The 122306-nt window shown below is 37.7% G+C and overlaps 2 protein-coding genes across 3 annotated transcripts; both read left to right on the top strand.

Annotated features, from left to right (window-relative positions):
- The first annotated feature begins 43351 nt into the window (after nucleotides 1-43351).
- On the top strand, nucleotides 43352-80900 carry LOC125238661. The gene is given in 8 exon segments (XM_048146053.1): nucleotides 43352-43510; nucleotides 58329-58502; nucleotides 66050-66181; nucleotides 72053-72125; nucleotides 73223-73290; nucleotides 75004-75085; nucleotides 75088-75295; nucleotides 76960-80900. Coding segments are annotated over 7 exon segments (903 nt in total). The 5' UTR covers nucleotides 43352-43510; nucleotides 58329-58334; the 3' UTR covers nucleotides 77132-80900.
- A 14482-nt stretch (nucleotides 80901-95382) lies between these two features.
- LOC125238743 lies at nucleotides 95383-121629 on the top strand. 2 transcript variants are annotated; one of them, XM_048146166.1, is made up of 4 exons: nucleotides 95383-95716; nucleotides 112309-112478; nucleotides 119883-119946; nucleotides 121189-121629. In XM_048146166.1, the coding sequence occupies exons 1-4, from the start codon at nucleotides 95467-95469 to the stop codon at nucleotides 121293-121295; spliced, it is 591 nt and encodes a 196-aa protein (XP_048002123.1). In that variant the 5' UTR covers nucleotides 95383-95466; the 3' UTR covers nucleotides 121296-121629. The 2 variants fall into 2 exon arrangements, with proteins under 2 accessions (XP_048002123.1, XP_048002122.1); XM_048146165.1 differs by having other exon boundaries at nucleotides 119883-120024.
- Nucleotides 121630-122306: the final 677 nt, after the last annotated feature.

The following is a 122306-nucleotide window of genomic DNA, read 5'->3' as shown; positions in this document are numbered from 1 at the left end:
CATCTTTAAACAGGGGGCCGATTTTTGAGTCTCACGTGTTCGAATTCAGAAAATTGTCACTGAAAATAATAAGCAAGTCACCGTTTTCAACCGGTATTTTAGTGACAAAATCCCGTATGAGAGATTAAAAAATCGGGCTCCAGGTACTGTAAGGTTGAATTTTGTTTGGGTGGCGATAAGAAAATGTATCAAAACTGTCAAAAGCACAAACTATTAAACGTAAAAGCTACCAACATACAAAATACGTCACTAATATTTTGCTACATCGAAATAGAGTTTAATTTAGTTGATTCCAAGTTTGAAATAAGTTTGTCTGTCAAATCGCCCTCTGACATTCGCACAATAAACATGAAAGATTAGGGGTATTATTGTGTTTGTATGGATTTGTTATTTTGTTAGTAGGGTTTTAGCTTTTAGCAAGTAATTGACTAAATGTTGTGGGGTCGGAGTTTGTACAAATTGTAAGTTAATCCTGTGGTATTAGGCACTTTAAGCGAGGAACATATTACGCGGACGTCCGTCGTCGATCGACCGCGATCTAGACCGATCAGTGTACACGGTAACCGTGCGTGGCTATCGGCCGTCGCCGCCGTCATCAGGACGAGCCAGATTTCGATCGGACGTCCACGACCGACGACCGATAGTTTGCACGGTTAAATATGGTTAAATGTATATTCATTGTCCAGATCCGCGTCGACGGTCGCGCGACGACGGACGTCCGCGTGGTATGTTCCTACTTCCTAGCTTTAGGCACTTTACGATACAAGAAGTATATTAGACGGTCAACTAAATTTTGGCACTAAACAATGGCGCGATATAGGAATATAACCTCGCCCCTACATTTTTCAATAGGCTAGTTTCCTATACTTAAAATAAAATATTTTATATTAAAAATAAGACTATCGTAATCATAGTGTTGTAGTATTTTTTATCGATATCGACGTCAGCTGATGCGGATTGATGACTTTGCATACATCTTTAAACTCCTTCGCATATGTATGCAGGTTTCCTCACGATGTATTCTTCACCGAAAAACTGGTGGTAAATATTAATGACAAGTACCGAAAAACTCATTAGTATGTGCCGGAAAAATCAACTTAAAGCCTGGCGTCCACAGGCGGAATCGAGCAGCATCGAATCGAGTCCTCATACATTTGAAATCGATTCGAGCGTCGCTAACGCTGTGGCTTGCGTGGGCGACGGTCGCGCGATGGTCGCGCGACGGCGATGCGACTCATACGAAATCAAACCTTATCGATATGGAAGTATGAGACGCGACGGCGACGGTCGCGCGACCGTCGCCCACGCAAGACACGGCGTAATGGACGCAATTTCATAGATGCAGAAGGTGAATTAATGAGCCTCGACTCGGCGAGCCTAGTGGACGAATGTCAATCGTCGACGCCAGACGCCGACAGAAATGCAGTCTGACTCTGTCGCGCCAATACGCAAGAGTGATAGAGAAAGATAACTACGAAACACATATTAGCGTTTCTGCATTTGGCTACGTACCCAGGCTTAACATTTATTTTATTGCAACCGGTTTTTTTCCAAAGCCCACCTCGAAACGCCAGATGCGCTTATAATTCGTTATAATCACTAATCTCTGGGCGGGGCAGCCCGACAAACCATTTAGAGGGGGTAGAGCAGGGAGAATTTTCAGAATCTGTCAAATTACCCCATTACACACACAAACACCCTTCACTCACACTACCTCAATTTACTGTGAAAGGTCAGTGACCCTTAATTTTTTTCAAGAGTGTTATTTTGAGTTTGTAGTCAACTACTGACCTCCTTTGAAAAATTAAAACTGTAAAAAAGGTAGCATACAAGAAGACAGAGAAAAAATACGCTTCATCTAGCTTTCCTTCTCTGTTCATGTCTCATGTGACTTAAATTTACCTAAATATGTAGATAACGTTCCTTATTCAATTGATTGTTTATCTAGGTGTATTTCAAATTACTTTGCACTTCATTTTGCGTTACTTTTCTATACTTAGATTAAAAATCGTCAGCCTGCCTATCCCCGCAAACATTATTCAAAGACGTGTGTGAAGGGCTAAAGGCCGATACCTCCAGGCAGACAATTATGGTCGCGTGATAAATGATAAAACATCAGCCCTATCACACTATTTGTAAGTGCGATAGGGACGGCCCGATGTTATACCATTTATCGCGCGACCATGATTGCCCTGCCGGTCTTCGGAGGCCTGTGCTGTGCATTACGTATGCAGGGTGTATTAAAGACTAACAGATAGGTACTTTATTCTTTTTGGTCGTTAGGTTTTTTATCAATTTATCATTTATTTTGATACAAAAATAAAGTATGTGTATAAAATAAAAACCTAATGAATAGAGTACACCTAACAGCAGTCATGTCAGAGACACAAAGAAAGACAGGGAATATCGACGCATATCTTATCTTATCCAATACTGCCATCGCCATCTGCATCAGACTCTTGATCTTACCCAATTTCCGAGTCCCTTCTCTTAATTTCAGTTCCTTGAGTTGAAAATGTTAAAACTCATACTTAGTATTAAATAAACCACAAATACATATTAAAATCACAATATAATTTTAAATTATGGTTTAGGCCCTGTACCAGTTGCAGTCGCCACGTCTGTAAAGCCCCTTGTAGTTTCTTTTAAATGGCTAAATACCTAGATGTCATGTCATACACATCTGTGATGTACCTAACTGAAAATTAAAAAACATCGCTCAGAGATAAGGTTCAAATTAGCATGGAAAAAATACAGTGCAGTCAAAATACCATCAAAATACGAAAAAGCATATGTCAATGTCAATATCACTGCCGTATGCCGTATTTCAGGCCATAAGGGCTGTTTTCTCAAATATGAAAAAATCTCAAAAGCAGAACTTTAAATAGTATTTTATGCAACAGGCGTTTAAAGGAGATCAAAAAAGACGAGTGGCGTGGGTAACAATTTGAGGCGAAGCCGAAAATTGTTATTAAGACGGCACGAGTATTTTTTGACTCAGTTAAACACCGTTGCATACAATACTTTTTCTACGACCATGCACTTAGTTTTTAATAGGTTTCTTGAATAACTTTCGTGAAATTCACACTGTTTCCTGTATTTTGACGCAAAGGTTTGCACTGTCAGCTCAGCTGCCCAAAGCCTTCCGCGCACGCGCGCCGTATCGTTATAAGGCGTTGCCATGGTTACAGAGCCAAACAATGCGTTTTCAGTTTTTTCGATAGTGCGCACGCGCGGAAAGCCGGCGGACACTGGCTTTGGGGAATAGACTTTTATGTAGGGTTTTAAAGATCTATGCACGACCCTGTAAATGACGAATAATAGTTCGGGATTAGAAAAAAGACTTTCTAGGAAAATTATTTTGAACTTGATAGGTAGAACAATTTTTAAAAGTTGTACAAAAAAATCTGAACTAAGTTTGTAACTATATAGTTCATATGAAAAGCCTTTTTTATCTTAGATTGCATATTTTATATGCATATTATCGTAACGAATTTTCTTTCAAATAAAAAGAGAATTATTAGAATAGGTTGACGGTGTCTACCGTAAACTGGGGTTACATTGACCAATTTGGGAATTTAAACTTCTCTAGCTTCTACATTTAATGGTTATTTTTACCCATTAAATGTAGGAGTTAGAGAAGTATAAATTCCAAAATTGGTCAACGTAACGTAACTAAGGAAGAAAAAAAATGGGACTTTTTCAGTCTTTTCCTGCTAAAAATCTAAAAAGGTAACAAAATAAGTGATATCAGGATTATTGTTTTCTGTCACGATGCCTGCACGTATGAAATGTTTCTTTTTAACCCAGTGGTTGACTGGTAGAGAATGCCTTAAGGCATTATGTCCACCATTTGTACTTATTTTTTTATGTGCAATAAGGAATAAATAAATAAATAAAATAATGTACGCAGAAAAAAAACGATGTGATCAAACATAAACTGACATTGGGGTTACTTTGATACACTATATATATTTTTTAATGATAATCGAATGCAATCCCTTACAAAAGTATTTTATGTCAAGAAAAGATAAAAAAAATGGTTCGCAGTCAAATATTACAACTCTTTAACGCTATTTTGGGGTTACTTTGATCAAGAATAAAAATTAACATCTTCGAAAAACCAACTTTATTTGCAATTATTTCAATATTTATCACAAGAAGCGATCAAATTATCAGCCTTAACAAGTACCGTGACAAAATCAGACAATAATTAACTATGTGTCATTATGGTCAATGTTACCCCATGCAAGTGATCAAAGACACCCCACAGAGTAAATCATTAGTAGTAAATACCTGGTTTGACTTTATGATACAAAATTCAATACAATGGTATAGCTAAACACATTTCTGGCAACCTAATATTCACTGTGAACCTTTTACTTTAATACCCATTTATTTAAACATGAAAAATAGCAACAAACTATGCTTATATTTTGACACGTTATCCGCACTGCCCACGACCATACTTACTTATTCACCTCGTCAGAGCACCATCTAACTATAAAGGTTGGTTAAGGGTTATCATAATATGTGTAGATTTAATTACCGACCACTCATAACATATTAAATCCTTATTTTTTGGTAAAATAAATATAATACGCTCGTGACAGGTCATATTTTGTTCGCAATCCGAAAGAGTCAACCCTTTTCCCTATTCACCCCCTTCCCGACCCTATTCATTCCAACGTTAGGGTGAGCGAAAATTACTAAATAAAACGACATATTTTCAAAGACAAACCGAAGTTCACACTGCCGGAAGATTTTTTGTGTAAAAAATTAGCATGGCACATATAAAAAAACTGCTATCGACGTTCAAAAGTCGGTTTTGGCCCTATTCACCATAAATTACGTTAGTTATACCCGTTCCGACCCCATGAACCCAAAATCTTCAGAAAACGATGTACTATGTAGCCCAATTTTATTTGGTATTTTGGAGGTAACTAGTAAAAATAATTTAGTTTTACAATTGTGCGAAAATAGATTCTCATTTGGCCGGTTTTTTTAACCTGGCCTGGTGGCCTAGTGGTAATAACGTTAGCTGCGTAAGCTGAAGACCCGGGTTCGATTCCCGGCTCAGCCACCGTGGGCCTTGTCGTTTTTTCTTTCGTGTATGATATCTATTTCAATATTATGTATGTATACTATGTATGTGAACACTTTATTGTACATAAGACAAGTTAGGACATAAAAATACAGTATAGTTATGATGTACAAAGGCGAACTTATCCCTATAAGGGATCTCTTCCAACCTTTGAGCGAATTGAAAATTTATTATTTATATAAACTTGAAAAAGAACAAATCAAAAATGATTCAATAAAATAATTTTATTTCTTCCCTAGTTGTATAGTTTCATACTTATGATTTTTATTTTAAAGTAATCCGTCTATATTATAGCAACCATGGGTGATTTTTGCGGACTTAAGTAGAAACGTGGAGGTAGACAGAAGTGTGATTAACATTTCTAAGTGTTAATTTCTTGTATCTAGTCTAACTACGAAGCAATACATTGACGTATAAATTGCGTCCATATACAGAGAGGTCATTCATAAAAATACCACTTTAGGTAAGTTATATATATTTTATACAATATGACAAGCATTGACCACACATCCCAATTCACCCCTCTTCCGACCCTAATCAGCCCCTTCGTAAACCTATTCACCCCCTTTGCGACCCGATTCCCCCCATTCCTGATCCCATTCACCCCTCAGGCCGCGGATATTTATTCATCCCGTAAAAATTCCCCAACACAGTTGCATCGCTTTCTTCATGAAAATCATTATAAAAATGAAAATATGTCTTATGATTTTCTGTTATACATAAACTTTAGAAGTGTATACACATTCAAAAGGATAATGAACGATTAAAATGAGTCAAAATCCAATAAATTTGAACGTCAACTTTGACAGACATGAAACTGTAAATAAAAATGTGTGGCTTGCACATTTTCACTGTAATTTTAAATATCGTCGCTGCGCGTGCAAAATTCGCTATGTGATTTTTAACGATTTTTCGTTTTCAATGCCATTTTAAACCTTATTTCTAAATACATATAGCACTATAGCACACAAATATGTACTTAATATGCCAAATTATGAACAACTACTGGAAAAGCGCATTTTTACTTTCCCGTTACCTGAACTTAAGACTCACTTTGCAAAAAGATTCGGCTTATACAAACACTTATCGATATATAAAATAGTTAATAAAAATTGTGATATTAAAACTTCTTCAATAAGGGAAGCCCAAATTAAAGTTAAAATATGGTTAAGCACTTTGAACTATGGTGAAACAGAAAAAATATTAACGTTATAACACACACACATATGGGCGCGCGCACACACACACACACACACACATACACACACACAAACACACATATACACACATTACACACACACATTCTTACTTTTAAAGTAACTTATACCCATCCTTCTAAAGGTTCCTTTCCCTGTCCTATCTAGTTTTGTTAAACATCCTTATTATTAGTATAGTAATAGACACAAAATTTGTAGCATAGTATATACTTACTGTCTCTGTAGTAGACTTAGTATTGCTTACATTAAGTTAATTTACATAACTAGGTTAATTTAGTTTTCTTTAGCGCATAATCATTTTAATTGGCAATTCAGGAAAAGTGACATCCTGCGATTCAGGCATAGCCTTGTGCAGGTGTTACAGGCAACATCTACATTTTAAATAAGTATTTAGCAGTGTTTAACTATAAGTAATACCTACTGTAACATATGTCTAATCATAAGTTTCACTGTATCAATAAACTATTTTCATTTTCATTTTTTCATTTTCATATGCTCCAAAAACAGCGTCGAGCTCATTTCAGTATTACAGGTTTTATCAAAAGTAGGTATGTGATGCCCATACATTGAATGTTCCTCCTATAATCGCTAACTGCAATAAATCACATAACTACATTATCTTCTTATAACAGCAGTTTTGGAATTGCGCCTGCTATGTGAATTATGACACATAGCTATATTTTCGGAAATATTGTACAAAAAGATGTGTTAGATGTTTGTGCCCGATTTGTAGAATCTCATACACAGCGATAATTTTGTACTATTTGTAGAAATCGTGAATGTTTCCAGATCGTGTGTTTTGCGTCACATAGCAGGCTTTTCTTATAAAAATCTAGCCTACTCTCTTAAAACTTGTTTAAATGGTGTATGGTAGGTGGGTTTGTAGTCAAGTATAACCTATAACCAGAGAGTGTAGTTTCCCTTTTTATTGAGACTATGTCTGAAAGTACTCACTCTGACCGAATAGTTATTTTTTAATATTTGTTAAAAATAAATCATTTTAAATTGATTTTTAAGATTAACTGTCAGAAATTTATTAGTGTTTAGTATAATGACAAATTTAGTGTAGGGTTCAGTGCGTGTAAACGTATTACAAACTATCGAAATACGATAAAGTTATGCTAAGTAACTTAAAAAAATAGCAAGTGATTTAAAATTGCATTGGTAAGACATCGTTTTGTATGAAATTTTGTGTGATAAGATCTATCTATCCTTTCTGGAAACATTTTAAAATAAATAAATGAAAATAAAATGTTTAATAAATGAAAAAAAGCTGACTTGAGAAATCACACAACGTTTTGAGTGACACAGATTTTTTATCGTTTTCGGATAAAAAAAGAAAAATGGAACCCTTACACAATTATGTACTTTCTTGTCAATCCGTTTATCAATTTGTCAATATTATTTATTTCGAAAAAACCCTATACTCAAGTGTACTATACCGTTCCTTGAAGCTGTAAAAAAACCTTATTTCTAAGTAAATACAACATAGGTTAATTGAGTTGAAAAAAAATCTACACTCTCAAGGAAGTCAAAATTAATAGGGTACTTCCGTTTGACCTAAACTATGAAATTTGGAAAATAAATCGTCTTACACCATACATGATTATTAATATAGTTGTGAGAAAAAAAAATAGTAAAATATACACGTAACCTTCGGTGTTCGAGCCAGACTAGCATTATCCGGTTTTTTCAAGTTAAAAAACCGGCCAAGAGCGTGTCGGGCCACGCTCAGTGTAGGGTTCCGTAGTTTTCCGTATTTTTCTCAAAAACTACTGAACCTATCAAGTTCAAAACAATTTTTCTAGAAAGTCTTTATAAAGTTCTACTTTTGTGATTTTTTTCATATTTTTTAAACATATAGTTCAAAAGTTAGAGGGGGGGGACGCACTTTTTTTTCCTTTAGGAGCGATTATTTCCGAAAATATTAATATTATCAAAAAACAATCTTAGTAAACCCTTATTTATTTTTAAATACCTATCCAACAATATATCACACGTTGGGGTTGGAATGAAAAAAAAAAAATCATCCCCCACTTTACATGTAGGGGGAATACCCTAATAAAACATTTTTTTCCATTTTTTATTTTTGCACTTTGTTGGCATGATTGATATACATATTGGTACCAAATTTCAGCTTTCTAGTGCTAACGGTTACTGAGATTATCCGCGGACGGACGGACGGACGGACGGACGGACAGACAGACATGGCGAAACTATAAGGGTTCCTAGTTGACTACGGAACCCTAAAAATGCATAATGAAATCTTATTCAATACATAAATGTTTACATAATACCACATTGAGCAACTTTGTAACTGAAATAACCTTCATTCATAAAAATTAATGGAAAAAATATATTATTATAGTTGTAATATATTGGTAGTAATATATTAATTTAATCGAGTTTTTTATTATAGTATTGTGTATTAAGCTTATAGTATTAAATCGTGTTTTTTCTGAAATAATTAATTCGAAAATGAATTGCTAAATTACAAATAAACAACATAGTTAATTCAAATCATATGATTAAATAACCATGTGACGATAAAGTGCACAAATTGTATTTTGTTCCTTAAGAATAAAATCTAGTTAAGTGATTGTAAGACACATACCGGTTTTTTACGACTCAAATTATAATCGCTATGTAACAGATTTATGAAAAAATATTTTTTTAACCTTATAATAACTGAAATATAATTTCAAGTTATTTCTTAATGTATGCAAAAGTGAAAATACTTATGCCATAAAAATATTGATTTATTTATGTTCAATAATTGCCGAAATAAACAGTTTTTTGTGTCTCCTGTAAAGTAGGTTAAAAACACATAGCGAAATTTGCACGCGCAGCGACGATATGTAACACATTTTTTTTAGTAACATATTGTGTATAATACTTTTCACTCAACAGATAACTGTTATTGGCCTAATACTATGTAAAAATACCTATGTAAGTTGAATATTTACGGCTGTTGTCCTAAATACCAATAATAATAATAATAAAAAAAAACATAATATATTATTTTCCTACTTTGATTGCGGAAAATAGAAGGAATATGTCAAGAAATATAATAACATTATATACCCCCGGAACCCTTTTCACCCCAAATTACGGTATTTATTAAATTGTCATTATGTAAAATGTCGGAAACTACGGAACCCTACACTGACGCGCTCTTGGTCGATTTTTCTTCTTAATGCTATGTAAGAGATAATAAAAAATTACACCTCCCAATTTATAATAAGTTTTTTTTGCAAAAAAAATATTTATTGCTCTCCGAGATATTTCTAAAAACCCCTGACTCAATGGGGATACGACGTTTCATAACAGAGTTCCTATGATCACCTTTCTGCTCCATCATCAGATTAGCTCCATGATACCATAATATTGCATTGTCACTTGATTTACATATGTGTGCAAAATTTCAGCTCAATTGGAAACCGGAAAGTGGGTCAAATTTAGCTTCTACGTTTTGACTCAAACTAACATACCTACTAACAAGGCAAGTTGAATAAAAGCTTGTACCTATAAAGGCTTCTGATACTAGATTTGCAATAAGTTTACTTGTCATAATTTAAGAACAGATGAGACAGACATATCCAATGACACAAGTCTATACCGTTTTCGTGAAACTGTCAAATCACCTCATACAATTTACGGCTGTAAGGCAACCAGGTAGGGTTTATTATTGCACTTTAATTACATATTAATGATTTCTAGCCCGTAAGATATATATTTGCTTTAACAATGGATAGATATTTATGCGGGTGAAAGTGTAATTTAGGTTTTTATAAAGAATCAAATATTTTTAAGCGACCCGATCAGATATGTATGCGGATAAGGACCCTCCCACATCTACCGTCTTGCGATCGTAGCGTCGGGCCAACTGTATGGCTAAGCCGCGCTGACGCGGCGTCTTTTTCCATACAGTTGGCCCGACGCTATACGCTCGCGAGACGCTAGAAAGAGAGACGATGTTTTTGCCGGTCACGGAGCATCACAAATTTTTGCCAGGAACATGTCGTCATATACTTATGGCCCACTATAGAAAATCAGATATTTTTGCACGGCTGTTCATAGTCACCAGCTGGTGTTCCATGAATATTTGGTCTAGTTGAGTGAAGAAGTGCCATTCAAAACAAGCGCTTTGTAAACAACGATGTATTTAGGTGATTTATAATTATTATTGTTTTCAACTTACGGTTACGTGTTCGCGGTATGCACAGAGTAAATCTTTAATGAAATTGAGTCATTTTTTTATAATATACACAATTAAATTTGAACCAGAAGCACTATACCTATACCCGCTCGCATTCCCCTTTTTTCTATTCTAAGTAAGAATCGATTAATACGTATCTGAATATGTATGAATAAATTAAATTGTAATTGTTTACATACAACCTGTGAAGTTTGGTTGACAAAATTTGACATAGGTACTGTCATATATATTTTTAAAATGACGTACTGTTAATACCAGCTTAATGAAAATGTATTCCAATGAGTAAAACAAAACATGAAACTTTTTTCAATTTAACCGAACTAGAATGAAATCGTTTATACTCATTCGGATGTGTTCGTTATTTTCTTTAATAATGTGATATATTTTTATTTATTTTTTATGCACAAGCCATGCACCTTAAAATTTTAAATGAGATTGGATCTCCACCTGACATTTTGATTTACCCTATTTATTTTGAGCACAGTTTTACACTGGTATGGTTTTTCGTGTACGTACACTATTTTCTGTCAAAATATTTGTCAAATTTAATTGTCAACGCGGAGCGACCGGCGACACGTCTGCCTCCGATGAGCCGCTCACGGCATCTAATCGAAAGGAGAATTCTGACAGCAATGGCGAATGTATGGAAATTTTACGATAGTTTAAATTTAAGGTAAAATTTCTTTGTTGCCTTTGAGAGGAAAAATATAAAAAACCTCAAAACTTCTAGTCCATTTATCTGGCTTTTAGAATCACTTAATGTTATAACTAAAGTATTGAATTTTTTTAACAAAGTTTACTAAACGGCGACATACGTTTTTCTCATTTTAGGTCAACTTTGCGTGGGTTTATTTATTATATCTTTAATAATTAGAGATTCTGAATAGTCAAAAGTTGTAGACACACTCTTTAAGATAATAACTCCATTTATTTTATTTCATTTAATTTAGAAATGTGAGCAGCATTTGTTAAACGCCGAATGCACTTTTCGAGGATTTCGTACGACCCCCTCTTAATTGTTGAATGGGAGTGACGCGTATTGGTGACAAAGTCGAAAGTGATCGTTGCAAAAAAAATCCTATAATGCATGGGGTTTTATATCAACTATTGATATCGATTAGAAATGCGATTTGTGCAACGATGACTTTGTTGTGCGTGCTTCGTTCCGATGTCTGATGGCCTATCTAGTACGCCGCAGACTAAAGCTCGATTTTTTTTATCCATGGAATCAGGCGTTACTTGCGGAAATACCTGGATACTCAAATTCTAGAAAATTACTTTACTAATCCGCGAATAGATAACGCGATAGATCAGTACAATACAAATAGAGAAACATGGCTGGAATCCATTAGAAAAGGCAACACAAAGACCCCAATGACAATGATTTGATTAGTAGGTAAAAAAAGTCAATCAGTGTGCCGTGCAATTTTTTTTTGCTGTGGGTCCCTCAGACAATACGCAAGTAAGTATAACAGGTTCTTAGCACTGATTGGCTAGCACGTTATCTATTCGCGGATTAGCAAAGTCATTTTCTAGATTTCTATACGATTTCTGTTTGCCATTGCCACTCAAAACGGCAAGAACCAAACTAGGTATATTTTTTTACACTTTGACAAGCGATTTTTTTTCTTAAACTATAGAGAAAATAAACGCCGGGTGTGCATTCCCTGGGGGCGTGGTCGTGTCTATGACACATACTTTTAATCTGTGTAGGCCTGTGGGGTGATAATTTGGGGCACGCTATTATGGGGATCAATACAATTTATTGGACCATTTATCTTGTTTAAACTGAGCGGTGTAGTTCTAATCAGGGGGTATAGGTAAGGTGACAAATTGGCAATCGTTTGTGAAAAGTTAAATGCTATGGCCACTCTTCAGTGCGACGAATACAGAGAGAATCTCGTGTCTCTGCAAATGATTTTCATTTTGACTAGATACCCATTGGGATAAGGATATTCAATAGGCTGAATGAGTGACTTCTTGAACCCCTACCTTTTACTAACCTAATCACAAAATTAAAATTTTGAAAACCGACCGATTTTCATGAAACATAGCTAAGAACACTCCCGACTAACTGAGCTTTCAAACAAAAAAAACCGGCCAAGTGCGAGTCGGACTCGCGCACCGAGGGTTCCGTACAAACCTGCAAGGTTTACAATTATTAAAAAAAAATATATTATGTGATGTAACTAAAAATTTATAGTTTTCGTAATTTTTCCTTTATCTATGCTATAAGACGTTGCTTCGTACCAAATTTCAAGATTCTGAGTTCACGGGAAGCACCCTGTAGGTTTTGATTCCCTTGCAAGTGTCGAAAATTTGCGGCATAAACGGCTGTATCTTTTGATTGCGTTGGCTTAGAAGTTTGATTTTTTCACAGCTTCAAGGGACAGTAGACCTGAGTAATTGATATAAATTTCAGCTTCATACCTCCACGCGTTCCTGAGAAAAAGGGTCTTGACAGACGGACGGACGGACGGACAGACGGACAACAAAGTGATCCTATAAGTGTTCCGTTTTTTCCTTTTGAGGTACGGAACCCTAAAAACTAAATCGAAATCGGTTCATCCGTTCGGGAGCTATGATGCCACAGACAGACACACACAAGCAGACAGACAGACATGTCAAACTTATAACACCCCGTCGTTTTTGCGTCGGGGTTTAAAAATACAAGAAAATGCTCAATGTGACTAAGTGGAGGCAGATGACGATTAATTTTATAGTTTAGTTTTATTTATTTCATAATGATAATAGTTATTTGTTATACAAGGGGGCAAAGTTGTATTTTAACGCCGAGTGTGGAATTGAAAAACGAGCAAGTCAAAGGATTCTATAGTTGAACCACGAGCAAAGCGAGTCACGAGAAGTAAAATACATTTGCTCCCGAGTGTAACACAAAACTTTTCCCCTCACTATAGCGAGGAAACTACAACGCAAAAAATGCGTTTATCACTGCTTCCAGTAGTTCTACAGGTGGTAAATCATCTTCATTACTAAATTCACCTACTTTTGTCAATTTTAAAGCAGTTAATTTGACTATATTCAAGGTCAAATTACTTTACCCACTAGTGGATAAAATGCGTTTTTACCCGCTGGCATTAAAGGATAAAACACGTGTTTCCGAGCTAGTGAGGGGAAAATTACATTATAAATTATGCTATGTTATATGCGAATTCTTTTCCTCTTAGCTTAGCTAGGCCCGCAGCGCTACTTAGGACATTAACCCTATTATCCGATTGGATTGGTTGTCCGTCCGTCTGTCTGTAAGGTTTGTCAAGTAAGTACCTTTATGATTACTCTATCTCTTGAGGTTGTAAAAAACTTCTAAATTAACTTTATACGGATAACCCTAAAAACTAAAATAAAAACAATATTATGTTCAAAACTAATTAGTAAACAAGCTAAGTTGACAGAAATATTGAATTATAGATAGATAGATAAAAATCTTTTCATCACACGGATCACACCCGCACTTTATATGTGCTATTGCACGCAGGCGGAGCGTGAGTTATAGAAAAATCGTTTTTCCAAGGGAATAATGAAATTTCTTGTACCGTACTGAACTTTTTTACATTACATATTTTTTACATTGCGAGTGTGATGGAAAACATTGTGTGTAACTCGGAGAGTATGAATATTACTAACTCGAGTCTTTAAATCCCTCCGGCAAGCCGTCGCGATTTAACTTACTCTCGTTAGTAATATTCAACTTCCACCCTTTGTTGCACAATATACTATTACAATTTTACAAAACATAATGCCTCTGTATAACCATACTGGTTGGGTAATCACCTCATTACGCAACTATGTTAAAAATTGAAATGGCCTTATGTTCCTGCTGTAAATGTAATTTAAACTTCGTGCGATACACGTGGAATATTCATATTCCTAGGGGGCCGATTTTAGAGTCTCACTGTCACTAAAATACCGGTTGAAAACGGTGAATTGCCTATTTATTTTCAGTGACAATTTTCTGAATTCGAACGCGTGAGACTCAAAAATCGGCCCGCTTATCAGCAATTACTTTTTTAACTTATTTATTCTTACAACTAGGGAACAAATCAAATTATTTTATTGAATATTTTTTTATTGTATAGGAGGTGCAAGCACTAATTGCTCGCCCTTAGAGTTGGTCAAAAGGCGCCTAGCCTTATCAGAGATAACATACACTAGAGAAATTTCGTCGGGTACCACGGCGGGCGGGTGGTCTAGTGGTGAAGACGTTAGCCGCGTAAGCTGAAGACCCGGGTTCGATTCCCGGCTCGGCCACCAGTGGGCCTTGTCGTTTTTTCTTTCGTGTATGATATCTATATAAATTTATTATTTATTCTTATTATGATCTAAGTCGGTCGATCTAAGTTGTCAAAGCGGACCCCAGGCTCCCATCCGCAAGGAGGATGATGATGATGGATACAGTTTTGCAGGGCCTCTGATAAATTTTAATATTTGTCGACTGTATAATAATTCAATAAATTTATTTATTTATTTATCGTATGGCATATCATCACTACTTTTAAAAAATCTCGTATCTCACGCTGTTCCTCAAAGTTAAAACGCAGTAAGTCTATATGCATTCCATACATACTTACTACAATTTTCTTTTCATTGACAGACGAAGATACAAGTTTTTTTAAAAGTAGTGACGATATACTGTTTCTCTACTTTTAAATGTTTAAAAAGTCAGACTGCAGATACTCGATTGCAGTCGTCGACAAGGTCTTAAGATCTGCCAATTCTCCGCTAAATTTGGTGATGGGGCACTCAAAGACAATGTGGTGTACTGTCTGATCCGGGTCGCCACATTGGCATCCCGATGACTCGCGCGAATAAATAATAATAATAAACTTCAAATGAAATAATAATAATAATAATAAAAAAAAAAAAAAAAAAATCCGCTGACACTGACGGACGTGTCTTTGGATAAATTTTCACAATTTTATTTATTTTTATAGTATTTTTATCGCCGTTCTTGGTTTTTGTGGTTCAGTTTTTGTGTATTTCTTACGCTACATTAAAATCATGTACAATGAAGAACATCCAACGAATTACTATACTATCTAAATACACGGATATCAGCATGAACTGTCAAACGGCGATAAGTGCATTGTGAAATTTGTGAAAATGTTAACGAGGTCACGCACCAAAGCGGCACAAAGAAACGCACGCCCACCATCCCCGCCCGCCTCGTCCAGCTCCCCGTCCGCATCGTCGTCGGGCGACGAGTTCGCCACGGCGCCCGACACCGACGGGTCCAGCGACGAGAGCGGGCCGCCGCCGCCGCCGCCGCCACCACCTGCGCGACGAGGGCGGCCACCGCTGCCGGCACGCTTGGGGCCTGCGGGACATCCTGCCCCGCCCACGGCTCCCGCTGCCGGTGGTGTAGTGCGTCGCATGACATGGACTCGAGAAATAAACGAGAATGTCATGCGCGCCTATTACGGGGCCACAGAGGGGGGAACCCGGCTATCCGCGTACCGTTCGAGAATGCTGCCTCTGTTTCAGGCACTCGAGCCATCCACCACCGTATCGGAGCAGCGGCTATCGGATCAGGTGCGCGTCATTCAGCGGTCAAAGCGGTTGGATGACGCCACACTTGATCGGCTCCGCCAGGAGGCTCTCGCTACTCGCGCGGACCCTGCCTCGGGGCGGGATTTGCCCGCCATGTCGCCGGACCCGGTGCCCGAACCCGACCTGGCATCGGAGGCGCCGCGGGTTGATTCCGGTAACGACGGCGGGGACTTCGCGAGTCAGAGCGAGAGTGAGCCTGCCAATGAGCAACTGAGGAGGTCTTTGGAAGAGGCGATTACGCAGTATCGCTCCACAAGCAATCCTAGGCCACGATTACCACGTCTGCCCATGAATAGACGCAATCTAGCGCTAATAGGAGCCTTAAATGCTTTACTAGATCCATATATGCGGACTAGTAAAGATCTAGATGATACACACTCGATCATGTACTGCGGGGCCATCGCGGCGTGCCGTGTTGCTCGAGTCAAGTTTCCGGACGCTGACCGTGCAACTAGGACCGCCGAAGGTGTCCCTGCATGGCAAGTACGGATCGAGCGTCGTATCAACTCGTTTAGGACTCTCATTGCAAAGCTGATCTGCTTCAGAGGGGTAATAATCGCCCCCGAGTAATGCGCTTTGTGAACCAGGCGTTCGCGGGGACGGACATCAGGCCCCGCGACTATTTGGCCAATGTCACAGAGCGCATCGACTTCCTGAAGCAGAAAGTCTATGCATGGGCAAGCCGTATTCGCCGCTACAGAAAGCGTGTGGACCGATTCCAGCAGAATCGTCTTTTTCAAAGCGACCAAAGGAAAGTATACCGAAGGTGGGAGGAAACCGACCCTCGTGTGTCTGACGTGCGGCTGCCGGATGCTACTGCCATGTCTGATTTCTGGCGTAGCATCTGGTCGGTGCCCGTCGAACACACGGAGGGTGAGTGGATGACCGTTGTCGAACGCGAGTGCGAGAGCATCGAGCCTATGGGGGCTATCACCATCAGCCCCGACGACGTAAGTTGTGCTACCCGTACGGCCCAGAACTGGAAAAGTCCTGGACCGGACGGATTGCACAACTTCTGGCTAAAATGGTTTCGATGCTCGCACTCGCATTTGGCAACGCAATTTCAACAAGCCCTCGATCTTGGTTCTCTCCCACCTTCCCTAACAACTGGTGTTACTTTCCTGCTCTATAAGTCCGGTAGTACCACGGAAGCAAAAAACTACAGACCCATCACGTGCTTGCCTACACTTTACAAGCTCCTTACATCCATTTTGAGAGCAAAAATTAACGCGCATATTGTCGCTAACAACATTCTGGCTCCCGCTCAAAATGGATGTAGGGTTGGGTCCCGTGGTACTAAAGAGCTCCTCCTCATAGACATGACCATCTGCCAACAAGTTCGGCGGAACAAGGGGGCCATTTCGGCCGCTTGGATTGACTATAAGAAGGCCTATGATTCGGTGCCTCATTCATGGCTGAGAAGGGTATTGGAGCTGTATAAACTTGATGCAGCTTTAATATCCTTCCTGGCTGCATGTATGAGGCAGTGGACCACAGTCCTTCGTCAACCAGGAGGCAGGGATGGCGCCCCTGGCCCGCAGGACTTCATAAGGATTGAGCGAGGAATATTCCAGGGTGACAGTTTGAGTCCATTATGGTTCTGCCTAGCTCTGAATCCCCTCAGCACGCTGCTGAAGGATTCTGGGCTAGGTTGCCGGCTTCGGAGAGAGGGTGAAGTCATCTCTCACCTTCTGTACATGGACGATCTCAAACTATTTGCACCGAACACCCAAGACCTGATGGTGCTATTGAAAACCACAGAAGTTTTCAGTACCGCCATCAGAATGGAGTTTGGTGTCGATAAGTGTGCGGTCATGCATGTGCAGCGGGGGAGGTTGTAAATTCAGAAAATTTACAACTTTCTGAGACGATGTCGTTCAGATCTATCTCTGAATCAGAAACCTATAAGTACCTTGGTATGTCACAGTCGTTGGGTATTGAGGATGTTGGCATTAGACGGTCGGTGAAGGAGCGCTTTTTCAGTCGGCTGACAAAAGTCCTTAACAGTCTTTTGTCAGGAGGCAACAAAGTGCGCGCCTTTAACGCCTGGGTAATGCCTCTACTCATATACTCCTTTGGCATACTACGGTGGACCCAGACTGAGCTGGACGCCCTGGATCGGAGGGTCCGCTCACTGCTTACCACACACCGTATGTTACACCCGCGCTCGTCTGTTATGAGATTGTACATCCCACGGAAGTGCGGAGGTCGAGGCTTCCTAAACGCCAAAGATCTCCACAACCGTGAGGTGTACAATCTCAGGAATTACTTCCTTAACAACGAGTGCGGGATGCATCGTGATGTGGTGGCAGTGGACGGAAACCTCACGCCGCTCTCCTTGGCGAAACAGAACTGGCGCAAACCTGTGGTACTAAGTACTGCGGACCGCAAGGCGGTATGGGAGAGCAAGCAGCTACACGGGCGGTTCTACAAGGCCCTCACGGGACCCGATGTAGATCTGCTCGCATCGGTGAACTGGTTACGATTCGGGGACCTCTTCGGAGAAACCGAGGGTTTTGCCTGTGCAATTGCGGACGAAGTTATGATGACGAACAACTACCGGAAATATATCCTGAGGGACGGTACGGTCGACATTTGTCGGGCATGCCGCCGTCCCGGAGAGTCACTCAGGCATATTATTTCCGGTTGTTCTCATCTTGCTAACGGCGAGTACTTGCACAGACATAATCTCGTAGCCAGGATTATTCACCAGCAACTTGCTCTTCAATACGGCCTTGTGGACCGCGAAGTACCGTACTACAAGTACTTACCTGCGCCAGTTCTCGAAAATGGTCGTGCCACGCTCTATTGGGATCGATCTATTATCACTGACAGGACTATTGTAGCCAATAAACCTGACATTGTGATAATAGATCGACTGCAACGCCGGGCAGTGCTCGTTGACATCACCATCCCCCATGATGAGAATCTCGTGAAAGCCGAGAAGGACAAGTCCAGTAAGTACCTAGACTTGGCTCACGAGATAACCGCCATGTGGGATGTTGAATCAACGATCATTGTTCCGATAGTCGTTTCAGCGAACGGTCTCATAGCGAAGAGTCTCGACCAACATCTTAAGAGACTCTCGCTAGGTGGCTGGATCAAGGGCCAGATGCAGAAGGCGGTGATCTTGGACACAGCACGGATAGTTCGACGGTTCCTCTCTCTGCAGCCCTAACCACCGGCAGCTTGGGCCCTGCCCCGCTGCTGGCGGCACCCTAGGTTAGGTTTTTTATAATGTGTTTATATGTGTTTTATATTGTTTTGTATGTGTTTTTGTATTTTACTTTTATATTCATATTATAAACAGCCTAGCCTAAGAAAGAAAATAAATAAATAATAATAATAAAATAAAATTGGATACCTTTTTATTAGGCAGGCGTCCGGTTTTTTATCCATAACCCAGTATTTAGTCCATCACTTTCATCAAAATAGACCAGTTCATTTTAGATTCCATTAACTCTCAAATAGTCCTTACACCCTGGTGGGTGTTGCCTCTGCGTGTGTCCCATGATACGGGCAAGGGCAACATCCGCTCGGTGTACCCCTTACATTTCATTAAAGTGTCGAAAGGGCCTCTACGTGTTGGCTTCGGCCCCGCGCACGCCTCCCAAAGGTCCGGAATACCATTGTTCCGTGATGGGAAAGACATACAAATAATAATAATAATAAAATACTTTATTGCACACTACAGAAGAAAAGAAACATAATTCAGAACAGATACAACGTGGTAGGTAACAACAGGCGGTCTTATCGCTAAAACAGCGGTCTCTTACAGACAACCTTCAGATAGTCGAGTGGCGATCGGAATAAAATTTACGGGTGGTGCAAAAAAGAATAACAGAAGGCTAGTACCTAAATGTACAATATAATAAAATACATATACTACAAATATAAAAACTATGATAGACTACATATACTAATAAATACAACAATATATGAGATATAACTATGGAGACCATTTCAACGACATGAAATTTCTTGGAAAACAGAAAGTTTATGAAGTAGACAAATAATGATCCTTCAACATTTTTTTAAAAATGGGTAATGAAGTTGCACGTCTAATATTAATGGGCAGATTATTCCACAGTCGAACCGCACGAAAACTGAAAGAGTTGTTGTAGAATTTTGAAGTGGAAGGAGGTGGGACAAGCAGCAGATTTAACAACAATCATAACAACTTAATATTAATTTATCCGTTCACTGACAGACAGGCGAAGTTATTCATGATTTTAGCACTGCATTAGAATTAGCATACACTAAGCACACCACTAAATCCGACCGCGATATGGGGGTGTTCGCGCATAATAGTGATGGGACATGTCGATAAGTTTATCGACATTTTTATGGCAGCATTATTTAGAAACTTGGTATTACCTCCAGTCTCCCAAGATAAAGGGACTTGACAGACATACATGCAGCTGAACGAATTACAAACCGATTTTATGTATACCTTAAGGCTCCAGTACACAATGGCCTGTGATGGGCCACGCTTTGCAATGCACAATTGTAGGCCACGATCACTTGGTGTTCACACAGTGGCGCATGTCTCATTGCTGGCTGGCAAACCACTTGCGATGGACATAGAAGTAATTACGGCTGCGGCTATTTATTTATATACTGTTTACAAGTATTACAGGCTCAGATTGATATAAATCAATAAACTTAAAAGTTTCTTCATTGCTCCACGATACTGATATTTTGGGCGATCAAAAATTCTAGTTCTAGCAACAAAAAAGTGCACTATCCCGGTCAGGCGGTCGGTGACAAACTAAACAATGGCCGATTGTGTGAACACCACAGGCCACGCTACGCCACGATTCCTTTGAAGTGTGCCCAAAAAACCGACAACTCCCCGATTGCGCACCACGATTGACAATTGTCCGCCATCATACACCATTACCCCCTGTACACAATGGCGATGGCCTGTCCTGTAGTGGGCCAGCATGGGCCATTGTGTACTGGAGCCTTTATACGTACGGTCACGCCTGTATCCCATAAATTAAGGGGTAGACAGAGCACATGAAACTACTCAAGTTTCAGTGCCACTCTCGGCAAATAAGGGGTTGAATGAAAACGAAATTGTGACATTGCAGTGACAGGTTGCCAGCCTCTCGCCTACGCTACAATTTAACACATATTCCACAGTCGACTTTTATGACACCCACGGGAAGCAAGGGGTGGTGAAATTCTTAACCCGTCACCACACGAGCGTAATATATAAGGTTATGTAGGTACCTTTGAGGTACTTATAAGTTTTCCGTTTTTCCCTTTAGATACGGAACGTCTCGCATAGTAGCAGAATTCTGATTGGAATTTATCCGTTCATGTAGATATTTTGTAGGTAAATATTAAAAAAAAATCAAGCAGTTCTTAGTTCGCCAGTTTTGGAAGAAAGAAATTCGCAAAATGTAACTTACATAATTTTATTGCTGGGCCATGTAGAAAATATACTCAAATATCGATATAGCTTTATTGGTAGAGAATGCCATGCGTCAGTAAATACATCATTTTGATTACTTAACTTACGCAATAGAGCGTAATAAAAATATCGATAGGTACCTACTTGCAAAAAAATCATCGACAACCCCAACTCTAGTTGTCAAAATCCAACATGAAGCGCATTAGCAACGCAAATGTGACACGGAAATGGATTTAAAACGACAAGAGGGGGGGGGGTGCTATTGAATTAGACGGAATGAATTGGGTATAACCATGTCCATGTTGGCTGTAACCATGGTTTGCAATAAAGAATTATGAATTATGAATTATAATTTGGTCGGGAGATTTTTTACCCTGAATTGGGGTGTGCGCCTGTGCGGTGTGCGCGGGGTAATTTTGGACAGTGTTTGAAATTTGAAAATGTACTTACTTTTGGTTTACGTTATAATAATATTAGGAACCCTCAAAAAAATATATCAAATTTTATAGGTATTTTTTTTTCTGAAATGTATCTGTCCGACAGACCGTTTTAAATTACCTATTTGGACACTCCACAATTTAGAAATAGTAGTCGAAAATAATTTATTTACGGGAAATAATGTGTTTACAAGTTCTTACTTTTACTCTTCTTAGCTCTTAATTCTTTGGTGGATGTGGAATATAATAAATAAATAAATATTATAGGACATTCTTACACAGATTCACTGAGCCCCACGGTAAGCTCAAGAAGGCTTGTATTGTGGGTACTCAGACAACGATATATATAATAGACAAATACTTATATACATAGAAAACATCCATGACTCAGGAACAAATATCTATGCTCATCACACAAATAAATGCCCTTACCGGGATTCGAACCAGGACCGCGGCTTAGCGGCTTAGGTCACTACCGACTGAGCCAGACCGGTCGTTCAATAATATATTTTTGTACACCCATATTTTATAGGTGATTAGATGTAATTAAATACCACAGCGTCCACAACCTGCATCATAGAAAGGAACATACTATACTGCATGAGGAACATACTATACATGGTATGGTGGTATAGGCAACATACTGTTCAATTGACCTTGAAAACAGCCTAGCAACCAGGCTACATAGTACAAGCCATTTGAATTAAAGGGACATACACTACACATACATACACTTAAAGGGATAAGTTCGCCTTTGTACTTATAATAAGCTCTTTTTCCTGTGTTGTATTATTTTCTGGTACAATAAAGTGTTTTATAATACTACTACTACTACATACTTGATTGATCAATCACAATCCTTATTGTCTCGTTACAATAAGGTTATAAACCAGTCAATTATCAATGGGGTCGGTATAAACCCCATCATGTTTAATTGAACACGAACTAATCCTGTGACAATGGTTTAGCGGCTCTAAGAAACGCTCCTATTTACGCTTCCAGAATAATCTATCGAAAGATCGAGACTTCGATTCCGGCTGACAGACAAAAGCTGAAGAAGGAATTGTATGCAAAGAAAAAAGAGGCGAGTTATTCTCTATAAGTTTTGTATGTTAACGTTCGTTTAAAAGATATTAAGTATTTATTTGCCCAAATTTCAAATTAAATACAATAAAAAAAAAATTGCCATTAGACAGGTAACATACAATCAGTATACCATGACTCTAATACCTCTTTTACGAGCCTTTATTACACCGTGATGGCATTGAACTGACATTTTTGCGTATTTCAATACGCTAAAAATGTCAGTTCCATGCCAATGCTAACTTTGAGTTGAAAATTAAGTCTAAATTCAGATTTTCAGTATGTTTAGGACACTCTGGGGTGTTACACACCCGTGGTTGACATAATGACCCATCAACACATTGTTTTTGTGTAACTTTATATGTAAAGTACATTCTAACTTTTTCAGAACCAGAAACGTCTACAGTTGATGCCACTAGGCTTAGAATAAAATGATGAGATGTCGCTAGACGTCCCATTGACCAATACGGTGAAAAATTTCGCTGGTTTGGTTGAAATCTTGGTGGCTCAGTTGGCAGATCGCTGGAATATAAATCGAGAGGCCGTGAGTTCAAGTCTCATCCAAGGCAGTACTTTTCCACATTTAAATTCACTTTGAACTTTATATTGTTGGTAGGTATGTTGACTTTGTATGGCTGCCGTTCACACGAAACACGAATCATTTTAAAACAATAATATCACTTCTATTGTTTATCGAGGCGCCATGTTTTTGTCTATGGCGTGAAAAAGGTTATTGTCTCGTTTTTGTGGTAATTCCGGCGGATTCAGTTTTTTCCAGGATTATGAATGATGGCGCCACGGAGCGCGTGGGGAGAATAGAATAATTATCAATTTGTAATCGAGATATTCATTCATATTATTAACATAATTTTGTAAGGTATTTCCCGCTTTGTAACAAAAAGTTTTTTTTTTTATAACTTGTAAAAATATGATTACCAAGATATAAACTATAATATCGATAAGAGGTTTATCGATATGTTATTTTGCCAAGCACTAGTTTTTCTAGGCCTTTTCATGATTACATTATCAACTACTCATTTTCAACTTTTTATTGGTTTTTTGCTGTCTCACAATTGGAAAATACATATCGAAAGTATCAGTAAAGTAATTATTATTAGTGATGTCATGATGTGCAAGTTGCGGAAACTTTCCGAAAAAATCTTACTTGAAAAATTCATGAAACTTTCACGAAAAATAAAGGGAATTTAAATTTATGAAATGGAAAGTTTCCATCCATACAAAGTATGGAAAGTTTCCGAAGTTTTCCTATGAGAAACTTTCCGTCGGCACATCAGTAATTATTATATAATACAAATTCAATACAGTAGCCACCATAAAATACCAATGCACACTACCAATAATAAAACAATTTTTCTTTAAAAAATATACAAAAATAATCTATGGTACATTTTCATCCTTTCCAAAATGTACCTTTACTGTTCCTCCACAGAGATGATTATTCCTTCAACTAGCATTTGACAGTTCGTTTGTTTTTTAATTTCCAATTTAGAACTTTGTATTTAAAATGACGTAGGTACCTTCAAAGTATCTTTTACACGATTTTATTACCTATGTCTTGTTAATAAGGAGTATATTGGTGTAATTAGAATAATGTAAGTGACAAAGTATTGTATGCATTTGTCTATGCTCTTTGAAGCGCCGCATAGACAATTTCTTTTAATTTCTTTACGATGCCGCCTCACGCTGTCAACGTGATCAGAATGTACGTCTGCAAATATTCTCGGAAATATAATCACGAACCAATCAAGCTTAAGGTTATGTTCTGATTGCAACGGCATTGTTGCTGCCAGGCTAAGCTAACTCTGCAACGATTTACCACAGACTGTTAAATAAAATAAGCTTGCAGCCTGTGGTAAAACTTCATGTTACAATGATTACACAAGAAGTTCTATACCTAGCAAAATTGTCTGCATCTGAAACACATTTTTTTTATCTGTCACGTTATCGTCCTCCAATCAGAGACAGTTATCGACGCTACTAACATTAACTTTAACTTGAATGGTGATATTGTTCGTCCATTGATGATGAAGACTCATAGAAAAAGTATTTAGTTTTTCAGTCTCGTACCGTACTATTAGGCCACTCAGCAAGTTTCGTGGCCTAAACATGGTACTTGACTGAAAAGCTCTCTATTATATTATATCATGATTGTATAAAATACTATCAAAAACTTCGTTATCTGAGCCTACGGCAACTTAATCTTATATTATCTACGAGGCTAATACTCACGACAGAAATCCATATTCTTTTCCACTCTGATTAACTAATAATATAAACTCAATGAATAATGTAAATGAGTATTTTATGCATTTGTCTATGCTCTTTGACGCGCCGCATAGACAATTTCTTTTAATTTCTTTACTATAATAATTACCAACATATGTATTCCCATGCGTTCTTCGGAAGCCGCCATGCAATGTGGTCCTTTATAGTACCGACTTCCAATTACCATCTGCATACGGCACTGTGTCGTGGGTATTGATGAGGTAATAACTCGATATTCAATGCACAAAGATGTCATATTGAAGCTAGGTTTGATAATCATTTTTATTTCGTTTGTGAAAGGTGAGTTGACGTCATATTCATGAATGTTTTTCTTATCAAAAATAAAAACACGCAAAAATATTTGGGGAAAATATTATTTTGGCCACTTCTGGGTTGCGAAACAGCGCCATCTAGTTTTAAACCTAAAAGGCCCATACATTTCAGGGGTACGCTTTTTTGTAGGTATGGGATTTGTCAGTCCCACCAGTAGAGATATTTTTGAACGAAATTCGAATGGTGGACATTCAAGAATCAGGTCCCTGGGGGCCGATTTTTGAGTCTCACTGTCACTAAAATACCGGTTGAAAACGGTGAATTGCCTATTATTTTCAGTGACAATTTTCTGAATTCGAACGACGTGAGACTCAAAATCGCCCCCTTGGTAAGGACCGGGAAAAAGAAAAGTGAACGAACGATCCATAAATAAACGTGGCAACATCTCCGAAGTCTTGACATCGAATTATGGGGGTCTAAGGAGTCAATTTAACGAGCAATCAACTTGCAATTATAAAATCATATAAAACATTAAAACTATTTAAAGCATTTCAAATACTATAAAATTAAAGAGTCAATTCCTTGCGCACCTGTTGACAATAAAAGTTTATGTCTCCGGTTACTTCGGTATCAATAAAACAAAAATAATCATACTAGAAACGTTTTTATTTATTTTACATATGTATAGTAAGGTTACCCAAACAGTAGGTGGGCACGTATTTTTTTAATCAAGCTCTCGCGTACAAACCTAGAACCTATGCAGCTAACTGATCTGATCATACCTATCTTATGATCCATCTTAAAAAATTAACGTAAATTGCCTCCTGCCCCAATTTTAATTTAATAAAAAAATAAATTAAACTGTTTATTTCAGTCATTTTTTATAGAATTTTACAAACAAAACTCTTAATCTATAACACATTTCATCTCTTAATACATTTTTGGTTTACGATACAATAATAGTAATTGTTATTATATATTTATTGAGTTAAAGAAATAAATAAATAATAAACAATAGTCAAAATTTGATATTTAGGAACGTATTTTTTTAACTTATAGTTTTTTTTTTATTTTGTCCTTAGCTATTTTTATAATTCAGTAACACGGTAACACCACCATTAAAAAAGGCGCGAAAATCAAATTGTCTATGGGTCCTTTCTCCGCATAAACATTTTTTAAATTTTGATTCAGGTCATTAAAGGTCAAGGTGCGCGCGTAATGGGAAACTTATTTAGTATTTACCACTTTTTTTTTAAATTTACCTACCGCCTTTGTCTAATACGGAAAAGGTCGCTGTGTCAGAGTATAACGAGTACAATCAGATTAATTGGTAAAGAACTGGTTCATCTGTACATCCCCACAACCCTGCCAATCCAAACGTCACCAAACTTTTTAATTAAACTTTTTTAATTACACCGCCGTATGCGCGCTGCGTCCGTCGGCGCATCAAGGCGCCTGCGCCGCGCATGCGCAATGCGCGGCTCGTTTAATTCATTCCGTCTTGATTTTATCGATGGCTTGAGGAAAATTCAATGTAATTATTACAATAACGGCCTAGAAGCCAATTCGATGGACACTGACGATAATTATATTGTTATTACAGGATAACTTTAGTATAGAAATAACGACCCGGCAACACCTGACAGACAGACGGACAGACTGACATGGGAAACCTTAAAAGGTTTCAAACCTCATCAAAACCTATATACAACGACATACCTACCTCCTTTTAATGAGTAGATATAGAGCGAGGAATCTCACGATCAAAATTTTAAATACATAGTATTACCTTATTTTTGCGGCGCGAAAAATATTAGGTAGGTCCCTATTTCACAGCCTGTTTCTAAGTTGTCAATTCCAGACTTTGTCTCTTAACTATTACTATGTACATACAGGTAGTGGAACTTGTAGGAATCGGCCACTAATAGATTATTTCGGTGTAGCTGTCGCGTGCCTTCACGATTGTAGGGACAGCAAAAGAGAGTTCTATGGATCAAAGACGAGATATTTGATTTTCAAAGTCTGGGGATCGATTTTTGACGGCCAGTAATTTTAAATCTAATCGTAATGACTACCTACTCCTTTTCGATTCTATGAATGAAATTCAAGAAATTTAATGGTCGACATTCAAATATCGCCCCCCTGCTTTAGAAGTTACATAGCTTTCATACGGTCCCATTAGAACATTAAGAAAATGTGAATAAAATAGCTTTTGAAATTAAGTACAAAGTATAGGGATCGTACGTAGTTATAATTTTTAAGTTCGAATAGGACTCCGACTTATTAAGGCACAGGTGCAAGTAACATCCATGTTCTCAAAAAGTTTGTACAAAAATTAAGGAAAAAGTTAAATTTGTTTTTATTATTCTGATTTTCTTACCAAGATTTTTTAATGAATTGAGATTTTTAGTAAGTTTTATTTCGTCATTTATGGTTCTCTAGCATCTATATTTTCTTAATTATAAATAAATATTGGGGACACCTTACACAGATCAACTTAGCCCCAAACTAAGCAAAGCTTGTACTATGGGTGCTCAGCGACGATATACATACTTAAATAGATAAATACATACTTATATACATAGAAAACATCCGTGACTCAGGAACATATATAATAATTATCCTGTATACATCTTGAGAAAGTCGACTTATATTACTAAACGTTGGTAACAAAAAAGGATTAATTAAAATTTGCTGACGTGGCGGCTATACACAAACTTTTCGAGAATGCTCATTAACGCTAAAATTAAAAAAAAATTACCCACTTTCTACTTTGTTGACAATTCTGCTCATGCTACTTTAATCCGGCAGCGTCCGGCCGTCTCGGCGAACAAATCTCTTTATTATGTTAATTGTCTATGGTTAGCTCTATTGTTTTTGGATAGGCGCCTGTTTTGGGAAATTAAAAAAGTAATTTGATATTTCGTTTAAAAAGGTACACGGGTGAAGGTATTGAAACTTCGACCAAAAAGTATTTTTGTATGATATAGGCAGCAAATGAGCAGACGAGCTGCCTGATAGGAAGCATTTATCTCAGTCCATGGACATAAGCAATATGTGTTACAATACCAACTTCTGAAATAAGTATGTAATTTCTTTGAAACTTATGGCGGTGGGCGGTGGCGCTAAAAAATTGAGGTACGATTTTTAGTAAGGAGATTGTAAACCCTAAACAATAAATAATCCTTGACATTACATTAACTTATTTGTTATCTCAATGACAGATACATGTCTATATCGCCACTACTTTTAAAAAAACTTGTAGCTTCGTCTGTCAATGAAATAGTTATTTGTTATACAAGGGGGCAAAGTTATATTTTAACGCCGAGTGTGGAATTGAAAAACGAGCAAGTGAAAAGATTCTATAGTTGAACCACGAGCGAAGTGAGTGGTTCGAGAATAGAATCCTGAACTTGCGAGTTTTTTAACACACGAGAAGTAATAGTTATTTGTTATACAAGGGGGCAAAGTTGTATTTTAACGCCGAGTGTGGAATTGAAAAACGAGCAAGTGAAAGGATTCTATAGTTGAACCACGAGCGAAGCGAGTGGTTCGAGAATAGAATCCTGAACTTGCGAGTTTTTTAACACACGAGAAGTAAAATACATTTGCACCCGAGTGTAACACAAAACTTTTCCCTTCACTATAGCGAGGAAACCACAACGCAAAAAATGCGTTTATTACTGCTTCCAGTAGTTCCACAGGTGGTAAATCATCTTTATTACTAGATTCACATACTTTTATCACTTTTAAAGCAGTTAATTTGACTTTATTCAAGGTCAAATTACTTTACTCACTAGTGGATAAAATGCGTTTTTACCCGCTGGTATTAAAGGACAAAACACGTGTTTCTGAGCTAGTGAGGGGAAAAATACATTTGCACCCGAGTGTAACACAAAACTTTTCCCCTCACTATAGCGAGGAAACTACAACGCAAAAGATGCGTTTATCACTGCTTCCAGTAGTTCCACAGGTGGTAAATCATCTTTATTACTAGATTCACCTACTTTTATCAATTTTAAAGCAGTTAATTTGACTTTATTCAAGGTCAAGTTACTTTACCCACTAGTGGATAAAATGCGTTTTTACCCGCTGGTATTAAAGGACAAAACACGTGTTTCCAAGCTAGTGAGGGGAAAATAAAATTGTAGTATGTATGGAATACATATAGGCTTACTAAGTTTTAACTTTAAGGAGCAGTGTGAGATTTTTCAAAGTAGTGACGAATATGGCCTTTTCACAAAAGTGACAAGTGTCGCCCGACAGTGACTCTTTGTCGTTCATTGCCTGTTGCCTGCTCAGCAAGGAAATATTGACGCTGATTAACAACGTTACTTATCAACCCAGAAATAAATAAATAAATATTGGGGACACATATCAACTTAGCCCCAAACTAAGCAAAGCTTGTACTATGGGTGCTAAGCGACGATATACATACTTAAATAGATAAATACATACTTATAATATACATAGAAAACATCCATGACTCAGCAACAAATATCTGTGCTCATCACACTAATAAATGCCCTTACTGGGATTTGAACCCAGGACCGCGGCTTAGCAGGCAGGGTCACTACCGACTAAGCCAGACCGGTCGTCAAAAAATCGGCACATAATTGCCATTGTCAAGTGTCACTGTGGTGAAGTAGCCCACTGATACGTGTCAAAACAACATTGGAATTGGACAGATTCTAAAATCAGAATCGGTTACGCGCCGCCATTGCTGCCTAAGAATTCAAAATTAGAATCAAATTATCCAACCGATATCCGTTACCCGTTAAATAATTCCTGGAAATTGATAACTAATGGTGTCCACTTATAATTCCGCAGTTTGTATTCAGAAACATGGCGGCACCAATCAGCTAATGTGAGATATGCAAAGATTAATAAGAATAGACACGACATTTAAACTTATCTAAACTTTGCTATTATTCATCCTGGGATTAAACCTGAAAAAGTGTAGATAGACGGTCAAGCCAATTTTGTCACTTACTTATTACAAAAATTAAAATTTTGAAAAAACTCCCGACAGCCGACATAGTAGACCGATTTTCATGAAACATGGCTAAGAACATACCCGACTAACTCAGCTTTCAGTGGGCCTAGCACATGATTGTCGCGAGAGTATGTCGCCGCGAGATAGATGACACGTCTTCTTCTAACTGTATTAATGACATAAAGACGGGTAGTTTATCTCACGGCGACATACTCTCGCGGCAATCATGTGCTAACCCTGCAGACAAAAAGAAACTAAATCTAAATCGGTTCATCCGTTCGGGAGCTATGATGCCACAGACAGACACACACACAGAGACAGACAAACAGACAGACAGACAGACAGACAGACACGTCAAACTTATAACACCTCGTCATTTTTGCGCGGTTAAAAAGCACTAAATTTAAATTTCCTATGCGTAAACCTTCGTTATGGCCCTTAGTATGGCCTTAATGCTCCATCGATATTGTCGATATTCCACCAACGTCGTCACTAAAAAAAAAGCAGTAAATATTTACCCCCTTATTCATAAACGTACCTACTCTAAAGTTATCAAGCCGATAATAAAGTTCGTTTGTCCCTTTCCCACTTATTGGTGTGATAGAAAAGGACAAACGAACTTTATCAGCTTGATAATTTTATAGTACGTTTATGAATAAGGGGGTTAAAATATAATAGACGCAAATCTTTATCACTACATAGAAAATTCGAATTTTGCGCCTTTTTCTAGTGAAACTTGTTTGGCCCTCTACTTATAATTACGCTTTTATTCGTTGCAACTTTGGTATTAAAGATAATCTTAAAATTAAGAAGGTACAAATATGTATACCAGTGTCTGTACATCGAGCCTGTTAGCAGCAATATATAAAATTATAAGCTTGCAAGCGACCCAAAGCACATCTTTTCTCGTAAATGCTTTACTGTTGTAGGCATTAACCTTAAAATCCAACAGTCACTTCTACCACCCACCTACTCTCTACACGTGTCTCATTTTTGCATACAATCGCGTCGTGCCAACATAATCGTCTGTTAATTTGTCCACCATTTTGAATTTTTTGGCGCGAACACCATCTTTGGCAGTGCTTGCACTAATTAAGACTACAATGGCCACTGTATGGTTGGTAATTGTCGATTAATATATTATAATTGGCAGGGATTGATGTTCATTTAAGTATTTAAGTTTGTTTGTTTAATTACTTTAAAGATAAATTAGTTTAAGCTGATCTGTGGAACTTCACTCAGCGCGCTAGAAATCGCTTGCTTTCTTTGATTTGTATTCAAAATCCTATAACTGATGTAAGGTCTGTGCACTGTGTAGCCTATTGTTTAAGACCTCAGGTAATTTTATTTACCTATTGATTTAAAAGAAAAAAGTATTTTAACGTCCATCACGCCGTGTCTTGCGTGGGCGACAGTCGCGCGACCGTCGCCGTCGCGTCTCATCGCATCGTCTACTTCCATATCGATAAGGTTTGATTTCGTATGCGTCGCATCGCCGTCGCGCGACCATCGCGCGACCGTCGCCCACGCAAGCCACGACGTCAGAAGATGCCGCGCCGTAGGTACAGTACAGTTGATTTGTCTAGATACCTACGCTTTAGGTTTCCTTTCTATTACAGATGGCCTGCGTAGATGTGATTGGTATCTATTAATCAACTTAGTTGATTGAACCCCTTCCCAACTGTACAATGCTATCTAGATCTATCAAACATTGGTAATTGTTTTAAATCTAACACATCCTCCTAGCACGTCTCTAGTAATTAAATTTTTGAAAAAATCCCCGACTGCGTCATAGTAGACCGATTTTTCTAAAACATGGCTAAGAACACTCCCGAATAACTCAGCTTTCAGACAAAAAAAACTAAATCTAAATCGGTTCATCCGGTCGAGAGCAACGATGCCACAGACAGACACACACACAGACAGACAGACAGACACGTCAAACTTATAACACCCCGTCGTTTTTAAGTCAGGGGTTAATAAGGCACCCCTAAGATTTTTTAAACGACTACGAGACTCAAGAGATGTTTACACTGTAACTTTGCTTTTAACTGACATGCTATTGATACCAGTATAGTCTGGCAAACGAATTGTCAGTGTGCCCCTTAATATAATCCTTTTTACAATTTGTTTATGTCCTTCTGACTCACAGCAACAACAGGTGTTGGAAGCGAGCGCTATAAAATTGATTATGGCTTCCGATTGCACTCTGATTTGAATATCAATCGCGGTTTAATGGTTCCGTTTAATATACTTAATATTGTAATGTGATAAAATATCCTTTGTTGTTCTGAGAAAAAAATGCGGTAACTGTAGGCCACAAGAGTAAAGCTTGATCAGAAATATATGACTACGCGCCATTTTGCAGAATTTCATTACAACTATTTACTTCATACTATACTGGCCCCGTAGCCGAATGGCATTTCTCCGACGCCAAACGAAAGCGAAACACCGCTGGCTCTGTCGCGCCAATACGCAAGCGCGATAGTGATAGATATCTACTCGCGTTTCGTTTCGTGAGCGTTTGTGCCATTCGGCTAGCCACCCTGAACTGTCACCGCATACGACGGAACAACAGCGCTATCTTGACAATAGTCTATTTCTGATTGAGTTGACAGATTTATACACTGAGTTTTGTTTCGTATGTTGGCAATGGTTTACCATGCAAAGTTCAGTAAGTTCCTAATTTCATTAGACTTTACTTTACTTTTGTGTGGTACAGTCAACCATTTGTAACGTCACTATGACATAGTTCTACAGTGGCCTAGGGTTCCAATTGGTTGACTGTACATTGGTCCGAGACTATATAATCGTTTGCCCAATAATCTTAAATCTACTGAACCTGCATATAATATTTTTATCAATAATCTCAAGGACTATTTATTAAATGAAGCTTTCTATTCAATAGAAGAATTTTTGAATAAGAATAATTGTATATGATTACAATATTATAAAATTGTTATACCTATAGCTACTAAGATGGACGTAATTGTAATTTTTTTAAAATAATATTGAAAAGATAAAGATAGAAAACAATTTAATAGACAGATATTGCCAAAGACATTACGTAAATATGTATTGACATGTAACTTTCGTTATGAAGAAATAAATTAAAATTGAAATTAAAAATTTACTTTATGGCACTTTATCAACTGGCCCGTGTAAATCGTGTTTAAAGCCACGTTTGCTTTGTCCGACTGTCCGTCCGATAGATGACGTCACTATCGATGATTTACTACCGATTCATTAGAAATAAGGTAGCGCGCGTGAGCTGCATCCTAAATAGTGCCAAGAAGTATATTGAATGCTGCACAACACCAAAGCACAGTATAATAAATAGTGCCAAAGTGCCGCACACCCCTCTCGGTTATATTGAATGTCAGTCATTGTCTATGAGCGAGAAACTAAAATTTTATGAACTCCTTTTTAAATTGTAAAGGTAATCGCGTATAGAGTCAGGCCAGCCCTGTCTGGGAAAGGGTTAAGTAATCGTCATAATACTCACAATTTCATCCAAGTTAGTGCGTTTTCACATTATCCGATCCGATATCGGTTGTAGGATACATCCCACACATTACTGGCGCCATCTGGATTTTTCCATTCAAATCCTTCCGACATCCGATATCGGATCGGTTAGTGTGAAAACGGACAGGCCGGCAACAGACAGTCTTTATCTGAAAAATCATAAGTAATGCACTGAGTTCCATACAATTTTGCAACTGTCCACACCCACTCTTATTATTAATTTTCAGATTGATCTGACAGATTATACACAAAATTTCTTTTTCAGATTGTGAAGTTTAAGACTGTCTGTTGCCGCGGCCTTAGACTTTTAAACATTCTCAACTTTTCGTACTAAGTAGTACTCTCTACAATCAGTCAACATGTGCTGCGGAGGTTGTTGCGGTGGATGCTGCTGTGGGGGCCGATTTTTGAGTCTCACTGTCACTAAAATACCGGTTGAAAACGGTGAATTGCCTATTATTTTCAGTGACAATTTTCTGAATTCGAACGCGTGAGACTCAAAAATCGGCCCCCTGCCCATCCATCACCATCTACACATGCTGCACCAAGATCTGCTGAGTAGTCGCCGCAGAAGTGCCGGCGGCTCTGCCAGTGTTTCTGATGCTTCTACCAAAACCCGTGTTGTGTGGATGTCATATTCTTACAAGTGTTGTTGTTACGTGAAATAATTATTTAGGTAAATTTTAAAACAAGCCGCGAAAATTAGCATTACAAATTGATTTTTCTCGCCTATCTTAGAAAATCATATTCCACCTTTTTCTAATAAAAGGTGTGTCATAGTATAATCTCGCAAATTATCAGATTAAAAACAAATCGCTAACTTTTTAATTTCCATACAGGCCGGATGCACGCCACCTGCCAGCTCGGTCCTGAATGAAGCGTGACTGGCCGAAAAAAAACAATGGTGCCAGAGACAATCGCGCCAATTTCCAAACAAACGCCACAGATACGACCACGATATTATCTGTGGTAAAAAACAATGACGGTGTTCATTTTTAATAGGGTTAAGTGGTTTGAATTTTTTTTTAAATTTTTAACTGTGTAAGTATTAAGTTTGAATGTTTTACTTTTTAACCCCCGACGCAAAAACAACGGGGGGTCGGGGGTCATAAGTTTGACGTGTCTGTCTGTCTGTTTGTCTGTGTGTGTGTCTGTCTATGGCATCGTAGCTCCCGAACGGATAAACCGATATAGATTTAGTACTTTTTGTTTGAAATCTGAATTAGTCGGGAGTGATCTTAGCCATGTTCAAGAAAATCGGTCCGCTATGCCGGGGTTTTCTTTTTAATTTTTGCTAACGTTATATTAGGCAGCTAGGTACATACAAAATTAGTCTGGAGTAAACTTCATACTAACTACAGGTATAAGAAGATTAAGAAGCACTTGGCATGCATTAATAGCTCGTTAGGTAATTTTTTCATGATTCCAGGACCAAGATAAGAAGAAGGGCCTATGCTCAGCAATGGAAAGGGTTGGGTTATATGATGATTGAAAAAGCGAGATAGTGTCATATCAATTATATTGTACGATTAAAAATGTAATCGTGTAAAGACTTTAATCGAATTAATTGTTTTGTTATTTCTTTACATGTATAATATTGAACACTCGGCATAATAATTATAGTCTCATTATGCGAGCAACGCCGAATGATCCTCAAGTATAAAGTGGAAAGTGACAAAACAATATGTAAATAACATTATTTAGTTCCTGCGAGTCATCGAAGCAATTTGTTGTTGGCCCGAGCCGTCTCACACCCTATTGATTGTTTCGGACAGAGGATCTATTGAGTCGCCTTTGATTTTATTTATTTTACTGGTGAAACGGGATAGTTAATTATTTCATACTTATTATAGAACTGATCATCGCTTTTCAGTGAAGGAAATCATCGTGAGGAAACCGGACTAATTCCAATAAGGTCTAGTTTACCCTTCGGGTTGGAAGGTCAGATGGCAGTCGCTTTCGTAAAAAGTAGTGCCTACGCCAAATCTTGGGATTAGTTGTCCTAAGCGGACCCCAGGCTCCCATGAGCCGTGGAAAATGCCGGTATAACGCAAGGAGGATGATGATGACTTAGAACTGATCATGCGCGGATCAAGGGGGGAGGGGTCATGGGGGTCATGCCATGGGGAGAAGACAATCTATCAGATAAAATACCATCTACATAATTAGCTATAAAAAGCTTTTATGATGATTGTAACTCTCACCTGAAACGACTAGAAGGTAGTAAATAGTGCATTACAATATTTACGATACAAGTGTGAAAAATAGAAAGTCCGAAAAGAGCGGCGATAAACTAAGTGCTGGCCAGGCCCCGCAGCCGAATGGCATTTCTCCGACGCCACGCCGCTGGCTCTGTCGCGCCAATTAGAGATAGATATCTACTAGCGCTTCGTTTCGTGAGCGTTTCGTGAGCGATTGTGCCATTCGGCTAGCCACCCAGTTCTTTTACTTGAACTTGGCTTGATACGGTACCGCGTGTCTAGAACACGACCGAAGGGAGTGTTTTAAATGACACGAGTTACGAATTTTATTTTTGCACGTGTACCTATCGTACGAGGTTTTTCAGTACAGATAGCCCTCTAAAATGTTGATCTGACAAGAATCGAAGCACTTTGCGAACTAGTGCGGGCAAGAAGCACCATCTACTGAAAAAATATTAAAAAGCCGACTCCACAGCCGTCGCTAGTCGATCAGCATTTTGAAATTGGAACGGCGCTTGCCATAGACAATAATGATGGTATCGTTAGCCGTTTCGCGAATTTAGGGAACGAGTTTCAACTTCAACCTGAAGTTTCTAGTTTGTCGTACTTTGCGCTGCTGCGCGGACGCATGATGAATAAAAGTGATCGATGGAGACGAATTTTAGCAGCTGCTTTTAGATAGTCATTCTCATTATGTTCGTTGTTTTAGCTCGTGATATTATACTTATTTAATATTGTGTGTGGCGATCGCAAAAGTGTTTGTGGTGCTGAATTGTGGTTTTTTATTTGTGATGTTTTAATGGGGCTTGGATCGAGGTATTAACATTCGGAATGCTTTTTAACATTATTTTTGCGATCTATTTTACGTAGGTACCTACTTAACCTACTTATATATATTTGACGATGGGAGCAACTTAAAATAGTTCTAACAATTATGCCTTTCCAATCTACCTAAAGGAATAACTGCCAGTAGTACCTAGTGCTTGTAACAGGTTGTTGATGTGCAGTATATGGCGTGTGTTACATATGAAACTATCGTGTTAAAAAAAGGACACTCTAGTTGCAAAATTAGTGCCTTTAATGCCAGAAACAAGGCGTGATTTTTGGAGTCGATTGCCAATTAATGACCTTTCGGATGATCTTTAAACTGGAGGCGAATAGGCTACTAGACTCATATCTAATTTTGCGCAATAAATAATTGTCTTCTGTAATATTTTGGGTACCTATTAAATGTGTACGATGTCTACGTATTTTTAATTAAAAAATGTGAATAAATTTTTTTTGGCCACCGAAAACTCTGTAGGCAATGTAGTGACCTCATAGAATTCATGTAAAATCAATCGCTGACATTACATAATACCTTTATGCCTCGTACTTAAATTGTCAGAAAGTGTTCTTTTCGCACTGAATTACTTCATTCACAGAAAATTTATAGATGACATGGCTGATGTTGTTTTTGCCTGAAATATTACGTAAACGTATTCTTTAAAAATATTTTTTTGCGGTTTATAAGCCATAATAAAATATAGTGATATTTTTTCCGTTAATTGGATAGTAAGTAATGCTATAAGACAAACTATAAAAAGGGTCAAGTAGCCTTAGACCCAGAGCCCAGGCCCGCCAGACCTTCCTCAAATTCTCAAGGATGAAACTTTGGGACAATGTAGAGTTCATATCGGCGGTTAATGTGTGCATATTTTCTAGTTCGGCCCATCGGCCAATTTTTTGCTATCAAGTGATGAAGGTGAAAAAAAAAGTGCTTACTTTCCTTAAATTCTCAAGGCTGATTTTTATATATGTGTTAGAGCACGTTGTTAGAAATTGGTTATCATCAATGCCAGACCGTTTCCGCCGGCCATAACTTTTGCCAGACGCGACAAAGTAGGCAAAAAACGACTCTAACTTACCTCATTTTCTCAAGCCTGATTTTGATATATGATACGCAGGGACCTATAACTAGACCGTTTGTAAGCAGCCAGACCAATCGGATGGACCCAACCATCCGCCAGACCGACTTAAAGTTTCGATATGAGCATTAGTAGAATTGAAATATTCCGGGTCTATAAAAGCTAAAAACTTGAATTTTCTACATTAAGCTACGTGTGTATATTGTATACTTGACGTAATAAGCGACTTTCAAAAATTTTACTTCTAAGAAAATAAAAAAATGAAAGTTTATATGTGGTGCAAGATTAATTTTAAGCTATGAATTTTATTTACACTGCGTAAGTACATGTGTATTTTATTATAAATATAACTTTTACCAGACGCGACAAAGTTGGCAAAAAACGACTCTAACTTACCTCATTTTCTCAAGCCTGATTTTGGTATATGATACGCAGGGACCTGTAACCAGACCGTTTGTAAGCAGCCAGACCAATCGGATGGACCCAACCATCCGCCAGACCGACTTAAAGTTTCGATATGAGCATTAGTAGAATTGAAATATTCTGGGTCTATAAAAGCTAAAAACTTGAATTTTCTACATTAAGCTACGTGTATATTGTATACTTGACGTAATAAGCGACTTTAAAAAATTTTACTTCTAAGGAAATAAAAAAATTAAAGTTTATATGTGGTGCAAGATTAATTTTAAGCTATGAATTTTATTTACACTGCGTAAGTACATGTGTATTTTATTATAAATATAACTTTTACCAGACGCGACAAAGTTGGCAAAAAACGACTCTAACTTACCTCATTTTCTCAAGCCTGATTTTGGTATATGATACGCAGGGACCTGTAACCAGACCGTTTGTAAGCAGCCAGACCAATCGGATGGACCCAACCATCCGCCAGACCGACTTAAAGTTTCGATATGAGCATTAGTAGAATTGAAATATTCTGGGTCTATAAAAGCTAAAAACTTGAATTTTCTACATTAAGCTACGTGTATATTGTATACTTGACGTAATAAGCGACTTTAAAAAATTTTACTTCTAAGGAAATAAAAAAATGAAAGTTTATATGTGGTGCAAGATTAATTTTAAGCTATGAATTTTATTTACACTGCGTAAGTACATGTGTATTTTATTATAAATATAACTTTTACCAGACGCGACAAAGTTGGCAAAAAACGACTCTAACTTACCTCATTTTCTCAAGCCTGATTTTGATATATGATACGCAGGGACCTGTAACTAGACCATTTGTAAGCAGCCAGACCAATCGGATGGACCCAACCATCTGCCAGACCGACTTAAAGTTTCGATATGAGCATTAGTAGAATTGAAATATTCCGGGTCTATAAAAGCTAAAAACTTGAATTTTCTACATTAAGCTACGTGTATATTGTATACTTGACGTAATAAGCGACTTTAAAAAAATTTACTTCTAAGAAAATAAAAAAATGAAAGTTTATATGTGGTGCAAGATTAATTTTAAGCTATGAATTTTATTTACACTGCGTAAGTACATGTGTATTTTATTATAAATATAACTTTTACCAGACGCGACAAAGTTGGCAAAAAACGACTCTAACTTACCTCATTTTCTCAAGCCTGATTTTGGTATATGATACGCAGGGACCTGTAACCAGACCGTTTGTAAACAGCCAGACCAATCGGATGGACCCAACCATCCGCCAGACCGACTTAAAGTTTCGATATGAGCATTAGTAGAATTGAAATATTCTGGGTCTATCAAAAGCTAAAAACTTGAATTTTCTACATTAAGCTACGTGTACTTGACGTAATAAGCGAGTACATGTGTATTTTATTATAAATTTAAAGAAGAAAAGTAAATTTAACTTTTTTTTCGGTCGTCGAACAAGGTGGTTTAAAATTAGTTTTAAGATCGATCCTTTTTAATTTGTGGGCGAGGGACCTCACACTATGTATAAAGGCACTATGTGTATGTTGCATATAATGTCAAATCCCTCGCATACTACAAAAGTTATTTAAGCATTTATATAAGTTCAGTTAAAATGAGGTGGAAAGTATAAGTGTATATGTTGTGTACACACGTAAAGTATTCTAAACTTTTTATAACGGCATACATGTATTTGAAGAATGCCAAAAATTTATTCGTGTCTGAAAATTCAGCATCTCCGACATGGGTTATAACGGGGTTGATGATGTTCGTATTGAGTACAAATGTTTAAACTTCCTAAACTTGTAATTCTAAAGTTCGTCACTTAGGTATGTTACCATGTTTTGTAGGAGAAAGGAAATTCGTTTAATTATATACCGTTGTAACATTGATTGTTTACTTCTTTGAATTGAATATTTAATTTATAATGCACTGCACCAATTTGTTTTTTAGCCTTTTTTACGTTATTTATAATATAAAATTCAATTCGTTATTCAAGTTTTTAGCTTTTATAGATCGGGAATATTTCAATTCTACTAATGCTCATATCGAAACTTTAAGTCGGTCTGGCGGATGGTTGGGTCCATCCGATTGGTCTGGCTGCTTACAAATTGGTCTAGTTACAGGTCCCTGCGTATCATATATCAAAATCAGGCTTGAGAAAATGAGGTAAGTTAGAGTCGTTTTTTGCCAACTTTGTCGCGTCTGGTAAAAGTTATATTTATAATAAAATACACATGTACTTACGCAGTGTAAATAAAATTCATAGCTTAAAATTAATCTTGCACCACATATAAACTTTCATTTTTTTATTTTCTTAGAAGTAAAATTTTTGAAAGTCGCTTATTACGTCAAGTATACAATATACACGTAGCTTAATGTAGAAAATTCAAGTTTTTAGCTTTTATAGACCCGGAATATTTCAATTCTACTAATGCTCATATCGAAACTTTAAGTCGGTCTGGCGGATGGTTGGGTCCATCCGATTGGTCTGGCTGCTTACAAACGGTCTAGTTACAGGTCCCTGCGTATCATATATCAAAATCAGGCTTGAGAAAATGAGGTAAGTTAGAATCGTTTTTTGCCAACTTTGTCGCGTCTGGTAAAAGTTATATTTATAATAAAATACACATGTACTTACGCAGTGTAAATAAAATTCATAGCTTAAAATTAATCTTGTACCACATATAAACTTTCATATTTTTATTTCCTTAGAAGTAAAATTTTTGAAAGTCGCTTATTACGTCAAGTATACAATATACACGTAGCTTAATGTAGAAAATTCAAGTTTTTAGCTTTTATAGACCCGGAATATTTCAATTCTACTAATGCTCATATCGAAACTTTAAGTCGGTCTGGCGGATGGTTGGGTCCATCCGATTGGTCTGGCTGCTTACAAACGGTCTAGTTATAGGTCCCTGCGTATCATATATCAAAATCAGGCTTGAGAAAATGAGGTAAGTTAGAGTCGTTTTTTGCCAACTTTGTCGCGTCTGGCAAAAGTTATGGCCGGCGGAAACGGTCTGGCATTGATGATAACCAATTTCTAACAACGTGCTCTAACACATATATAAAAATCAGCCTTGAGAATTTAAGGAAAGTAAGCACTTTTTTTTTTCACCTTCATCACTTGATAGCAAAAAATTGGCCGATGGGCCGAACTAGAAAATATGCACACATTAAACGCCGATGTGAACTCTACATAGTCCCAAAGTTTCATCCTTGAGAATTTGAGGAAGGTCTGGCGGGCCTGGGCTCTTGATCATTGTTTACCCGATGACTGATTTTTGTTTTATGCATAAAATTTAATTAATTGTCTAATAATGTTGCCTTTTGTTATTATGATCCCATCAAACAAATATTATAATGTGATCAGACACGAAAAGACATTTTGATATTTGCTAGTCCCTTTTCGGTGAAGGAAAAAACGTGAGGAAACCGGACTAAGTCCAATAAGGCCTACTTACCCTTCGGGTTGGAAGGTAAGATGGCAGCCGCATTTGTAAAAACTAGTTCCTACGCCAAATCTTGCGATTAGTTGTCAAAGTGGACCTCAGGCTCTTATGAGCCGTAGCAAATGCCGTGGCAAATGCCGGGATAATGCGAAAATTAACCATTTAAAATACTTAGTAAGACCACTTGCTAGGTTTTTGTTTTGTAATTGACGAAACAATACTAATATTTTTTGTAATTAATTGTTAGTAAGGCACATAAAAGTTCTAAATAGACACATACATTTAGTTTCAACAGTTTGTCTTGTAAAGCAAGTTATACTTCTTTATATAAAACCAAGTCTTGTGAGAAAAAGGTCTTTGGTACTAATTTTTTTTAACAAAATCTTTGTTTGCCTCTCCTGTAAAATTTCGGTAAATGCACTTGCTAGGCTTTGATTTTGGACAGCCGGTTTAGCATAGAACAAGACCAGTTTGGCAATGGAACCAGCCGACAACCAACGGGTACAATTATGATTTGTATCGCTTTGTTTTTTCACAGGTTGAATGAGTATGTACTAGTATTTGTATTTACATAAAGCCCTGACACTCATATACCTACCTCTCGCTCTCCCTGTCATATTAGGTATTGTAGAAGCAATCATCTAATTCTAGGTGATAAACGTAAGATGAAATTTAATATAAGTTACTTAGGTAGTATAGGTACCTTACAAGCCGTTCAAATTCGTTTTGACAGTTTTTAAAAAGAAGCTGATTTGACCAGGAGGCAAGTAGCCTATTCTGTCTACTCCGCCTTATCCCAGAAATCCATAGGTACTAATATTATAAATGGGATAGTGTGTGTGTCTGTTTGTTTGTCCGTTTTTCACGGCAAAACGGAGCGACGAATTGACGTGATTTTTTAGGGGGAGATAGTTGAAGGGATGGAGAGTGACATAGGCTACTTTTTGTCTCTTTCTAACGCTGGCGAAGCCGCGGGCAAAAGCTAGTATGATATAATGTACTTAGGTCTAAGTATGTTAGCCTAATTAGGGTGGTCTTCTTTTAAAGGGTACCGAGCCTAGAGAACATAGCACACAGACTGCTTTATTAACTTAATTAGCGAAATAATATATCTCTCATATTTTGTCCAAGTTTAATTTTGTGTGTTAGTAGCGCCATCTGTTGTTGAGTAGCGGCACGTGATTCTATTAATAAAGGTAACCTTATAATTTTTTCAACCTTGTCTATGGCACTTGGCACAAGTGCCCGAGTGAAGTTCAGTTTTGACAGTTGTAATAGTGGTCATCTTATATTTTTTACCTCCTTGCATTTTGATACAAAATATTTATTTATTCGCAAAGTGGTATTACGTGAACAAGATGAAAATAAGGGCCCACGCATATCGAGAACGGTGGAATGCGACCCGCTAGCTCAAGTAAGTGTTTTAATAAGTACAAAACGAACGTAATGTCCTTATTTTTAACTGATTAAAAAAAAACGAACGTAATGTCCTTATTTTTAACTGATTAAAAAAAACTGTAGTCAATTGGCTGTTAACCTTTTAACTAAAAGCGAGAGATGCGTAATTTGACGCTATGCCCGTGTATAATTTTATTACGATCCGCTCTGTCTCCGCATACATTATATGTCGGGCAGTGCTATGTTATTTCGGCGTTTATTATTTAAACTATCGTTATCATTCATAATTGTATCGCTATCTAGATTCTAGATGTTAAACCGTTGATTGGTTCTTAGCATTTAAACTTTTCGATAAAACATTAACTGACATTGTTTTATCTGTTAAAAAAAATAATCAGGTACTTTATTCAGTGATCTTCTGCATATTAAGTGACTGGCTGGATAGTGTTATTACCGCGCTTTTTCTGTTTAAAAAAATTCGCAGGTTGGTGTTTTTGTTTACTTATTGTAATAAATTTTAAAATTTTGTTATTATTATTTTAAATTTGTTCGTAGCATTGTAATCCAATAAGTTCTGTATGATTGCTTTGATTTTGTGTTTGTTTCTAATATGTATGCTTTTTTAAAAGCAATTCAAATTATAATATGTTTGATGGTGTTGTAGAAGTTGATTGTGGGATATGGGTTCAGGCACTGCAATACTTCTTTTAACTTTCATTTTCTTATGACTTCTTAAAGATGATGAAAGATGCTAAGGCATATTTCTATGATAAACATATGATTATGATAGTGTACTTTCGGCCTAAGAGTGGCACTACAACTCTTTTTGTGAATACAGGCATGAGTTTAGATAAGATGATAGTGCTGACCATCTTGTTGTCCGTGCCTGATGTCAGTAGAAAATATGATCCAACTTAAATAGCTTGATGTTTGGAAGGAATTGACCATTTAGTGACCTGTACCTTAGCTTATACCTTATGTTTTCTAGAGGAATACATAGTTTTTTAACTCCTAGAACTTTTGATTTTATTCAAACAAATCAAATCTCGAGGTTGATTGATAATTATAGTATTAATGGTTTGGCTCAGTCAGTAGTGACCCTGCCTGCTGAGCCGCAGTCCTGGGTTTGAATCCCGGTAAGGGCATTTATTTGTGTGATGAGCACAGATATTTGTTCCTGAGTCATGGACGTTTTCTATGTATATAAGTATTTGTATATTATGTATATCATATTTGTATATTATATATACCCACAACACAAGCCTTCTCGAGCTTACCATGGGGCTCAGACAATCTGTGTAAGAATGTCTTATAATATTTATTTAAATATAATCAATGAAGCTCAACTCCAAGACTTTGAGTTATTGTCACTGTTCGTTCAAAATTACTTTTAAGTATGTATTATATCAGGATATGTCCTTATCAATTCAATTGATGATTAAGATAAAATTTTATCAAATTATCACTTATTAAAACTTATACTAACACATCTTGAAACAATTGAACTTGGTCCCTGATTCAGAAGTTCATAGTTCAAACAAATAACAAGATCTGATTAAAACAGCAGCTTGTAAAAAAAGAATAAACAGTGAAGTAAGGACTATACTTTTTTTTTTCACCTAGTTGAACATATTGAGGACTGGGCTGGCGTAGTGGATAGTGACCAGGTTTGCTAAGCCATTAGTCCTAGATTCGCATCCTGGTAAAGGAATTAATTTGTGTCATAAACTCAGACATTATTATGTCATAAATATTTTCTATGTATATAAGGTCCTAATTTATTAGATGCAGATATTTTTACAGCTGATAGTACTCGGTCTCTGGAGTATATTAAACCGTGAAACATTATAGCTTTTACGATGTTTTTTTGGAGAAAACGGAAAAACTAATTTGCTACGTAAAAACACCCTGTTTATGTGATTATTAAATGAAAACTCATTGAACAGATTCTAGTACCTCTTTTACGTAGTCACTTAACTGTAACTGGCCACTTCAATGACATGTGCAGTTTTCCCGCCGAACCTTTACGACATTTACAACAAACAATTGTTGACATGACAGACAGCGTTATTGTGACATGTGATAATGCACATGATGATTTTTTTTAGACGAAATTATAATTAATTTTTTTGTTAGGAAAATGAAATCAAAAAAGTTACATGAAAAGATTTCTTAATTTATATTTAAAGTTAATTATTTTAATGTAAAGTATCATGTGTTAAAATATCTGCAACTAATAAATTAGGACCTTATATAGGTGTGTATGTAATTATTTATATACTACTAGCTATTGCCCTTCGCTCGCGTTAGAAAGAGACAAAAAGTAGCCTATGTCACTCTACATCCCTTCAACTATCTCCACTTAAAAAATCTCGTCAATTCGTTCGCTCCGTTTTGCCGTGAAAGACGGACAACCAGACACACACTTTCCAATTTATAATATTAGTATTATAACTTAGTTTGGGGCTAGGGTGATATGTTTAATGTGTCCCTAATATTTATTTATCTGTCTAATAATTCTGCATCAGATTTCATTTAAATTAATACAGCGGTTTAAGCGTGAGGAAGTAAAATATCGACCAACTGAGTTTAGAATTTTACTATGAAGGCATTTGACAAAAAATATACCTACAGTTTAAGTTTATCATATCATATCATGCAAAAAAGCAAAAAAGTTTTTTTTTTCTTGAACATGATTTAAAAATAAGTAATATGATGCCTACATGTTTTATAAAAACTGCCTACAGATACTTAAGTATTTTATGCAAGGAGAGCAAAATAAACTAGAATTTAGAAAGTATAATAGTTATTTGTTATACAAGGGGGCAAAGTTGTATTTTAACGCCGAGTGTGGAATTGAAAAACGAGCAAGTGAAAGGATTCTATAGTTGAACCACGAGCGAAGCGAGTGGTTCGAGAATAGAATCCTGAACTTGCGAGTTTTTTAACACACGAGAAGTAAAATACATTTGCACCCGAGTGTAACACAAAACTTTTCCCCTCACTATAGCGAGGAAACTACAACGCAAATAATGCGTTTATCACTGATTCCAGTAGTTCCACAGGTGGTAAAAATCATCTTTATTACTAGATTCACCTACTTTTATCCATTTTAAAGCAGTTAATTTGACTTTATTCAAGGTCAAATTACTTTACCCACTAGTGGATAAAATGCGTTTTTACCCGCTGGTATTAAAGGACAAAACACGTGTTTCCAAGCTAGTGAGGGGAAAAATATCATTTAACATTTCAGTATGAATATTTTTTTTTTTTAATTGTTATACCTTTGATGTATACATACGTTGTTAAAAGGTATTTTTGACAGTTAAGTTCATATAAATTCTACGTTTGCCCGGGGCATCGTCCCTAGGACCCTTGCCACGTTTCCTCGCTGTATTGCTAGGCTCAGCCGTTGTGAAAGGAAATTGGCCGTGCGTAGGTCACCAGACACCCAGACAACATACATACATACATACAATCACGCCTGTATCCCGTAAAGGGGTAGGCAGAGCACATGAAACTACTAAAGTCTCAGTGCCACTCTTGGCAATTAAGGGGTTGAAAGAAAACGAAAATTGTGACATTGCAGTGATAGGTTGCCAGCCTCTCGCCTACGCCACAATTTCACTCAATATGTTATGTTAAAATAATGAAAGTTGATTTTCCTTAAATATTAAATAATAGCAAGTTTGGTTGAATCCTCCTTCACGAACTTGGTGTCTGATGACTATGCGAATTACTCAAACTATACCTATACAAAAAATAATGTAGCCTATGTCAGCTCTTTTGCCATCCCGTCAACTAGCTCCACCTAAAACCGAAAAAATCACGTCAATCGTCTCCATTTTGCCGTGAAAGACGGACAAACAAACAGACACACACACTTTCCCATTTATAATATTAGTATGTATGGATGATTGAGTGAGTCCCACATCAATCTGAGTTCCACGGTAATCTCAATTAGCTTATTTCTTGTAAATACTCAGATAAATACATAATACACAAATAAATACATTACATGTTAAAAACATCCATGACCTAGGAATATTTATAATTTTAGAACAAAACGGGACTTAATCGCGTAGAAACTTACATTTATACTTGACGACGTTTCGAACATCACATTATGTTCGTGGTCACGGGTAGACTGGCGAGGAATTGCATCAACATCTTCTAGCCGCGCGAGTTTCTCGAACTACCCGCACTTGTTCTTGATTATTCACTTTTGCGCTAGGGTTGTCACTTTGCCTACACACAACACTCACGACATCAGCCGGTGTGTCCCTCGGTGTTTTTTCACGCTTACATTTGCTAATCACTGGATTCCACGAAGAAGAAATTCCCTGTCCCTCATTTTGGTTGAAATATCGATGCTTCCTAATATGATTTCTAGGAATATTTGTGCTCATCACACAAATAGATGCCCTTACAGGTATTCGAATTCGAACCCATCACGTCGTGTTTAAATTTTGTCATTCTCATTTGTTTCGGATTTCCTATTTTCCGCACTTCTATCGTAATGTACCTACAATTTTTTGCTGACTACAAAGTTACAGGCCGCTAGCACAGTATAATAAAGAGTACTATCGTACAGTATGGCCACTCCCGCTCCCCGCTGAAAGTGCCGCCCACCCCTCTCGGTTACCGCCTGTCAAAAACGTGAACAGTCGACCTGTCATATCTCACTTATACAATACAAGCATAGTACGCGTTCACCTACACGAGGCTAGACTGTGTGCTAGTGGGCGACGGTCGCACGACCGTCGCCGTCGCGTCTCATCGCATCGTCTACTTCCATATCGATAAGGTTTGATGTCGTATTCGTCGCATCGCCGTCGCGCGACCTGGTCGCGCGACCGTCGCCAACGCAAGCCACAGCGTTAGGAGTGCTTCGCGATAGAATGGTCTGCGATCCCGTGTTCATCGTCACCATTGCTGCGAGACGGGCACACGAGCCCGAAGACGGAAAAATCTTTATTTACATGAACACATTTACATAATTATATTAGAAGAAACTAAGACTAAACTTAAAAGCTAGCTAATGTCTAAAATAGGCCCTTGAGACATTGTACCAAGGATACTGGCGACATTTCCTCGCTGTATCGCAATGAGTGCGCATCTTTTAGATATTTGATCGCCAGTGTCCGAGGTGTGCCGCTAAGTCTCACTAATAAAATCAGAAACTGTCCCAGTCTGTACGTATGACAATGACAGCAATTATAACTTCACACGTTAAATTGTCTTCCTTGTTGCCATAGTTTTACAGTCTATAATCATTTAATAACGGTTGTGTTATAAGACACTTCGCACACATGCTAAAATTGCACGGAAACCTTGATATTAACTACCAGTTTGCGAATGTTTTAAATGATGACATAATGGTCTGATAACTTATAGAATCTGACTGGGTTGCAGCCGAAATGATTATTGTCAAACGGATACATTTTCCTGTACGGCTACCATGAGCGTTTTACACGTTAGTCGATTGCGAGAAAGTCAGATAAATCACGGAAAATGTATGTTATTTTTCACCACACCAACTGGTAAAGGCTCTCTTGATACTTCAACAAAATTAAAATTCTGAAAAACCTCCGAACGCGACATAGTGGTCCGATTTTCATGAAACGGGGCTAAGAACACTCCCGACTAACTCAGCTTTCAAACAAAAAAAAACTAAACCTAAATCGGTTCATCCGTTCGGGAGCTACGATGCCACAGACATACACACACACACACGCAGACAGACAGACAAACAGACAGACAGACACACAGACAGACACGTCAAACTTATAACACCCCGTCGTTTTTGCGTCGGGGGTTAAAAACGGATGACAAAGTTGCATTTTGAATCGTGAATGTTTATTAATTAAATGAATGGATTTGATTTAGTTTAAGCAAAGAGGATAGAGTATTATAGAGAGTTACTGTCGAAGTAAAATGTGTAATCACAGTGCATAGACTGCCATCTCTTGACTTGACAGGCTTAAAACTTTTGAACTTCAATTTTGACAATATGGCCCAGCCTTTGCTTGATATGTGCTGTGATATGGCTTTGCTTGATATGTCTTAAAATGTCAAATATTAATATCGTAGATGTGTAAAAATCCACATTTTTTTTTACATTGAGTGCCCTACCCACATATTCCAAAATGGCGAAGGGGGTCGGGAATAAATTCAGTTATTGTGATTCAGATTAACTAGAAAGTTGCACCACAATGTCACCGTGTACAACATTCATAAGTCAGGTGCTTCTGTTAGGGCGATGTGAAAACGACAAAGATAAAGTTACGTCGCTGTCCAAGTATCTATCCGACAATTCAAAGCGGAGTTCCTCATAAAGCTAATGGCGCAAAACGTCACATAGAGGCGCAATTTGTATGAGTCAAAGGAGCATAGGAGGATAATAAGCGTGACGATGAGAGAACTTCAAACACTTGGAAACCTAAAGGCATCATGTAGTGGCAAAACACCTAAATGGGCATCCCGACGCTGACAACAAAGAAAAAATTTCGCGCTCGCTTCGCTCGCGTTTACTATTATTCATTTCATAAATTTAAATTCCCTTTATTTTTCGTAAAAGTTTCGTGAATTTTTCATGAAATTTAAGATTTTTTTGGAATCATTCCGCAACTTGCACATAACTACTCTGCTCTGATAGACTAGGTACCTACTCCATTTTGTTTCCTATGTTATTTACATAATAATTACTACCAGTCCCAGGGACGTAAAAAAGGGGAAAAAAATTCGCGCTCGCTGCGCTCGCGAGATGTTTTTTTCTAGTGTAGGATATCTAAGGGCGCCGAAACCCAAACTCGTTCTACCATGATGCACGGGCCGGCACTGGTATAGCCAAAAGTAAATGGCGATAACTACCAACTACAGATTTCGTTTACGTTAGTTTTATAAAACCAGAAATTAAAGTTTAATAGTTAACCTTAGGTACAAAAGTATGAACTGCCTTGCAAATTTTAATATTTCGTACTTTAGAAAACAAACATATTCCGGAAAAAAAATTGGATTGACAGACGGACAGACAGACGCACGAGTGATTCTTAAAAACTTTTAGGTTTTTTTTTCAAGACAGAGAAAAATTAGCGCCATCTAGCTGAGCGTACCCCAAAGGCGTAATGCCATCTAGACCACCGTACCTTTTTCTGTATGGTACTGAGGTACGTTTTTTTCTTAGACTTCATCTGTCTATACGGAGTTACATATGTCTTTGCTAATACTTAGTACCGGATGTCCCTAAACCCAATGCCAAAATGAAAAGGAATGAAAGGAATATGTCTTTGGTTTAAGGTTTTGCAGTTAGTAGGTATTTTCGTGGCGTTGGTGTGGTGAAAAATGTTGTGTTTCATTCGGCGGCAAAAATCTTTCGTGCCTGGAACAGGAAACCCTCGAAACGCTGAAGATTTCACTTCTCGAACCACTCGCTACGCTCGTGGTTCAATATTGGAATCCTTCGCTTGCTCGAGTATCAATATTACTCTTAGCAATTAAACAACAACTTTGCACACTTGTATAAAACAAGTAAATATTTAAAAATATTTTAAGCGGGTTACTCACGTATAGGTAGTTTCAACTCAGTTGAGGCCACGCACACTATAACACTGTCATGTAATGACAACGAAATTTTGAAATTAGTGTTCTTACCGTGTACCGACTGCAGATTCAACAGTGAATTGCAAGAAAGACCAAAAAGTTTCTATTTACTATTTTGTTAAGAATTACGTCTATATAACAATTTTCAAACAAAACAGAAAATAAAATATCTCGTATGTGATTAATTAATTGTCAGATTATGATTGTAATATAAATCGTAGAAATCAAAGATAATATGTAATAAATTGCCTTATTTTATCATCGTAGCTGTTAAAATAGTGTTTACCTATTTTTTCATTACTTATTAGCAGACATAGAAGTCGCAGTAGCAATAACGTCACTTAACATAGGGACATCCTTCCGATATAAAATATATCGATAAGTAGCTTAATACTTATTTGGAAGTGAAATTTCATATGAGCTATAAAGTTCACCGGATAATTTAATTTAATAAAATAATATCGTTTGTCCTTAGCAAAATTTTATTCGTGCCACCGCGACTTCCAGCTAGTAATACTGAGTTCACATTATTACAAATTTAAACGAAGAAATAGCAGCACTTGATAAAGAAACGAACGTTTCACAGTATTTTCAGAAAAACCCAAGAAAACGAAGAAAGAAAGATATAGGGAAAGGGAACCTATGATAGATGATTTAACCGAAAACCAAAACCTTATAATCAATCCTAACGAATCAGATGAAGATATGCCAAGTGACGGTGGTTTATAAAAGGATTTGTGCATTATTTTTTACTGCTTTTAATACCATTAATGATAAGTATATCAATAAATAATAATGTTTTTCAAAAATATATTAATCGTTTTTTTTTACATTCACTCACTCATTTCATTCATTCATTTTTTTGCAATCAGTACTAATCTTCATTTAGCTGTGTGTGTTATCATTCACTTCAACCTCCGTGGAATTACCTATATTAAGTATGAGTCTCACTGGAGTTTTATAGTTAAAGTAACTATTTATTAAAATTGTCTTGAAGACGATCGGGTAGGGACGTTAATGGGTAAATAAAAACTTTCTTATAAAGTGTAACTACTGCGATCGCGATCAATGGTTATCTTCTATTCTATTTTCACCATCATAATGCCAATAAAAGAGTGATAGAAAGAGATTTTAGTTCGCTACGGCGCAAAATATTGATAACTAGCTTTTGCCCACGGCTTCGCTCGCGTTAGAAACAGAGAAAAAGTAGCATATGTCCGTCTCCATCCCTTCAACTATCTCCACATAAAAAATCACGTCTTTTCATCCCTCCGTTTTGCCGTGAAAGACTGACAAACAAACATACAGACACACTTTCCCATTTATTAGGGTTCCGTAGTCAACTAGGAACCCTTATAGTTTCGCCATGTCTGTCTGTCCGTCCGTCCGTCCGTCCGTCCGTCCGTCCGTCCGCGGATAATCTCAGTAACCGTTAGCACTAGAAAGCTGAAATTTGGTACCAATATGTATTTCAATCACGCCGACATAGTGCAAAAATAAAAAATGGAAAAAAATGTTTTATTAGGGTACCCCCCCTACATGTAAAGTGGGGGCTGATTTTTTTTTTCATTCTAACCCCAACGTGTGATATATTGTTGGATAGGTATTTAAAAATGAATAAGGGTTTACTAAGATGGTTTTTTGATAATATTAGTATTTTCGGAAATAATCGCTCCTAAAGGAAAAAAAAGTGCGTCCCCCCTCTAACTTTTGTACCGTATGTTTAAAAAATATGAAAAAAATCACAAAAGTAGAACTTTATAAAGACTTTCTAGGAAAATTGTTTTCAACTTGATAGGTTCAGTAGTTTTTGAGAAAAATACGGAAAACTACGGAACCCTACACTGAGCGTGGCCCGACACGCTCTTGGCCGGTTTTTAATATTAGTATGGATTTGGCTAACTTCTCAGTTCTCATAACAAAAGCTATGTCACAATTTGTCATTCTTACAAGTCAAACACCGCACTAACTACTCAGAAATAAAAATAAAGCCGTCCAGTAAAAATAACTCGTATCTAGACAGCATTGAATTAGAATTAAATTTAACTAGATCTGGGGCCTTGACCAAACCAGTCTAGGCGTCTGGTGTGACAGCTTTAAATGACAGAGTTAGCAGTATTACGTATTATTCATATTATACTATACCACAGATTATTTCAACAAATAAAACATTTTGTCAAGAATTTCGGTTAGGTTAGGTTAGAACTGCAACATTAATATAGTAGTATTACCTATGATAAAAATTCTGCGTAGTAAATTTCCACTAAACCATGTTATGCAGAAATAATTTATGCATAAAAACCATTCGGCGAATAACCTTTATGCATGAAATATATTCGGACAAACAAAAATATGCCTAGACAAATTATGCGTAACTATACTATGCCATAACAGATTATGCGAAAGGTGAATTATGCCAATATAGATTATGCCAAAAAGAATTCTCGATTGTAAAATTATGCCAAAACAAGGGGAACCTTCGGCCGAATATTCGGTTACGCCATGTTTTAAAAGGGGATGTTCATTAAAACTATTAAATGATTGATAATGGTTACATATGTTACTACAACTATGTTTTTATGATTTAGTGGATAACTAAAACTTCGTTAAAAGTGTTAAAACCGCTCTGAACTCTTCTCAACTCTTAAACTAAGGTTTTTTAACTTTTTTACAAAACAATTGTATTTATATTTTGACGCATAGGTTTCTCTCTTTTTAGCAGTTCCTTAAAAAGCTACTAAAATAGGAGGGTATTATCCAATGGAATAGTCAAGCGTAAGATTAACATTAGTTATTTACTTTGTTTATTCGGTAAATATTCGGCAATGCAACCGAATTATTCGGCCGAATACGAACATTGAAAAACTTGCCGAATATGCCGAATACCGAATATTTACCGAATATTCGGCCCATCTCTACCACAGATTATTAATAAGTTGCTAACGTAACAAATCCTTCATATACCCGCAAAACGACAAATACCTACGCTTTATTTAACTAATACTAATAAGAGTAAGTTACTACGTAAAACCAGGGGCGGCTCACTCCGCGATTCTATCGCCGTGCTACAAGTACATGCCGGCGGCCGCGAGTTCGTGGCCTAATCAGGGGTGGCGCGTTCTCACGGAACGACAGCACTTTCTATTGTCATTTTTCAAATAGCACTAGACCCTACTCATAGTGTTTTGTTCCTGCCGGTGAGTAAGGCTGCCAGAGCTCAACGAGGGTGCGGTGGCGGCTGGTGACAGAAGGATCTACGGAACTAATTTGTTCCCTCTATTGTCCTTTGAGTCGTCGGAACCCGAACCCTCTTTGGAACTTGTACACTCCTTTTTGCTGTGTACTTAACACGGCAAAAAGGAGTGTACAAGTTTCTAATGGGTTGGCAACGCGCATGTGACACTCCTTGAGTTGCAGGCGTCCATAGGTTACAGTGACCGCTTTCCATCAGGCGGACCGTATGCTTGTTTGCCACCGACGAAGTATTAAAAAAAAAGTAGGTAGTTTGTTTCCTGTTTACATACACTTGCAGACACACTGTATTACTGATTCAAAATTAAAATTAAGCACATCCTATTTGAATATTATACGCCTACATAAATATAAAAAGTTTTATTAGTTTTTTTTTCTCAAATTCCATAATTTATTACGGTTTAAAGGGGTTTCCTTTTTTACCTTTATACCCAATTGGGTCTGGTTCTTCTCTCTCTAAGTGTGAGCGAGATGGATATAGGTACTTGGGGCTTTTAAGTTTTAATGCTTTGAAAACTTTCTTAGACTCCTAACCTAAGTGATAACTTTAATTAGTATAGAAATGTTACAGTTATATACGATGAATGTTTCCGCTACCAACGGTACCCAAACAAGATCTTTGAACAGACCAATAAATATTAAAGAATGTTAATATTTACACGTTGATAACAAAGACATAATATGACTCAGTATAGAGAGATAAATTCTAAGGAAAAAGGTACCTCAGAACCATCAAGAAAAATGTACGGTCATCTAGATGAGGCTACACCTTTGGTTGATTCTCGGCTAACAGTGAGTTGTGACTACAGATTTTACTTTGACAGTCATTCTTAAAAGTTGTGATAATGACAGGTCAAAATATTGGGGACACCTTACACAGTGATCAACTGAGCCCCAAACTAAGCAAAGCTTGTACTATGGGTGCTAAGCGACGATATACATACTTAAATAGATAAATACATACTTATATACATAGAAAACATCCATGACTCAGGAACAAATATCTGTGCTCATCACACAAATAAATGCCCTTACCGGGATTCGAACCCAGGACCGCGGCTTAGCAGGCAGGGTCACTATCGACTGAGCCAGACCGGTCGTCGAGTGTAGTCCCAGGTCACAGTGCATAGACTGCCATCTCTCGACACATGATAAAGACTTGAACCTCCGTTTTGACAATTTGTCCCATATTCTTAACTTAATATGTGTTAAAAATGTCAGATATTAACACTAGCGCCATCTAGCCTAGAACAACGCCATCTAGACGACTCTACGTTTTTCTTGATCCTACGAATTTCTTCGACCTTAATCTGTCTATACGGAGTTATATGTTTTGTCCTTTAATACCAGCGGGTAAAAATGCATTTTATCCACTAGTGGGTAAAGTAATTTGACCTAGAATAAAGTCAAATTTACTGCTTTAAAATTGATAAAAGTAGGTGAATCTAGTAATAAAGATGATTTACCACCTGTGGAACTACTGGAAGCAGTGATAAACGCATTTTTTGCGTTTAATTTCCTCGCTTTAGTGAGGGGAAAAGTTTTGTGTTACACTCGGGTGCAAATGTATTTTACTTCTCGTGTGTTAAAAAACTCGCAAGTTCAGGATTCTATGTTCAACTATAGAATCCTTTCACTTACTCGTTTTTCAATTCCACACTCGGCGTTAAAATACAACTTAGCCCCCTTGTATAACAAATAACTATTCTTAAGTGTGTGCTAAAACCCGGAATTGATAGTCTCTATTATCCACCGGTCTCTGTTTCTAGTTTTATTGGAATATAAGACGTGTGAGTTTTTTTTGCTAACAGTAAGTAGAGACAAATGTTAATTTTATACGACTTTGGGAACCTGTTGGTTTAAATGTTGACTAAAGGCCAGCAGGTTCATATTGCAGATTAGTGTATGTATGTATGTACATGTTAAACTTGTGAATTTACATTTCAACTTTATTGACTTGGCCATTCTACTTTTAGTTTGAAAATTAAACATGAATCTAATTTTCTGTCTCTGTATACAAGGTCTAATTTTCTGTCTCTGTCATATAAACTTTTCTAGATTTCGCCAGGTTTCAGAGTTATTGCAATTAAAAAAAACATTTCCGTATTGTTACGTTCTTCTTAACGCATGCAATTGTGGAGCATAGTTCACAGTCGTCATTGATAGATGTCAAAATGTGACAAGAAAAACTTAAAAAAAAAAAGAAGAAAGTCATCAACCTCCTTTATGGATTTTAATTTGAAATTCCAAAAAAGAAATTTTTTTTTTTGCTTTTTCATTTCAGGTATAATCGCGTAAAAGTCGCAGCTTACAAATGACGCTATAAGTTCCACTCAGCGCATTTTGAAATTGAAATTCTTTATTTCAGGTATATTAAAAGTCGCACCTTACCGCTAGGCCACCAGCGCCTTTTTTAACCCCCGGCGCAAAGACGCCGGGTTTTATAAGGTTGACGTGTCTGTCTGTCTGTGTGTGTCTATCTGTGGCATCGTAGCTCCCAAACGGATGAACCGATTTAGATTTAGTTTTTTTGTCTGAAAACTGAGTTAGTCGGGAGTGTTCTTAGCCATGTTTCATGAGAATCGGTCTACTATGCCGCGGTCGGGGGTTTTTGCAAGCCGCGACTACAAAAAAAAAACTCTTTGACACAAAATCCTAAATAACAAGTATAATACGAACTAGCCTTATTACATCAATTGGTTATCTCTTATCTAACCGTTATCGTCGATTGACTGAATGACGATGTTTTGTTGAAAAGCTGTTACTGAAAGATATCGGGGTTTTTACACATTTTTTGATTGAAATCGTATTAATTAGAATACCGGTATCTGAGAAATTAACCCTTAATTGGCAAAAAGTGCTGAAGGTCGTGCGTTCAAACCCACCCTGAGCTCAGTATTATCGATTCTGTTTCAGGAAAGAATACAAAAAGACGGTCAAAGGTAATGTACAACCTGGTTACTTAACACTTTCGAAACCGGGCTCTACGCGGCGCTACGACATTTTCACTACATACGGGTTTCCCCATGTAATCGGCTACGCTTCTACGAGCGGTGTGCCCGACAGTCGGGTTCTTGGTAGCGAAAGTGTTAATAGAGAAGAGAATTAGTTATAACCTTACTACAAAATTAAAATTTTGAAAAAACCCCTGACCGCGACATAGAGGACCGATTTTCATGAAACATAGCTAAGAACACTCCCGACTAACTCAGCTTTCAAACAAAAAAAAAACTAAATCTAAATCAGTTCATCCGTTCGGGAGCTACGATGCCACAGACAGACACGCACACACACACAGTCAGACAGACAGACACGTCAAACTTATAAACCCCCGTCGTTTTTGCGTCGGGGGTTAAAAAAAATGAAGAGTCATATAAACACGGTGTATGATATCCGATATTCACACTCTGTACAAATGTGAATATCGGATATCATCATAACATCACATAGTATCGCAGTAATGCTGAGGTTGCATATCTAGAACCTTGAATCGCCAAATTTTAAGCATAAGCACCTCAAACTGGTGTGTAAAGCTAAATAGATTATCGAACTTGTTAGGGTTCCGTATTAAAAAGGTACAAAAGGAACCCTTATGGTGCCGCTCTGTCTGTCTGTCTGTTTTTTATAACGGGTAAAACATTTGACTACAATCTCACCTGATGGAAATTGCCAATGCAGTTTAGGATGGAGCACGTTTACCTAATCTATTCATTCACTCTTGATTTAGATTATATAAATAAGAGTCTAAATGAGATATATTTTGACTGAAATATGTGACTGGCAACAGTGGGGCAACTATTGGTGTCTGTATCTAACTTGCGAGTAAGAGTCGAACACCAATAGTTATAGGCCACATATTACAGTGAAATTATGAGAAGCCCCTTTTAAAATCTAAATTTTAGCTGCTAAACTGTATCGTCCTCTAGCAATTCAAAATATCACTATTCTTTATAAAAACTCATCAAAAATATAATTTCCAGACTGATATGTCCACAAGAAGCGCCGTGAACGCAATCCGCGCCCGCCGGGGCCACAAGGAGCGCTCCAAGAACTTCACCGAACTGGAGAAGAGGACCGTGTTAGAGCTGATAGCACGCCATCGTGACGTGCTGCGGCAAGGCCGGTCCAACAACGCCACCAACCGGAGCAAACAGGTAACTTTTAGTAGCATTGACAGCCGCTTCTCATAAACCCCTTTAATGAGGGTACAGACAGACATGCAGGCCTTAAGAGACGGCCCATTGCATTCACTAAGTTGGAAGAATAGGACAGCAAACAGGAGGAGGAGTAGCATTGACAGCCGCTTCTCATAAACCTCTCAGATGAGGATATAGTCATATAGGCTTCAGATTGACAGCCGCTTCTCATAAACCTCTCAGATGAGGGTATAGTCATATAGGCCTTCAGAGGCGGTCCGTTGACTTTAGCGACGTATAGAAGAGGACCGTATTAGAGCTAATCGCACGCCATCGCGACGTGCTGCGGTATGGCCGGTCCAACAACGCCACCAAACGGCGCAAACAGGTAAATTTTGTAGCAGTAACAGCCTCGATAACTTTCCAGATGAGTGTATAGTTAATATAGCTATGCAGGAATTAAGAAGCGGTCCGTTGCCTTCAGCGAGTTGAAAAAGGCGTCTATAGGATTTAGCTGGCCGCTCGCCACGGATATGTACTGCAGAGCTTATTTAATTGGAACTTCCTATATTAAACATCCACATCATAGTAGATCTGTGTAGTAAAAATACCAGTGATGCCATGCATGCACGCAAGTTAGTTAAGTTAAAATTTAACGTTTAAAATAAAATTTGTATAGGTAACAAAATCGTTACTAAAAGCTTGGCATAACGCTATCTTCAGGCGAATCATCTGCTAAATTTTACCTTCCATGTCATTTAAAATTCATATTTTATCGTTAAATACAAGGTTAGCGTTGGCGCACACAGTTTTATAGACGGTCATCCAAATATTCCAAATCTTGGCACTAAAAAAGACGGCAATTTTGAAAAATGTAGGGCTCACCAGCTAATTGTCTTCATAAAACACGTGCCTTCCTAAACTTTGACGTTGTCGGAATCATCGACGAGCCATACTTAACACTTACAAATTGATTGAAAATGTAGGAGCGAAGTTTGAATTCCCATAAAAAATTGAATTTCGCGCCATTTTTTAGTGCCATGATTTGGTTGGCCGTCTATAGTTCAGTCACACCTCGGACACTGGCGATTAAATATATGAAAGAGGCGCGTTCCTAGCACACAGTCTAACCTCGTGTAGGTGAACGCGCACCATGCTTGTATGAGTGACATATGACAGGTCGACTGTTCGCGTTTTTGACAGATGGTAACTGTGAGGTAACCGAGAGGGGTTGGGCGGCACTTTCAGCGGGGAGCGGGAGTGGCCATACTGTAAGATAATAGTCTTTATTATACTGTGGTTCAGTGTTGTTCATATAACTGTTCGTCATAATCTAAGACGGATATATTATAATCTTACATTTTATCGTTAAGCTTAACATAACTTGTCATAGTTAGTAATTACTTTCATAAGATAAGAGTACCTATAAAAATTATGTGACTCATAAATCATAAATATTACAGTTTTTGTAATTATACAACTTTTGTAGGTACTTTGGGGCATAGTTCCGATTTTTTACAGTTTATTTGAGAAAATTTCGGAACTTAAATAAATATATGCACTACTATCCTTTTCGGTGAAGCCACTATCGCCTTTCCTTTTCCCCCCGTGGGTGTCGTAGAAGTCGAAGTGGGGATGGGTCCAATAGGCGAGAGGCTGGCAACTGGAGGGGTCAACACGAGGGGTACACTCCTTTTTGCTGTGTTAAGTACACAGCAAAACAGAGTGTACAAGTTCTAAGGAGGGTTCGGGTTGCCGACGACTCAAAGGACAATAGACGAACAAATTAGTTCCGTAGTTTCTTCCGTAACCAGCACACCGCACCCTCGTTGAGCTCTGGCAGCCTTACTCACCGGCAGGAACACAACACTAACATTTGATAATCCTTAAAAAAAATATACACAAAATGATTTTGTTTTGTCAGTTAACCATACGTCAGTATTGTCAGTAATCTATAGTTTATCGATATCTAAATCTACGAGTTATCGTCCATAGTTACGTTATCGCTATTATGTGGAATTTTAACTACAGCTATGTATGTTACAATCATGTAATTGTTCAATTAACATCGTCATAATCAGTTTATCTTTGGAAAAAAATGAGGCCATGTTTTTATTGATTTCCGTCAACTTTAAGGGAGGTTCTTTAGATCAAATATAATTAAGTAATGTATCAGAGTTCCTACTATTGTTATTAAGATATAAATATATTGTTAAACATTATATTTAAGTTAGATGTAAGTATTAGATTTGCTGTGTCCTTACAGGACGTCACACAAAACTAACCACACATTATATGTAACACCTTTATATCTGGTTTGTGACATGCAATAAACGATTCTATTCTATTCTATTCTATAATTTCTCTATGAAACTAGTGTCTTAAGACGATACAGGAGGGGTCAGTTCTCCATACAAACGCTCTCGATTATTTCCCTGGTTTTTGAAGATAGAGCAATGATTTTTTCAACACAGATTATTTTTATTTTTATCTGTGTCGGACCGTTTTGATTTTTTTGATAATCTTAGTTTTAAAGACGCTAAAGCCCATCAAAAATATCCAAGAACGGTCTTATTGATTATGGCGCAAAAAAAGGTGTGGTATTCAAAATTGGTGACAATTAGCCAAAAACCTAAACGGATCGACACAGATAATTTCATTGTTATTCAGATTCTCAAATTTCGTTTCGATTGATTATTGAATTACGATTGGTTTTGAAGGAGGAAACAGTCGAGAGGGGAACCTCGATCTTAAAGATTTTTTTCGTAATATCTTTTAACTGAGTTGTTTTGAATGGACAATTTTTTTGATAAATCTAGTTAATTTAACACTAGTATACTTAACTAAAATTCCCAAATTGAAAGGGGGGCTCCTTTCCATTTTAGCATTTTCGCTCCTGTAGCGTCTTAACTCTTACTATTATTGAAAAACTAAAATAAGGGATACAAAAGTGGGGGGAGGAGGGGAAACATTTATATCTTGGCGTGTATGTGTATCTAGTAGGGATGTACCGACTATTGATTTGGCCGACTAGGCCGACTACCGACTAGTCGGCGCTTGGGTGGCCGATTTGTCGGCCGACTAGTCGGCCAGAACATAATTTTCGATAAATTCACATTTTGAATGTCATTTTTGGTCCTTCGTTCGCGCTTTTCATGATTTTTTTTTTAAAAAAGGTTACACAGTATTATTCTAATTATAGTATTTTCGCCAACTGTATGACAGTTTGTTGGCGAATGCAAGCACTCACTATTATTTCCTTATCGTCTACTGTGTAAGGTAGGTAGCAACAGCAACACACTTATCCGACCAGCTGGTGGCCATTATCTAACTACAAAAACAAGTTTTCAGCTGATAATTTAATTTTGTACTGTTTTTCTATCACTAATGAAGTGCCGACTAATCGGCCCTTTTTGCCGACTAGTCGCCGACTAATCGCCGACTGCAAATGTGGCCGGATAGTCGGCTTTCCCAACTAGTCGGCGACTAGTCGGTACATCCCTAGTATCTAGTTCTATTTTATTCTTTTGAACCACATTATGAAATTAATAATATGAAATTAATTTCATATGAATATTTATTGATGGTCCTGTTTCATTTTCCTTTATCGCTATTGGCCGCATTGTTTTTGATCTATGTACATTCGTAGCTGTGTTGTTATAGTATTTATATATGTACGGTATATTTAGGTTTATTTTAATTCCTATTTATGTATGTTTATTAGTATTAAGATTATTTGACGTTTTCTATCACTCACTGCATCACCTACTCAAATCAGTTGTTTTTTGTGTCTTGTCTCCACTACCCAAAGGTTGTCTGGAAGAGATCGCTCTTTAGCGATAAGACCGCCTGTTGTCTACCATAGTTAATTAAAGTTATGTGATGTAATATTGTTATATTGGTGAACAATAAAGAATATTTGTATTGTATTGTATTGTATGAACGTAAAAGCATACATGAAAAGTTTCGTGCTTTCTGTCGGTTGGGACCATACATTCATACTAATTCGTGTTACGAAGGTACAAAATAGGCAAAAACAACGGCCGTATAGTAAAAATCAGTTGTCGTTTATGCGTGTAAATCAAGGGTGAACAGGCATCTTCTGGGCGAGCTCACTCCATCGTAGGCCACGTCTTTGCCTTTGGCTAGTCTGTGGTCAAGAGTAAACCCATTTATAAAAAAAAAAAAATCGTATCACAAACAGGTTCAGTTTAACATATTATTCAAAGATATGTACAGTCAGAACTTTATTGCCTATACATTAAAGTGTGTATACATATTTTGGCACTTTTTCTTCAAAACTTGGTTGCTGACTGTACTGGAATTTGCGTTAGGTAACTATATGGCTTAGTTCATAGATTCTTGTATAGTTCATGTATGTACCACAGTAAAGTAACCTAGATGGCATTACAACTTTGGGTACGCTCCTAGATGACGCTAATATTAATATTTGAGATATCTTGTCAAAACTGTATTTCTGCTGGTCAAGAGATGGCAAAATGCACTATGATTACACATTTTACTTCGACAGTAACTCTCTATAATACTCGATCCTCTTTGGTTCATGTTATTCATGGTAGGGAGATATCTAGTATTTCTGCTGGCACACCCGCAAGTCATAACATCTTAGCGGTGCATTCATTGCATTATATTATACTAGCATTTACCCGCGGTTTCGCTCGCGTTATAAAGAGACAAAAAGTAGTCTATGGCATTCTCCATCCCTTCAAATATTTCCACTTAAAAAAATACGTCAATTCGTCGCTCCGTTTTGCCGTGAAAGAAGGACAAACAGACAGACACTTTCCCATTTGTAATATTAGTGTGGACTAATAACAACTAGCCGCTCGCCCTGGCTACGCCCGGGAATTAAATCATAATAAATCGTAACCTAATCACAAAGTTAAAATTTTGAAAAAAACCCCGACATAGTGGATCGATTTCCATCAAACATGGCTAAGAACACTCTCGACTAAGTCGGTCCACTCGGGAGTCGGGAGTTTTTCATAATTTTAATTTTGTGGTTCTGCTTCCACTCTCTCTGCCCAACGATATTTAGGATGGCCAGCGGGACGGCGTCCAGTTGGACAACCCAGATAGGCTCTCTTGACTGCCCGATCCTCACCCATCCTTATAAGATGGCCAAGCCAGCGGAGACGATGTGCCTTGGTCTCACTTATTATATTCGGTTCGGCTATAAGATGTTCAATTTCGGCATTTTCGGCGTGAACTCGGCGTTAACGAGGGCTGGCGAGAGGTCGCTCTGGACCGCGTAAAGTGGCGTGCTCTTGTGTTGGAGGCCAAGACTCACTTTGGGTCGTCGCGCCAACAAAGTAAGTAAGTAATTTTGTGGTTAGGTTATTTATAGTTTCGTACCCGCCGCATTTTCTCACTTGTACCATACCTTGCAATTTAACTAACTAATATCCTTGATTATTACGTTACATTATATTGTGCGATGGACGAGCGAAGCCAGCTATACGAGTATGTGAGTTGTCATTTGTATATACAATAATTATTTCTTTTCATTTTTAACTTCCGACGCAAAAACGACGGGGTGTTATAAGTTCGTCGTCTGTGTGTGTGTCTTGTCTGTCTGATCTGTTTGTCTGTCTTGTCTGTCTGATCTGTTTGTCTGTGTGTGTGTCTGTCTGTCTGTCTGTGTGTGTGTCTGTCTGTCTGTCTGTGTGTGTCGGTCGGGGGTTTTTTCAAAATTTTAATTTTGTGGTTTGGTTATTTTAGGTTTTGTGAGCATACAGGCATTGGCTGGCCGGTAGTATATTGTAACACTTTTTTGTTGGAATGTAGTATTGTTATGAACTTGACGTCGGGATGTCCCGAGGGATATCCCGGGGAATATTGTATTACTGTGACTGATACCGCCGGCTATGAGAATAATTAATTAAGATCAGTCGGTCTAGCCGAAATGTCAATCGTTGACGATAGACGTCGTTCGATAGGCAGTCTGTCTCGCCAATCTCGAAGATCCATAGCGATATTAGAGAATTTAGAGATAGGTAGCTACGATAATTGGCTACGTATCCTATGTCTTTGACGTTTCAAAATAAGTTTTTAAATAGCGTAAATGCCATGGATTTCCATGTGTGTATTTTTTGTGTGTGTTTACATTCTCCATACAATTTCTATCTGTTCTCGCTGTCAAGTAACGTATTTTGAACTAATGGTAAATTGGTAATACTACATACATACTTATGTATTTGGTGCTAGCTTTTTCCCGCGGCTTCGCTCGCGTTAAATTGAAAGTGGGGGGGGGCAGAACGAGACGAAAAGTAGCCTATGTCACTCCTCTTCAACCTCTACTTCAAAAAATCACAAATCGTGTCTTCGTTTAGCCGTGAAAGTCGGAGAAACAAACAGAGACACACACGTTTCCATTTATAATATTAGTATGGATTGACTTTAGAACTAACTAGTTAGTGTGCCATTTACGGACATGCTTTGCTAGAGATCTATTGGAATTCGTAAGTTGATACCTTTCTGTGTGTCCAAAGAATACGTATAGCATTCTATTACTAGTACCAGTACATATCGTGCATTACGTTTATGGTAGGTACTGTCTAAGGAACTAGATTCTTTGGTTGTTTGCACTTTAAATTGGATATCGTCACTACTTTTAAAAAAACTTTTATCTTCGTCTGTCAATGAAAAGAAAATTGTAGTAAGTATGTATGGAATGCATATAGACTTACTGCATTTTAACTTTGAGGAGCAGCGTGAGATACGAGATTTTTTCAAAGTAGTGACGATATATCTTAGCATTAAACATTAAATAAATGTCATATACAAAGAAAAAGTGACCAAAGCCTCCAGTGCTCCGAGCTGGAATTTGTTCTTAGAGTATCTTAGCATTGCTAAAAATAGGTACAATGACAACAAAAAACAACTGAAGCTCGATACAGATGTAGTGCGAAAAGAATTTCCTTCTTGTTTTTACGAAAACGTACGAACGTGTCATGCTATTTCAGTCAGTCTCAGTACAAGACGTACTGACACTGTCTGAACTAGCATGACAAATACGAACGTTTCCGTAAAAATACCAAGAACGATTTAATACTGGACTCACAAAGCCCACACAAAAAAACGTACCCCTGAAATGTATGGGCCTTTTAGGCTTAACCTTTCGTATGCGTCTGTCAAAAAATTGTCATTAATATATTAGTCATAATAACTACATGTTAAAGTTGAAACAATATGCTCTGCTTCGCTAGATGGCGCTGTTCGCAACCTGGAAGTGGCCAAAATCATATTTTCCCCAAATATTTTTGCGTGTTTTTATGTTTTATAAGAACAAAATAACATATTTCTTTATTTTAAAATCATGATATCACGTCAATACACATTTTGAAAAAATAATAATTTGTATGTAAAAAATCATATATCAGTATAGTTATGATAGTATTTAATAGGTGGCGCTAAAAAATCGAGATACGATTCTTAGTATGAAGTATGTAAATCCTATACAAATTATCCATGAAAATGCTGAGATACTTGAGAAGCTGTTGGCAGACCTTAATAATTACTTAAATGGAATATATCTGTTCCAGCTGGTGTGGTCCACGATATGCGAGGAGGTAAACAAGCGCTGCGGCGGCGAGAGACCGCGCACTCCCGCGCAGGTCAAGATGTGGTACGAGAACTATAAGAAGAAGTGCAAGATGCGCGCACACGACTCGCAGGTAACTTATTACATACATACATACATATAATCACGGCTGTATCCGATAAAGGGGGAGCGAAAACGTGCCCGCCCTAAGCAGTCCCGGCGGCGGACGATTACTGCAGAAGCGAAGGCGATAGAGATGGGTTCACTATTATCTGGCAGAAACTTTTTACGCATATATTTGATTCGTATAATAGTTCTTGGCAGAAGTCAAGTTTGGCAGAAACACCTTACGCAGAATATGCTTTGGTACATCGCAGATTTTTGTAATACCTAATCGTCAGTTGTCATAATGTTGATGAGCATAATAGTTTGCTAGTCCAACAGTACATTTGCAGATAATATTTGTGCATAATATTGAGGCGGCATAAAGTTGTAATTTGCTATTTGACAGCGAGTTGGATGTGTTGGAGATGCAAGATACCTAACACTCCTCCTCGCTTCGCTCGTCGTCGTACCTAACGGTAACTCTGGGGCAGTTTTTCTTTTCTGATAGCGAGTAATAAATCTGCTAATGTAATATTATGCTATAAGATTATTATGGTATATACAATTATGCTAAACCAAAGTCGACCAAAGTAATGTTCTGTAAAACAATATTCTGCCAAATGTATCTTATGCGTGGTAGTAATAATGCCAACTAAGTTTTCTGCAAAATTACCATTTGACCGAAAGTGTTTCTGCGAAACATGTTATGCGAAGTGTGTTTCGAACTAAAATTATTCTGCCAGATGAGGGTAACCCATAGAGATGACCTGGAGCGAAGTAAAGCGCGAAGCTCAAAACCGTTCGGGATGGCGACGCACTGTGGACGCCCTCTGCCCCATCTAGGGGACATAGGACATTAAGTCAAGTAAGTCAAGTATCCGATAAAGGGGTAGGCAGAGCACATGAACTACTAAGTTTCAGTGCCACTCTTGGCAAAAAGGGGTTGAAAGAAATCCAAATTGTGACATTGCAGTGACAGGTTGCCAGCCTCTCGCCTATGGCACAATTTAACCCATATTCCACAGGCGACTTGTAACTTATTACTACTACTACTGGCCTTAGCGTCTATTTCAGACGATTTATGGTGCAATGTCCGAGATATTAATAGCAATACTTACTATATTTATTATATGTAATATGACAGTCGTGTGGAAAAAAATTTGTTGTCTTTGTATTAATCTACCATATACCAGTGCAATAGTGACGTTTTTTGGCTACCTGACACATAGATACAACATAAAATCACGCCTGTATCCCACAGATTTCATTTCATTTCATTTATTCAGTCACATAATAAACTTACAGTAATATCACCAAGTCGTTTATATGCTAAATGTCAATTCTAATATACAAATGTCAAAAAATATTGTAAAACTAAACTATTTAAGTACACAGTATTGAAATCTAATAATTATAATAAGTAAGCAATAAATTTCCTAGTACTAAAAAACAAATTCAATCAGACATCAAATGCAATTTAAAAAAAAATAATAACAAATATAATTATAAAAAAATAATATAAATTATCAGGGAAACATAACATTTAAAATTTGATAACATTTTCTGCGAAACCCACCAACACCGTCTGCAAATATGTCGGCATCATGACCCTCAGTGGCCATCATATTTAATAACGCCAGTGCCCTGGCTGTGGGCGCGTTGTCGGCCTGCCGGGTGCGCGCGCGCAGCCACGCAAACAAGCGGCGGCGGCGGCGCGGCGGCGCCTCCAGCTCGGGCAGCCCTCGCCACACAGGCACGTGCAAGCCCATTCGCTCCAACACAGACGAATTGTTAATCCTATTGTTAATTATCCCATGATAGTGGTCTAATAACAATAGTTTCCGCCTCAATTCGAGTGTATCCAGGCCCACCATCCCCGATACGAAAAGGGAGGGGTACAGATAAGGATAGTAGCCAAAACACTTGCTATATAAATATCTAGCGAATTTCTTTTGTATCTTCTCAATCATAGTAATATATTTTGATTCATAAGGGTCCCATACAATAGCTCCGAATTCCAATTTGCTACGTACATATGCGTATAGTAGATGGGTAGGCAGAGCACATAAAGCTCCTCAAGTCACAGTGCCACTCTTGGCAAATAAGGACTATACATAAATGAGTTAAAAGTTCACCTAGGGACGTGCAATGTCAGGATGGCCGAATCTTATACAACGAATTAGCGGAATTACTATACCCCAATTGCTAATTCGAGTCCAAAAAAACTACTACGATGTTGCCACTGCAATAAAATGTTTGTAAAATAGTATAATCCTTTTTTATAAAAACACACGCCAAGATAAATTATTTATTATTTATTTCAATCCTTTGATTTATATATTTAATAGTCTTTTATTATTTACATAAATACTAGCCCGATTTTTTTTCTTTTTTTCCGTAATTTTTAGTTGTAAAGTTGGTATTGCGCTTGTATCACTTCAGGTATCAATAACATTTGGTGCTATATTTTGCGGTATAGAACAATCTATTGATGATATAGATATTGTGACCAATTTTTATACATATATTTTTTTTTAGTGGGCTTTATGGTTGCCACGGCCGCCATTGTTTTGGAAGCGGCCATGACACCATGGTCTGTCAAACTGTATTTGTTTAATTTATTATTATGTATGATAAACAGATATACAGACTACATCTCTGATATATGATAGACAGACGTTAATATGCAAGTAGCGCTTTATTGACAACCGACACTTATGAACCTATTAGATAAAAAATGGCACATGTAATGATCTATTGTTTTACCTTAAAGAGAGTATGTAAGTAAGTTTGAGTAATGTTCTTCAATTTATGGTTCCAAATCTCCTGAGGAGTTTCAGAGATACATTGGGCACTCGTTCAATACGCTAAGGAAATACCTTTGGTGAGCCCCTGACTTCGCCACGCGCCATTCTGAGAGCCAGTTCAGGTGCTACCCTTCAGCAATAACATTCTAATATTGGTAATGGGTTGTTAGACTCCAATGACTAATTTAATAAACATTGGCGAAAATTGCACCTGACTGAGATAGGGCAGCTTTAGTGCATACATTTGTCTGGTTTAAGTTTTATTATTATTAGCAGCGTGAATGAAGGTGATGTTGATTGTCACATATACACGTAATATAATGCGAATTACCAACATTTATCATCAGTGGCGACCGGTGGAACTAATTTGACGTATGAGAATTAAAACAAAAAAAACTAAAACGAATTTTCTTCACAATTTTATCATCAAGTATTCTTGGATTTCTTAGGTGCCAAATAAAGAATGTAGAAGGTTGGCGAAACCTGAAAAGTATTTTGACAGTGACATAAGTGACATTGACAGCTGTGACATTGACGTATCTGTCGTAGTTTTTTTGGACTCGAATTAGCAATTGGGGATTAGTAAAATAAACTTTTTTTGTGTCAGTAAGGGTAGAAAAAAAAATCTCTTTTTGGAATCCTACAATTCCTACATAGATACTTGCATTGGCAAATATCTCTTGTCAATATGTCATACTGTAATTTCACTGTCTACGACTCGGCCATCCTGATTTTGTGTGTGTGTGGATTGAGTGAGCACCTTCCGAAAATATAAAAAAATATGCTGATCATTTAGTAAAAGTTCTAAAACAATTGTAAAACGAATCTCTGAATTTGTAAAAAGATAAATCAAAAGATACAGCCATTAACATGTGCTCACTCAGTTCTCACAAACTACCAACGAAAACAGTGAATATATTCATTTAACATATAATATTTATATACTAACATTTAGTAAAAAATAGGCCAACCTACCTCTATAAATATTAGATCACCTAGTGACGTATTAAATTTTTTACAAATAGTTTCTTATGCTCACTCAATCCACACACTTTTGAAAAGCCGAATTTTGATGAAAAACATAAGATTTAAACCGCTATTATATGTGTATAGTTTCGTAAAAGTGAAATGGGAATTTGTAAAATACAAAACGAACCAATAACGTGTCAGGTTTTTTTATAATAAATTTTTGTAAGTGCTCACTCAGTCCACACGTTTTGAGAAAGTTAAAAATGTAAATATCTTACGATTTGTAGCACCTAAGACACTCGAAAGTACTTCAACATTTAGTAAAAATTTTTACTAAATATCCACCATCTAATATTTTATATTCGTTGTCTGGTTTTAAAGATATTCAGACATAACTTTTCTCATACAAATGTATCAAGTAGGGTGACCACACTATGTCGGCTCCTGATTTTCCCCACCTTCCCATTGTCATATTGAGATTGGGGAGTTTCGTTCAATTTTGATAATAGTTTACCGGATTTGTAAGTGGGAGCGAGAAAAGAATAACTATTTCTCGGTCCCACTTACAAATCCGGTACGCTCATCTGTTAGCGCGATTAGATTACCAGGTTCTGGTTTCTTACTAGTGAAGTATTATATTCTTTGTTTCTTACCAATTATCATTCATGTCCTTTTTAATGCATGCATGTCGATATGGTTATTATCCTGACGTCGATAAAAATTACACAATACACATCATCACTAGGCCAAGAACATAACCTAAAAACAGTTTGCAGATGGAGAATTAATATGGTATTAGTTTAATATTATCAAAATTGAACGAACGAAACTCCTCAATCTCAATATGACAATGGGAAGGTGGGGAAAATCAGGAGCCGACATAGTGTGGTCACCCTACTTGATACATTTGTATGAGAAAAGTTATGTCTGAATATCTTTAAAACCAGACAACGAATATAAAATATTAGATGGTGGATATTTAGTAAAAATTTTTACTAAATGTTGAAGTACTTTCGAGTGTCTCAGGTGCTACAAATCGTAAGATATTTACATTTTTAACTTTCTCAAAACGTGTGGACTGAGTGAGCACTTACAAAAATTTATTATAAAAAAACCTGACACGTTAGTGGTTCGTTTTGTATTTTACAAATTCCCATTTCACTTTTACTAAACTATACACATATAATAGCGGTCTAAATCTTATGTTTTTCATCAAAATTCGGCTTTTCAAAAGTGTGTGGATTGAGTGAGCATAAGAAACTATTTGTAAAAAATTTAATACGTCACTAGGTGATCTAATATTTATAGAGGTTGGTTGGCCTATTTTTTACTAAATGTTAGTATATAAATATTATATGTTAAATGAATATATTCACTGTTTTCGTTGGTAGTTTGTGAGAACTGAGTGAGCACATGTTAATGGCTGTATCTTTTGATATATCTTTTTACAAATTCAGAGATTCGTTTTACAATTGTTTTAGAACTTTTACTAAATGATCAGCATATTTTTTTTTATTTTCGGAAGGTGCTCACTCAATCCACACACATACCTGATTTTGCACGTCCCTGTTCTTTAAAATACAACTCGCTATAAGTACGGTAAACATGCGCTGCGGTGGCGAAAGACTGCGCACTCCCGCGCAGGTCAAGATGTGGTACGAGAACTATAAGAAAAAGTACATATGCGCGCAACCGACTCGCAGGTAACTTATAGCTGTGACATAAGACAAATACCAAAGAGGATCGAGTATTATAGAGAGTTACTGTCAAAGTAATATGTGTAATCACAGTGCATAGACAGACATCTCTCGACTCAAGCTTAAAACTTTTGAACCTCAGTTTTGACAATTTGGCCCATAATCTTACCTTGATATGTGTTAAAATCTCAAATATTAATATTAGCGCCATCTAGCCGAGCCCCCAAAGGTGTATCGCCATCTAGGTCACCGTACCTTTTTCTGTATGGTTTTGAGGTACGTTTTTTTCTTAGACTTTATCTGTCTATACGGACTACGGAGTTACATATGTCTTTGCCAATACTTAGTATCGGATGTCCCTAAACCCAACACCAAAATGAAAAGGACATCCTATTAGCTATAACATTTAATATAATTATGTTTCAGCCACCTCAACCCGACGCGCCTGGCTTACTGGATGGCATGCTCTGGCAGAATATTCATCCGTTAGAAGTTAAAGGTAAAAGTAACGTTTATTACAAAAAGAAAAATCATCTTAGCACCTACCTGCTAAAGGCCTAAAGGTCTGTTGCACCAAACCGGCTGTCAGTGTGTTCGCAAAACTTTATTGTATGGGAAGTTCCATACAGCTGATGAGCGTGACGATATGTCTGTTAATTTTGATGCAACTATCCCTTAGAGCCAAAAAACCCTTATGGAATCGTCATGTCCAGGGAGCGTACTTTTCATGCCGATGACATTAATCTGACGTCACGCTCCGTATAGGTGATCACAAATAGTTTTATTGTAAATTATTAATCATTAGTCGTCAATCATTTTAATCGTATACAAATTACTTCAAATACAGTAGTCCATTTACATGTGGCATAAATAATACCTACTTGAAATGTGAAACGTGAATAAAATTATTTGATTTGTTTTTGATAAATAAATTTAATTAAATAGTATTGTTAACAACATCATTACAAGAAATACGTAGAAAAGAGAATTTCTCTCTAACGTAAAGCACACCTTCTTGCGTTCATTACCATGCAAAGAAAATCATAACTTAAAATGATTGATGACTAATGATTAATAATTAACAATAAAACAATTTGTGATCATCCTATATGGAGCGTGACGTCAAATTGATGTCATCGGCACGAAAAGTACGCTCCCTGGTCATGTCCGTCCATGTGACACATCCATACTAATATTATAAATGGGAAAGTGTGTGTGTCTGTTTGTTTGTCAGTCTTTCACGGCAAAACGGAGCGACGAATTGACGTGATTTTTTAAGCGGAGATAGCTGAAGGAATGGAGAGTGACATAGGCTACTTTTTGTTTCTTTCTAACCCCCCCACTTCCCTAGCTCGTGTAGGTGAACGCTTACCATGCTTGTATGAACGAGATATGACAGGTCGACGGTTCGTGTTTTTGACATGTAACTGTGAGGTAACCGAGAGGGGGTGGGCGGCACTTTCAGCGGGGAGCGGGAGTGACCATACGATAGTACTCTTTATTATACTGTGCCCAAGGTCCCGCAGTTTCGACTGCGACTGGCACAAAGTCGTACATTGGTTCCATAGATGTAACGTAAATGTTTTCCATTTTCAGATGACGATGAAGCAGCGACCAGTGAGCAAGGCGCGCACAGCGTGAAAGACGATGACCTACCCGTTAACGTAAGTATTCATTGTAATTTTTCAGTTTTTTTTTAAGAGTAACATACAAATACCTACTTCTATACAAGGTGCTCGCGAGGAACCCGCATAACTTGAACCACGCGTTTCTGAGGCAAAAAGAAAGAAAAAATGTTATAAGAATTTAAAAATTTTTCGCCAAAAAAAATTTTTTTTTTGTTTTTTTTTTTTACTTTTTTGGACGTATTTTCACATAAAAAATTTTTTTATCCATAAAGTTGGCAATTAAAATGAGTTCCTTCATTTATTTTTCTAAAAACCAAATTATTTGGAAGTTTTTCTTGTCACATTTTGACATCTATCAATGACTACTGTGAGACTATGCTCCACAATTGCGCATCAGCGCCGTTAAGAAACCTTTTCTACTGAGTAACAATACGGAAATGTTTTTTTTAAATTGGCAATAACTCTGAAACTAGACGAAATCTAGAAAAGTTTATATGACATTTTAGTCTTAAAATGTGACCAAGAATGCCGTTAAAGTTATATGGGTTCCTCGCGAGCACAATTTATTATGTGTTAAAATTCCGGTTCTTCACGAATACAATTTGACCACATTTCAGGTTTATGAAGTCAAAAGGGACCGTATTAATTGGGCCATTTTTTTCAAAATTGTCCACCCCACTTTTTTTGTTTGGAAATTTGTATGTGGTTTCCCACTCAGAATCGCGAGCTATTTCAATCCTAATAGGAGAAAAAAAGTATCCCAAGGTGTTTTCCCATTCCGTTACCATTTTTTCATACATTTTGTATGGCGGTAACGGAATGGAAGGTTTGAAAAAATGTATGGAAATCTTGGGACATTTTTTTCTCCTATCAGGATCGAAAGACCTCGCGATTCTGAGTATTAATCGCGTAAAAAAATAGGTGCCCATGTTACAAAATAGGTACTAATTTTTCACAAGTTGTGGGGTGGACAACTTGCGGTAAAAATGGCCCATTATTATTTTTTTCTTTTATTCACAAAAAAACTTATAATTAACAGTTTACAGGAATCCTCGCCAAACTGTAACGTTTGATGGCGAGAGGCGCTCATTGTTCTAGACATTAGTTACTTAAATACAGTTTTGATATAAAACAAAAACATAATACTAATTTAAACTTTTTTTTTTCTTTAACTATCTAAATTATCTTAACTCCTGGTTGTCCTCTAATACATAGGACTTAAGTTTAGTTTTTAACATTGTTTTTGACAATTTTGGAGTCTATCTTAAAATAATTTATAGGGATGTACCGATTAGTCGCGGACTAGTCGGGAAAGCCGACTATCCGGCCACATCTGTAGTCGGCGATTAGTCGGCGACTAGTCGGCAAAAAAGGCCGATTATTCGGCACTTTATAAGTGATAGAAAAACAATACAAACACAAATGAACAGTTGATATTGTTGTATTATGAACCTATTCGTTATGCGTTTGTTAGTCAAAAGAACAACTATGATCATCACAGAAATAAATGTTCTAACTGGGACTATCGGTTTCATAGGCAGGATTCCTACCCACTAAGCCAAAAGTTAACAAAGCACCAATGTCATTCAAAAATTCTGGTGAATTTGTCGAAAATTATGTTCTGGCCGACTAGCAGATTAGTCGGCTGACTAATCAGCCACCCAAGCGCCGACTAGTCGGTAGTCGGCCTAGTCGGCCAAATCAATAGTCGGTACATCCCTAATAATTTACCATCTCTTTTAATTCCAGATGACCAACGGCCGACTATCAAGCACGAACGACAGCGACGATACGACCCCCAACCCCCTCGAGCCGCACGTCACCATCATCCCCACTCCCCCTCCCCCAAGCTCCCGCACCCCCTTACCATCCCCATCCTAAACCCCCTCGCCATGGAGCAAGCGCGGCTGCAACAAGACTTTCTGCTCAAACTGAATGAGCTGTCGAATACGCCCCTGAATTTAAGCCATTTGGAGGGGAGGAATGGCGATGTGAGAGATAGGGAGGAGAAGGAGGGGGGAAATGCGACGGAGGAAGAGAGGTAAAACTTAGGAATAAGCAGGGTGCGAGGATATATATCAATGGATATATATCAAGATATATATCCGATATATATCGATATATATCGGATATATAAGATATATATCCGATATAATATATCGGATATATATCCAGCGGGGTTCGACGATATATATCAATGGATATAAATATCCGATATTTATTATTTGTTTATAAATATTGCAATACAAAAATGGTTTTAAAAAATGTAACATTGTTAAAAATATTGTTTTTTTTTTGGGTGTCTTAATGTTTCCCTACTAAATGTTATGTTTTAGTAGAATTTTCCTTATCTAAAGTTGTATTCATAAATAATGCAACTAAATAATAATATGTCTTCCATACAAAATGGATATATATCAAAGTTGATATATATCATAAATATCGGATATTTTGATATTTATTATAAATATCGGATATTTTCGAACCCTGGGAATAAGTAAGGGAAGAGTTGTAACTCCATACATCAGTAAATTCAAGTTATTTGTAGTGACATCTAGCGACAATCACGCGTCAACTAGCGTGAATTATCAGTACTGCTACTTGTGATGAAGAAGTAATGAAGAGTCTGATCACCAATTTTTAGCTAATATTACAATAGTATTAATCAGTATTCTGTTTTCAATTCCTTCTGCTTGTAATATAAGTTGTAAACTGTTACTATATTAAATTTTTGGCAGACGAGACACTGTTGGCACCTAGTGTCGAGTAGTGGTACTGATAATTTACGCTATTTGACGCGTGATTGTCGCTAGATGTCACTACAAATAACCCGCATTTATTGATGTATGGAGTTACAACTCTTCCCTCAGGAATAAGTAATTATTCCTCTAACCCTAATTTTATTATTTTTAATATGTATCAACTTCAACATAGAGTATCTGTTAATAAAAATGTCTGAATAAGTTTCAGCAACAGACTCATCAGCATCCTCCTTGCGTTATCCCGGTATTTGCCACGGCTCATGGAGCCTGGGGTCCGCTTTGACAACTAATCCCAAGATTTAGAGGCAATAAGTTTCAGCAACAGACTCATCAGCATCCTCCTTGCGTTATCGATTTGCCACGGCTCATGCGACTCCGCTTTGACAACTCTTTAGATCTTGCCATCTGATCTTCCAACCCGAAGGGTAACTAGGCCTTGTTGGAATTAGTCCGGTTTCCTCACGATGTTTTCCTTCATCGAAAAGCGATTGGCAAATTATTTAGTTCGAACCCGCAACCTCCGGATCGAAAGTCGTACGCTCTTACCGCTAGGCCACAAGCGTTTCAGCAACAGACTATAAAATGAAAGTGTAGATCTAAATCTACAATGCCAATTAAGGGTTTATTGATAACCAAGTAAAAAAACACGTGTCGACAGTTAAGTGGTTCACTAAAAATTAAACAAACTTTATAATTTTTTTATGCTTCCTTCCTCCTTTATTACATAATTTATTATAAAATATTTAGTTGATCTTTATTATCACGATAAGTTTTACATGGACGTTGGAAACTCATGTTTTTGTAGTACACGTAGGTACATTTCATCAATATCAACTTCTACTCTACACACATCTATTGAGACAGTTTTACATCTGAGAACCTATAGTACCCGAATTTTTCCTTGCCAGATTTTTATGATAAATTGTTTTTTTTTTCTTTTCAGATTATATTTCACCGCCAAACGCCAGCACGCCATATGGGAGCACGAAGCCAAGATGAAGATCCTCAACATGGAGCTCAAACAGAAGGAGGAAATCTTCTCACTGCAAAAGCAACTTTTCCTCATCGAGCTCAGGTTGAAAATGGACTTCCTCGAAAAGGCCAGTGGTAAATAAAAACTCTTAGAAAAAAACCTTGAACGCCAATGTCGTCTATAGACGACACTTTTGACCGCTATGAACGCCAAGACCCACTAAAGTTACCTCACAGTTACCGCCTGTCAAGAACGCGACCAGTCAACCTGTTTATCTCACTCACTAGCGTGGTAAGAGTTCGCCTACACGGGCTTAAGACTGTGTGTGTAGGAACGCGTTTCTTTCATATATTTGATCGCCAGTGTCCGAGGTGTGCCGTCGTGCCCACCACGCCAAAAAACACTAAAGTGGCTATGGCGTACACTTTCAAAACAATTGTCCAACAGTCATTTTACTAATTTTAAGCAGAATCGATTCGCGTCGAATCGAGTCCTTATACGTTTAAATGCGATTCGACGCGTCGCTAATGGACGCAGTTTCATAAGAAATGCTAAAGACGAATATGAGACTCGACTCGACGAGCCTAGTGGACGCCAGGCTGTAGAGGTATTGACCTGTGGGTCACATTTTAACGCGAGAGGCAAAACGTTCAAAAGGTTAATGTCTATAGACACGCACGGATATGTAATATTACATTCGTGCATTCCGATATGAATTTCAATAACTTGTTTAGATGTGGATTAATTGTTTAAAACACCACTGTCTTTTATACGCGACAATTAACGAAGGTTTATTAAAATGCTCCTAAACACATTGTTATTAAGAATACATTTGCGTGTTGATTTAGGCGGATTAGAACTTTTTTTTGTGAACTCTTAGTCCGTTTTCACAGTATCCGATCCGATATCAGATGTCGGAAGGATTTCAATGGAAAAAATCCAAGAAGGCGCCTGTAATGTATGGGATAGCGGTCCTACATCCGATATCGGATCGAATAATGTGAAAACGCACTTATGCCTAGTATTTACTTGAAAGTCACACATAAGTGACGGCTTGCAAGGGGTTCAGAGATTTATTGATTTTATTGTCAATGGCTCCTTAGTAAACATATGCGCCTTCAAAAAATGGAGCATTGCCGTGAAATACATTACGAATCTAAAAAAATCTCGTAAAATTCTTCCTTATTCGATTCAGAAAATGATATTTAATTTTTGTTGCATGCATTATTATTGAATTATTAAATTTATATACAGGAAGATCGGCGCATAATTATGTTTAGTAACTAATAATATGGTGTAAAGCCATTTTTTTTTTCATTTATTATAGCAATGCAATCTAGTTTTAATGTGCCATTTTCTCATAAGTTTCCTTATTATATGAAAGGCATACAATGACTGAAGTGTATTTTAAATAGCTTCAGTATTTTTAAAAGTGATATTGCCATAACTTGGTTTTTTAACTTAATGTGCAATAATTTTATTATTGACAGCAATAATATAATTTTATTTGTCTGTTGAAGGAAAGTTAGGTATACGGAATGGTAAAATTCGGTGCGATTTGGAAATTATAAACTATATATTTTTTATATAAAGACTTAATTTTATTTAGCTATTTTTCGGCAGCTAGCAATTGAATGTGCCAATATTTTATGATAAATAAGTATATTATTTGCAACCTTTATCTGTACGATATTTTTACGGTGTTAATATTTGAAATAACTTTTAAATAAAAGTTTTTTAAACTGACTTGAAACAAATTCGCACCGAATGGGTAAAAATGTGATCAAAAATATCGTTATTATTTTTTCTAATATATTTTCGCATAGCGTTTTATTTTGTATCGTTTTACTTTTTAGCATAGACGTATAATGTGCTTAAGCAACCATTTTCCGCCATGTTGATTTTTATAGTATTATATTTTATATGTTTTTAAGGCAGCTTTGATAAAAAGGTATATTTAAAAAATGAAAAACTGCCAAATAATATAGCGGATTTGTTACTTTTTAGTACTTAGAAATGTTAAGTTTTCAATAGAATATATAGCCCGTCAAACGAATTTAAATATCGACAGTTAGAAAACAAATTTAAATACAGCGAAAACGATGTTTTTATTCTGTAAGAATATTGACTTAGCAAATAATTCTAACCTCAAAAATCTTATGAACATAATAAGTACCTACATATAAGTTTTTATCTGTTGATGTTTAAGATGGGTCTTCGTAATATTGTCAAAATAACGTGAAAAAACCTAGTCTTACGGTTATATGAAGTAGTTATTATAAAAAAAGTATTTATTATGAATAAGTACTGTAAATGTTAGGAAAATTGGCTAATCGTATTAGTGGTCATTGCGAAAACTGTCATATTTTATTGACATCAAAGATTAGGGCAGTTTTTTTCCTATTTTTGATGAATATATTGAGCGCCAAGCGTCTATCACATTACATATTTGAATTATATGAAAACTATGCATTCAGGTTATATATAAAAAGTAAAATTGTACTTTGCTAACCTACAACAAAAATACGCAGATGGATGTCCAATGACGCCCAAAGCGTGTTCTACCGACGTGATAAGACGTCTTTGGCGCTCAAAAGCGAAAAAATGCGTTTGATTTATATATCCGTAGATATAGCTATTCGTAACGCAAGTGACAAAATTTTAACTACTTCAAATAACTAGCACATTACAGCCCTTTATATTAAACCTCTTTTTTGGGCTGAATAGTGCTAAAGTCAGAAAATGTGCCAATACACAGAAAATTGTTGATATATAAGAAAAAGTAGTTATTACATAAATAAATACTTTTAGGTCTTTTATAGGCGACCAACACTAAAAGTATTTAATATCTGTCACATATATATGACAAGTGTTGGACCCTTGAAGATCTTTTTGCGTTTCATGATATATGAAAAATTTAATGATTAAATATAGAAGAAAAATACGTAATAACGTAGAGAAAAATGTATTAAGTAATGTACAGTATGATATTATTTTTTGTAGTTACTATTAAAGTTAGAACGAAATAAATTTACAGTACAAAAAAGTAATTTTCAATAAAAAAAAATACCTCATGTTAACAGTGTATTGTAATGATAAAAAAATAGTTGAATAGTTGTAAAAAAAGGAAATTTTAGAACCATTTTTTATGGAGGCGACCTACACCTACCATTTTTTTCAGTTTTATTTTTAACATTATTGTATCCTAAGGGGTTGTCATATTCTCCATAGTTAATAATAGACTAACATTTTTTTTTTTCAACAAAACAAATTTATATTTGCGGTCGGAACATGCATTGATTGTGTGTTAACAACATGCAGTTGTTTTTTTTCACAACCGCAAATATAAAATTGTACTCATTTAAAACCATAGATAATAATCGTTGCTCAATGTACTCTGGCAACCCTTTAAAGTTAGTACATTTCATAGCAATAATTTGGCATCAGTTACTATGTGATGTAATTAAGATCTCAGTACAGTAAATATTGTAAAATGTCGATAAAAGTTACCATTATATTTTAAACAATAAATAAAATAACCATTGAAAAAAGTATTATGCATTAATTGTGTCGTTATCTGGGTAAAGGGATCTTGTTGTCGATGGCGCTTACGTCCCGCGGCGTCGTATTTGTACACGAACATCGCTCATAACGCCGTAAGCGCCATCGACAATAGGTCCCTTTACCCAGATAATGTCACAATTTTGGTTCATCTGCCCAAATGACTTATGATAATACTGACATTTTAGTTTTAATGTTTTATGTCAGAAAAAAAAAGAGTATGGTGACTTTTGACGATATAATCCAGTTCAGTGTTAATTGAAAGTATTGAAATTCTTTTCTAATATTCTAGTTTTAAACAATCTGACAATTCGATATTATTGAAATTAATAAAGAATTTATTTTCTGTTTTGGTGGATTTTATTCGAGTATTTCAATAGTTTACCATGAGTTTTAATCCCTTCATTTTTTATGCGATAGAAGGCAAAGGAGCAGACAAGTCGCCTGATGGTAAGGGATCCCTGTCTCCCATGGACACCTGAAACACCAGAAGGGTTGGAGGTGCGTTGCCGGCCTTTAAGATTGGTGTACCCTCTTATCTTGAATGTTTGAATGTCGTATCGGTCCGGAAATACCGCAGGTCACAGTTTTTTACCTATGTAATTCTCTACCTATATTATACTAGCTTTGCTCGTGTTAGAAAGAGACAAAAAGTTGCCTATGTCACTTTCCATCCCTTGAACTCCGCTCCGTTTTGCTGTGAAAGACGGACAAACAAACAGACACACACATTCCCATTTATAATATTCTTACGGATTGTAATTTTTGATTCTACTTGTAACAAAACAATATTCATTTTATTAAATCGCTGCGTTTGTAAACTAGGTAATTTTGGTAACTGAAACTAAATTATTTTTAAGAGAAAAAAACAAACAGTAGGCAATATTATCATATATTTATTACATAAACAGAATAAAGTACTACGTACTTATTAATAATTAACTTATAATAAGGACTTACATCTTATAGTTATATGACTTTATATTTAGATATGAATATATATACAAGGCTTAACCATTCCCAAGATAATCAAGTACCTATATAGGGGCATTTTCAGAATTTGGGTCCCCCCAATTAGCGTAAGTTGATAACAAAAATTTAGTCGCTGTCAGTTTTGTGACGACAAATTAAGCATAAAATCTGTCTAAAAATTTACTTTTTTTACATTCTGAATGCAGATTATCACTAGTTTATGTAATTAACACCAAAACAATATTTCTACACAAATTTCATGCGTAACGATCGTCACAAAACTGACAGTGAGTTATTTTTTGTTAACAACTTACGTGGTGGGTCCCAAATTCTGAAAATGTCCCTAGAGAAGGATTCTCAAAAGTAAAATGTGCATGTTATAGTGCACAGACTGCCATCTATCAACACAGGAGAGGATTCAATCTGACCCATATCATTTACTGGATTAATGTTAAAACTATCTTTTGCCCTCGGCTTCGCTCGCGCTAGAAAGAGACAAAAAGTAGCCTATGTCACTCTCCATCCTTTCAACTATTTCTACTTAAAAAATCACGACGTTGAGCATTAGACTTTTTTTGTTTGTCGCGACATCTATTGACAAGTAGCAGTACTGATAATTTACGCTACTTGACGCTAGATGTCACTACAAATAACTAAAGTTACAACTCTTTCCTCTATGGTATTATAAAGCTTAAAAAAATAGTGAAGGGTCTTGTTGAGGCTGTCTTTCCCTGTTCCGCTCTTGCCACATTTTGGCAGCCACCCTCCGATAGTATTCCTCGCGCGTGTTTGCAGAGTAATATATATAGCTCTCAATGGTCGACGGATGAGGCATTCCCGTGTGTCTGAAACATATTAGTACATTTCGATCATAGAGTAAATGCGAGTTATTTGTATAGGCATAAGTGACATCTAGCGACAATCACGCATCAACTAGCGTAAATCATCAGTACTGCTACTTATCAATAGATGTCGCGACAAACGAAAAGTCTAATGCTCACCAATTTTTAGCTAATATTACAATAGTATTAATTAGTATTCTGTTTTCAATTCCTTCTGCTTGTAGGTAATATAAGTTGTGAACTGTTCTAATATGAAATTTTTGGCAGACTAGACACAGTTTCCACCTAGTATCGAATAGTGGTACTGATAATTCACGCTATTTGACGCGAGATTGTCGCTAGATGTCACTTAACTAAGCCTATACAAATAACCCGCATTTACTGATGGAGTTACAACTCAGATTCAGATTCATTTATTTCATAATAGTCGTGGTCGTAATAGGGAGTCGTGTCTAATGCGCGCAGCGGTGCAGTCGCATTGATGATTTAATTCATATAATTACGAAATCGCGCGGCTCGTCCGCTGACGGTATTTGACGCGATGGCAGACTCTAAACGGAGGCAACCTGTCGTGAACGAGTTCCTCGCCTTTCTTCAAGAAAGAGATAAGCTCATTCTGGAAGGGGCGATGGATGCGGAGAATGCTGTCCAGATGAATTCGCGTGCATCAAGGTTCACTGTCGAAGACATCTGCGAAGCGAAGAGAGTGTTGTGCGAGTCCCTAGGAATCGCCGGCACCTACGTTCCTCACCGGAGAGGAGATGAAACCGGGAAGAAGAGCCTTGAAGATATTATGAAGATCTTCAAGGAGTACAAGGACCGAATTCCGGAGTTTGTGGCGACAGATATCTCCATCATTCCGTCGTGCGATCCGGATGACGTCAACGTTCGCAGCTTGTTAAGGGAAATCGTGGCCCTAAAAACAAGTTTAGCTGTAGTTATTACAAGGTTTGAAACCAGCTTGCAAACAATCGCCGAGTTACGTGACGAAATTAGTTGTATACGTAATGCTCCTGCTCGGTCAGCGGTTTCAGACCTGACGTCCGATCATCGACCTGACAACACTAGTGTCGAGTCAGGTAGTTTGCGCGTTGACACAATTAAAAATGTCGCACGCGCCGCTCCGCCGCCCGCGCGCCCCCCGCGCGTGCGGCCGCCTCCCCCCCTCACGTCGAGCTCACGTCAGCGGGCATATGCTGATGTAGCCGCCCTAGCCGGTCAACGCAACGCCGCAGCGAACCGGGTCAGCGCACCTGCAAAGGTGTGTGAAGAACGGGCTCCAATCAAGGAGAAGTCCTCCCGCGCCGATGTGGATAAGGAGGGGTTCACACTGGTGCAAAGGAAGAAGGCGCGTAGGGCGCCTCGTAAGACTCTGTGTGGTACCGCGGAGCCGAGTACTTCTGGTCTGCGAGTTGCTACACCGAGTAAAGCGCTCTACGTGTCGCGCTTGCATTACTCCGCCGGGGCTGATGAGGTGGTGGAGTACGTTCGCCGGAAGACTGGCTATACGCTGAGGGTGCAACAGCTGCAGTCGCGCCACTACGTGCACTTCACTTCATTTGTTGTGCGCGTGCCGCGCACGCTGCAGGACACCATCGCGTGCGCAGACTTCTGGCCGAAGGGTGTGGTATTTCGGCGGTTCCGGGGCAACCTGCCGAATCCTACACCGAGTCAGACGACGCAACGGAGCCACGCTGTTACGTCGTCGCCCAAACCTAATGTTTAATTTGTATTCTTTTTTGTAATATTTATCGTTTATGTCTTGTTTTGTATTTTGTAGTTTCACAGTGCCTTAGTGTAAACTGTAATGCTGTGTTACTTTTTTGATTAAATAAATAAAAATAATACAAATTACAGTATAAATTGCATGTCAATCTACCAGAATTCATATTACGATCGTCAAATACAATAATTTCCCTCTCTTCCCTTACTTATTCCTTTAGGTACAGTTGTAGTGCGAAAAGTTTTGCCTTCGTATTGTTACGGAAACGTACGAACGTATCATGCTTTTTCAGTCAGTCTCAGAACAAGACGTACTACACTGACTAAACTATCATGACATTTACGAACGTTTCCGGAAAAAAACGAAGGAAACCCTTTTAGCAATACATCTGTATTCCTTTTTCAATTCGGAAAAGTTGTTGTTTAACCGATAACAGAGTTGAAAATATTGAAAAAGTGGAATTTTGAGCGTTGCGAGGGTGTCAAGGCACGAAGGTTAAACAAATTTTCCCATTTATAATATTAGTATGGATATATGATTCAAAACGTCAATTTTACCAGCAGGTTTAGGCATCAAGTTAAAAATTGTATGAAATTACTTTGGACTTTGAAATTACTTTGGAATTACTTGGCACCCTTTTGGATAAACTGCGACTTTGCTTCGAAGAACAAAGGGAGCCTTTACCAGTTGGTGTGGTGAAAATTAATTATATATTTACGCGGTATAATCCGTTTTCATAGTTTTATTTCAGGAGTAATGCGCTAACCGAAGACAATACTAATTTGCTTTAGTATGTCAATGTAATGTAGTAGGAAAAGACATATGTAACTCCGTATAGACAGATAAAGTCTAAGAAAAAAACGTACCTCAAAACCATAGAGACAAAGGTACGGTGGTCTAGATGGCGTTACACCTTTGGGGGATGCTCGGTTAGATGGCGCTAATATTAACATTTGACATTTTAACACATATCAAGCTAAGAATATGGGTCAAATTGTCAAAATTGAGGTTAAAAAGTTTTAAGCCTGTGTCAAGAGATGGCAGTCTATGCAATGTGATTACACATTTTACTTTGACAGTAACTCTCTATACTCGATCCTCTTTGCACAGAACAAATTACAAGTACAGCGAATAAATAATAATTTAATGGTTACGTACAAAGGCCATCTTAGCGTAATGTTAAAAGTAAAAGAAACTTACAATATAAGCGACAGAAGCTGGTGTCTTTCCACCTCTGTCATTGTCCCGTGCCACTCTTTAGGCGTCTTCCTGATTGACACGCATATCTCACACACACCGTTCATACACGTTCGCCAGTGCCGCAATATTTTTCGTGAAGACACACAGTGGCGCACTTCACATGAATTCACATGCTGAAAAAATACACAGTACATACCACAGATGCCCTGTATACCTACCATAGATCCTTTTATAATATGCAAGAATTTTTTGAAACTTAAACTACATTAAATTTAAAAGAGATCTCATAAATATTACGTACTGTAATTTGTATAGTTATAAATGTAGATCTATCTAGTAATAAGTTAATTTAACTAGGTAGAATTCACATACAAATTTGCAGTGCCATTACAGGGTTCATAGCTGTCCACAAATAAATACTGTAATAACTTTCTGTACCTATGAATTTGCAATAAATTACTGATTACTGATCAAGCAAACGTATCTACTTAGCGCGTCAAATGAACTCAGTAAAATCCACTGAATTAATTGTCCGTCATTAATCGCAGCTTGCAGCTTTCGGGCATAATTTTTTGTAAGTTGAAGTCAACCAAAAATTTTTTTTTACATTTTCCTTCAAATTTCTTTTTTTTCCACAACAATAAAAACTAGCACTTTCTAACAATGCCCCACTTGACCCAGTAACTTGACATTTAGTTTGCCCCATTTCATTTCGGCCATTTTCTATAATTAATATTAATAAATTTAAAAAAATAATACTTTTAATTTGTAGAGGTTAACAATGTTTATAACTATTCCAAATTTCAAATCGATAGCATACTTAGTTCCCTAGATATTTAGTAATGTGACAGACAGACAGAGTCGCACCTTATTTATTTATTTAAACTTTATTGCACAATACAAAAAAGTACAAATGGCGGACTTAATGCCAGATACCTTAAGGGTTCCTTTTGTACATTTGTGGTACGGAACCCTAAAAATTGACTCCTTCAGGGTTTAAAAATAAAACCGGTTCCGAGCCTTGCCTTTACCAGACCCTCTAGCACAACTGGCCTTGTCGCGCGCGAGTCCATACTTGAAGTCGCGCTTGATGTGTGGACTCGCGCGCGACAAGGCAAGTTGTGCTAAAGGGTCAGTTGGTGTGGTGAAAAAAAAAAATTATAAAGACGTTTATTCAAAAGTTTGAACACAGGTACATAATAAAAGTACACAGACATGCTTACAAACTAATAGAAAAGGTAAGTGGCTCAGCTTTGTCTGTGCCAGAGGGCCTCGAGGCGCAGCGGCCACAAGGACTGCCAGCAACGGACGCTGTTATTCTGCCACCACCAGATTTATGGCTAGCTTTAATCATAGTACTTACTTGACAAGCCCTTTGATGAATGAGTACATTCTTCAACATGGGGCACCACTGCAGTGCAATTCTCAACACCCATTTCCTCGCATCTATGAGCATGTAGCAACAGTACTAGCTGTTGTTGAATAAACCTCTTTTTCTCTTCAGTTGAGAACTGCTGCTGCCGCCCAGCAAAAGCCTATGTAATATCATAGAGGAATAAGTAAGGGGAGAGTTGTAACTCCATACATCAGTAAATGCGGGTTATTTGTGGTGACATCTAGCGACAATCACGCCAAAAAGTCCTCATATAGCACCCTAGAGATGGATCAAGAGCTCAACGCCCACCACTCAAACGATGGGAGAACGGAAATATAACCACCGTAGGGTCTTTCTGGACTAGACTGGCCAGGCAGAGGAAATACTGGAAAGAGCTGGAGGAGGGCTTTGCCAACAGGCACTGAACGACGCGCCTTCATCTGAACAAACAACCATAACCAAACCACAAAATTAAAATTTTGAAAAACCCCTGACCGCGACATAGTAGACCAATTTTTATGAAACATAGCTAAGAACACTCCCAACTAACTCAGCTTTCAGACAAAAAAAACTAAATCTAAATCGGTTCATCCGTTCGGGAGCTACGATGCCACAGACAGACACACACACAGACAGACAGACACGTCAAACTTATAACATCCTGTTGTTTTTGTGTCAGGGGTTAATAAATATCAGACCGTGTTCAGAAGAAAAGGCTATATAGATAGATAGATTGTATTGTCACCAGTCTTACATACATGTATACAAATTTTCAACATTATTGGAAGCCGGGAAGTGGTATTATATATACATATAACATAAAGATTTGACCGTCACATATCAGTGACATACAGTACCTAAACGGCCATGAAGAATACTCATCAGTTTTTGTCTTCGTAGAGCGTTGTCTCTTTCTTGCTTATGTGACGTTGACGTTGTCTCTTTCCAAACCAGACCAATGTGCATTCTTTATGGCCGTTTACTTTAGATATATAGTTATATATAGTTACATACATTGCAAGTTGAAATAAAGGCATGTAAAAAATAGCACATTTCTGCCATTTCCGCGTGGTCTTGTGAGAATTGTATATATATAAAATATAAAGATAGTAGTTCAAAACTTCAAATAAATACTTTGAAACAGAAACGAAAGTTAATAATGATTTTTTCTAATACTTACGTTAGGCAGCACAAGCACATTCATGATTAATTTTGTAGTTCGTATTTAGTCTCTTCAATAAAAACCTTTCTAGGCGAAAGTTTGCTTATTAAGCAAAAATACAACACTTTTACAGTGTTTCACAATCAAACAATACAAAATATATTGGTTCAGCTGTCAATGTCATCTGTCATAAACTATTTTTTTTTCGTCCATCGACAGGCTAGGACCATAGGCCATAACGCCTCGTTTTGAGTGGGATAATTTTTTCCAATTTTTCCTCTTGTTTTATTATAAATAGTCTTCCTTTCTTTTAATATCATAATTATGTCAAATGATCAAATCCACTGTGACGTTTCCGTATTGATTGGTTATATTTTAACATGGAAAACCGGCATGTTGCAGCCGCTGGCCCGCCGCGCGCACTGACCGCTGAGAAAAGGAAAGTACGGCCATATCGCGCCCTTTTTGTTTTTGGACAGAAAATTTTCTCTGCCGTGGAAGGCTAGTACATTTCAAATAGCATTTATTTAATTGTATTTAAAAGTTGTGAAATACTTCTATTGTAAAAACAGTGTGTTTGTGTTGGGCTGCCTCTATTGCAGGTAAAGTCTTTCTGTACGTCACTGGTCGTGAAAACAAACAAGGCTTGGGCTAGGTTCCGACTGTCATCTGGCGCACTCATTGTGGAGGGCCGTTGGGCATCCGTGTAGGAGCGCCGCTGGGGGCGCCGGTGCGGCAAGGTGGCATGTGGGGGTGATTTTTAGTGGGTATACCGTGGCCTCATTAGCCAATACGGGAGTCCCACATAACCGCTCGGCTCCGCCCTCGCACCCGAGTGGTACCCCCTTCCCCCCCTAAACAAAAAAGAAACTAAAAAAAAGGTTCCGACTGCACCCCCCGCAGGTTGCTTACCTTGTCGTGGTGGAGGGGCTTAGTAACCGTGGCTTGGTCACCCACGGTGAAGCGAAGAGGCAACCAGGGCTGGCTTGTTGCTGGGCAAGCTGGCCCGAGGAGGACGCTCCAAGTGGGCTTTACAAGCCCACTTAAGACGCGTCTGGGAGGACTGCGAGACTGTGGGAGAGAACATCCGGCAGTAGGTATGGGATGCCGCTCTGTGCCCTCCCTCGGTAGCCGACGTGGGATCGCAGGGGGAGAGGCGTGACGGTATAGCGGTGAGCCACTCCCTAGACCCACTGTGACCTTGGCGGGGCCGCAAGGAAAGAGGAGTGCTGGTATTACGGTGCGCCATTCTACCTATCCTTTGCGGCTGACTTGGTTAGCGGTGGAACCAAAGACCATTTCCACCGCTGGGCGTCGAAACATTCTGGCGCCCATGGCCTCTTTGTGGCGGACTCGAGGGGGTCCGTCACTGTACCTAAATTACCTAATATCTAATAAGCGGCCGAGGAGGAAGATGCGCCCTGTCATCTGGCGCACTCATTGTGAAGGGCCTTTGGGCATCCGCGAAGAAGCCGCACGTGGATGTGAGCGCAATAAGTGTTCTTCTCGTAACCCCGCAAGGCGGCGAGGTGGCATGTGGGGGGTTTTTAGTGGGTAACGTACCGTGGGCCTCACTAGCCAATACGGGAGTCTCATAACCGCTAGGGACCCCCCTCGCACCCTAGTGGTATGCGGAACCGGAATTCGTTCGTAAGTGATTAAAATATTAAGCGTGTTCCAAACGACCACGCGTTTCAATCTACCCCATTCTCCCCTATCGATCGATCGCTGAATTATGCAACGTTTTCCGGCAGGAAGTCCGTTTTTCTTAAACTCTAACGTAACATCCTATTGGTTAATTCATTGCACTTTCACTGTTTGTTACAGAAACTAAGCATGCGTCTAATTATCTTCGTTTCCAATGCGCATTGAGTTTGTTGAGGAGTTTTAACAAGCCTATTTTAAATAAGAATAGGTTATGATGTTTCTTCCTCCGTGCAAAATTGGTTGAACAGATTTCGATTAAGTATTTTTGTAGGAGGCAGGGCAGATCGAATGATATTCCGCTTTGCGTGGTAGGGCACAGCACAGCGGATATTGTCTCGCTCGAATCTAGAGCAGAGCCCATCTGGGGTAGTACTTCCGCCTTACAGAAGACCGCAGCCAAATAGCACTAGACTAGACCCTAGTCATAGTGTTCCTGCCGGTGAGTAAGGCTGCCAGAGCTCAACGAGGGTGCGGTGTGCTGATGACGGGAGGACTTACGGAACTAACTTGTTCCGTCTATTGTCCTTTGAGTCGTCGGCAATCCGAACTCTCCTTAGAACTTGTACACTCCTTTTTGCTGTGTACTTAACACAGCAAAAGGGAATGTACAAGTTTCTAATGGGATAGCAACGCGCATGTGACACTGATTGAGTTGCAGGCGTCCATAGGTTACGGTGACCGCTTTACATCAGGCGGGCCATATGCTTGTTTGCCATCGACGTAGTATATAAAAAGTATACAGACTTAAAGACCGCAGATGGACAAAAATGGTCACGCTATGGAAAGGCCCAGATGGTAAACGTCGCAGTGGAAGACCGAACTCTCGCTGGGACGAAGACATTATAAAAGTAGCTGGACCAAACTGGCATCAAACCGCACTACACCGCTTAAAATAGCAAACTTTGGAAGAGGCCTTCACCTGAGAGGGTTCCTTTTACATACAAATATTAAGTAAATATAATTAGGTAGGTATATAATCAAACTAACCATTCTAATACTAGTAATTAAGCAAAATGTAAATAAAACAAAACTGAAACGAACTGAAAAAATCACCTACTAATAACTTAAAGTAAAAATTAGTTATAAAGTAGTGTATTTTTAGTATTAGTTACATTGATTCTTTAAAGCAGGAAATAAAAGGCTTTTTATTTTTTATTTTATTTTATTTATTATACAGGACAGCACACTAAGCCAAATCTTGGGGTTAGTTGCATTACTAACATCCACAACCTCTGTTAGCGAGAGGGTCTGTAAGTGAGAAAAAGTTTTATTTGAACCTGGTTTAGTGGAAAACCGGATAAATGGAAAACCTGGATAAGCGAAACTAAACAGCCGGCTCCTTGCGATTCCACTTATACAGTTTCTACTGTAATTCCATAATAGACAATCGATTTGACAGTTCTTTAACTGGTCGTGGCTTGTTTTGTTTCTATAGGGAGTGAGTGAGTGTTTGGAACCATTCTTTAGGGAATTTTATTAGGAATCGAATGAAACTTAGTCCAATTGAAATTGAGTCCTCAAGCGCGGATCCAGCTTCATGCCCAGGGGGGGGTCACGTGGTCTATTTGTATGGCCAACTTAGGCTCTAGGGGGGGTCATGACCCCCATGACCCCCCCCTCTGGATCCGCGCATGTGAGTCCTATACTTTTAGAAATAAAGTTTTAGATAGAATGAGATATTCGGGCACAAATTTGTGGCGTGGGAAAGATAGGTGTACGAATTCGCGGACACACATGTGGGTCGCTGGGAGTTGACGGAGACCAGGATTTTCAAGGACGCGGGAGACCTGGTAATATTATTTACGGCTCATATCTGTGCCATCGGGATCCCACAGGTAAAAAAGAAGCTGATTTGACTAGTAGGAAAGTGCCTATTTTAAAGAAATCCTAGTCTAGATAGTAGACCTTGGTCCGATTTCAGCCGTCGGCAACTGGGAACTAGACTGGACCATGATAACTACATATTTCTTAGTAGGTCCAGGTAACTTTGTGTATATACTGTATATAGCAATATGAGCAACTCGCCCGCTCCGATATATCGTACAACATATAACTATACCTGCAGTGTTAGCAGTAGCACATGATTGCCGCGAGAGTATCTCGCCGCGAGATAGACTACCCGTCCTTATGTCATTAATACAATTAGAAGAAGACATGTGATCTATCTCGCGGCGACATATTCCCGCGGCAATCATGTGCTAGGCCTACTGTTATGTCACATACAGGTTTCGTATGACCAGCGTGCCCATAAGTAGGTGGGCCCGTTATATACAGTTAGGATTGCGATGCGCTTGCGAGCTGATGGCACTACACAATCCCTGCCAATATTACATTACATCCTTTGCCCGCAGCTTACAAACTTCAATTCAAACTCCCCCCCCCCTCTCGTTTCGAAAAAATCATTGCTGTGTACGAACCGGGGCTCGAGATGATGCCAGTCTGAGACATCTTAAGACATAACAGAAGGGGTCAATTATCCATACAAACGCTCTCGACTATTTTATTCATTCCTGTTTTTGTAATCTAGAGCAATGTTTTTTTTAACACAGATTATTATTATTTTTATTTGTGTCGGACCGTTTTGATTTTCTTGATATTTTGATTTTTAAAGACGCTGGTCAAAAATTTCCAAAAACGACCTTTTTCATTATGGCGCAAAAAAAGGTGCGGTATTCAAAATTGGTAACAATTAGCCAAAAAAACTAAAAGGTCCGACACAGATTATTTCATTGTTATTCAGAGTCTCAAATTTCATTCCGATTGATTAGGTTTTGGAGGAGGAAACAGTCGAGATCGGCACCTCGATCTTAAATATTTTTTCGTAATATCTTTTAACTGAGGTCTGAGGTGTTTTAACATTTTTATTCGATAATTCTAGTTAATAACACTAGTATATTTAACTAAAATTCCCAAATTGAAAGAGGCTCTTTTCCATTGTGGCATTTTCGCTCCTGTTGCGTATTAAAATATCCTGTTAGTATTTTGAGTGTTTACTGTCATTTTATTGAACCCTAACTGTCAAATTATCTCTATCACATTTCCGTGCTTCGCCCGCTGGTCAGATAATGTAAACAACTTAACTGTTCTTACACCGTTACTCGTGCGAATAAGATACTCTTAACACCAATATATATAAATAAATAAATATTATAGGACATTATATTGTCTTCGGTTACCGCGATAGTTACTCATGAAATAAAACTATGGAAACTGATTAACTATATCGTAGTATAATGAATTACACATTCATTATCATTACACGTGGCATGGCCCATATTGTTAGTTTGATATGTGTTAAAATGTCAAATATTAATATTAGCGCCATCTAGCTGAGCGTACCCCAAAGGTGTAATGTCATCTAGGCCACCGTACCTTTTTCTCTAGGGCTTTGAGGTACGTTTTTTTTTTAGAAGTTATCCGTCTGTACTGTGGTCTATACGGAGTTACACATGTCTTTGGTAGAATAAAAGACCCAGAAAGTCCAGATTTAGTTACTCGTAAAATCAGGTTATTTTTTTTTAAGCGCTTGGTTGGTTTACCACAGACTAAAGACGAGAAAAATAATGATTCAACCGCAAATAACTGTTTTTGCCCTTGAACGTTTCTTGCTGACGCAAGATGGTCGAAACGATGAAGTAAATTGGAAGGAAAGGAAGGAAATATTTTTCATACAAAATTTCCAAACGAAGTAAAGCCAATTAATATATGACTATTGTCTCTAGGGCGCTGATATATGCGGTAAAATAGTTCCAATGAAATTCCCCAACGTGGCTCGTATTCATATATTTCTGGTCAATCTTTACTATAAAAGTTTTAGAGTGTTGCGTTGATGTCTTTTGTTCTACATACGTTCCCTCTAGCGATCAAAACTAGGAAATAGTTTTGAATTTGAATTAGGTACTTTTATTTGTAAATCGAACGAAACAAACAAAAATAAATCTATTATAGGCGGCAATATAAATAATTTAAGTCAAAACTTGCAGTTTTTAAGGATGATGTGGCTCTACATTAGTAAATATGTGAGTGTGTTTAGTAAAACGTCCCACTTTGTCGGTTACCATTAAGGTGAGCTTTACTTGTATCTTTATGCGAATAAACTGACAAAGCGGCTATATAGCAATCGACAAAGTGGGACGTTTTCCCGTGCACGCTCACATATTGTGCAAAGTTTAAGCACACTAAGCTTCAGGGTAATTCCATGTAACAGAGTAATGTAAGTGACCAATTATTTGCATGTTTTTTTATTCATGGTGCTAATTTAAATATCAATATATCTAAGGATTAAAAGTAGGCTTATCTAGAGATAAATTAAGACTTCAATTTGCATCATAAATAAAAGAACATGCAATGAAGTGGTCACTTACATTACAGTTACGTGGAATTGCCCTTCATAGTTTTCGTTAAAAAAAGTATGTAAAAAAAGGGATACACAAAAATTACAAGCTCAAACTCATGATCACTTAGCTTAGATAAAAGCTAAGTGATTCTGCCCTTTTATCACTAATATGAAATGTGCGTCCACAATTGATCTTCTACATTTTGAATGTGCAATGTAATGTACCTGTGTGGTGACGGGTTTAGAATTTCACCACCCCCTTTCTTCCCGTGGGTGTCGTAGAAGGCGCCTATGGGATATGGGTTAAATTGTGGTGTAGGCGAGAGGCTGGCAACCTGTCACTGCAATGCCACATTTTCGTTTTCTTTTAACCCCTTATTTGCCAAGAGTGGCCCTGAAGCTTTAGTAGTTTCATGTGCTCTGCCTACCCCTTTATGGGATACAGGCGAGATTGTATGTATGTATGTAATGTAATGAAACTGGTCAAGAGTAAGCCCATTTATAATAATAAAAAATAAAAAAAATCTTGCTGAGACCGTGTAAAATGGGCTGTTTTCTAAAGCATACCAAAACTAAATATTCATATTAAAAAAAATTCAAACACACTGATTACCAAATCGTTCACAAGTAGCGTACACGCATACATAAGCAATTAACATGAATAATGCCTTTTTAAACAATAGTTTTGAAAACCGCCGAAACTAAGTCAAACTTTCTACGTTATATGTTATGAGGAATAGGGACAGCTTCCTCATACAAGCGTGGCTCCAATCTCCTCTTAATTATTAACGTAACGGAATAATAACTTATCAATACATATGGGGGTTTTTGACCGCACTAGTTCGCAAAGAAAGAAATGTAAGTAGGTATAATTTCTTGTCAGGTCGAAGCACTTGAAACTTCGAACTGTTCGAAGGGCCATATGTATGACGTTAAAATTTTATACGAATGACCAGATCAACCTACTGTAATGAAATAGGGGTAAAAACTGTATTTTTATATTTATATATGTATACAAACATGCATCAATTCATATCTGTGTTCCCAAACTGGGTAGGCAGAGCACATGAAACTGATCAACTTTCAGTGCTACACTTTTCAATCAAGGGGTTATTGAATGAATGAATGAATGAATGAATGAATTACTTTATTGCGATAAACATGGTATACATTAGGTGGTACATTATTATTTTTGAGTAGCAATACATGTATGAGTATTCTTATAATAATTCAAAAAACAATAAAACTTAGCGACAAAATACCTCAAACTGAAAAAGGAAATTGACGATCAATTTGTATGGAGAATCGATTGTTACATACACTACATTGGAATACTATTGTATTTATTTTGCTTTTAAAACAAGTAACATGAGTCCGGACATGCCATAGAAAAAAGCGAAAGTATTGGATAGTCTATGCCTTGTGTAGCGAGTAGCGAGTCACTGGCCACCGGCGATCGGTGAAAGAAGAAATGAGGACGCCATTTTGGATCCGCTGTCAGTCCGATACCAACTTTTGGCGGGAAAAGACGTACTTTTTAAAGTTTAATTATATGCGCGCGTGAATAACCGAAGTGAATTTGCGTAGTAAAATATTAAAATGGATTTAAGGGAAATTATCAAATGGTTTATACCCTGTTTTCATATTCTCCTAAAATTGGACGCTAGAATGATTCTTATTTGGTTAATAATGTTTTGTCATCTATGTTCGGGTATTAGTGCTAGTGAAATAGAAAGTAATTTGAATAATACCAAAAATGTAAGTTATGATAGTTTTAAGTTCAACCAAAGTGAAGTTTATAATAAATCGTTGGTTCCTGAGGAATTGAGCAATGAAGAAACTTCAGTTGGTAAGTGTTTGTCTTTGAATATTCATTTACGTATCCTATACTAATTATTTACACATAGTGTGTCAAACTACTTCCGTCATTGAAAAAAGCTATTGAGTAATTAAAAAAATAGCTTTTGTACTTTGTTTTTGTTTTACTGTTATTAGTCCATCTATACCTAAGTTAATTCATCATCCTTCTTGCGTTATCCCAGCTCATGGGAGCCTGGGGTCCGCTTTAACAATTGAATACTAAGATTTGGCGTATGCACTAGTTTTTACGAAAGCGACTGCCACCTGACCTTCCAACCCGAAGGGTAACTAGATCTTATTAGAATTAGTCCGGTGTCCTCACGAAGTTTTCATTCACCGAAAAGCGACTTGCAAATATCAAATGACATTTCGCACAAAAGTTCCGAAAAACTCATTGTACGATTTGTACGAGCCGGGGTTAGAATCGAACCCGCGACGTTCCGAATCGAAAGTCGCACGCTCTTGCCGCTAGGCAACCAGCGCTTCTTTCTCTATACCTATATTCATTATTTTTGAATATTTAGAATTAAAAAAAATCAGCAGAAACGTTCGTTGGTATAAGTTATGTAGATCAAACCATTTTCAAGGTGAAAAGATTATGATTGACGGATCTAGGTGCGGAAACATGAATAGATTAGATAGGTATTATAAGACGATCTTACGTAGATTGACCTAGTCACACAGTAAGCTATAGTGTACTAGATGATCATAACATTATGTTCATACACCTATTGACAGAAACCTACATTCTAATTCGCATTGCCAAAAGTATTTTTGTGTTATTTTCCGTAATTTTGGGCTAATAATGTCATGGACAACTACTTTTTTTCCTGCTTGTCTTCAGGTTTGATAAGGTTGGAAAACCACAAACCGCAGGTGGGTCCGTACGACTTACGAATGATGACTCTTAATGTGTTTCCGATCCATAGGTATATCAGATCCGATATCGAATGTAGGACCTATATATTAAAATCTGGGGGCCGATTTTTGAGTCTCACGGCGTTCGAATTCAGAAAATTGTCACTGAAAATAATAGGCAATTCACCGTTTTCAACCGCTATTTTAGTGACTGAGACTCAAAAATCGGCCCCCAGATCGGATAGTGTGAAAACGCTCTTACTGGTGACGCTCAGTTGGTTCCAGTTGTAGTACCTAGGTATTTTTTTGTCAGAGTTTGATAAAAGGTAAGTAATATTAAATGGGCGAACTTAATTTATTTCTTAGAAAGATTTCGTTTTCCCAGTGTACATCCTATTTTGTACTGGGAACTCTATGATCTATTTTTTATACTACGTCGATGGCAAACAAGCATACGGTCCGCCTGATGGAAAGCTGTCACCATCACCTATGGACGCCTGCAACTCAAGGAGTGTCACGTGCGCGTTGCCAACCCATTAGACACGTGTACACTCCTTTTTGCTGTGTTAAGTACACAAATTACCAAACTAACAAAATTTGAGGAAAAAAAAACAATATAATATGACTGACGGATATAATAGCTTAAATAGAAAATCTATTACATAAATCATAACAACGGTAAATAATCAAATTACTTAAGAAATGGAAAGCGTAATTATAATCACTCATCTTGTTTGAAGCATGCTTCTAATCTAACTGCAAATCTGAACGTTGTTATTAAGGCAATTAAGGCCGATTTACATTGTAAGGAGATCGCGTGATGAGAACCATTGACGCTTTCATTTTTTAGTGTTATTGACCAAGGCTGATTCGTTACTTCGGTCATAGACAATAGGCGAGTACACAGTGTGAGATCTACACAATTAATTAATATCTCACACGCTAAATCAGTCAGTGACCACCTGTGGTGACCACTTTTGCCGTATTAAGGCGGATCCACACAGAGCGAGGCACGTTGCGAGGCAATGTCCAAAGTGTCCAAACTGATAATTTACGCTACTTGACGCGTGATTGACACGTGATTGACGCAAGATGCCGCTACAAATAACGCATTTACTGATGTATAGATTTAAAACTATTCCCTTACTTATTGCTCTATGCCGAAACGTTGGAAAAAAGTTATACTTAGTTAATATTTGTTTACAAGGGGCAAAGTAGTTGTTTAACCGCACGTGCCAATATTGATACCCGAGCAAGTGAAAGGTTCAATATTAAACCGCGAGCGTAGCGAGTGGTTCAAAAAGTAGAATCTTAAGCGTTGTGAGGGTTTCAAGGAACGAAGGTTAAACAAACTTTGCCACCGAGTGAAACACAAAAATTTTCACCACACCAACAGGAACAAAATACTGACTATAAAACATCACAATAAACGGAATCCATTAAGTTATTCAATGTTGATTGATTGACAATGATGATTCAAAATCATCATTTATAGGTAAAATCTAGCAGCCATCGAGTTAAAATTTGTATGAAATTACTTTGCCCCCTTGTGGATATTATTATTTTATTTATTTATTATTTATAAAATGCAATTTTGCTATCTGTTTTCGAATAGCATAGAAAGCCTTTACCAGTTCGTGTGGTGAAAAATAATATTAATTGATCGCGTTCGACTGTGTGTGACTTTAAAGATCTGCCTCGGTCGAGGCGTCTACGTTGCGAAGTTGCCGCGCGAGCCTATTCCCTCTGTGTGGACCCGCCTAATGAGGAAAAAAGTGATCATTGGACTGATATAGCGTGGTTCAACATATTTAATTCTTAGGCACGCCACAGACAATCTGAAAAATTCATAATCTGAAAAAAGATTTGTACCTATGAAACCTGTCGTTCAAACTGACAGATCAGGGGGCCGATTTTTGAATCTCACGGCGTTCGAATTCAGAAAATTGTCACCGAAATTGCCTACTATTTTCAGTGACAATTTTCTGAATTCGAACACCGTGAGATTCAAAAAATTTTCTGAATTCGAACGCGTGAGACTCATAAATCGGCCCGCTGTTATAAGATTATGAATTTTTCAGACTGTCTGTGGCGTGCATTAAGCAGATTAAGAAACTACAAATGGCAGATTTATGATTGATAAGAATTTATGATTACAATACAATGCGATTGTAAATCTTTCTTATTAAATGTAAAGGTTGTAAAGATTTCAGACTCAGTCGATCTGTGTGAGAAGTCCTATAACATTTATTTAAGGGCAGGCATTATGGCAGGTATAACAATATCGCCATCATTTAAACTTTATACTTATGAATAAGTAAATCAAACAAAACCAAGGTATTCGGTCGATATAATTGTTAAACAAATATTTGTTGAGTTTCGACGGTTGCTTGCGAGTAGTGATGGGTCGAATCGATAAAAGAAACCGAATAAGTCAACTTCGATTTTAACCGAAATTGGTTCGTTTGATAAAATGCTTAAATCAAATCTTATCAAAATATTTATTTGCTAAAAAGTAAGCACAGGGGGCCGATTTTTGAGTCTCACGGCGTTCGAGTTCAGAAAATTGTCACTGAAAATAATAGGCAATTCACCGTTTTCATCCGGTATTTTAGTGACAGTGAGACTCAAAAATCGGCCCCCAGGTCTTCAGATCGGGGTTTATTATGACAGGTTTGGCCTAGTGGACGCCTGCTAAGTCGATGGTCACGGTTCGATTCCCGGTTAGGTCATTGCTCTGTGTGATGAGATGAGACTGATGAGCACAGATATATGTTCCTGACTAAGTAAATGGCCATGAAAATATATTATAAAAAGAAAAAAACCGTCTATCAAATCCGCCTGTGAAATTCTTGTAACCTTATTTAAGCTTATTATTATTGAATTAAAATATTATTAGGTGTTTTTAATACAACTTAATGTTGCTCTGCCTACAATTTCTGTGATTCGCCCGAAGGTTGACTGGTAGTGAATGTATCGTATCATAAAGCCCGCTTTTTGAATATAAACGATTTCAGGCCTTAGTCGGGTCGAGTCGATTTGTAATATTGTTCGATTTGTAATTATGTATATATACTATATTTGTGTAAATCTATAATATGTAATTTATTTGTATTTATTAATAATATTATATGTATTTATTATAGTTATTAGTATCTTAAATAGGTAAATATATTTATGTCCCTATTTTTTTTATAACGTAATCCAATAGAATCAAGTCTTTATTAGTGTTCTTTACATATCCCGCACCTTTTTTGGTCTTCTCTGTTTAGCCTAAAGGTTGACTGGTAGAGAATGCCATGTAGCATTAAGTCCGCCTTTTGTAACTGTATATTTTTACTGTGCAATAAAGTTTAAATAAATAAAATAAATAATATATCGATAATCGAGTCGTAAGTTCGTAACATCACTAGTCTCGAGATCGAGGTTAAGTTTACAAATTTACGAAACATACGCATAATACGAGAACATCCGGTGACACTTGAGTCAACTACCGGTTAACCTAGAGTGAGACCACAGTATAATAAAGAGTACTATCGTACAGTATGGCCACTCCCGCTCCCCTCTGAAAGTGCCGCCCACCCCCTCTCGGTCACCTCACAGTTACCGCCTGTCAAAAACGCGAACAATCGACCTGTCATATCTCACTCATACAAGCATGGTACGCGTTCACCTACACGAGCTTAGACTGTGTGCTAGGAACGCGCCTCTTTCATATATTTGATCGCCAGTGTCCGAGATGTGCCTAAAGGTTGACTGGTAGAGAATGCCATGTAGCATTAAGTCCGCCTTTTGTAACTGTATATTTTTACTGTGCAATAAAGTTTAAATAAATAAAATAAATAATATATCGATAATCGAGTCGTAAGTTCGTAACATCACTAGTCTCGAGATCGAGGTTAAGTTTACAAATTTACGAAACATACGCATAATACGAGAACATCCGGTGACACTTGAGTCAACTACCGGTTAACCTAGAGTGAGACCAAGCTAAGTTAGCAACGACTTGAGCCGCGCCCATGCCAGGGTTATTTTCCCCTCTGACTTGTACTGTAAAGCACATGAAGAATTTGCCAATATGTTGACTCACACATCAGGACCAGGAGCATACTGTCATAAGTTTTTTTTTATTGTAGACTGATCAACTATTGACCCTACGCCCCTCTAGCACAACTTGCCTTGTCGCGCGCAAGTCCATACTTAGAATAGAATAGAATAGAATAATGGTTTATTCGTAGGCACACAGACAATAAACAATTTTCGATACATACAGATAGAATATGAAGTTTAGTTTAGTTTATTTATTACATAATGATAAATTACAGTATAAATTAATCTACGTTAACCTATATGAATTTACATTATGATCGTCAATAATGATAATTATAATTAGGCATGCAAACATATAAGAGGTACAGTAATATTTATGTCAATGATAATCAGAAGCAATAGAAAACATGAAAGAACAATTTGAATTTCAAATGGTATTTCAAAACTACCGTCATTAAGTAAATATGTAAACAATAAAATACAGGTCAAATTAAAATCTAATAGGTATCTCATAGTGATCGTCATATTAAAATTAAAACTATGTCAAAACAATTTAGCAGGTTATTACAATTTTAATTCCATATATTCATCTACTGAATATAAGGTCCTAATTTATTAGATGCAAATATTTGTACAGCTGATAGTACTTGGTCTCTGGAGCCGTGAAACATTATAGCTTAAACCGTGAAACATTATAGCTTTTACGATGTTTTTTTGGAGAAAACGGAAAAACAAATTTGCTACGTAAAAACACCCTGTTTATGTGATTATTAAATGAAAACTCATTGAACAGATTCTAGTATCTCTTTTACGTACCACTTAACTGTAACTGGCTACTTCAATGACAGGTGCAGTTTTCCCGCCGAACATTTACGACATTTACAACAAACAATTGTTGACATGACAGACAGTGTTATTGTGACATGTGATAATGCACATGATGATTTTTTTTAGACGAAATTATAATGAATTTTTTTATTAGGAAAATGAAATCAAAAAAGTTACATGAAAAGATTTCTTAATTTATATTTAAAGTTAATTATTTTAATGTAAAGCATCATGTGTTAAAATATCTGCAACTAATAAATTAGGACCTTATATAATGGATTATTCAATAAAAAGTTCCTCAATTGCCGTTCAAATGCTTCGTCAGATACCTCAGTTCTTAATTCGGCGGGTAGGTGTTCGTAATAAGTAGGGCCTATTAATAAGAGCCACGAAATGGCCTCACCTCAGCATATTGCTGGCGACTTCCAGCGCTGGGGGCGATTTTTGAATCTCGCATACGGGATTTTGTCACTAAAATACTGGTTGAAAACGGTGACTTGCTTATTATTTTCAGTGACAATTTTCTGAATTCGAACGCGTGAGACTCAAAATTCGGCCCACTGGGGCCGATTTTTGAATCTCACGGCGTTCGAATTCAGAAAATTGTCACTGAAAATAGTAGGAAATTCACCGTTTTCAACCGGTATTTTAGTGACAGTGAGACTCAAAAATCGGCCCCCTGGTCTTCCGGTGAGACCATTAAGTGAGTCGAACTTGGTCGCGCTTGATGTACGGACTCGCGCGCGACAAGGCAAGTTGTGGTAAAAGATCTTGTGGAGTATATTTCAGAGACTCTGTCATAAGCCTTTTGAAAGATATTAGGTACTAATAGAACCTTAAATTACATATTACATTTTTCGTGACGTGACGGTATCGGGAAATGTATTTTAAAACGTCAAAACTCACGGTAGAGTCATATTTAACCTCCGACGCCAAAAACTTTTAATTTGATGATTAGGTTAGTTTTAGTGAGTAGTTAAATAATAGGTAATGATAAACAACGAATAATTTAATCCATACTAATATTATAAATGGGAAAGTGTGTGTGTCTGTTTGTTTGTCCGTCTTTCACGGCAAAACGGAGCTACGAATTGACGTGATTTTTAAACTGGAGATAGTTGAAGGGATGGAGAGTGACATAGGCTAATTTTTGTCTCTTTCTAACGCGAGCGAAGCCGCGGGCAAAAGCTAGTTTAATTATAATATAAATTTTGGCACCGTTCGTCGAACCGAGGCCTATGTAACAGTAGTAATGTAGAAATTGCAGAACATTCCCAAAAAAGCGGAAACATTCTTGAGAATGTTCGCAGAACATTCCCGCAACATGCAATTTATTATTTAAACAAGAGAATATACTTGAAATAATGTTTAAATGGGCATAATATAAAACTATATGTTATTATAGGTATAATATTGTCTATTACAGTTAGCTATTTTGTTGATAAGTGATAAGTTACCTAAATTCTCACTATAAGTTGCTTAAATTCTCACTATACTTCAGGGAACATTTCGACTTTCAGACTTCACAGTTTTAGTCCTGACTTTTTTAAATTAGGTACCGAACTATTATTTCTTGATGCCTGTTTTTGGTCATGCCAATATATGTATATACAAAAAAATAAACAAATAAAATAAAAACAAAAATATAGCTGTCAGGATCGAACCTGAGACCATCGGCATACGAAGCCAGCGCACTATCACAGGACTACGTCTTGACTTGCTGAGTTCGACGAAATTATGGTATAAACTACGAAGTAGTATTCTGTTAAATTCTCGTTCTCGAGAACATTCTTAGAAGTTACCGAAAATTCTCATGAGGAATGTTCTGCAACTTTGGAAACTTCTCGACCGTGCATTGCTATGTAACAGTCATAATATTCTCATTTCGTCGTTAATTTGCCATAAAATTACATAAGTCTTAATAATACTTCATTACATTAGCAATGTAAAATAGGCCTATTTAGGTTAAAGTTAGTAATATATTAATTTTATGTGATTATTACATAATACGTTAGGCTCGTGAGGTTTGTACCGTTGTTTTTAACTTTCACTCAGAATACGTACTAACGACATTGACGTGAGGAAATTTTTAGGAAAGGCGATGTTTCTCGTTCAAATCAACATGCGAATGTGGAATGCAGTGGAATGGTTTAATACACTTAGTGCGTTTTCACATTATCCGATCCGATGTCGGATGTCGGACCGATATCCCATACATTACATGTGCCATCTTGGATTTTTTCCATTGAAATCCTTCCACATCCGATATCGGATCGGATAATGTGAAAAAAACATACACACATCTTTAATTAAAAATACGCAGTCATCACACACTTTTAATCCCCGCAAGCTATAAATATTGATTTCTTAATTCAAATACTACAGAAAACAATAACTTGATGTGCTAAATTCGATACGAGTCTAGTAGCCTATTTGACCTACTACGGCCCCACGGGCCGAGTGTTTCAACATTAAAAGCGATATATTGATATTTTATTTCTCTTCAATAACTAAGTAGTATTAGTTGTTCTCGATTTTGCACATGACTGCACATTTGCACAGCTATAATCACTATCTAGCGATATCGAGAAAGTTCACCGCCCCGAATGAGACCGGTTTGTTTGGTGAATGATTTGAACGAGTGAATGGGTGAAGGTTACGAAGGAATGTTCGTGACCATGGCAATGACGGTCCTGGGTTCAAATAGTGAGGTTATTTGTGTGACGAGCACGGATAAGGCATTGCAAAATGAAAATGAAAAATGTTTATTGACTTATCAAGAAATAAAATACCACGTTGTTGTTGTTATTACTAAATGTGCGTGAACTTTGCGCGTTGATGTCTTTAACATTGAATCGTGGCGACTTTGCCAAATTATATTTATTTAATATTTACATTGTTTATAATACAATTATTTCATAAATCTAAAAACGGTCCCTGTGGCATAGTACCGAAGACGCTGGCAGCATTTCCTCGCTGGATTGTCAGGCCAATACGCTGAGCGAGGAAGCCGCCAGCTCTTCGGTCTCCGGTGGTGTCTCTTAGTCTCTTCGATAAGGCTTGAAGAGAGTCAGAGCGCCAGGGCTCCACGGGCCAAGGGTCTTGTCCTACCTGCATTTGCTCGGCCGCCTCTGCTGCTGCCGCTGCCCTCACGGAGGTTTGGTGGAGATGAGACGGAGCCAGTGTGTCAACGCACGTAGCGTCCCAAACCAGCACCCGTCCCATATTCCACGGAACCAGCGACATCCCATCCAGTCTCTTGCCATCCGTTCTTGATATGTCGGTCGGCTCCAAAAGGGCCGGCACATTAACTGACGCATTATAGCTTAATTGGCTGCATGTCCATGAATAGTACATGTAACGTGTACAGCCGTGTGGCAAAAAATAGTAGAAATTAAAAATTCAATTTCACACACAAATTCTATTCTTTTGCCAAGCTGTAGGTACCTTAGTAGGTACTGGCCTTAGCGTCTATTTCAGACGATTTATAGTGCAATCTCCAAGAGACATCGCTTTTGATGACTAAAGAGACCTATGCGAGAGCGCCATATTTTGCCACATATAGCTGACAAGGGAAGCTTGCAACCGATTGCGACGTTTCGCTATGGTGTCTTCTTTCCCTTTTGTCAGCAAGTGCCGCAAACCAGCTCTCAAGCCAACAGTGTCAAAAACCTCTCAGCGGGCCTATTTCTGATCCCCAAAGCCTATGGCGACGGGAATTTAGTTATTTAATAGCCACCCTGTATATGAAAGCATGAATAAATGAAATAACCGTTAATTCAACTCAACGAGAAGAAAATCGTTCGTTTATAATAATCTCCCAGTAGAAATAAGGAATCTGGAAGGCAAAGAATTTTATAATGACCTTAAGATTTGGCTACAAGACCATTGTTTTTACAGCATTAAAGAATTCCTAAACTACAAGAACATGATGACATCACTGTATTGAATATAATATATATCCTTTTTTTTTTACAAAATATATTAGCTTTATTATTATTTTTCTTCTTATAAAATTATTCTGTTGTGTACAAATTGTATATATTATAATGAATGTGTGTTAAATATACCGATACATGTATAGTTTTAGGAATAAGTTATACATTTGCATGCTGTCTTGAGATAGCGGATAAAGGTGGAACAATTATTAACTTAATTTTAAGACCTATACTAACCCTTTTTCTGCAAATAAATCATTGAAATTGAAATTGAAATTGAAGTATGTTTTTAAGTATGAATAAAAAAGTCTAGACAGACAAGTTTTCCAGGATATATGTTTCACCGGATGGTTTGATGGAAATGGAGCAAACTGGCTGCCTATAGTAGCTTGTTCTCAATAATAAGTTGTACTGAGTCTAGGTACCAATTATATTTAACTAAAGAGTAAGAAGATAATATACAAACTATCATATTAACTACACTGATGATGCCTACAAATTAATTTTTTTTTCATAATGTGTATTTACGTGATGTCATGATTTTAAAATAAAGAAATATGTCATTTGTTCTTATAAAACATAAAAACACGTAAAAATATACAGCGCCATCTAGTTTCAAGCTAAAAATCCCATACATTTCAGAGGTGTGCAATTCCCGAAAAGTTTGTAGGTACATTTGGATCACGTCTCCGATTTTGATAAAAATTGGTAGGCCGATAGAGGCCGTGATTCTGAGCAAGATCCACTAGGTTTCCCAAAATGTCCTATGTAGTTTGTATGAAACCTTCCTTTTTTGTTACCAGATTTCTATACATTTTCGGTAACAAAAAAGGAAAGTTTCATACAATCAAACTAGGACATTTTTGGAAACCTAGTGGATCTTGCTCAGCATCATGGACTCTATCAGCCTACCAATTTTTATCCAAATCGGAGACGTGAACCAAATGTACAAACTTGCTGAGGTACGCTTTTTTGTATGGGCTTTGTCAGTCCAGTATTAAATTGTTCTTGGTATAAGTATCTTTAAGATGTTTCGATGATGTCAAGCGTTTTGGTTCAACCAACCATAGCGACAAACATTGTCAAGACAATTTTACCCGGTATTTAGGGCACGGTCCACTACCCATAACTTAATTGATGCCGTAACGCAACTGTAACAAAACGTAACAGATATTACACCTGTGTTTACGAATCGGGGAAAGTGGAAAAGAAAATGGCGTGAAATTAGAAAAAATGATTTGATACGTAACATGTTCTTAAGACATATTTTATTTGATAATTTAGAACGTTTGAATTTCTCTTTTTCCCCAAAAACGCACCTTACGTAATTTTTAACACGCTTTTATTAGGTCGTCGTGTATGTAACTATGTATGTAATGGAATCTAAGGAAGCTAATTTAACCATCTTCCAGGAGTCGTAGCGTAATGAAAATTGGCAGCTATATGTAGTTCCGATGACAATACAATAATATGGTACTGTTGAGCTGATCTGATGATGGAGTCAGAAGATATGAACTGGAACTACATGATGGAACATCGTATCATAGCTGTTTTTGGGCTTCTTAGAAAAGTCTTGTAATGAACTATGACTACGATTAGGTTTCAAGGCCTGATGATGGTGCCGGAAGATAAGAACAGAAAAAGGGGGGGGCATGAGGGGGAAGCATGAAAGAAAGATCAACGTTGTATTTAAAATAAGTTGGGTTAGCGTTTTCTTGTGACCTTTAAGAGCAAACAAAGGGGGGCTCGGGGGGCGAAGCCCCCCCCATAAAAGAAAGATCAACGTAGTATTTAAAATAAGTTGGGTTAGCGTTTTCTTGTGACCTTTAAGAGCAAACAAAGGGGGGCTTGGGGAGCGAAGCCCCCCGCATGAAAGAAAGATCAACGTAGTATTTAAGATAAGTTGGGTTAGCGTTTTCTTGTGAACTTTAAGAGCAAACAAAGGGGGGCTCGGGGGGCGAAGCCCCCGCATAAAAGAAAGATAAACGTTGTATTTAAAATAAGTTGGGTTAGCGTTTTCTTGTGACCTTCAAGAGCAATCAACGGGGGGCGAAGCCCCCCGCATAAAATAAAGATTAACGAAGTATTTAAAATAAGTTGGGTTAGCGTTTTCTTGTGACCTTTAAGAGCAAACAAAGGGGGGTTCGGGGTGCGAAGCCCCCCGCATGAAAGAAAGATCAACGTTGTATTTAAAATAAGTTGGTTTAGGGTTTTCTTGTGACCCTTAAGAGTAACGAAAAGGGGGCTCGGGGGGCGAAGCCCCCCGCATAAAAGAAAGATCAACGTAGTATTTAAAATAAGTTGGGTTAGGGTTTTCTTGTGACCCTTAAGAGTAACGAAAAAAGGGGCTCGGGGGCGAAGCCCCCCCCCGCATGAAAGAAAGATCAACGTAGTATTTAAAATAAGTTGGGTTAGCGTTTTCTTGTGACCTTTAAGAGCAAACAAAGGGGGGCTCGGGGGGCGAAGCCCCCGCATAAAAGAAAGATCAACGTAGTATTTAAAATAAGTTGGGTTAGCGTTTTCTTGTGACCTTTAAGAGCAAACAAAGGGGGGCTTGGGGGGCGAAGCCCCCCGCATGAAAGAAAGATCAACGTAGTATTTAAGATAAGTTGGGTTAGCGTTTTCTTGTGAACTTTAAGAGCAAACAAAGGGGGGCTCGGGGGGCCAAGCCCCCCGCATAAAAGAAAGATAAACGTTGTATTTAAAATAAGTTGGGTTAGCGTTTTCTTGTGACCTTTAAGAGCAAACAAAGGGGGGTTCGGGGGGCGAAGCCCCCCGCATGAAAGAAAGATCAACGTTGGATTTAAAATAAGTTGGTTTAGGGTTTTCTTGTGACCCTTAAGAGTAACGAAAAGGGGGGCTCGGGGGGCGAAGCCCCCCGCATGAAAGAAAGATCAACGTTGTATTTAAAATAAATTGGTTTAGGGTTTTCTTGTGACCCTTAAGAGTAACATTAGTAGGAGGTAGGGCATAGCGAATGATATTCCGCTTTGTGTGGTAGGGCACAGCACAGCGGATATCGTCTCGCTCGAATCTAGAGCAGAGCCCAACTGGGGTAGTACCTCCGCCTTACAGAAGACCGCAGCCAAATAGCACTAGACCCTACTCATAGTGTTGTGTTCCTGCCGGTGAGTAAGGCTGTCAGAGCTCAACGAGGGTGCGGTGTGCTTATGACGGGAGGACTTACGGAACTAACTTGTTCCGTATATTGTCCTTTAAGCCGCGTATCGACTGCGCGCGGCTGCCGCGCGAGCCATGTTCGACCGCGCCAAACCTGCGTTTTGGTGCGCGAGCCAATTTAAAGCTCAACATTTTCATATAGCGCGGCAGCGGCGCGCGGCAGGCGATCCGTGAACAAACATTCATTTAGGTCCGTCCCAATTGCGCACGCACAACACACTGACGCTCCTTTGCCGCGCCACCAAAAACCGACACGAACTGGTTCGCCGCGCGGCACGTTCGAGCGCGCCAATGTTCAAGCTGCCGCGCGCGGCGGACCCGTCCCCATATTGCGCGGCCGCCGCGCGAGCCAATGTTCGATGGTTTGCCGCGCGCAGTCGATACGCGGCTTTAGAGTCGTCGGCAACCCGAACCCTCCTTGGAACTTGTACACTCCTTTTTGCTGTGTACTTAACACAGCAAAAGGGAATGTACAAGTTTCTAATGGGGTGGCAACGCGCATGTGACACTGTTTGCGTTGCATGCGTTCATAGGTTACGGTGACCGCTTTCCATCAGGCGGACCGTATGCTTGTTTGCCACCGACGTAGTATAAAAAAAAAAAAGGGAGGGGGCTCGGGGGGCGAAGCCCCCCGCATGAAAGAAAGATTAACGTAGTATTTAGAATAAGTTGGGTTAGCGTTTTCTTGTGAACTTTAAGAGCAAACAAAGGGGGGCTCGGGGGGCGAAGCCCCCGCATGAAAGAAAGATCAACGTAGTATTTTAGATAAGTTGGGTTAGCGTTTTCTTGTGACCTTTAAGAGCAAACAAAGGGGGGCTCGGGGGCGAAGCCCCCCGCATAAAAGAAAGATAAACGTTGTATTTAAAATAAGTTGGGTTAGCGTTTTCTTGTGACCTTTAAGAGCAAACAAAGGGGGGTTCGGGGGGCGAAGCCCCCCGCATGAAAGAAAGATCAACGTTGTATTTAAAATAAGTTGGTTTAGGGTTTTCTTGTGACCCTTAAGAGTAACGAAAAGGGGGCTCGGGGGCGAAGCCCCCGCATAAAAGAAAGATCAACGTAGTATTTAAAATAAGTTGGGTTAGGGTTTTCTTGTGACCCTTAAGAGTAACGAAAAGGGGGCTCGGGGGCGAAGCCCCGCATAAAAGAAAGATTAACGTAGTATTTAAAATAAGTTGGGTTAGCGTTTTCTTGTGACCTTTAAGAGCAAACAAAGGGGGGCTCGGGGGGCGAAGCCCCCGCATAAAAGAAAGATCAACGTTGTATTTAAAATAAGTTGGGTTAGCGTTTTCTTGTGACCTTTAAGAGCAAACAAAGGGGGCTCGGGGGCGTAGCCCCCGCATAAAAGAAAGATCAACGTAGTATTTTAGATAAGTTGGGTTAGCGTTTTCTTGTGACCTTTAAGAGCAAACAAAGGGGGCTCGGGGGCGAAGCCCCCGCATAAAAGAAAGATAAACGTTGTATTTAAAATAAGTTGGGTTAGCGTTTTCTTGTGACCTTTAAGAGCAAACAAAGGGGGTTCGGGGGCGAAGCCCCCGCATGAAAGAAAGATCAACGTTGTATTTAAAATAAGTTGGTTTAGGGTTTTCTTGTGACCCTTAAGAGTAACGAAAGGGGGGCTCGGGGGCGAAGCCCCCCGCATAAAAGAAAGATCAACGTAGTATTTAAAATAAGTTGGGTTAGGGTTTTCTTGTGACCCTTAAGAGTAACGAAAAGGGGGGCTCGGGGAGCGAAGCCCCCCGCATAAAAGAAAGATTAACGTAGTATTTAAAATAAGTTGGGTTAGCGTTTTCTTGTGACCTTTAAGAACAAACAAAGGGGGGCTCGGGGGGCGAAGCCCCGCATAAAAGAAAGATCAACGTTGTATTTAAAATAAGTTGGGTTAGCGTTTTCTTGTGACCTTTAAGAGCAAACAAAGGGGGGCTCGGGGGGCGAAGCCCCCGCATAAAAGAAAGATCAACGTAGTATTTAAAATAAGTTGGGTTAGCGTTTTCTTGTGACCTTTATGAGTAAACAAAGGGGGGCTCGGGGGGCGAAGCCCCCGCATAAAAGAAAGATCAACGTTGTATTTAAAATAAGTTGGGTTAGCGTTTTCTTGTGACCTTTAAGAGCAAACAAAGGGGGGCTCGGGGGGCGAAGCCCCCCGCATAAAAGAAAGATTAACGTAGTATTTAAAATAAGTTGAGTTAGCGTTTTCTTGTGACCTTTGAGAGCAAACAAAGGGGGGCTCGGGGGGCGAAGCCACCGCATAAAAGAAAGATCAACATTGTATTTAAAATAAGTTGGGTAATGGTTTTCTTGTGACCCTTAAGAGCAAATAAAGGGGGGCTCGGCAAAAAAGAAATACTTAAATTTTGTTTGAATTAGTTGAAATGTGACAATATTTTCTAATCGAGTCAAACAAAATCCCACTAGCTGAGAGCTTCAAAACAATGTATGGCGAAAGTATGTCTCTCTAATGTCTTCAAAAAGTCCGCGATGGCACATGTCTATATTGTCTATCTTTTACGGATAACTTACTAGGTATAAACATTTTTATGATAATACCGTAATAAGAAGGTAGCCGCTAGTTATTATTAAGTAGCAATTAGCAATAAGTACACGTTAAGCCACAAATGGCATGTAAAATCCGCCTACTAATAAATTTATGTATAAATGTTAAAAGTATTTCATTATTAATGACTAAAAAGTATAAAATAAATTAATAGTTTAAAAAACACTATAAAACACGCTTTTATAAATGCAGGTAAAAGCCAAAAATAAATTATGGATCGTTCAAGTTGTCTCTATTTGTGAGCTGAAGTTTAAAAACTATGTGCTTTTAATTATAATATTTGATTGTAAAAGCGTGGGGCGCTGGAACAGGAAAGACTTTCTTGTAAACAAATACTAATCCGAACTTCCTGGCGAATGAAGTTGCAGGAACATAACGTTTACATATGCCGCCTAAGGGTTACCAAAGAGAACCAAAGATATCTCGTCCACGAACAAGAACTCTGCATCCTGTCACTGTAGACACTTTCCCCTTTTGTACTTTGATTACCGGGAAAAAGCGGCGTTCTAAGTGTCGGTGACTGTCGACTCTCCTCGCTACTAGCACATATTTTGTCTGAGTTCGACAAACTGGTACCTACTTTGAACACTGACTTTTAATTGATTTGACTGTTTAATGTAGAACCTACTAGTAATGCTGCACCTCCAGTTAGCGCGTCAATCTGTGTAACCTCCTTCCCGTAACATAGCATAATTTGATTTATCAGCAAGTTATACAAAAATTCTTTCCTGTTCCAGCGCCCCACGCTTTTACAATCAAATATTATAATTAAAAGCACATAGTTTTTAAACTTCAGCTCACAAATAGAGACAACTTGAACGATCCATAATTTATTTTTGGCTTTTACCTGCATTTATAAAAGCGTGTTTTATAGTGTTTTTTAAACTATTAATTTATTTTTACAGTGTGAACGCGTTTTTTACTGTATTTTTTTTTGGTCCACATACTCGTACGTTACCAACTTAAAAACTCAGAAAAAATTGTTGGCCAGTTTATTGGGTGTAATAATTATGCATTGTGATTCTGTTATTAAAAGCCCTAAAACCATACAAGTACTCCTTTCCACTATTGTCGCTTAGACTAAGATATAGGTACATATAAAATATTAACCCCCACCCACCTAAATTTCTCTCGTATTTATACCTATTATTCAAATCATTATCTACACAATTTCAGGTCGCACCTTCGGTCGTCCAATGAAGAAGATGATGCAGGCGCTAATACCGTTAGCGATGGCTATCGGGTCCGCCGGCACGTGGGCAGTGGTTGCCGCGCTTATAGGAGCCAAGACTTTGGTTGTGACACTGTTCATATTGAAGCTGCTTCTCATGGCAGGTGCTGCTAAGGTAAATGACGTTAAAATTGAAAAAAATATAGGATTCGCTGAGACTTGGGCGGTGGTTGCCGCGCGCCCTTATAGGAGCCACGACTTTGGTGGTGACTATTCATAATGAAGCTACTTCTTATGGCGGGCGCTGGTAAGGTAAACACATGTATAAGTACACTTAAAAGATCTAGATTCTTGCAATGAAGAAGATGATGCAGGCGCTAATACCGCTAGCGATGGCCATCGGGTCCGCCGGCACCTGGGCAGTGGTTGCCGCGCTTATAGGAGCCAAGACTTTGGTTGTGACACTGTTCATATTGAAGCTACTTCTCATGGCAAGTGCTGCTAAGGTATATACATCTTTACACTGTGATATTATGATATATATCCATTAGATTCTTATAATGATGGCGATATGGGTAGCAAGGACTTGGGCAGTGGTTGCCGCCTATATAAGAGCTAAGACTCTGTGGTGACGCTGTTTATACCGAAACTACTTATGAATGGTGCTGCAAGGGTAAATGTCATCATAATTATATAATCGGACAAAATGCTTATACTTATATCAATAATGTTAGTCTGCTATGGTGGGATACCTATAGTAATCGCTGGCCAGCTAAACACATACTTATATGAGTTGGAGATTGAAATACAGTTTTAAAGTCAGTGCCTTTATAGTTGATCAGGGTCGCCATGTGAAGTAAGTAAAAATGTATGCGGGACAAAAATATAAAAGATACCAAACAAAGCAGTTTTATTTTTGTAAGTGTATTAATTTACACAATTATGAAATGAAAAGAATTATCCTAATTTTAGAATAACATTTTCCATACAGGCAGTGGAACTAGTAGAAACTGGATTAAAGAACAGACAGACATACAATCACAACACTGGTCCAACACAGACTCAACCGTACAACCCGTACCAGAGACCCGTGGCACCAAACCCCATGGTACCGGTACCAAAACCAGTGGCACCAGTGGTACCAACATTGGTAACTTTTGAAATATTTTTGGTTTCCTCTTAAAACTCATTTCTGATGATTATTTTTGTGCGCAATTTTCGAGTTAAGATGTGTATTAAAATATATTTCTTTGAAATTACTGTAAAAAAAAAACATTCAGTCGAATTGAGAACCTCCTCCTTTTTTTTAAGTCGGTTAAAAAGCAATATAATGTTCCGTAAAGATATATATTTATAATTACTTGTGCCTCTTGTGAGTTATATTTATAGTACGGATACCTATGTAAGTAGTTTAGTCTATACTTACAGGGTGCATTTTTGATATTACCTCAAACTTCAACTAGCCCAAGGTTTCAGTGCTAAGAATCCATACAACAAGTAATTATTGGTCCTAACTGCCTGAGCGTAATCAATTTAAAAAATATATATTGAGCAGCAATTTATTGCGTGCACCTAAAAGTATGTAACATTTTGAAGATGCGGAAATTGCGGAACTAATTCACAGTTCGTACGTCAAGTCAGCTAATGACAAAAATAGCCTTCATTGCGTGCTGAAATATCTTGTATGAAAATATAAAAGTAGTATTTTTTAATGAAATCATATGAAAATATGTTTCGTAGGGCTTATACTAATACATAAAACATAAAAACATAATTAAAAGACATTCCTGACGATCCACAGTGTTTTATGGAAGCCAAAAAAGTGACATCCCCTTTTTATGGCAAATTACTATAGTTTAGATCACTATAAATGCGAGACTAAAACTCCCACGTTTCTAATTTGTGTAGTTTTTGAGACATAACATTTTGAAAATCGTGTTTCAAAACCCGGATATTACGAAAAAAAATCATACACTGCAAATTATTTAACAAACTGTTCTGTTGTCCTAAGTGTTAAATAGACCCTTCAAAGACGTACATTTAGAGGTAATCACCGCATCTCTATGTAGGTACATTTGTTGCAAAGATATCAATGATTTATTGATTTTGGTTTTTATTTTTTTTGCAATAAAAAGGGGATGTCACTTTTTTGGCTTCCATAAAACACTGTGCGATCACATAACATGTACGGGCATGTACAGACATCAAACACAAAACAGCAAAGAACAAAATGACATAAAAGTGTTCATCACGAAATGGACCCAACTCAGCATGATGCTAGCCATGTAGCCAGCGCTGATCATAATAAACCTTTAAATTTGAGGTAATGTCAAAAATACACCGTGTATAATAGCTATAGTATTAGGATATAAGGTATTTAAAAGTAAACATAACTTAGTTATTTGGTGCCACTGGTTATCTCTGTTTTTTTAGGGTTCTTAATTATCAACATACCATTACCAGAAAATGCGCATAAAAATACATCTGGTAGAAATGAGGCATTGTCACAAAATTGACACTCTTTGACACAAAATCTTTAATACACTCTTTAAACAATACATTCTTATAAGCACTATTTCGTTATGCCACAACTCTTTATTTGATTTATTATACCACATACTTACTTTTGTCCGTAGGTGTGCTACATTAAATTACCTTTGGCTTTTTTATCTTTTTGTGTTTCCTTAAAAACGACCGGTGAGATTTGCGTAAAAAAAACCGGCCAAGAGCGTGTCGGGCCACGCTCAGTGTAGGGTTTCGTAGTTTTCCATATTTTTCTCAAAAACTACTGAACCTATCAAGTTCAAAACAATTTTCCTAGAAAGCCCTTATAAAGTTCTACTTATGTGATTTTTTTCATATTTTGTAAACATATGGTTCAAAAGTTAGAGGTGGCAGAAGCATCGATCATCAGTCACAACTCACAAGCAAGCGCGGATCCAGTTTCGTGCCCAGGGGGGGGGGGGGGTCACGTGGTAAAGGCCCGGTGCCCCAGGGGGGGGGTCACGTGGTCTATTTGTATGGCCAACTTAGGCTCCAGGGGGGTCATGACCCCCATGAACCCCCCCCCCTGGATCCACAAGTCATCTTAAAAATTGATTGAAAATGTAGGAGCGAAGGCTTTTTCCCCTCACTAGCTCGGAAACACGTGTTTTGTCCTTTAATACCAGCGGGTAAAAACGCATTTTATCCACTAGTGGGTAAAGTAATTAGACCTTGAATGAAGTCAAATTAAGTGCTTTAAAATTTATAAAAGTAGGTGAATCTAGTAATGAAGATGATTTACCACCTGTGCAACTACTGGAAGCAGTGATAAACGCATTTTTTGCGTTGTAGTTTCCTCGCTATAGTGAAGGGAAAAGTTTTGTGTTACACACGGGTGCAAATGTATTTTACTTCTCGTGTGTTAAAAAACCACTCGCTTCGCTCTTCACTCGAACCACTCGCTTCGCTCGTGGTTCAACTATAGAATCCTTTCACTTGCTCGTTTTTCAATTCCACACTCGGCGTTAAAATACAACTTTGCCCCCTTGTATAACAAATTACTATTATCTGTTACCTCAGCTTTGAGATATGGCGTCATATTTTGGGGTAACTCTACAGATCGACTAAGAGCTTTTAAAGCCCAGAAAAAATGTTTACGTTCGATGTGTAATTTACAAATAGATGATACATGCAAACCACATTTCATTAAATATAATATTCTAACATTGCCTTGTCTGTATATCTTTGAATCAGCCGTCTATGTCAAAAATAATATTAGCCAATTCTCTGTTTCCAATAGCGCTCGGCGATGTAATCAAGTTTACACACGTTCAATAAAAACGGCTCTTCTTGCGAAAAGTATTTTCGGTATGGCACCTAAGATTTACAATAAATTACCAAACAACATACTAGAATTAGGTGACATGGTAGATTTTAAAAAAAGTCTATTTAAATTTTTGGCAAGGAAAGCCTACTATTCTATTAAAGAATTTCTCTCCGATTCTGAATTGTAGAATATCATTAAGATTAGGTTTAGTCTCAGGTCTTATTTGTTTAATATTTGCTGCATGCTCAATCGCCACAAAAAATATTTGTATTTAAGAACCCAATATCAAAACCTCCTCTATCAGCCTCGTTGCCGTGCTGATATCTATAAACGGAACGTATGTTATAAAAGCATTGAAATTTATAATAAGCTTCCTGACTGTATTAAATTATTGCATGATTTAGAGTTTAAGACAAAATTAACGAAATGGCTTCAGGAACATTGTTTCTACTCTGTTAAGGAGTACCTTGACATGTAAATATTTCATTATTACCTAAGAATTCAGGGATTTATTTGTATATAGTTACCTACCTACCTAATGTTAATTTAGGATTACTGCAAACATTTGCATGCCGCATGGCTGAATATTGTTACCATTTATACCAATGTCACACCTTTTCTGCACATATTCTTGCAAATAAATAATTCTTTCTTTCTTTCTTTGCCTACAGGCAAAGCATAGCGACACTGACACAACTCCATGTAAGATCTATATGTACCTATGTTTACAAATAAAATATGATTTATGATTTATGATTTATTTATAAGATTTGGATTTCGCGCCTTGTTTTAACCCCCGACGCACAAACGAAGGGGTGTTATAAGTTTGACGTGTCTGTCTGTGTGTTCGTCTGTCTGTCTGTTTGTCTGTGTGTGTGTCTGTCTGTGGCATCGTACCTCCCGAACGGATGAACCGATTTAGATTTAGTTTTTTTTTGTCAGAAAGCTGAGTTAGTCGGGAGTGTTCTTAGCCATGTTTAATGAAAATCGGTCTACGATGTCACGGTCGGGGATTTTTCAAAATTTTAATTGATCGTTTATATGTGAATAATAATATAACAATATAATGAGTATATAAGAGTATATAAGCCTGAGAGTAGCGCCAGTGACAGAGAAGTTGAGAGGAAGTAGATTAGCATGGTATGGGCATGTAATGCGGAGGGATGAAAGCGATGTTATAAAACGAGTAGTAAATATGAAGGTGGATGGATACAATGGTAGTGGAAGACCTAAGAAAAGATGGATGGAATGTGTGTACAATGATATGAGAGTGAAAGGTATTAGTATGGAAATGACGGCTGATAGAGAGGAATGGAGGAAGATGATCTGCTGCGCCGACCCCAAATAATGGGAAAAGGGCAAGGGAATGATGATGAATAATATAATAAGTACCTAAATCTGCTGCCACGAACTTTCATCAAAATGTGTGACCACTTTAACAATGACATAAAAAACGGCATGACCCTCCTTAACTTGCCTTCGTAACATTTTTTGCTATTGAATCATTATTTGACACATTTGAGACAAGTGAAAGTGACTTTCTAGCGCGAGCGAGATGACGCAATATGGGCCGAGCGAGACGGGTGCGTGATTTGGGTGCGATGGGTGTCATTAAGCCTTTTAAGCCTGTGCCGGACGGCAGGCAACCACCGTTTCTGCAAGATGACCTTGGTAGAAAAACCGTGATTTTAAGTCATATTAGTCACTTAAGTTTACAAGGTTAACTTAAGGGTAATGAAGCACGTTGTATTATGCAATAAAGGCATCGTTGAATGCATGCATACTCATGCAATTCAATTCGCCATGTACTTTTGCAGCTCACTGTTGATACTTGGATAGGTGAAAAATCAAGAGAAACATTCTAAAAGCCGTAGTATTCATTGACACACTTTGTGGCAACACTACATATGCAGGCTCGGCTTGGTCCTAACACTTTGTCTTAGATAAGATTAAGATTCTAGGTACATACGTCGTTTCATTCCGCCGCCAGCCCAATTCGAACCACTTTTACAAAATTCCCAAAGATACAATAGGTACCGAACTCCCAGTGCCAAAAGTAAAAAAAAAAACGATATGGCGCGAAAAAGAGGAAACTCAAAACGAGTTTTTAAATGGACACGAGTTACGAATTCCCTCTTCGCACGCGTATCGTACTACGTTTTTCAGTACATAGGGCCCTTTAAAGTTTCAACCTGACAAGACTTTGGGAGTACGGTAATAAAACACCATCTGTCTGTACTGAAAAAGATCTAACCAGCTGCTTCCGAGCTGTATTTGACGCACCCATACTTTTGTCATTTGTGTTGTCCTTTTCAGCATGACTTCCAACCTACCAACCAACCTAATTATACCATTATTATCACAGAGAACCTCCTATAGAGTAGCATTCTAGGAAATTTTGTTCGCGATACGAGTCACCAGTGCCAGGGGTGCGAGGAGCGGGCGGGGAATGTGTTAAGCGCGCTGTGATTGGCCGTTTCAAGGACGGCGGGCAGTCGCGCCAGATGAAAAGGGACAGAAGTATGACTGTCCCTCTACTGACGCGTAAGTGGCCAATGTAAGTTGACCTATGCCGGCTCTGAATAAATTATAAATATGACTTTTATGTGGAATGTAATGACGTCTGTTTTTAAATTTGAGCTTCTTGTTACCTTTCCACACCATTTCACACTACAGGTGGACATCTTTAAGACGTCAAAATACCCTTCTTCAATTTTTTACTGCGAAAACACGCGCTGCTTTCATTGTTACTTGGTCGCTACTGATTGGGCACGGCGAGCGCCCGCGCTTATATCAGTGCAAATACTAGGAAGGCTGGCCACCGCGAGTCGTCTTGTAATAGATGTCTATAGGGGTTGGTCTGTGATTATTATATTTCCTTAGCTCTGTATCACAAAATATTAAGACAACCACTGGATCTTTGTAAACACATTTAGGGAACTCTAATCAATGATTCTAAATTCTAACACCCTTATTCATTAACGTTCACTAAAGTTATCAAGCCGATAAAGTTCGTTTGTCCCTTTCTATCACACCATTACGTCGGAAAGGGACAAACGAACTTCATCGGATTGATAACTTTAGAACGTTTATAAATAAGGGGGTATTATTGCTCTTGAACCAAACTTGGTTACGACCCCGTCTTACCTCTTATATTTTTCTTCGTCTTACTTAAAGCCTCACCAGAAATATATGACTACGCGCCATATTGCGGAATTTCGTTAGAACTATTTTCGTCATACTATATTGAACTGTCACTGCATACATCAGGATAAGAGCGCCCTCTTGACAATATTATTATTATTATTTGTTTCTCCGTTTTTAAACTCTCGGGTCTTTATCATTCATATCATTATTATTTTATAAGCAGAAAGGCAGTTCAAAAACTGATATAGCCTGTATCCAGTGATCATTATGACAGTAATCAATAGTCATATATATTTCTGGCAGGCAATTGTGGTCGCGCGTAAAATGCCGCGTAAATTATTATTGTGGCCGTCCCTATCGCACTTTATAATAGTGAGATAGGGACGTTCAAAAACTGATTTTGTATCGTCTATCATTATGACAGTACAATAGTCATACCCGTGCTGGTCACGGTACGTAGTTGAATGGCACAAACGCTCACGAAACGAAACGTTCGTAGATATCTATCTCTATCGCTCTTGCGTATTGGCGCGACAGAGCCAGGGTACTTTCGCGGCGTTTCGTTTTCGTTTCGCGTCGCAGCGTCAGTTCACCCATTAACAAACCGTCCTTATTTTTCAGTTCGGCGGCCTGCTCGGTGCTAAGTTGCACCACCAGCCGCCGCCACATTACGCGCCGCCGCCAAGTAAGGAAATTCATCTACACATACATAATGGCCAACATGGACACCATGACCATGAAGAGGAGGTTATACCTAACATATGTAAGTGCATATAGAGGTATAATCCCACAGGGGCCGATTTTTGATTCTCACGGCGTTCGAATTCAGAAAATTGACACTGAAAATAGTAGGCAATTTCGGTGACAATTTTCTGACAACCTGGGGGCCGATTTTTGAGTCTCACTGTCACTAAAATACCGGTTGAAAACGGTGACTTGCCTATTATTTTCAGTGACAATTATCTGAATTCGAACGCGTGAGACTCAAAAATCGGCCCGCTGTATTCCCAAAAGGGATAGAAAGAGCACATGAAAACAGTCTGCCAGTCATGGAACACTGTGGGTTGAAGGAATAACTAAATTGTGATAATATTGACAATATTGCCTTGACAGGTTGCCCTACCTACAATCACAATAAATTGTGATTTGTAAATAAAACTTTAATTTCACGCCATCTAGTTGTCAGGTGAATTCATTTAACATTTACACAAACATGTGTAATTTTTCCTTTTTGGACATCTAGCGGCGAGTAGCAGAACTAAAATTATATTGAGCGACCATTGAGTCCCTAATTTGCAAGTTTACTCGATTCGCCGCTAGATGTTTTTAGCTGGTAGTGATGATTATATCGTACTTAAATTAATGCACCTGCAATGTATGTATGGGGTGAATACACGTATAAAACGAACTCAAAATTACGACAATGCTGTATTATAGAGAGTTACTGTCGAAGTAAAATGTGTAATCACAGTGCATAGACTGTGCCATCTCTCGACACAAGCGTAAAACTTTTGAACCTCAGTTTTGACAATTTGGCCCATCTTCTTAGCTTGATATGTTTTAAAATGTCAAATGTTAATATTAGCGACATCTAGCCGAGCGTACCCCAAAGGTGTATCGCCATCTAGCTCATCGTACCTTTTTCTGTATGGTTTTGGGGTACGTTTTTTTCTTAGACTTTATCGGTCTATACGGAGTTATATAGGTATTATCAAGTTATTAGGCACATATCAAGCTAACAATACGAGCCAAATTGTCAAAAGTGAGGTTCAAAAGTTTTAAGCTTGTGTCGAGAGATGGCAGTCTATGCACTATGATTACACATTTTACTTTGACAGTAACTCTCTATAATATATTGGATTCTATTTAGTTCAAAATAACACATTAAATCATTAGGTATACTTATCAAATTCTTTTTTTTTCGCAGCATCCTGGTCGCGCGATAGTCCAGTGAGTTCTCCCGCCAGCATTTCGTCGAAGGTCTCAGCGAAGCCTACAACCCTTACTTATACCTCGCGGGCCCTCAGACTATAAGGACCCCGTACGGGAACTATGTCAAAGTAGACTGAGATCCTTAAGCGCCAGCATTTCGTCTGTGCCAGTGGAGGCTTATAACCCCTAGGTATATCTAGTGGGGCCTCAGAATATAAGAAAACTTTTAGATACAGGCACACTGCAATCCGACTGCAACTGTATTTGAACTGCACTCTAACGTTGTAGATGGCAATTGCAGTCGCGGCTTAATGTTAACCTAACGAAAATCGAAATAGTTTATTCTTGATTCTGACTCTCTATCATTCGATATATTAAACAGAGAGCCAAATAGACGATCTATCGAAGCAAAAAGCCTGACCAGCCGACGTATCATGCTGCCAATTTTATCACTTATCCACGTGGATAAAGCATCCATCACGCTTTAGCAAGTATGTCAGTGTGAGAGTGACAGATGTCTTATCCACGTGGATAAGTGATAAAATTGGCAGCATGATACGCCGGCTGGTAGGCAAGCATGTTCGCACGATAAATGATAAAACATCAGACCGTCCTAATCGCACTATTTGTAAGTGCTATCATGCTATCGGTGCAGAAATATATGACTATTGTCTAGAGGGCGCTGTTATTCTCATGTATATGCGGTAACAGTTCAGTATAGTATAAAAAAAATAGTTCTAATGAAATTCCGCAAGATGGCACGTAGTCATATATTTCTGCTATTGGCCTGATTCGAACTAAAAATTATGTCGAATTTTAGCTCTATATACGATAGGTATTGATCGGATATGTCTTTGTCAAAACTTAAAAATAAAGTTTTTGTTTGAATAAAAATTTTATACGATGACATTTATATCCAACTCATATTGAATTTAGGGTTTTTGTCGTTTTCGAATCAGCATATATGTATGTCAAAGGAGACTAAGATCATATACATGTACGAGTATATAGTCATCCTTATTGCCATTTTATATATTGCCAATATTGAACTATAGTTCCTTGCCACACTCGAAGTTATTTGACAGTGAAATCAAGCAGTTATAGTGGACTAAG

This window comes from Leguminivora glycinivorella, chromosome 24 (assembly GCF_023078275.1).
Source record: "Leguminivora glycinivorella isolate SPB_JAAS2020 chromosome 24, LegGlyc_1.1, whole genome shotgun sequence".
Taxonomy (NCBI): Eukaryota; Metazoa; Arthropoda; class Insecta; order Lepidoptera; family Tortricidae; genus Leguminivora; species Leguminivora glycinivorella.
The sequence above is the reverse complement of the archived record's forward strand: the minus strand, read 5'-3'. Positions and strand labels throughout refer to the sequence as shown.

Coding starts and splice junctions, on each gene's coding strand:
- LOC125238743 (XM_048146165.1), top strand. CDS start 95,467: ATGGATTTAAGGGAAATTATCAAATGGTTTATACCCTGTTTTCATATT. Junction 95,717..112,308: donor CAATGAAGAAACTTCAGTTG/GTAAGTGTTTGT, acceptor ACACAATTTCAG/GTCGCACCTTCGGTCGTCCA. Junction 120,025..121,188: donor GGAGGTTATACCTAACATAT/GTAAGTGCATAT, acceptor TTTTTTTCGCAG/CATCCTGGTCGCGCGATAGT.